Here is a 110792-nt window from a genome sequence, read left to right as displayed (position 1 = left end):
TGATTTTTAGAGAGAGAGAGGAGGGGGGGGAGAGAGAGAATTGTTCCACTTATTTATGTATTCATTGATTGATTCTTATATATGTAACTTTGGCATATTGGAATGGAGCTCTGACTAGTTGAGCTACCTGGCCAAAGCTAAGTTACTTACTTTTTTATACTCAATTTTCTTCTCTATAGAGTTAAATGACATCTGAGAGAAAATTAAATGAGACTGCATATGTAATGTGTTTCATTGTGCCAGACGTGGAAGGTGTTAAGTAAATTGTCCCTACTGCATTCACATGACGCAATTAACTATTTTATTTTCATAGCGCCTTCATATGCAGTGTCTCATTTGATCCTAAGATGGATCCTTCGAAGCTGAAAGGTCATGTGTGAAACAAGTTTCACAGATGATTACATCAGCACAGAGGTTTAATGACCAACTCAGGGTCACACTGTTGTATTAGGGTAGAGCAAAAATCCTAGGTTTCACCCTTGACTACTGTGTTTGCTTGGATCACCATATCCATATACTCCCTGAATGTTTTCATGTTTACTTTCTTGTTATCATCTCTCTCCACTCCATCCATGTTTTTCTACCCCCATTTCCAGCACTCACGTTTAGGCTGTGATCATTTCTTTCTTGGATAACTACCATAGCGCCCTAATTAACTGTTGCTCTGCCTTTATTCCCCGTAATGCTACTGGAGCGATCTATCAAAAGTGAATCTAAAAGCCACAGCTCTGCTTATAGTCCCTCAATTGTCTCCAAGACCTTAGACTGAAATCTAAATGTCTTTTTTTAAACTTTCATTTTATTATGTTAGTGAAGTTTATTATTAACTAGCACCCCTCTCTAATACCAAAGATTCTTCTAAACTAGTAAACTAAAAGACACAGAACCTAATTTCATAGAGATTACATATCAGTTATTTCTTGCTGTGTAACAATATTTACCATAAACCTAGTGATGATACACCTTAATATGTCTTTAAAAAAATTTTTTTCACTTATGGTTTACAGTCAGTATTATTTTGTATTAGTATCAGGTGTACAGCAGAGTGGTTAGACAATCATACTTTTTTAAAAAATATTTTATTTCCAGAGAGAGGGGAAGGGAAGGAGAAAGAGAGGGAGAGAAACATCAATGTGTGGTCGCCTCCCACATGCTCCCCACTGGGGACCTGGCCCACAACCCAGGCATGTGCCCCGATTGGGAATCGAACCAGCGACCCCTTGGTTCATAGGCCAGCGCTCAGTCCACTGAGTCCCACCAGGAAGGGCACAATCATGTACTTTTACAAAGTGTTCCCCCTGATATTTCCAATACCCAAGTGGCACCATACATAGTTATTACATTATTATTGACTGTATTTCCTATGGCGTACTTTACATCCCCATGACTATTTTGTAACTGCCTATCTGTACTTCTCAATCACTTCACCTTTTCCACCCAATCCCCCAACCACCCTTGCATCTGCCAATCATCAGTCTGTTCCCCACATCTATGAGTCTGTTTTATTTGTTCATTTATATTTTTCTTTAGATTCCACATATAAGTGAAATCACATGGTATTTGTCTTCCTCTGACTGACTTATTTCACTTAGCATAATACCATCTAGGTCCATCCATCTTGCAAATGGTAAGATTTTATTCTTTTTTGTGACTGTTTATTATTCATATTTTTTATCTTTTTTTCTTCATCTTAAAAAAAAAACCCTTAGACATGTCTTATAATACTGATTTAGTGGTGAGGAACTCCTTTAGCTTTTTCTGATCTAGGAAGCTCTTTATCTGTCCTTCAAATCTAAATGATAGCTTTGCTGTGAAGAGTAATCTTGTTGCATGTAGATCCTTTCTTTTCATCACTGAATTTTTCCTGCCAGTACCTTCTGGCCTGAAAAGTTTCTGTTGAGAAATCAACTAACAGTCTTACGGGTGCTCCCTTGTAGGCAACTAACTGCTTTTCACTTGCTGCTTTTAAGATTCTCCCTTTGTCTTTAATTTTTGGCTTTTTAATTATGATGTGTCTTGGTGTGGGCCTCTTTGGGTTCATCTTGTTTGGGCTCTATGTTCTTCCTGGACCTGCATGTTTATTTCTTTCACCAGGTTAAAGAAGTTTTCTGTCATTATATTTTCAAATAAGTTTTCAATTTCTTGCCCTTTTCTCCTTCCAGCACCTCCATGATGTGAATGTTGGATATTTGGATTTTGTGTAAGACAGACCTTACACCACTTAAAAAGTATTTTAAAAGTTCCCCTATGTTTTCTTTTGTATTTTAAAGGTTTTGTTTTTTATTCTAATCTTTGATTCATTTGGAATTTGTTCTGGTAAGGAATGAGATAAGTATCTGTGGTATAATGAAAATATATGTTTGGTCTTTGCCCCTGGTTTCTGGCACAGAACTCCTAAAACCATTGGTTTTCTGAGTGATAGGAGTGTCTTTTGTTATCCATAACAATTACCTTTGGAAGGCACCTGAGTCTGTGTTAAAGAAGTGAGTCAAGGTGGGAACTCTAGATATCCTCAGGATGAGGACTGGTCACTAGAAAGACCAAACGCTGACTAGTGGGTGGAAACTTTCAGCCCCATACCACCTATCTCTGAGGGTGGGTGAACAACCAGGGTGGGTGCTTGAACCACCAGGGTGGGTGAACACACTGATGTCCTGGCAGAGTGGCATATCCAGAGGACATAGAAGGTCTCCATTACTCCCCCAATACCTTGTCCTGTGCATCTCTTGTATTTGGCTTTTCCCGAATTGTATATTTTATAATAAATCACTAAGCCTAAATAAAGTGGTTTCCCAAGTCAGTCTCCAAATTTTTCAAACCTGAGGTGGCAGTGGTGGGAACCACCAAATTTGTAGGCAAGTTGGACAGAAGTGTGGGTAGCCTAGGGACCTGGGACTTAAACTGGTGTGTGGGGGCCTGAGCCCTTAACTGTACAGTTTGTACTAACTCCAGATAGTGTCATTGAGTTGTTGGACACACAGCTGATGGTAGAGAGAGTTGGTGTCTGAGAATGAGAAAATCGATTATTGGTGTTGGAAAAAATTTGCACAGACTCCAATTTTATTTTTTTCCAGAATAATTTATGTTTTCTACCATTAATGTATAATGTAATTATTAGCATATGCAACGTTCCCAGATGTATCTGGATCTCCTTTGGACTATATTCTGTCCCATAGGTCTGTCTATTCAAGTTATACAGTAAATAAAAACAATACCATATTGTTTTATTTATTGTAGTTTTACAATGAGTTTCAAAATTTGGTAGGGTTACACCTTTTTCATCAATCTTTTATCAGAAAATTTTCTGGCTATTTTGTATGTTTGCTTTTCTATCCAAATGAATGATAGAATTATCTAGTTTTTAAAAATGCAGTTTTTTAAATGTTATGTTGCTTTTTAAAATACTTTAGGCATGAATAACTTTTTTTAGTAAAACACATGTTTTAATAGGTGGAATACTTAAATTAAAGCAGTGGAAGTGGAGGTAGCAAAAGGCCAGGAGCTAGCAGTATTTCAGACATAAAATTGACAGAATTTTGAAATGTGCTACATGGTTACCATTTCTAGTCTAGGGATCTGAAGATGTCAAAGAAATTCCAGAAATGGGGAAGTTTGGAATTGAGAGGTGGTAGTATTGATTTTGGGTAATATTTTTTCTGTTGTTGGCCCTTTGAGTGTCTACTTTGTGGTAGAGTACTGTGCTTGGGGTAAACATGCAAACAAAAAGAGAAGGTCCATAAAAGGGACAAATATATAATAACATATAAAATGTACTAAAGAGCTATCATGGTATATTCTCAGTGCCATGCTACTAGGGAAGATTTCTAAAGCAAATTTTATTAAAAATGTACACATGATTTTTGTATTATAAAAATAATGCATAATCATTAAAAAAGCAAAGACCAAATTTTAAGTAAGTTCATAATTTCACAACTCAGAGATAGCCATCAGTGATTGTTAATTTTATGTGTCAACTTGGCTGGGCCATGGTACCCAGATGTTTGGACAAATGTTATTCTTGACATGCCTGTGAAAGGTTATTTTTTTGTTTGTGAGATTAACATTTATTTATTTTTTAAGTATATTTTATTGATTATGCTATTACAGTTGTCCCATTTTTTTCTCCCCTTTATCCCTCTCCACCCTGCACCCCTCTCCCTCCAGCATTCCCACCCCTTAGTTCATGTCCATGGGTCATACATATAAGTTCTTTGGCTTCTCCATTTCCTATACTATTCTTAACCTCCCCCTCTCTATTTTGTGCCTACCAATTATGCTTCTTATTCCCTGTGTCTTTTTCTCCCATTCTCTCCCTGTCCACTCCCCGCTGATAATCCTCCATGTGATCTCCATTTCTGTGATTCTGTTCCTGTTCCAGTTGTTTGCTTTGTTTTTGTTTTTTAGGTTCAGGTGTTGATAGTTGTGAGTTTGTTGCCATTTTACTGTTCATAGTTTTTGATCTTCTTCTTTTTCTTAGATAAGTCCCTTTAACATTTCCTATAATAAGTAAGGGCTTGGTGATGATGAACTCTTTGAACTTTCCCTTATCTGGGAAGCACTTTATCTGCCCTTCCATTCTAAATGATAGCTTTGCTGGATAGAGTAATCTTGGATGTAGGTCCTTGCCTTTCATGACTTTGAATATATCTTGCCAGCCCCTTCTTGCCTGAAAGGTTTCTTTTGAGAATTCAACTGATAGTTGTATGGGTACTCCTTTGTAAGTAACTGTCTCCTTTTCTCTTGCTACCTTTAAGATTCTCTCCTTATCTTTAATCTTGGATAATTTAATGATGATGTGTCTGGGTGTGTTACTTCTTGGATCCAACTTGTTTGGGACTCTCTGAGTATCCCAGACTTGCATGTCTCGTTCCTTCACCAGATTGGGGACGTTTTCATTCATTATTTGCTCAAATAAGCTTCAATTTCTTACTCTTCTTCTTCTCCTTCTGGTATCCCTGTGATTCAGATATTGGAACATTTAAAGTTGTCCCAGAGGTTCCTCAGCCTCTCATTTTTTTCGCATTATTGTTTCTTCATTCTGTTCCAGTTCAATTGGATGTTTATTTCTTCCTTTTGTTCCTAATCATTGATTTGCATCCCATTTTCCTTCCCTTCACTATTGGTTCCCTGTGTATTTTCCTTAATTTCACTTTGTATAGCCTTGATTTCTTCCTTTATTTTGCAACCATACTTAATCACTTCTGTGAGCATCCTGATTACCAGTGTTCTGAACTGTGCGTCTGATAGGTTGGCTATCTCCTCATGGCTTAGTTCTATTTATGGAGCTTTGATCTGTTCTTTCATTTGGGCCATGTTTCTTTGTCTCAGCATGCCTGTTACGTTGAAAGGGGTGGAGCCTTAGGTATTCGCCAGGGCAGGGCAACCCAGGTTGCTGTGTTGTGACACTGTGTGTGGGGAGAGGTCCAAGAGGAGACAACACTGCTTGCTCGCCTCTCAGCTGGCTTTCAGTCACTTCTGCTGCTACCCACAAGTAAATTGGGCCCTTCTGGTGCTGATTCCCAGGTGGGTAGGTCTGTGTATATTCTAGGACCCTGTGGGTCTCTCCAGGGAATCTCTTGTGAGGCTGGGGTTTTGTTCCCACTGCCACATCCCCCACAGGTTTTTACATCCAGAGGTTCTGAGGCTTTTCTTTCCCTGCACTGAAACCCTGGATTGCACAGCCTGTCTCGCTCCCCAGCTGTTCTTCCCAGTTTATTCGCATGCAAATGTGGGACCACCGGGTCCACCAGCCACCACCTCGCCTGCCTGGTCCTCCAGCCTCACCTTGCCATGTGTCCTCTCTGCCCGGGCGGCCCTTCTCTGCCCCCCCTACTGGTCTGGATGAATGTTTCTTCTTTACCTCCTTGGTTGTCGGAGTTCCATACAGTTCGATTTTCTGGCAGTTCTGGTTATTTTTTGTTTTTAAATTTGTTGTCCTTCTTTTGGTTGTGCGTGGAGGCAAGTTGTATCTACCTACACCTCCAACTTGTTATATAGAATATTTTCTAACACATGTAAGTTTATATCAATATATTCAATATCAATACAATAAAATATCAAATATTTTAAAAGAACATTTAAAGAGAAAATGCACTTTAATAAAACAATGACATTCAAAATGAGCTACACCATGTAAATATGTCTATGACATGTCAATAAAGCAGGCTGCAGAATGATATATAGAGTTTGAGTTCCATTTTTGAACAAAGAAAATTCTGTGTATGTCTATATACATATACAGTATATGGTTATACATCTATGTCTAGATATGTTTATAAAAGGATACACACCAGACTCAATAGCAGTTAATTCTGGGGAGTAAACAAAGTGAAGAATTTTTTTTATGATAGAAATATCTGTTCTTTATTCTTCTTTAGGTTTTATTTATTTATTTTCAGAGAGATGGGAAGGGAGGGAGAAAAAGAGGGAGAGCCGCATCAATGTGCAAAAGAATTATCAGCTGGTTGCCTCTTGTACACCGCCAATCAGGGACCTGGCCCATAACCCAGACATGTGCCCTGACTGGGAATCAAACCAGCAACCTTTTGGTTCACAGGTCAGTATTCAATCCACTGAGCCACGCCAGCCAGGGCAAGAATTTGCCTTTCTACTGTATTTGGTTTCATATTGATTGAAATTAGTTTAAAAACATATATTACTTTTGTCATGATTTACAGATCAATTAAGATAAATGCCTCAGGGGTGGAGGCATGGGCAAAACAGATAAAGGTAGCTGAATGTACAGATTGCCAGTTATAAAATAAGTTATGGGGATGTGATTACCATTGGAAAAACTCAGTTTTTTTTCCTTCCTATGTAGGGAAAAACCCAGTTCTTCTGTGTCTTCTTTACTGCTCACACAAAACCCTTCTGGTCACCAAAATTGTGGAAATTTTTCCCCACATCAAACAATTCTCTGCTTCACCAGCTGGGTATCGTATAATTTAACTCAATTCTGACACTATATACCGGCAGGATCAGATCCCTCAGGTTAAGGACTCAGTCCAACAAGACTGTGCATACACAGGCGAGGTCTGGGAGGGTTCCAAGCACAGGAATTTCTGTCTCTGTGGATTTGGCATCTAACACTGTCCTGGTGTGGATGTGTTCACCAACATGGGAGCTCTCCTAAGCCTGTACTTTGGGAATTTTATGGAGCCTTCATCACATGGGCATGATTGATCATTAACTCCATTGTCATCCCTTCTCCTGTCTCATGAGAATGAGAATCAGGGCTGAAAATTCCAAGCTTCTAATTATGGCTTGATCTTTGACACTTCTATCAGCCAGAAAATTACAAGAGTTTCAGGAGCTCTTTGTCATAAAAGGAAGTTAAAGACTAGTATTAGAACAAGAGATGTTTCTAGTGTTCTTTTTTTAAACTTTTATTTATTGATCTTTTAGAGAGAGAGGAAGGAAGAGAGACACAGAGTGAAACATCGGTTTGTTTTTCCACTTATTTATGCATTCATTGGGAGATTCTTGTACATGCCCTGACTGGGATTGAACCCACAGTCCTGGCATATTGGATGACAGACACTCTAACCAACTGAGATACCCAGCCAAGGCTCTAATGTTCTTATGACTTAGGAAATCACAATGGTTTTGGGAGCTCTGTGCCCAGAACCAGTGGTAGAGAACAATATATATTTTCTATTATCTTACAGTAATGTGCACTGTAGTGACTATAGTTAATACTGTGTTGCATATTTGAAAGTTCCTAAAAAAGTAGATCTTCAAAGTTATTACAAGAAAAAAAATTGTAACTATATAGTGACATATGTTAAGTAGACTTACTGTGGTTATCATTTTGCAATACATACAAATATTAAATCATTATGTTATATACCTGAAACTAATATAATACTCATATGTCAATTATAGCTCAATAAAAATAAATAATAAAATAAAATATAAAAAAGTAAAAAAAAATTAAATTGATACCTCAGACAGCTAAGTCAAATGATTAGGCATCCATAAAAGTTGCCTAAAGTTGCTAATTGGTCTCAGCCAATTGTGAAATCCTGTTCTCCACCTTCCCAGCTACCTTTCTACTTAGGATGACTGTGCATTTCTGATTTCACTTCGAAATTTGGACAGACACATGTTGAGGAGGTTGCAGGGAAAGCTTTTACTTTCTCAATAAGAGGAGAATAACATTGCTGGCCTAAGTCCCTTCTTATTAATTGCTGTTTAAATATTAATGAGATAACTGAAGAAGGCACAGCAGTCACGTTGGAATCATGAAGAAAAATCAAGAGTGCTAGCAACCCAGCTATGAAATGATTGCATCATTGATCCCAACACCAGCAGCCACCCATCTCTAGATTTCTAATTTTTAAAAAGATTTTGTTTATTTTTAGAGAGAGGGAAATGGAGGGAGAAGGAGAGGGAGAGAAACATCATGTGTGGTTGCCTCTCACGCCCCCTCACTGGAGACCTGGCCCGCAACCCAGGCATGTGCCCTGACTGGGAATCAAACCAGTGACCCTTTGGTTCTCAGGCTGGCATTCATTCAACATACTGAGCCACATCAGCCAGGGCTTGATTTCTAATTTTTTTAAAGGTTTTATTTATTTACTTTTAAAGAGAGGGAAAAGGAGGGATAAAGAGAGGGAAAGAAACATCAGTGTGCGAGAGATACATCAATTGTTTGCCTCTTGCACACCGCCAACTGGGGACCTGGCCCACACCCAGGCATGTGTTCTGACTGGGAATTGAACCAGTGACTTTTTGGATCATAGGCCAGTGCTCGATCAACTGAGCCACACCGGCCAGGGCAGATTTCTAATTATTTTTAAGAAAAATAAACCCTAGTTGGTTTAAGTCAGTGCAATTAAGCCTTCGATTTGCACATAGAAGAACAAAATTAAAAATAAAGAAAAACCCCAAAGCTGAATAGAGATTTCAGCTGCTGCCCAGCATAGACTAAACAGTTTGTCATTTGTATCCTGCCAAAGTAGAGTGGTTTGGTACACAGCTTAAGCTTTTCACTAAAACTCAGAAGGACCACAGCTTAGGAGTAAACATTATGGAACAAATAATTCCTGGAACAAAGAATTTCTTCTAAAACTAAGGACAGAGGATGGAACTAAAGGGCCAAGGCATCAAGGGGCTAGTTGGAGGGATCAGAAGGGAGAGAGGGGGCAGACATTGTTGTTGGGCTCAGTGTGTGTAGCTAAACCCAGAGAGGCTGAACTTCCAGTGCATCTCCCAGGTGACCCCATGAAAACCTCTCAGGGCCCATTGGTGACCTAGCAAAGTGTAATATCAAGACACCACAAGTACAAGGCAATCAGCCAGTATTTTGACTTCCTGATAGAACAAATGTGAACATTCTTCAGTGGAAGATACCAGGTTCTAAAGCCCTAGATATGTATCATTGAAAATGTCCAATATACAATAAAAAATTAAAACCTTCCTAAGAAACAGGAAGATATAACCCATAGTCAACAGGGGGAAAGGTGATCAACAGAAACAGACCTCAAGATAACAAAGATGTCACAATTCACATACAAGACATTAAATTATTGATACTAGGACTTCCAGCCAAAATGGAGGTGTAGGTAGATACAACTTGCCTCCACGCACAACCAAAAGAAGGACAACAAATTTAAAAACAAAAAATAACCAGAACTGCCAGAAAATCGAACTGTATGGAACTCTGACAACCAAGGAGGTAAAGAAGAAACATTCATCCAGACCAGTAGGGGGGGCAGAGAAGGGCCGCCCGGGCAGAGAGGACACATGGCAAGGTGAGGCTGGAGGACCAGGCAGGCGAGGTGGTGGCTGGTGGACCCGGTGGTCCCACATTTGCATGCGAATAAACTGGGAAGAACAGCTGGGGAGCGAGACAGGCTGTGCAATCCAGGGTTTCAGTGCAGGGAAAGAAAAGCCTCAGAACCTCTGGATGTAAAAACCTGTGGGGGATGTGGCAGTGGGAACAAAACCCCAGCCTCACAAGAGATTCCCTGGAGAGACCCACAGGGTCCTAGAATATACACAGACCTACCCACCTGGGAATCAGCACCAGAAGGGCCCAATTTGCTTGTGGGTAGCAGCAGAAGTGACTGAAAGCCAGCTGAGAGGCGAGCAAGCAGTGTTGTCTCCTCTTGGACCTCTCCCCACACACAGTGTCACAACACAGCAACCTGGGTTGCCCTGCCCTGGCGAATACCTAAGGCTCCACCCCTTTCAACGTAACAGGCATGCTGAGACAAAGAAACATGGCCCAAATGAAAGAACAGATCAAAGCTCCATAAATAGAACTAAGCCATGAGGAGATAGCCAACCTATCAGACGCACAGTTCAGAACACTGGTAATCAGGATGCTCACAGAAATGGTGGGGTATGGTCGCAAAATGGAGGAAAAAGTGAAGGCTAGGCAAAGTGAAATAAAGAAAAATCTACAGGGAGCTAGCAGTGGAGGGGATGAAGCCCAGAATCAAATCAACGACCTGGAACGTAAAGAAGAAAAAAGTGTTCAATCAGAGCGGCAAGAAGAAAAATAATTCAAAAAAAGGAAGGATAAGATAAGGAGCCTCTGCGACACCTCCAAATGAACCAACATCTGAATCATAGCGGTGCCAGAAAAAGAAGAGAAAGTGCAAGAAATTGGAACTCTATTTGAAAAAATAATGAAGGGAAATTTCCCTAATTTGGCGAATGAAATAGACATACAAGTCCAGGAAGCACAGAGTCCCAAACAAGTAGGACCCAAAGAGGACCACACCAAGACACATCATAATTAAAATGCCAAAAGTTAAAGATAGAGAAGCTTAAAAGCAGCAAGAGAAAAGCAGAGAGTTACCTACAAAGGCATGCCGATAAGACTATCAGGTGATTTCTTAGAAGAAAGCTTGAAGGCAAGAAGGGGCTGGCAAGAAGTATTCAAAGTCATGAAAGGCAAGGACCTACATCCAAGATTACTCTATCCAGAAAAGCTATCATTTAGAATGGAAGGGCAGATAAAGTGCTTCCCAGACAAGGGATAGTTCAAGGAGTTCATCATCGCCAAGCCCTTATTAAACGAAATGTTAAAGGGACTTACATAAGAAAAAGAAGATCAAAAACTATGAACAGTAAAATGGCAACAAACTCACAACTATCAACAACTGGACCTAAAAACAAAACAAAAACAAAAACAAACTAAGCAAACAACTAGAACAGGAACAGAATCACAGAAATGGATATGGGGAGCAGGGGGAAGAGGGCAGAAGGAGGGGAAAGTACAAGAAATAAGAAGCATAAATAGTAGGTACAAAAATAGATGGGGGGATGTTGAGAATAGTATAGGAAATGGAGAAGTCAAAGAACTTACATATGTGCGACCCGTAGACATGAACTAGGGGGAGAGGGGAATGCTGGTGAGAGATTGGGTGCAGGGCAGAAGGGAATAAAGGGGAGAAAAAAATGGGACAACTCTAATAGCATAATCAATAAAATATATATTAAAAATAATCTGTATAATACAGATACAAAAAAATCTAAATACCTACTGCTGTATGTTGTGAGTTATCTTTTATATTAAATTATATTCTCTTTTTAAAAAAGATTTTATTTATTTATTTTTAGAGAAAGGGTAAGGGAGGGAGGAAGAGAGGGAGAGAAACACGAATGCCAGAGAGAAACATCGATCGGTTGCCTGTCCTACACACACTGATGGGGATGGAAACTGCAACCCAGGCATGTGCCCTGACCCGGAATCAAACTGGCAACCTTTTGGTTTGTGGGACAACACTCAACCAGACTGAGCCATATCAGTCAGGGTGATATTCTCTTTTTTAAGTTTTTGGTCAATGATTATTTATATATGTGAACATTCATATATATGTGACTCCTGGTACTCAGGTACAAGTTTCTTTTTGCATTTCTGAGGTGGAATTGCTGCATTATAGAAAACATGCATGTTCCGTGGTACTGGATAATACCATTTTACTTCTAAAGTAACTGTTGTAAACATGTGTTTTTAAAAAAAAAAATTATTTATTTTTGAGGGACAGAAACATTGATGTGTGAGAGAAACATTAATTGATTGTTCTCATATGTCCCCAACCAGGGATCTGGCCCACAACCCAGGCATGAGCCCTGATCAGAAATCAAACCGGAGACCTTTTGGTTCACAGGCTGGCACTCAATCCACTGAGCCACACCAGCCAGGATGATTAACTACTATATTTTAGAAAGCTATTTTATTAGCACTGGATTACTTTTTAAAGAAAAAGAGTACTTTATTCTAACATAGTTAATCATTAGAAAACATGTTAGCTTATAAAAATGTGATATATAGAAAACTTTTCAGGAACAGTAGTATTACCTGTATTGTTTTTGAATTATTTTAGAATTATTTTGAATTGTTTTTGACCAATTATGATTAAACCTTTGCAAAAGATTTTGCTGATGTTTTTTATTATGACTTCATTATACTGTATTGTATTTGGTTCATATTTGCTACTTAACATTACTCCAGAAGAACAACAATGAAGCACATTATAATCTGTTTATATTTATGCCTTGTCTGGCAAGATTACTCCCTCATTGTTACATGTACCTGTGACTGCCCATTAGATTCCTCTGGACTTTTTTTTTTTTTACTTTAGAAATGTGTCTTTTTAAATTTTATTTTATTTTAAAAATATTTTATTGTTATTCTATTAAAGTTGTCCCAATTTTTCCCCCTTTGCCCTCCTCTGCCCAGCCCACCCCTTCTCCCACAGTCATTCCCCACCCTGTTGTCCATGTCCATGGGTCATTGATGTGGTATATGCTCTAGCTAAACAGTGCTTACAACACTGCCATCTCACGTCCACGAATGTTAATACAGGTGTGAATGTGAAGTGGAAGTAGGGCCTATGAATAGTTGACTGATTTTATTCATTATAAATATCTATTTGACATCTGTTTAATATTAAACGTTTATGAAATATAAGTAATTGCGTAAGTGAACTCTTCTACTCTTTTGCATTTATTGTACTTGGGTTTCTTTTCCCCTTTAAATAAATTCTCAGTACCATTTATACTTATATACAAATATTTGGTGTTTAACATCTTGTTTGCTTTTTTCGACTTGTTTCTAAATTACCACAAAACATAAACAGGTTCTTGACTAGATTATTGTTTTAAACCCCCTTATTTTGCCTGCCTCTCCATTAATTGTATAATCATTTACCTCATACTTCAAAACACCAAAATTCCTCCTCTGCATCTTCCCTCAGAACCATCTCTGACAGATCTGGGAGAACTCAAACCGGGTGTGCCCCAAACCTGCAACCATTTTCTTACTAGTGACACCTGAGAATATGGAACTTAAAAGACACATATGAATAGAACTCTGGTTTTTGAGGGGTTCTGTAGCAAAGGACAGGTAATAAATATGTGACCAAGTGTCTTGGTCTAGCAATTGCATCCCCTCTGCCTGAGTGACCATCTTGGGGGGAGCCTACAGAGCTGACTGCCAGAATCTGAGGTTTCAGGATATGTTTAGGGTGGGACCTCACTGCCCAGTTCCAGCCAGCTGTACTCAAAAGCAAATGTTTGGGGGTAGTTTTACTTATTGTAGTATCAACATAAAAGTAGCTGGGCAAGTGACAGCTAGAAAAAAATAAGATTGAAAAAAGTGCAAAGGCCCGCTTTGTCACTCAAGGTTTTCTGCATTTTAGTTGCGAATATACGTAGTTTTAAACGTTCCCTTGTGACCTACATTCTTAGGACAGCATAATGTCAAAAAAGGCCCCTGAGGGGCTTTTGTTAATCGCAAAGTCAGTGTAGAAGTCTCTCGTTTCTCTCGCCTACCCTTACCCCCAAGTGGTGATGACGCTGGAGAGCGCTTCTGAAGGTCGGGTGCTCTTTCGCGCCTTCTCTGCAAAGTGGAGGTCTTGCGGCTCCTCAGCAAAGCGTCCGCCGCCTTGGCGTTCAGGTCTTGGTCGGAGGGGCTGAGCCCCGGGAGGGAGGAGGGGCGGGCTCAGGGAGCCCCTCCCCGGGGGCGGGGCCACGGGCTTCTTCCCAGCCAGGCTCTGCAATCCTCAGTTTAGGTAAAGCACTTGCAAAGCAGACCAGAAACCACCACACTTAGCAGCAGATCTCAAATGATTGTTTGATCAAGAAAGGCTCTGCCAGTCTGCACAGGTCACGTCTCGAAACTGCGCGAGTGAACGCGAGTGAACGCGACCGAACGTCAGAGCCAGCCCTCAGCCCCTACAGTCGGAAGGTTCCAGCCGCGGGAGTCCTGGAGGCGGCGGCGGCCCAGGAAGCAGCAGCAGCACCAGCACCAGGGTGAGTCCGGGCATGTGTTGATCACTTCGTGCGCCCAGCTTTCTGATTTAGCTGTCTGCCTCTTTCACATCCAGGGCCTCTGTGATTCTACATTTATTTTTCTTAATCGGGATTGGTAAAATATTTAATGGGATTTCAAGGCTTTCTTTTCATCAATTTACTTTTAGGTACTTTTGACTTGTTTTATCCCATCTCTGCCTGTTACCAAACTGCATGAATGAATGATGCAATCCTGCTTGGGAGGAATCATCAATACAAGACTAGGAAAATCTCCAAAATTTAGAGTTGCAGTGTCTGACTTTGTCATCTTCTTTCCCATTAAAATTAGAAGTTTAAATGAGTACTTACCAGATACATTGTTGTATTCGTGGCAATACAGCTTTAGATTGGGATTTAATAATTCATAAACTAATTTACTCTACTTGTTTTATGTGACTTGCACATTATGGTTACTCTTTAAATATTTGACCAGTATTGAAATGAGGATCAGGAAAGAAAATAACAAAATCGAAGATTTCTATATTTATTACTACTGCCTAGTAGGTTTTCATTATAGTAACCATCATGGTCCTGTCACTTTCACTGGTGAAACAAAGTAGTCAGGATGTTTTAAGTTTTTAAATAATTTGATACATGTCTAATAACTTTTTAAAAAGTATATATATTTATTTTTTTTAGAGAGTGGGGAAGGGAGGGAGAAAGAGGGAGAGAAACATCCATGGGTTGCCTTTCCTCCACACCCTGCCGGGGATGAACCCGCAATCCAGGCATGTGCCCTGATTAGGAATCGAACCCAGCGACCTTTCACTTTGCTGGACCATGCCCAGCCAACTGAACCACACCTGCCAGGGCCTAATAACTTTTTAAAGGTAACCTTGATGTTACCTTTATTATTCTGATGTATAATTTATTAATGTATAATTTCAGGCAATAGTATGTACCCATTTTAAGCGCACATTCTGATGAATTTTGACAATTTTATATACACTTAGTCACCACCACAATAGAATACTTCCATTACCCTTGAAATTTTCCTAGGGCCTCTTTGCGCTCTGTTCCCCCCATCCCTATCCCTACTGACCTGATTTTTGTCCTTTGTTTATATAATACATTTCTTTGCATTTTCTAAGTTTTCATGTAAATTGAATCATATTTTTATTTATATTTAAAAATATTTTATTTTTGATTTAGAGAGAGGGGAAGGGAGGGAGAAAGAGAGAGCAAGAAACATCCAACTGGCTGCTTTCTGCTCCTGCCCCAGAGGACCGAGCCTGAAACCCAGGCATGTACCCTGACCTGTTATCAAGCTGGTGGCCTTTTGGTTCACGGGAGGAAGCCCAACCAACTGAGACATCCAGGCCAGGGCTGGAATCATATTTTTTTGTGCTCTTTTGTTTCTTTTGGTCAGTATAATTTTTAAAAAATGTTTATCTATTTTATAGCATGTATCAGTAATTCATTCCTTTTTATTGCTGAGTAGTATTCCATTGTGGGGATATACCACAATTTGTGTATACATTTATCTGCTGATGGACATTCTAGCCTATCACATATAAAGCTGCTATGAATATGTTTTCATTTCTCTTGGGCAAATCTTCTGGAGTGAGGTTGCTGAGTCTTATGGTAATTATACGTTTAAATTTGTAAGAAACTGCCAAGCTGTTTTTCAGAGTGTTTTTGCTATTTTACATCCCAACCAGAAATGTATAAGGGTTCCAATTGTTCCATGTTCTCACCAATACTTGTTATTGCTAGTCTTTTTTATTTTAGTCATTCTTCTTTTGTGTTTACTTGCATGTCTACCTTATTTTTAGAAATGTCTATTCAAATCTTTTGCTTAGTTTTTAATGGGTTGCCGTCTTTTTTGAGTTGTGTGACTTCTTTTTCTGGATACAAGCCCACTGTTAAATATATGTGTTGTGAATATTTCTTTCCCCGTTCTGTGGCTTGCCTTTTCTTTCTTTTCCATGATGGTGTCTTTTGAAGGGCAGAGGCTTTTCATTTTGATGAAATCCTATCACTTTTTCATTTTATTATTCATGCTTTTTGGGTTTTGTTAAGCAAATTTTGCCTACCTCAAGGTTCTTATATTAGCTATTGTTTTTTCTTTTTATTTTTAAGTTTTAGGTTCAGTTTTTTTCCTACCAGAAAATGAAACAAATGCATTACATATGTTTTCACAAATTTCTTGGCATTTCATATGTAGATGCTTCTCTTCTGTCCAGAGACAAACTAGTCCTTGGGTCATGATGCTGCTCTGTAAGGATTTGCTAGCCTTTTCTTAAAAAAAAAAAAAGTTTTAAAAATTCAATTACACTTGACATACAGTATTATATTAGTTTTGGTGTACAAAGTACTGACTTACAAAATAATCACCCCAATAAGTCTAGTATCCATCTGATACCATACAGTTATTACAATATTATTGACTGTATTCCCAATGCTGTACTTTACATTTCTGTGACTGTTTTTGTACCTGGCAATTTGTGCATATTAATTCCTTTTCCTCCTTTATCCATCCTGCCAACCCTCCTCCCAATAGCAACCATCAATTTGTTCTCCATCTTTGGGTTTGTTTCTGTTTTGTTTATTGTTTTATTTTGTTTTTTAGATTCTATGTATAAATGAAAATCATATGGTATTTGTATTTCTCTGTTTGACTTATTTCACTTAGCATAATACCCTCTAGGTCCATCCATGTGGTTACAAATGGCAAGATTTCTTTATTTTTTATGGTTGAGTAATATTCTGTTGTATATATGTACCACTTCTTCTTTAACCAGTCGTCTCTAGATGGACACTGAGGTTGCTTCCATATCTTGGCTATTGTAAATAATGGTGCACTAACACAGGGGTGCATATGTCTTTTTAAATTAGTGTTTTGGATTTCTTTGGATAAATACCCAGAAGTGGAATTGCTGGGTCATGTCGTGGTTCTATTTTTAATTTTTTGAAGAACCGCCATACTCTTTTCCATAGTGGCTGCACCAATTTACAATATCACTAACAGTGCATGAGGATTCCCTTTACATCCTTGCCATCACTTGTTTGTTGATATATTGATGATAGCCATTCTTATAGGTGTGAGGTGATATCTCATTGTGGTTTTTATTTGCATATTCCTGATGATTAGTGACATTGAGCATCTTTTTACATGTCTGTTGGCCATTTTTATTTCTTCTTCAGAGGAATATTCAGTTTCTCTTTTTTTTCTTTTGGAGTTAAGTTGTACGATTTCCTTATGTGTTGGATATTAACCCCTTATTTGATATATCAGGGACAAATATCTTTTCCCATGCAATAGATTGTTTTTTTGTTTTGTTAATGGTTTTTCTTGGTTTTTGTTTCTTTTTTTAAACATCCTATTTATTTATTGTTACAAAGAGGGGAAAGAAGGGAGGAAAAGAGGGAGGAAACATTGACCAGCTGCCTCTTGCATGCACCCCAACTGGGGACCAACCCTGCAACCCAGGCATGTGTCCTGACTGGGAATTGAACCTGGGGCCTTTTGCTTTGCAGTACAATGCCCAACCAATTGAGCCACACCAGCCAGAGCTAATTTTTTCTCTGTTATTTTGTTTTTGGTGTATGGAAATACAGCCAATTTCTGAATATTAACTTTGTATCCTGCTACTTTATTAAACTCATTTAGCAGTTCTAATAGTTATTTGGTGGAATCTTTAGGGTTCTTTAAATATAATACTATATCATCTACAAATAGAGACAATTTTACTTTTTTCTTCCCAATATTGATGCCTTTTATTTCCTTTTCTTGTCTGATTGCTGTGGCTAGGACTCGTAATACTATGCTGAATAAAAATGGTGAAAGTGGAATCTTTGTCTTGTTCCTGATCTTAAAGAAAAAGCTTTTAGCCCTGGCTGGTGTGGCTCAGTGGATTGAGAGCCAGGCTGTGAACTGAAAGGTTGACGGCTTGATTCCCAGTCAGGGCACACGCTTGGGTTGCAGGCAAGGTCCCCAGTTGGGGGCAGACAAGAGGCAACAGATTGATGTATCTCTCACACATTAGTGTTTCTCTCCCTCTCTTTCTTCCTTCCTTCCCCCCTCTCTAAAAGTAAATAAATAAAATCTTAAAAAAAAAGAAAGAAAAAGCTTTTAGCTTTTTACCCTTGAGTATGATGTTAGCTGTAGGTTTGTCATGTGGTCTTTATTGTGTTGAGGTATGTTCCTTCTATTCCCATTTTGTTGAGATTTTGTATAATAAAAGGATGTTAGATTTTTTAAGTGTTTATTCTGAACCTATTGATATCATCATATTATTTTTCATTATCCATTTTGTTTACGTGGTATATCATGTTAATTGATTTGCAGCTATTTAACCAGCTTTGCATCTTGGGAATAAATCCCTCTTGATCATGGTATATGATTTTCTTAATGTATTGCTGAATTTAGTCTGGTAATATTTTGTTGAGGATCTTTGCTTCTATGTTCATCAGGGATCTAGGCCTCTACTTTTTTTTGTAGTGTCTTTTCCTGGTTTTGGTTGGTGGTAATACTGGCCTTGTAAAATGAGTTTGAGGGTGTTCCCTCCTCTTCAGTTTTTTTGGAATAGTTTGAGAAGGATAGATATTAATTCTTCTTTGAATTTCTGATGAAATTCATCTGTGAAGCTATTTGTTCCAGGGCTGGGTGAGGGGAGGGCTCATACAATAACGACTGCACCTGCCCTGGCTGGGTAACTCAATTGGTTAGAACATTGTCCTGTAATGTCAAGTTGCAGGTTTGATCCCTGGTCAAGGCATTTACAAGAGTCAAGCAATGAATGCATAAATAAGTGAAACAACGGATTGATATTTTTTTCCTCTCTCTAAGAGAAATTTTTAAAAAAGGAAGAATACTTTTGGCACTTGCCAGCACTTTTATCCCAAGAGAGAGCTGCCCTGACCCCTGCTTCTCAAGCTCTCTCCCTGAAATTAGTCAATTCAGCCTCTCCCCTTATGTCCCTAATGCTTTTAGAGCTGTTGGCCCAGAGTTGGAGCCCAGAGTGAGTGAGTTTATGAGTGAGTTTGTGTGTGGTCCCTTTAAGATCTGCAATGCCTAGGCCTCCAGCAGCCCTTTGTATTCCTCAGGCACAATGCCTGCTCGTTTTCACAGCCAGATGTTATGAGGATGGAGCCTTGTGTGGGGCTGGGACATCTGCTTCCTCCTTGCAGCCTTAATATCCCACCTGATTCTTAACCATGGGTGTGAGACCAGCTCATTTCCTATCTCTGCTTGCCCTACCAGTCTCAACGAGGCTTCTTCTTTATAGCCTTAGTTATAGGAATTCTGTTCAGCTAGTCTTCAATTGGTTCTCAATGATGATTTTTCTATAATTTAGTTGTAATTTTGATGTTGCAGGAGAAGGCAAGCATAGCATTTACCTACTCTGCCACCTTGGTCAGAAGCTATCAACAGACATTTGTTTTCCCACAGTTCCTGTGTGCCAAACATCTGGGAGCAGCTTAGCTGGGCCGTCTCTTAAGAGGTTGCAGTTGGTCAGGGTCAACTTATTTGAAAGCTTTGTTGGGGGAGGATCTGCTCTCTAGCCCATTCACATGGTTGTTGGCAGGATTCAGTTCCTTGAGGGTTGTTGGGCTGAGGGCCTCAGTCCTTCACTGGCTGTTTGCTGGAGGCCCCCTCAGTCCTGCCTCATGTGCCTCTCCTTAGGCAGCTACCTACATGGCGTCTGCCTTCCCTCAGAGCAAAGTGGGGAGGAGCAGCGGAGGCAAAATAGAAGCAACTATTTTTTGTTTTCCTTTTGAGCTTGGCTCACTTAGGGAAAAAAACAAACTCCTTTTATTTCAAAATACTTTGAAGTAATTATGGATTCACAGGAGTTGGCAAAGAAATATACGGGGAAGTCTCATGCAGTCCTCTTTCCCCCATGTCCCTTCCCCTGAGGCCAGTGTCCTAAGTAACTGACATTGGAACAATCCATAGAACATATCCAGATATCACAGTTACATATGCACTCGTTTATGTCATAGTCTGATCTAGCAAGCGATATGCCATCACCGCCACCTCATTCTAGTCACTGGACAAGAGCCACTAAATCCAGCTCATAATCAAGGTCAGGGAGGTTAAAGAAGCATCCGAATTCCAGGAGCCATTGTAAAGGTTGCCTACCACATTCATGAAATTTTTCTCCTCTGTTTTAGAAGTTTTATAAGTTGCAGCTTTTATTTTACTTTGAGTTAGGCCTCGTTTTATTTCAAGTTAATTTTTGGTATTAGAAGTTTATGAATTCTAAGATTTTTATATTTTATTACAATTACCAGGTAAGGATCTCAATATACTGGTAATAATGATTATAGCCCTGTTATTTTCATGTTCATGAAACAAAATAGAAGGGACTTTTACATTTTCAAATGATTTAATGAATACCCAAGTAAAACAAAAGTCAAGTAGCAAATATATGAATTCTGAATTAGAAGGGAAATATGGCAGGTCTTTATAATTAACTATTGTCTTTTCGATGTAAATGGTATCAAAGGAGAATGAGTAAACTATACTACAAAAGGAAATTTGCAATACTACTTTGGTTGCCCAGCCATTCCTGGCAGCCGGTCTTCTCTGAGGGTTAGCAGCTTTGGGGGAGGCTTCCCGGAAGTAGGGGAGTGGGATTCAGAACACGCACAGGGGCCAGTCATGCTCAGCAGAATGGGAGAAGACGTGCTAGATTTGCACCCCCAGGTACTGGGCTCCTCCTCCTTTACGAGGAAGAGTACTACCCCGTGTGACTTGGGTGAGAGGAGGGGTGCACTGAACCTGTTTTGCGTTCTGTATTTGAACCTTGTGAATTATTTATTTACATTCTAACTCTCTTCCTTTTCAATCTCACCTTTGCTTTTCCTTGCCTTGTGTTCTTAACCATTTCTTTTTATCCTTTGTTTTTCTTCATAGATTTGGCACCTTTATCCACATCTATTTACAGTTTTAATTATGAGGACTGTAATTCAAGTTGTTGCCTTTGTTTCCTTGTTTTTTGGCAGAACTCTTCTCTGACTGTTCTTGGAATGCTGTCGACTTTGTCGCATTTTGAAGACGGCAGGGGCTGTTTTGTAGAGTCTGTAATGTACTCTTGTCAGCTTCTCCTTGTTTGCTTTTGTTCTCCCGGTGGACCCTCTTTCCCTTTTCCTCTCCTTTGCACCCTGCTAATCAGGTATAGGTAATTTCCTGTTAGACCTGAAGCTTCTGCAGAGTCAAAGCCATAGAAAAGAACGTTTAACTCCTTAGTACTAGAAGGAGGCAGAAGTCAAGTGCGTCCCAAAGGAAGCAGTCTTGGGAAACACTGCATCTGACTCTTTGTACCAGTTCTAGGAGGAGGGGGACAGAAGCCAGTCTCCCTCTTTCTAATCACATGTCTGGACCTTGATGTTCATTTCCTTGTACTTTGTTTCTATGCTCTTCTTGCTCTTGCAGAATTCACAGGATCTCTCTAAAAGAAATTTGTTGTCAGAACTTTGTGCTGCATGTTTATTGAGGAAAGGAGCAGGAAGAGAAGAGTGTCTCCTAGGAATCCAGCACTGGAGAAACATGAGTCAGATTTGTCTTTTTTTTGTGTTTGTTATATGTCTGTCTGTCAGTTAGCAGTCTACTCGCCTAAATTTTAAAAATCGCCTGCTGTAACCTATGTGGTATGCATAAAATCTCAGGTTCCCCAAAGAATAGCTGTCCTTTTTTTTATCCTAAAATGTAGTATAAGTTGGAACCCTAATCCTAGTTACAGGGAATAACTTGGACTCTCTGATCCAGAAGCTTCTCAGGCTCCATTTGTTCATTGTTTCAACTGCCTAGAGGGCCTGAAAAAGCGTAGCGCCTACTGCCAAAGCTGCCCAGGTGGAGTCCACCTAAGTCTAGAAAGCTTTATTCTCCCAGCTGTGCTTCCCCTCCACAATAGAAAGCTTTGTTCTCCCAGCTGTGCTTCCCCTCCTCAATCTCTTGTACCAGCTTGTATTTGTTCTTATACAGGTCAAGGTGAGAGGTCAATTCCAACAGGAGGGGAAGTTAGTGCAACTTTTCTTAGATGCTGCTGGTAAAATGCATAGATAGAGAAGTTGGAAGAGAGTTCTCTTGGGTGAAGAGTTTTTTCCCATTCTTTAAAATCAGACCTCCTAAGGCTGACCCTGAAGAGAATCTTGCTTTTGTACTTTTGGAGCTGGGGGTGAGAAGGAGTTGTCAGCGGTGGCTCTTTTATCAGTTGGTCCCCTGCTTTCCCACGATGACCAGCTGGGGGCAGGGTGGGCTGAGGTCCTATCCTAATCCGCAGAAGGCAGCGGTCCAGTGGTCAGGACGGGGCCTGGAAGCTGCCTTGATTGAGCACAGACCCTCCCATCAGGATTTCTTTCACCCCTGTTCCTGTCCCCTCTCTCCTGAAGGGCCACATATGAGGGATTCACAGTTTTTTCCAGAAATGATTTTTCTTGGTGTGAAATTCTAATATACACAATTTTCTCTGAAGCAACTGAATTTAACTTAGCAGATTTTTTTTCCCCCCTGAAGCTATGAGAATTTTCAATATGTATGAATTGTGAGGTAGTCCTGGTGGAGATAATGAAAAAAGAGGGACCCAGAAGTGAACAAGGAGGCAGAGCACTTTACAGTGCAGGCTGGAAAGCAGACCAGAGCCCGAAGGGCAGTGTATGGACTGTAGAGAGAGTGGAATATGGAGCTCCTTGGATTTCCTGGCTTGGTGAGAATTTAACAACTTATGGAACCTGTTTGCTGGTCTCCTAAAGAATGTGGAAACTTTCTTCTTTCACTGCTAGGGAATCATCACCCATTGTGTTGTACAGTTAGCAGAACTTCGGTGTGTGTTTTTCATGAAAATCTCTGACATTTCCTGGGTTCACCTAAGGTTCTTATCAATGTTTAACTTTATTTAGTTCTGCTTAATTTATCCACCTCTTTTATGTTGTTTCTGTGCATTTGAGATCCAAGTTTTAGTGTTTTAGCCATCACTTAGGAGCTGTGTGATTTTGGGTAAAGCATTTAACTTCCTTGTACCTCTACTAGTTAATCTCTGAAATGTACACATTAATATCGTTCCTGCAGAAAGACATGGGACCAGACCCAGATGATCGCGTTAAGGTTTCTTCCAACTTCAGCCAATATGATGTTGATTCTGTGTAATCATCATTGTTGCCTAAGGATTTTATTTATTTATTAAAAAAGACTTTATTTATTTATTTATTTTTAGAGAGATGGGGAGGGAGGGAGAAAGAAAGGGAGAGAAACATCAACATGCAAGAGATACATCACCTCCCCAACTGGGGACCTGGCCTGCATCCCAGCCATGTGCCCTGACTGGGAGTCAAACCACCAACCTTTCAGTTCGCAGGCCGGTGCTCAATCCACTGGCTACACCAGTCAGGGCATGAGGATTTTAATTATAGGATATAATAGCACCCTAAATTGGAACTGTTTTATTGAGAATAACACTCAAGTCTGTGTTGAGTTCACAATAACTGCTTAGATTCAAGTCTAATTCCTGAAATACATAACACCTGGGTGCTAGAAACAAAAATAGATAATTCATTCAAGGTCCCTATCCGGAAGGAAGGAAGAGAGAAATGGGAGTGATTAATTAATTAATTTTTAGCAGGAGATGGGGAGGAAGGAGATAGTGTAGTATAGGGGAGGTTATTCAATCTGCACCTTGAAGAATAAGTAGGAATTTGCCCATTAGACCTGAGAGATTAGGTGATTCTAGGCAAAGGGAACAGCATTTGCAAAGGCGTAGAGGAATAAAAAACCATGACATATTTAAGGGATGGGAAGCCCTTTGTATTTCTTGAACATGAGTTGTGTGTGTTTATGTGTGTATTTGTTGGGGGAGAAGAGCAATGAGAAATTGATGAAATGGGTAGATACCAAATTGCAAAGGGCATACATGAATTGAATGACAGAGACATTATATTAATTTATATTCTAATGATGGGGAATGGATTAGCAAGGGCATCACAAGGTCTTATATTGATGTCTTAACCTGATTTGATTCTAGAATCCTCAGCAGCCAAACCTGAATACAGGCAGATGTAGTAGTATTATAATGCAAATGACCATATTTTTTAAAAAAAACAACAGTCTTTACCTTTTAGAAATTTAGACTGAAATATTTTTGTATGAGATGACATGATTTACTTTGAGATAATGAGGGAAGGTGGATGTGTGGCGATGTGATAATGTGATTTAGATTTGTAGTAAGACAGGAATGTTTGGTCTTTGTCAGATTCTCCTGTGAGGATAGTGAGAAAAGTGCCTCTTGTTATGATAATGAGGTGACTTTTGGACTGTACCTTAGGACAGGGACTGTTTGCCAAGAGAGCAAACTATGTGATTAGAGGGTTGAAACTTTCATCCCTACGCCCACCCTCACCCCACTTCCCTTCTTAGGAAGGGAGAGGGCCTGCAGCTTGTGGACTGGGGAACGCATGGAGCTGCTGGGGGAACGATGGGCCTGGGGAGGGCATGGAAGCTCCGCGCCCCTTCCCCACACTGTGCCCAAGGCATCCCTCCACCTGGCCATTCCCGAGTTCTCCTTTTATAATCAATCAATGATCTACTGAGTACCAGATTTTGCCATGTATAAGGCGCACCCACATTTTGTGTGCATTATGCATGGGATTATTACACTCATGGTATGTAATCTTTATACCTATGGGTAATGTGCATCCTTATTTTTTTTCCCTAAAAATTTGGGCAACAAATGTGCATTATACATGGCAAAATATGGTAAAATGTTTCTCTGAGTTCTGTGAGCTGCTCTAGCAAATTAATCTAACCTGGGGGGGGGGTGCGGGAACCTGCAATCTATAGCTGGCCTTGCTATTGGCATCTGAAGTGTGTATGTGGGTCAGTCTTGTGGGATTGAACCTTAAACGTGTGAAATCTGATGCTATCCCTGGGTAGATAGCATCAGAATTGAGTTGAACTGTAGGACACTCTGCTCGTGTTTGAGAATTGCTTGGACGTGTGGAGAACCCCCTCCCATGTTGAAATTGGGTGCAGGACCGTTTTTAGTGGGGTTGTTGATGAAGCAAGGTTTTTTATGATTGTGGAAGCATATTTATATATGCATTTGAAATTTTCCACAATAAAAATTTAACAAATGGTTTTTTGTGGGAATGTAATTCATTTATCCCTCAGAAAATAATTGAGAATTTATTAGAAAAAGGCTCAAAATTGGTGTTTTGGAAAATTCTGGATCTAAGTACAAAGAGCTTGTAAACCAGGGGTGGAGGTGACATGCACATAAATAAGTTTAAGATAAGTTGGAATATTATGAATTCTGTATATTAAAAACAAGTATAGATAAGGTACTGTGGAAGTTCTGGGGAGATATAGTGAAGATGGCATTTGACCTTTATTCATTCACTTAATGCCACAAACACTTTAGGCTTTGCAGACCATGTAGTCGCTGTTGGAACTGCTCAGCTCATCTGTTGTGAACAGCTGTATTCACATAAACAAACGAAAATGTCTGTATTCCAGTAGAACTTTATTTATGGACACTAAATTTTGAATTTCATGTAACTTTCACATGTCTGCGAAAAAATAATATAATTGGAGTCATTTAAAATGACTCTAAGTAATTCATTACTTTTTTAAAAAGATTTTATTTATTTAGAAAGATGGGAAGGGAGGGAGAGAAACATCAATGTGAGAAAGAAACATTCATTGGCCCAACCAGGGACTGAACCCACAACCCAGGAACTGAATGGGCGACCTTTTGCTTTGTGGAATGACACCATATCAACTGAGCCATGTGGGTCAGGACCAACTGGAACCACTTTCATATGGGGTTGCAACTGTTATCCCAGAGGGACTGCCTTGCACATCTTATGTCTCAAGCTTTTGTAATGTTAAAAATGGGCAAAATAACATTTGGACTGGGCCTAAAGCAGCATTGTACCCCAAACAACGGTTTGCCAAGAAAACAAGGCAGATGTTGTGACCACAGAGAATGATCAGACTGAAAATTAAAAACATTCTTTAGAATTAGTGCCATATGTTAGCTTATCTGCACCTATAGAAATTCCTTCCTTCTATTGGTGTAATTGTTCCCTTTCCCTTTCTCATAAATATTTCTTGACTTCTAAGTAGAACACTATTTGGGTTTCCTTTTGAATCATTGCTTCCCACATACCTATTCTTTTGGATCTCAAATGCTTGTTGCCTTTACTTTGGCCTTTTATCTTTAGGTGACACAGCACAAAATACTATTCTTGTTTATTTTTTGAACTATTAAAAATGTAAAAAGCATTCTTCATAGGCCATACGAAAACAGATGGCAGGCTGGATTTGGCCTACTGCTGTAGTTTGCCAACCCCTGCCCTGGCTTAAAAGACACTGTTTTCCCCATCTCAACTTTGAACTGGATCATTCTGCCAAATGTATTGGTTAGAAATCAGTTACAAAGTGCTTTGGCCAGCTTCTGTGAGTCTGTTTTCAGCCCATTCTAAATATAGATTATTTACATTATTTGTGTGGCCTGTTCATGATATATTAGTCTCTGTGATGGGAAACTGGTCTAGATAACCTCTAGGATCCTGTTCCCCCTGATGATTCTAGTCCAATGATTTTCTTAAAAAAATAAAAAACCTCACCTTGACTGGTGTGGCTCAGTTGGCCAGGCTTCCTCCTTTCAAAGTAAAAGGTCACCAGTTCGATTCCCAGTCAGGGCACATGCCTGGGTTTTGGGTTCAGTCCCAGGTTGGGGCGCATGCAAGAGGCAACTTGTCAGTGTTTCTCCTATCAGTGTTTCTCTTCTTCTGTTTCTCTCCCCCCTTCCCCTCTCTCTAAAAATAAATTAATAAAATCTTTAAAAAAATTTAAAAACCTCAAAATTCTTTTTGAAACTGCCCCCCAAAGCTTCTGCAGCACTCTGGTCTCTCAGCGTTTTTTTCGTGTGACATTTCCTTTTCATTTTATTTCCCAGGCTCCTGACTCGGATGTTCCATCCCTGGGGGCTCTGTCCCTACCCTCTTTTTCTCTGTCTCTTCTCCACTGTGGTGACTTTCATCAGGCCATGGCTTCAGTTACCACCTCTACGCTGCTGACTCCCTGCTGAGGCAAACAGCCTTTCAAGGTTTCCATCACCTAGAACTTAAAATTCAAACTCCTTATCTGGGCCCAAGGCCTCTCCTAGTCTGAATTCCTTGTGCATTGCCCAGCAGCTGGACTGAGCCAATTGGCAGCTTCCAGCATGTTATCCATTATTCTTCCTCTGTGCCTTTGGCTGAGCCTTTCCCGCCTCTGCCATCACTACCCTCTCTCCTTGCCTCCATCGCCCTCCTTCCTACTCCGAGCACACACCAAACTGATACCCTGCCCTTTGAGAGGGAGCCCTGTTTCATAGACCAGATTAAACATTTTCTTTGTGAGCCCATAGTCTCTTATGTACATTTCTATTTTAGTACTTGCTTTAAGGTTTATCATTAGGTCAGAAACAGTTGCATACTGGTTAAACATCAAATATATTTACACGTTGTTGCCTTCACTAGGCCGAGTTGCTGGGGACAGACTTTTGGATCTGCTCATCTTTGTAACCCCAGAGTCCGACATTTAGAAGCTGCTTAATTTGTGTTAAAAAATGAATGACATGCTTTTGTGGGCTCTACTGAGTTTGATACAAATCAAGCACTTTGGCATTAGTAGGCAAAATTGAACCATTTTATGCTTATATTTTATGTTTTTAAGTATACTTATCGTTTTTTGTTGTAGGAGGAACATTTTTCTAAGGATGGTCTCCCACTCAGAGCTGAGGAAGGTCTTCTGTTCGGCCGACGCAGTCTGCTTTGATGTTGACAGCACAGTCATCAGGGAAGAAGGCATTGATGAGCTGGCCAAGATCTGTGGTGTTGAGGATGCTGTTTCAGAAATGTAGGAACAGTGTTTATTCACTGTGGGAAACGATACAGAATTGTAAAAGAGGTCAATTATGGATGACATGCAAGATCAGAGCCACAATGTTCTGATTTTAGTCCCTAGTTATGAAACATGGGCACTAGGCTCTTTCTTCCCTCACTGAGAGCTGAATTTGGTAATGTTCATCATCTAATCACCCATTTATACAAATATGGATAAAACTCTCTTTGCTTGGTCAGGGGAACGATGACCATCACCAACCAAAGAATATGACTTGGGTGGGTTCTCAAAGTGTCCTGTGCTTCGTGTCATGGTTGGAAGTGTGGCCGTGGTGGTTTGCTGGAAAGCTAGTTTTGTTTCAGTCTGTCAGTGGATGCCTGGATGAGAGCCCCTCCTATCCTCCTGCCCCCCTTAGTGCTATCTGCAGTCGCCAGGTCCTGGACCATTTCATGTTCAGCTGCGTTTGAGACGAGACGCCCTAAAATATTCATGTGATTCTCAAGCAAACCTTCAACAGTTTATTCTCATAGCATCGTAGCTTGTCTGTTATGCAGGGGGGCTCCAGGCAGCACCTTCCTCATGGGTGGGCGTTGGGAGGAGCTGGGGAGGTTAGGCCTGTAAACTTTGAGAACAGAGGACTGGGCCGTCCTGATTGTTGGGTCTTCCTCCTAGGACAAAGCGAGCCATGGGTGGGGCGGTGCCTTTCAAGGCTGCCCTCACAGAGCGCCTAGCGCTGATCCAGCCCTCCAGGGAACAGGTTCAGAGGTTCATCGCAGAGCACCCTCCACACCTGACCCCTGGCATAAGGTAAGAGGAGCCCTGGTCTGAGTATATTGTCTCCCCATCAGCACCTGCATTTTGGGGCACGGCCTCCTGACGGCATCTCACTAGTACTTTAGAGTTCCCTTCTGTGTGGTTCTTCCGGCCGTTACGTAAGTGCACCTGCCCATGCCTGCCTGCCCTCTCTCCCCAGGGAGCACACAGCCTCCTCTTCATCTTGCATCTCTAGGTCAAAGAGCAGAATACAGCTGTGGAATGGTTTCCTAAAATGGTCAAGCTCCACCCTTTAATTTATAAGTGCATTTAGAAAAGCATATATAAAACATTAATTCAGCAGGCAATATACTTTGTCCAATATACTTTGAGCAAATGCATTCAGGAGAAAAAAAATATAGTTATACTTTAGTTTCCTTTTTACGTTCCTTTTTTGTATTAAACAGTGTTTGGTATTTTATATTTATTTTTTGCAGGGAGCTAGTAAGTCATCTACAAGAACGAAATGTTCAGGTGTTCCTAATATCTGGTGGCTTCAGGAGCATTGTAGAACATGTCGCTTCAAAACTTAATATCCCATCAACCAATGTATTTGCCAATAGGCTGAAATTCTACTTTAATGGTAAGACTTTAATGGTAACATTTTCTCTTTCTTATCAGTTTTAGTTTTTCATATCCTAGGTTATGTCTCTTGGAATGCCACGTAAGCAAGGAGGCACCAGGGTTAAATCCTGAGATAAGAATTCTCTTGACTGATATCTTTTGCTCCTTGGTATTCTTTGCTCAGCACAATAGTCTTAGGTCACCACCAGCATGTAAATACCTGCACTGAGTAAAATGTTCATTTCAATGTAACTCACACGACTTATTTTGTTACGCATTATAGTTCAGTTTTAGGAGAACTCTCATGTATTTGAACTGAGTTAGACCCAGGAAGGAGAGTTAACTTGTGAGCAAGTCCCTGCAGCGCAGCTGCCTCTGGAGGTGCCTTGGGCCCCTTTCAGGACGGTCACAGAGCCCCCGCGGTAGTTCCAGATGTCTCCAGTTACGTCAAGGGTGGCTGACATTCTTAAAACCCAGTAATATAATGGGGACATCTGAATAGTGTTAACAATAAAAATAAAGAAAAGCAAAAAAACCCCAAATAATATTAATTTAATAATTTAAAATGTGTTAATAGACCACTTTCGAATGGTCTATTGAGGTCATTAAAAAAAGAAGTAGAGAATGAGTGTAGTAATTACTGTAAGAATGGAAATAATTGGTCAAATATAAGTTGGAACCTCCTCCGACATGAAATTAGGTATTGACTTATTTTAAATTTAGTATATTACTATTTCATGGTGTTCTGCTACCTTCTCAAGGTTTGAGAATTACTACATGGGAAGCTTAGAGGATAAAATTCATTTACCCCAAGGTGTTTATGACATAAAGGAGCATTTGTAATTTAAAAACAAAGCCTGTTTATTCTGAGGAGTAGGTGTGGGAGTCCAGGCCTTGTCACATCACTGAGGACTGTTCTTAGCTTTCTCAGTGCCATGCAAGTTAGGCTCTGCAACAGGCTGACCCTACTGATATAATTCTGTGTATCTTTAATCCTGTTTTTACTGCTCTTTTAAGGTGAATATGCAGGTTTTGATGAGATGCAGCCAACAGCAGAATCTGGTGGGAAAGGCAAAGTTATTAAACTTTTAAAGGAAAAATTTCATTTTAAGAAAATAATCATGATTGGCGATGGAGCCACAGACATGGAAGCCTGTCCTCCTGCTGTATGTATTAAGCATGTGCATCTTTTTCTGGTTGTATTTTTGTTTTAGACAGCTGATTTAGAATTCAGTAAGATTTATGAGAGTTAAAAGAATCTAAATATCACAGTAAGATATAAATAAAACAAATTTAATTTTAATGTCAATTTACTTTTTGCAAATCCAAGAAAGGTTGCAAATAAGGAATTAAAAACCTTTTAATCTTTCTTTTTTTAAAAAAAAGATTTTATGTATTTATTTTTAGAGAGAGGGGAAGGGAGGGAGAGGGAGGGAGAGTACAGGGAACAAAACATCAATGTGTGGTTGCCTCTCGCATGCCCCCCACTGGGGACCTGGCCCACAACGTGGGCATGTGCCTTGACTGGGAGTCAAACCAGCGACCCTTTGGTTCGGAGGTCGGCACTCAATCCACTGAGCCACATGCGCCAGGGCAAACCTTTTAATCTTTCAACAACCTCTTGTCCCTGCTGTATGGCCACCCCTTAGCCCTAGTGTGTGTTCATAAAGGTTTGGCTTCATTTCCTCAAATACTACTACAAATAATACAACTCTTAAAATTATAACCAAATTTTTTATGTCTTTATGTATTTGATAAACTGTCTCCTCATACATTATCTCATTTAAACCTCATAACAACCCTGTGAGGTGAAGTATTATCTCCTTTTTACTGGTTGGAGAACTGAGGCTCATGGAGGTTTGATAATGAGTCAATGTTAAAGATTCTGCCCTTCTCAGTTAATGTTGTTTTCTGAGGCTGGCAGGAGACAAATGCTATATCGCAAGTGTCCTAAATATCAAATGTGTCCATTTCACATAGGACTTTGCTTTTATCATCTGATTCTAACTGAAGGAAAACTGAACCAAAAAATATAGTGGTGAACTTTTTTACTATCTAGTTTCCCAAGGTCTAAAAAACAGCAATTGCTTCGGTAAATGATTAATCAAAAGTGATTAAAAATCTTTTTGGAACCTGTTACCATTACTTGAGTCAGTTCAAGATAACACATTCTTAGATGATTTACAACCAACATTGGGGTGGACTAAGTAATGAGCACTGGGCTAGTGTAATGAGGCATACATAGACATAAATGCAGTGTTCTCTCAGGAAGCTCCCAATCCGTGTCGAGATAGGACAATTTATAAATTCCAGGATGTAATTTATAATTATATTCCAAAATTATAAATGGCCTGACTGAACCAAGAGAAGGTGCCAGCGTGCATGCAGGTGTGTGGCCCTTGGGAGGTGGTCAGAGGAAACTGATCTAAAGGAAGGTTAGCAGGCACCCTGGCAGGGCTCGGGGAGGAAGTTTTCGGAGGGATAGGAGGGCGCAGAGCAGAGCGGGATGTATTAGACGTAGTTCTGGGCTGGTCAGTGGGCAAGGACCAGCAGGAGTGGGTTTCTCTTCAGCAACTGATGGAGACCCCACACTTTACCAGGCACTTGGGGTGTTACCTTTAGGTCATGGGAAGCCCTTGAAAGCTTCTGAAGAGAGAAGGAATGAGTCACTGTGTCGGCTCAGCTGAGGTGGTGCCAGCATGTAGAAAAGGCTGCCAAGGAGGCAGGACACTCTCTTAGGGGCTAAATTTAACTGGAAGGTGCAAATCTATAATAGTTATTTTTTTCCCCCTACTGTGGTATGAAAATTAAAATGAAGAGAAAGGGCAAGAGAATTTTGTACTTCCTATTTAGTGTATATCATGTCTATATCGTAGCAGAAAAAGAGAAAATAGCATTTTAAAAGACTTGGAAAAGGGCCCTCATTTGACCATGTTGGCACCCTGATCTCAGGCTCCCAACCCCACAGTCTGTGAGAAACAAATTTCTGTGGTTTATAAGGGAAAAAAAAAGACCATCAAGTAAAAGAAGGTATGACTTAATAGAAATTAATGAAACAATGTAACTGTAAACAATTTTAAGTGATGACAAGTAGAGTGGTGCCAGCAGATACGGGGCTGTCATCTCCTTCAGGCCAGGGCAACACACCTGCCGTGAAGGAAGGGAGGTGGGAGAGAGCGGGAGAGTGGGAGCGTGCAGGGAAGGAGGAGGGAGGAGGGAGCGCCTCAGGTTCCCGCTGGGCACTGTGGGGACAGGCCTGCTCTGGTCCTGATCTGAGGCCCTGGGTGAGTTCCACTGCACCACAGGCTTCTCTTTGATCTCCCCTTTTTGAAATTTCCTGGACTGGGTGCGATTGCTGAACTCAGACATTTACCACTTGCTGTGATTTTATCTCGGTAAGCAGTTGTCTTGGTTGTAAGAGGGCTTCTGTTCTCTGGAAGCCCGCAGTGCCCGCAGTGTCCAGGTGAGTGGATATGCAGCGAGGCCCTTACTCAGCTGGCAGGAGGCTCACAGGGAGCTCTGGAGGCACCTGCTGAAGTTGGCCTCACCTCTCATGGTTTATTCCTCCAAACAACACTTCCTTCCCTTAGCTGCTACTGTATCTTTTTTTAAAAAAAATTATCCCCCCCGCCCCTTTTTCTTTCCTTCTTAGGATGTTTTCATTGGATTTGGAGGAAATGTGATCAGACAACAAGTAAAGGACAACGCAGAATGGTACATCACTGATTTTGTAGAGCTTTTGGGAGAACTGGAAGAATAATCAATTTTTATATAGTTAACAACTTCATATTAATTTTTAAAAGTTATACAGTTTGATACTGTTTGCTTACAATTGCCTATTACAACTTAATGGATAAATTTGGTACCAATTATCTGTACTTCCAAATAAAGTGCAGTTAGGGCTTTTAGGAAGTTGCTTTTTAAAAAAAACTATAGTTCCAGTATTATTATGACCATCAATTCCCTGGAGAGTTTTATAATCTCAATTCATTATGTATTTCCCTATCTTTATTTTATTTGAAGCTTTTTAAAGGTGGAGAGTAAATTACTAAAAACACCTTCCTTATTGAAAATATTATTAGGCAGTGAATATTAGTTTTCCTTTTGATATACAAATAAAAGTTTATCCATGTATCAGAAAGAATTAGGGGAATTTTTATTTCTGCCTGCCATGTATTTCAATATCCAGTATTTCAAGTACTTTAAGTGTGTGAGTAGAAACAACCTCAAGGCAAAGAACCCAGGAATGAAGTGGAGGACCCTCTGAGCACAGGGCGCCACATCCCCGCCCCTCGGCCTTTACCCAGTCCCACACCGAGTGAAGCTCTGGGCCAGACTGGCCCAGAATTTGTCATATACAGAATTGTTACAAAGGCTTCTAAAAAAAATAGCAGTGCAGTCTTTAAAGTTCTGACCCTCAAAAATGGATATTCGATCATGACATGAAGTAAAAGAACGAAAAACAAGTTTTATCCCAAGTGAAGGTCAGCACTTTCCCTAATGAATTAAAAAATAACTCCTAATGGCGTATATGAACCATTTCTGTCTTACAGATGACCTGGAAAGACTTGGAAGCCAGGTTCATGGTTTATTCTGAGCAGTGCCAAGAAAGGGAAATTTCAGAACCTGGCTTTAAAAGTATGAGATTATATACCCGCCCTTGTAGAAAAGTCGGGGAGGATAAAGACACAGGTTTCGGAAGAGGCATGCAGTGGGTACTGTTGGATAATTAAGTAGGAAAGGCTGGAAGGATTTAATATCAGAAATTATTTGAAAAATTCATATTTTAACCTAATCAAAATTGGCCAAATAATGAGGTAATTATTTAGCCAAATAATCAAATCATATGACTCAAATTTCCTTTAAAATCAGAAGTTCTGTGGGAGAGACATGAAATAGACATTAAGTGAGATCACCAAGGAGGCAGCTGTGCCCTGATTGTGAATGCTCCCTGGCAGCTCTCCTCGACGCTGTTTTGTGCATTTGTACTTCAGGCAGTGCTGTGCTCTGGGCAGGACCAGGCAGGCCAGGTCTTCAAAGGGTGCTACAAGCTGCCTGGGCCTTTGCCATCACCCAGTGTGCATGAGCCGAAGCCAGCCTTCCTCCGGCAGGCGGAGGCCTGAGAAGCTGTTGGCCGGTCAGAGCCTGCCATCCACCGGACGGTGGTCTGAACAGGAGGTGCACATTGGATTGGGCTCCAGAGAGTCTGAGCTGCTGAGGAATTGTGATACCAACATAAAACCTTTTATACCAACTACACAATCCCTTCTCTGGCCCACAGGCTCCCCCACTCTCAACAAGTTGCACAAAAGCACTCTCACAATTCCTTCTTTGTTGTGTTGGCGGGGTGAGTTTGAAACAGGGCAACAGCTGCGCTCACCTCTTTTATGCTTTTCTAATTCTGGACTCCTGGGAAAGAGCTGCAGAATGGCTCTCCCAAGAGTCATGTATGTGGTTCCACTACGACGGGACTCAAAAAGAGGTGGCCATGCTACCCGGCTCCCTATCCTTGACGCCATCTTTCCTGCTGATATCAACACTGCTTATGTCTCTCACTAAAAGAGTGGGAGACATAAAGAATGAAACTTGTCATGGTTTAAACTTGAAACAAGTCCCTCAAAACTTTCAGATGCTCAAAAAAGGCAATCCTATGGCCTTCATCCCCTACTCGCACCCCCATCTCTTCAGGTTTAACTCCTGCCATGATTCTGCTGTCTCTCTATTCTACTTGGAGACAAATGTTTCTCCATGACACCCAGGGAGGCCCACCTGGCTGCCACTCCCAAGAGTAGGGGGTGGGATTCTAGATCTGGGATAGGGTTGTAGCCAGAGATACAGGTGGTCGGCCTCAGTAAGTGATGGCACAAGCATGATGGCTTTTGCCTCTATGACCCTGAGAATCTTTGTGGTCATGTTTAGAAAACTTGGGGAGTGAACTGACCACAAGTCACACTGCTTATTTTCACATTTTCCAAGGTGTTTTTATATGTTTCCTTGTGATTCTTACAACCCTGAGGTCAGCAGGATAGATATCGCTGTCCTCTTTTTAACAGATGGGAAACAAGCTCACAAAAGTTAATGACGGCTTCGGAGTCACATTCAGAACTGGAACACAGGCCAATGATTCCACAACCTTTATCTGTTACTAGAGAGTGAACAATTTACTGGAGCCAGGTGGTTCCACCCTAAGCTAGTCCTTATTAACATTGTGATCACAGTATTAATATATATTAATACAGTAGATGACATTTTACTTTCTAGGATGGGACGTCAGTATTGCAAAAAATTCAAGTGTCATTTTTAATGACCACTGAACTCTAGAAAAAAATGAGTTTTAGTACTATTTAGAGTATTGTTCAGTACTTTGCTGACCAGTTTCCAATTCAGGATGTAGTTCTGTTTATTGCCTTCCTTTTGATGAAAAGTATTTTTTTGTGCTTAAATTTTATTTATTTTAATCCTCACCTGAGGATTAAATAAGTAAAACATCAATGTGAGAAACATTGACTGGTTGCCTCCCATACACTCCCGGACTGAGGATCGAACTCACAACCTAGGTATGTGCCCTGACGAGAAATTGAACCTGCCACCTGGTCAAGGTTATTTTCTAATTAAGGCTGACAGTCTCCACACTTTCTATTCCTTCCTTCCCTTTCTCCCTCCTTTCACATCCACCTTCATTCTTTCTATTGATTCATCAAACATATTACTGAACATCTATGTCCCAGCCAGAAACCAAAAGAATAAATTGAGGAAAAAAATGTAGAACTGAGAAAGGATCTTTCATAGGCAGTTGTGAAAATAAGAGAAAAGCAGCAGGTTCCATCAAGTGCTAATTTGGAGCAAAGTGTGGTTCCGTGAGGGTTTTTAAAAAGTAGTAGGGGAGCCCTGGCTGGTGTGACTCAGTGGACTGCGTTCCAGCCTGCGAACCAAAAGATCGCCTGTTTGATTCCCAGTCAGGGCACATGCCTGGGTTGCGGGCCAGGCCCTCAGTTGGGGGCATGTGAAAGGCAACCAATCAGTGTTTTCCTCTTTTTCTCCTTCCCTTCCCTCTCTGAAAATAAATAAAATCTTTTAAAAAAGTAGTAGGGGTGATATCACATGAATGATAATTAAAAATGAGTTGGCTTATATAAGTAATATTTACCAGACTTATACTCCATGAGTGGAAAATGAGATTGGAAGTTAAAAATATTGCCAATGAAAATTAATAGTGGGGCAAAATAATAGTTTATTTTACTACAGGAGTTTAGTAAAAGGATTTCCCAAAGTGGGCAGGAAATGCTAAAATAAAGTGATAATTTGATAAATTAGCTTAATAGAATGTTTTTGTCAAAAGTCAGAATACTGCTAAATGAATGATCAGTTTTCAGACTTTGTCCAACCCAACCTCGCAGCAGTATTTGACACTGGTGATCTCATCCTTGACGGACTTCCTAAACTTGGCTTTCATGACATCCTACTTTCTCGAGTCTCCTATCTCCCTGGTGGTTTCTTCTTGGTTCCTCCTCTCCTACTGTGTGCCATGGCACCAAGAGCCAGTTACAGAAATTCTGAGCCAAAGGAATCTTAAATATGGTGTTCAGCGTCTCCACTTTATAGATTAAGGAACTCAAAGAGGGTAAACCCTTCGTCAAGGAGCAGAGACTGGACTTGAAAAAGCCTGTTTTTCTGCTGGCAGCCCCCAGCACTGTGCTGCTACCTCTGGTACACAAATGCTCATTCCCCACAGCGCCCTCCCAAATGGCTAAAGGGAGATGCTGACAAGCTTATTTAGTATTTTACCCTATAGGTTCATATATGCCCACTGGGACAAGGTCTCTCTCAAGAGAGACAGGGTCATTCTCAGCACAAGTTCATAAAAAATATCGCGAACATGTAATATGTGAAAAGTCAGAGAATTTTATTGACTCTTTCATGTTCTTGGAGAAAACGATTCACATCTAAAAGTTTGAAATTTGATATGAGATTTATTCACACTTTATTTTACACATAAATTATTTAATTTGGGGGTCAGACATAATTTTTAATTTCAAGAGGACTTTTACATGATTACATTCACAAAATTGGCACACTATATTAAAAAACTAAATCAGAGCTAGACAAGTATGCAGCTTTATGCCAATTTAAATCTTAACACACACCATCCCTCATGCATGATTGTGGAAGTATCTGCTGTGAGCTTACCAGAATATTAATAGAGAATGCCTGAGATCATGAATGATTGTTTACAAAATAAAACCTCTTTTTCTAGTGCTTGTTATTTTGTTTTAGAAAAATACTACAAATAAAAATTAGTGCTATTCAAGGTGTTCATTTTAAAATCACATATGACACACAGGTTCAAGCCATCTTTCCTTTCTCGTACAGAGACATCACAACACCCTATGTGAGGCCCGAGTTCCTGATTAAAGGTACCTTGGCAGCCACTACCAGCTTAGCAATGACATGTTTACTATGCTAAATGATTGAAAAGTGAGAGTGCATTAAAACATACTCAGGTATTGGGTTCACTCATAATTTGCTCCTAGTCTGAGACTCAAAAATACTGCCAGAGAAACATGACAAAATTTTATTTCTTCCTGATACAAGAAATTTGTCTAAAAATCTGTAGTTATAAGACAGATTTGCTTTTTTAAAAGAAACAACGGTTTTTTCTTTTTCATGATTAGATTCTTATTTAGAGATGACTCAGATTTTAATTTGGGCTCTCTTCCTGGAGGCTGGGGCGGGGTGCTTCAGTACTGTAAGGTGTATTCAACAAACACAGGGATGTTTCAAAGAGGACTATAGAGCACTGTTACAATCAGTCAAACTGTAATAGTTTCCTTTCATATAATTATGTAAATTTTAAAGAGGTCTCTCTCTCATAAGCTATATACAGCAGTTTACATTTCAGCATTTTTCACTTGATATACAATTAAAATAAATTTATGACAAAGAGTTGTCACAGAAATTTATGTAGGCACGTCTAAATTCTGTAGCTTTACTGGAGGGGTGAGGTCTTCAGTGGGATCATGATTCTGGATTCCATTTCCTGAATAAGTGGAACTGAAAACAGGAGCAAGATTACTGTGCTTGTTCTTTTCTAAACAGATGATGTCCAATATACATAAACAAAACAGGTTGCGGAGCATGTTCGGAAGTTGTGCTGCTTGAAACCACAGAATATTGGAAAATACAGGACTGACCTCAGGGTCAGAAACATACAAGATGATGACAGATCAGCTAGCATCCTATAAGATGTTGTTTTAAAATGATAACAGATTGTCTGGAGATGTGTTTCATTTTTAGGAAATTAGGAAACTCCATATTATGAGAATAGTGCTTTCTTAGAAGGTTCTTTGAACTAAAATTTATATAAAACCAACTAATATTGCATTTGACCATATTCCCACACTGTACTCTAAAACTCACTGCAGAGTAAAACACACCTCTGAAAGCTGGTGAAAGTGTAAGAATAATCAGCAAAATCATGTACAATTATGTGACTTTTTTGAATTGAAATACTTTGTAGAACAAATCACTCTTTGACTTTCCTGGTAGTACATGGGCTTTAATGTACTGGCCATGCACCATGCTGGTACTTATTACCTGTACAGGTGTCTCTGGGTTGCATTCAGCCCTATTGCTTTTCTTACAATAATGAAGCATCCATGATTTCATAGTATATATGTATGTGGGTATACATGCATGTACATGTATACACACACATATAAAGTCTAAATATCAAACTAACTTTCAAAATTACTTAATTGTTGTTTTATATTTTTTGTGAACAATTTTGATGAAAAAAGGAAAGCTTAGAAAAATTTATTACAAATTTTCAGAGAATATAGAAATGTACAGAAAAAATGGTGATGTAAAATTCACAACACGCAAAGGGTCTCTACACTGTACCAGACAACATACACACATAAAAGAATGAATATGCTTCTTTATTGAAAAAAGTCACGTAACTATTAAAAAGAATCTAATTCTCTCTCTTCCCCTCAACCTTATCAATCACTGTGTAAAGCAACATACTATTTTTAAAAAATACATATTAGCTTCAAGATGAAAGATCATGAACACCTAAGATGAGAATAAAACATCTTATGCCTGTTAAAATATTACCTGTATAATATACCAATTCTTCCCAGCCATGTTTATGCCATGCAGCATTCCGTATATCTTCCCTTGTCTGAAGATCCTTGTAAGCTAAAAATAACCACACAGAAGAAATAAGACTCAAACCTAACATAATGCCCTATATTGCACTAGTACACCCATTAACACATTGCGTATCACATAGAAATCTCTAAGACATACGCCAGGGTCGAATGACCAAAATACAATGTAACTGCAATGCTTTATGGGTTCGTGCAATTATATAGTTTTTCGTAGATTGACCTGCACGGTTTCCACCAATGAGATCGCTTCATTCGATGTGGACAAGACAGTGTGTTGACATCTAAAGTCCATAACAGATGGTGAAAAATGAGAAAACTCGTGAGTGTTATGAAATGTGTTAAAAATTGATTCAGCTGCTCATCTTTCTCAGAGACTACTTTGGCAATTGAGTATGAAGCTGGGATAACTATGAGCTGGTTATTCTGAGCAAAATTATGTTAGGCCTTGTGGGAGAAGCAAAACAATCCATTCTTAAAAATAATCTGCTCTTAAGTTTTATAGTCTAGTGGGTCCGAGACATACCTTAAAAACCTAGTGAACTTCTTCAATAACATGTTAAATTCATAACCAGAAACTGTCAGACTATGGATAAACAATATTAGATTTGATTTTGCTCAATATTTATAAAGCACTACAAAGATCCGGATGAGACTGTGTTCAATGCAGTGGAAAACAAAGACAAATGAAAGGAAGGTCAATCCCCACTGAGCACTGTGGTATCCCTAACAACAGAGCACAAGGAGAAAAGAGGAGACTGGGAAAGGTGCCTGGAAGGTGTGATTGGACCAGTGGGCCTTAAAGACTGAAAAGGAAGTCATCAATATACAGGAATGGGAGAGAAAGGTGCTCCAGGTGGAGCATGGTCCAAGGCATCCGGGTCCTTGGTGTCATGTGGTAGAACTCACAGATACCTCATCTGGGTGCCTTGGTTTCTGAATCCCAAACCTCCAGCTACGTCTCCTAGGCATCTCAACAGTGTGAGTGTGGGTATCAGTCAGACTGGAAGGCCACTCAGGGCTCCTTCCCTCAGTTCCCGTTTCTGTTTTGGGACACATGTTTTCCCCTTAGGACCTCCTTCTCCCTGTGAGAAAGATCTACTTTTTGTAGGTCTGCCAGTTTAACCACCTAAAGACAAAATTTCCCTTTACTAGTAACTGAGTCTAAATTTATTACATAAAGTTTTGAAGATGCCAATAAATAAAAGGAAAAAGAAATCTTTTACACCTTACTACCTGGAGGAAAACACGTTAACATTCCCGTGACCGGCATCAGCATTCTCACCGTGTGGTGAGCGATTCCTTGTAGGGAACCCAGGGTGGGGAGGCCTTTTTAGTTTTCTTAATTAAAAAAAAAATTATTGTGGGAAAGTACATAAAATTGACTATTTTAACCATTTAAAATGTGTAATTTGGTGGCATTAAGTATACTCACATCGTGCCACCACCATTACCACCCATCTCTAATGATCACCCCAATGTAAACTGTATCCACTGAACAGTAACTCCCCATTCCGCCGTCCTCTGTCACCTCGGCTCTACATTCTGTCTCTATGCATTTGCCTGTTCCAGGTACCTCATATGAGTGCAATCACACAATGTCTATACTTCTGTGTCTGGCTTATTTCACTTAGTATGTTTTCAAAGTTTATCCATGATGTAACATACTGGAATTTCATTCCTTTTTTATGGTCACATAGTGTTCTATTGTATGTACATACCACATTTACCTGCTCATCCGCTGTTAGACATTTGGGTTTGAGGAGACTTTTACAAATGGCAGGCACCTGAGTATGTTCACATACTGAGGGAAGGAGGCCACAGGGTGGTTGTGGAGCAAATGGGTGAAGCCAGGCCTTGAGGAGGGTCAGGGAGGGTGGCATTGAGTGTTTTGAAGCCAGACCCACTGAGGTCTGAGCCTTGCTCAGCTAAGGAATAGCTATGGGTTCTGCTTGATTTATTATCATACCACCCATGAGTTACAAGTATCTCATTTGTGGTGGGTGGTTCTAAGGATTAAAGGAAATAGTGCTTAAGATAACCAACACACTAGACACACTTGATAAATACTGTTTTTTTTTCCCTCTAAACAATTTGGAAAAGGGAAGGTATGATTTAGAGACAGGCAATTGAGAATTCATCTCTGCCTATCTCAATACTTTTTTATATAAAGTAGGAAGTGGGGAGTGAACACTTGGGACACGGACTGGGGACTGAAAAGGAAGGTGGAGAAGGGCCCTGCCTAATAAAACATACAGGTGCTGCAGTCTGGCCACCCTCAGATGCTAAAATACCACGCTGTTTCTGGCTTCTGCATCTCTGTGTGGAGGAGGATCTTGGTGCACTTCTCATCTTGCTGTTGCTCTGTGAAGCCTGGTCTTCCCACGGGGCAGAGTTAAGGGCTCTGCCCTTTGTTTGCCACAGCCTGTCAGAGCTTTGCCTCTCACGCCCTAGTGCCTGCCTGTTTGTGATCCCAGACTCTTCACCTGGGAGTCCCTACCCAGACATGCTGTAGGTGCTGATGTGAACAGAAAGTATACATGGCATGACCTCCGCCCAGGAGCCAAAGCACATGGTGGTCCTGACCCATCAAGTCCCTGCGCTCACTCTTATAAGGACTATGTCTAGGGGGTATGCAGGAGTCACCCTCAGATGCCTCTCCAGGCTCAGAGGAAGGGGAGGGGAAGAGGCCTGACTTTTCAGTTTATAGCCTCTGGAAAGACTGTACACTATTAAAAAAATAAAAACTACTCCACCTCTACCTGAGTCCATAAAGGTTAAACTAGATTTAGCATAATCTTAAAAAGCAGGGACAAAGAACATACTTATTAATCTGTTTCCAAACCTACTACATTGAAAAACTCTGATACGTAGGTCAAATCTCAGCTAGGACAAGGCTGCCCCTGCTCTTGTGTGGAGCTGAGGGTTATTTGCAGCATCTAGCATTTGGTACAGGGTTTCTAATCTCTCTCTCTCTCTCTCTCACACACACACACACACACACAAATCGATTATGCTATTACAGCTGTCCCATTCTTTTCCTCTCCCCTTTATTCCCCTCTACCCTGCACCCTCCCTCCCACCAGCATTCCTCCCTCCCATAGTACATGTACGACCCATGGACACGTCCATGGCTTCTCCATTTCCTATACTATTTTTAATATCACCCTGTTTATTTTGTACCTACTATTTATGCTCCTTATTCCCTGTACCTTTCCCCCCATTTCTCCCCTTCCCCCTCCCCGCTGATCTCCATTTCTGTGATTCTGTTCTTGTTCTAGTTGTTGCTTAGTTTTTGGGTTGTTTTTTTTTAAGTTCAGTTGTTGATAGTTGTGAGTTCATTGTCATTTTACTGTTCATAGTTTTTGATCTTCTTCTTTTTCTTAGATAAGTCCCTTTAACATTTCCTATAATAAGGGCTTGGTGATGATGAACTCCTTGAACTTTCCCTTATCTGGGAAGCACTTTATCTGCCCTTCCGTTCTAAATGATAGCTGTGCTGGATAGAGTAATCTTGGATGTGGGTCCTTGCCTTTCATGATTTTGAATACTTCTTTCCAGTCCCTTCTTGCCTGTAAGGATTCTTTTGAGAAGTCAGCTGACAGTCTTTTGGGCACTCCTTTGTAGTTAACTGTTTCCTTTTCTCTAGCTGGTTTTAAGATTTTATCCTGATCTTTAATCTTGGGTAACTTCATTATGATGTGCCTTGGTGTGTGTTTCCTTGGGTCTAACTTCTTTGGGATGGTCTGTGCTTCCTGGATCTCCTGGAAGTCTATTTCCTTGGCCAGATTGGGGAAGTTTTCATTATTTTTTTAAATATGTTTTCAATTTCTTGCTCTTCCTCTTCTCCTCCTGGCACCCCTAATGATTCAGATGTTGGAATGTTTAAAGTTGTCCCAGAGGTTCCTAAGCCTCTTCTCATGTTTTTGAATTGTTTCTTCATTCTGTTCTGGTTGACTATTTATCTCTTCCTTCTGCTCCAAATCATTGAGTTTGAGTTTCCTTCCCTTCACTGTTGGTTCCCTGTATATTTTCCTTTATTTCACTTTCCATAGTCTTCACTTTTTCGTGTATTTTCCAGAGGCTATAAATTGAAATACTCTACCATTTCTGTGAGCATCCTAATTACCAGTGTTTTGAACTGTGCATCTGATAGGTTGGCTGTCTCCTCGTGACTTAGTTCTATTTTTGGAGTTTTGATCTGTTCTTTCATTTGGGCCATATTTCTTTGTCTCAGTGCACCTATTATGTTGGAAGGCACGGAGCCTTAGGTATTCGCCAGGGCGGGACAACCCATGTCACTGCATTGTAACGCTGTATGTGGGGAAGGGGTCCAAGAGGGAACAATGTCACTTGTTTGGCTCTCCGTCAGCTTTCATTCACTTCCCCCACTACCCACAAGTAAATTGGGCCCTTCCAGTGCTGATTCCTGGGCGGGTGGGTTTGTGTACAGTCTAGAACCCTGTGGGTCTCTCCAACAAACTCTCCTGTGAGGCTGGGAGTTTCTCCCATAGCTGCATCCCCCACAGGTTTTTACAGCCAGAGGTTTTTGAGGCTTTCTTTTCCTGCACTGGAACCTTGGATTGTGCAGTCTCACTGCCCAGCTGTTTCTCCTGGTTCATCCACATGCGAATGTGGGATCACCCGGTCCTCCAGCTGCCACCTTGCTGCACGTCCTCTCTGCCCCAGCTGTGTGTTTTGGCCCTTCCTACTGGTCTGGATGACTGTTTCTTTTTTAACTCCTTGGTTGTTGGACTTTCATACAGTTTTGATTTTCTGGTAGTTCTGGTGATTTTTTGTTTTTAATTTGTTGTTCTTTCTTTTGGTTGTGCAAGGAAGCAAAGTGTGTTTACCTCTGCCTCCATCTTGGCCGGAAGTCCCAGGGTTTCCAATTTCTTAAACACCAGGCTGAAGTGAGTGTCTGGTTGAAGCAGTGATTGGTAGGGTTGAGGGTTGGGGTTTCTCTCTAGATCTTGAAGGTTTGCAGTGGGGCAAAGCGGGGTAGGGTAGCATAAGGTGGTGTGGGACACAGTGATAACAGTAAAATGACAGTGGGAACAGCAAAATGACAACAAACACAACTATCTAGGAACGCAATGTAAAAACTACTTTTCTTGCCTTAACTTTCCCATTCAGTCTTAAGTCCCTGGCAGATACTCTACCATTCAGCCAGTCTGAATTATTTGTTTTTTGAGCATTTTTTTAATATCCCATTTCTCCATCATTGTTCTAGCCTCTCCTTCCCCTCTTTACCTGTCAATCCCATCTAGATCCTGAAGTCTAGCTAATATCCCACTTATTTTTAATTTTTGCCACATACAATAACTTCATATCTCTTTAACTGTTAGGAGTACCCTGAACATAACTAACCCTGTGTTACTGGTCGCACACTCTCATGGCATGTCACTCATGTTTGCTTTATTCCATGTTAGATAGGTCACCATATCTTTGTAAGCCTGACATGCTAACATAGCAGGCAGACAAGATGTGGCACTTGGTGAGACTGAACAGGTCAAGCTAACACCTCAACTGATATTGTCTGGAAATAAGTTATAATTTTTTCTTTCATTTATTTCTCACCTGAGGACATGCTTATTGATTTTAGAGAGAGGGGAAGGGAGAGAGAGAGAGAGAAACATCGATCAGTTACCTCCTGTTCACATCCTGACCAAGGATGGAACCTGAAACCTAGGCATGTTCCCTGACCAGGAATCAAACCCATGACCTTTGGTTTATGGGATGACACTCCAACCAACTGAGCCACACCAGCCAGGGCTGCTTTTCATTTTTTAAACTTTAATAACCATTTACAAATATGCTCAGAATGTCTGGCTGTATTTATACCAAGGTATAACTGAGACTGGTACCTATTCTAGCAGGGAGATGGACACAAATAGCCACAGCTGTGACTACTAGGGTTCACGAGGAGAGTGACATTCACTTGGGAGGGGAGGGAATATCTGAGTCAGGCCTGAAAGATACCAAAGATGGAAAAGGCAGGAGGAAAAGGCCTCTGGGAGCATGGAACAAGACCCCATGGCAGGCAGAGGTTTCACATGCAGGGAGCTCTCTCTTAGAGTAAAATGCAGGACTATCTCTCAGGGAGCAACGGAATGTGTCTAGAAAGGATGGTGTAGGGGCCACTCTGTGAAGGCTCTCAGTGCTTTATCATCTTGCCTCTGCCATGGTTGCTGACTTTGCCTTTCTCATTCCTTTCACCATTATCCCCTCTTGGATTATCAGTTTACCAAAAATCTATGGACACTTTTGCTGTTGACCTCTCGTTCTAGGCAGCCTGGTACTTACCTTCCATCTGTGATGTTTGAATTTGCTACAGTGTTTAAGGTTACTGACTTAAGATATACTTTACTGCTTATTACAATTTATTTAGTAATGAACTGTCAAATCCCAGTAACACAAAAATGAAGGAAAAGTAAATAAATACCCCAAAGATGATGCACCATATACAACTGCCCAATCTGAGAAAAGAATCCTCCAACAGCTTCACTGCTGTCCTGTCTAAAGCGAATTGCACGAGCCCTGCAAGAAAGAAAACAATGATCAGATACTGAATTAGTGTGTTAAAAAAAATCAATTTCCTCCATAGTCTGAGCAAGGTTTTCAGAATAAACACTAATTGTTCATTATATGATGCAATCAAGTTATTTTAACGTATGCAAAATGTAAATGTATCTTTCTATAGCTATACTAGTCATTTTTGTGAGTAGACAATTAACGGCTATTAAAATAAAAACATGAGGATATCTGGTTGCACTGCTGATTCTTCACATAACGTCAAGAAAATTGGTAGAGGACAGGACCAGTAAACAAAAGAATTGCTTCTCCAAGAACTCACTGAGAGACACTTGGATGTGAAAGCACCTAAGATGTCACAGGAAGACAGAGACCATCTCTTAAGAATGGGGTTTAAGAAGAGCTGAAGGAAGCATACCTTCAAAGCAGCTGGAGACAGTGAACTCTGGGAAATATGTGAGCTCTCTGAACTATAAAGGTGATTTGCAGCCTCTTGGGAAGCATATGGTGTCATGAAAGTAAAGCTTCTTAGCAATATACCATCACAATAAAAACTGAAGATACCTCTCAGTTTTTCTTCTTACCAGGGCAAACCATTGTAGAATGAGTACCGAATGGCATTCACTATGTACTATGTGTGGAGGGAAGAGTGCACAGATGTTGTGTTGTGTCTATGTGCGTAACATGAAATTGTGATTAAATTGGTTAAAAATTGGCACTTGTCTTAAACTTTCCTCAAGATTTTGTTGCAAAAGGTATCAGTTCTTCAAATGCCTTTTTTCACATTTGTTCCAGGTACTTTACTTTCATATTTAGTGATGCATCTGAAACCCTAAAAATGTTTTTAAAGTGTAGATATTTTCCCAAAAGAAGTTTTTAGAATCAAAGCTGAAAAAATTTGTACCAACACTGCCCAGGCTTTGACCTGAAGTCTCAGTGACATCGTGGTCCTGTGTTGACCGGATTGGGGAAGAAGGGCTCATTCTAATTCACTCTGAAGAACTGGAGGCACGTGAACAAGCATTCCCATCTACTGATGTGTATAGTGAGAGACACAGTCTTGGGGACAAGATTTTGAGTTGACTTGCTTAGTGCATTCTCTTCCTGGAGGCAAACTCCATAGCAACGGAGTTAGAATATCTCAGAGGGGGCCAGAGGAGTATGGGATCAGGGCAAAACAGCCTGTTGTGGGAGTGATGAAGCCAAGCTCTCCGTAAGGTCACTTTATGGCCCTTGGCTCTCACCCACCGTGCTCAACTTCATGAGGGTGATCCAAGCTTTCAGGTGATGGAGGGATCTCTTGCTACTGCCCCCATAGGTTACCCACAAACGATATTAAATTCTTCAACTTTTGCATTTAGAATTGATCAGTATCTTCACAAAAGTTACAAATCTGATTGGTAAATTACTGAGATTAAGCAAATCACATTAACGTGCATTCTAACTCCAAAGAAAAAAAATACTTTCATTGATAGTGATATTCAGGATTATTCATTTCATTCTGAATTTTTCCAATTTAGTTACAGTAGGCAACGAAAACATACTTGCCTTAGCCTGGTAATAATCAGAAGCATGTACTGAAGAGGAGGTCACCATCTTAAAATAGTCACCTATGTGCCAAAATATAAATTGAATGCTGAGCTGACTTTATATATAATTTTTAAAGTAACTGAAGAATAACCTCAGTACTTCCTTGAGGATTCATGGTGGGCAAGTTTTAATTAGTAACTTGTAAGAAATAGAACCATTGAGTAATCCTACTCTATGGACAACTAAATTATTACATATGCAAGCCCCCTTTCCCCCTTAAAAAAATAAAGCCTATACTAGTAGTATCTGAGGGAAAGCAGAGTTTGCCACCCCAAAATATGCCTTTGGGACATTATTTTAAGTTTTTTTTTGTTTGTTTGTTTGTTTTAAGATTTCACTTACTTACTTTTAGAGACAGGAGAACGGAGAGAGAGAGAAACATCAATGTATGGGAGATACATGGATCGGTTGCTTCCTGGTCGCCTCTTGCATGCTCCCTACTGGGGACCTGGCCCACAGCCCAGGCATGTTCCCTGCCTGGGAACCCACCCAGCAACCTTTCGGTTCTCAGGCTGGCACTCAATCCACTGAGCCACACCAGCAAGGGCAACACTGATTATTTTTAAGAAATCAAAGACTCAGGGAAAACTTTTGACTTTCCCCCCAACTGGCCAAAAGAATTTAGAAGACCTGCCCCAGGATGGGAGCTATTATCATAGATAACTACAGAGTTAACATGAAGTTAAGTTCAATAGACAGGGAGGGATCTCCTAGCAAGGCCTGTCTGACCAAAGTCCTTTGCATCCCAATGTTAAAGACAGAGGGTTGGTGGTATAGTGGTGAGCATAGCTGCCTTCCAATGTTAAAGGTCTAGCAAACATTTATTTACCAAATATTTGCTTTTTCACCTCTGCGTGAATTGCCTTCCTGCCCTTGGAAGTCCCAAACCACAAGTCCTCACTTCTCTTTGGCTCCAGATGGCACAGAAGCCTTAACTGCCAGACCTGTCGTGGGGTCTCACATTCTTATGGAACCTCCATATGGACACACACAATAAATTTGGTCATGTTCTCCTGTTAATCTGCCTCATGTTAATTTGATTATTAGTCTAGCCACAACTTAAGAGTAGCAGGAAAATGATTTTTTCTTCTCCTATATTTACATCAAATATCTATTCTTAGTTTTTAAATTAAAAGAAATTTCAACTTGCTTTCCCTAACCTTTGATGACCTAAGAAAAAGATTCTTTAGAAAGAAAGGTCACAGAACCATTTTTTATTTTTTATTTTTGGAGCTGGAAGAGATCTTAAAAATTACCTAGTCCAATGCAAGAAATTTCTTTAATGGAAAAAAAGAGCATATATAAATTGATAATAAGTAAAAGTCACAGATTCTCTTTTACAGATAAAGATTAACCAAGGGTCAATGGCTGACCAATGGCCAATAAACTATTCTTATATCCCTCATAGTTATTAAGGATTTGTATTATTATATCTTTGACTTGTCTTTTCTCTTAGTATTACAACAGTCAGGATTACCAAAAACAACATAAAATTATAATGGTGAAAGTTGGAGGTATTTTGTTTTAATGCTAATGAGTATGCTCCTTGTGCTTCACCATTAAGTTTAATGTAGCTGTTAAAATGGAGAGATGGACAGTTTTATCATTTCAACCAGGACCAGAAAACTGCAGACCTTGGGCTAAATCCCTCCCACTGCAGCTTGTTTTTATGGCCCAGGGGCTGGGAATGGATTTTACATTTTTAAGTGCTTGAAAAATTTCATATAAAAAAAATTTCATTACTATGAAAATTATGAAATTCAAATTTCAGCATCTGTAAGTAAAGTTTTATTTGAACACAGTCACTTATTCCTTTACTAATTGCCCATGTTTGCTTTCCCATTACAACAGCAGAGTTAAGTGACTTGTGACACAGCATGGTCCACAAAGCCTATAGTATTTACTATCTGGTCCTTTACAGAAAAGTTTGTGCCAACCCCTGATTTAAATATTCTCTATTCCTTATTGTAAGGTTTTTTAAAAATTAGGAATTGGTGTCCCTGATAAAATGTGTTGAATCTTATCAAATGCCGTCTGAACATGAATTAAAATGTATTTCAATTGTTTTTCTTTTAATTACGAAATATTTCAACCAGTCTAGTCACCCAGATTTTTAAAACATGAACACTTTACATTTTATATTTGCTTGAGCTCTTTTCAAAAAGACATGAACACTGCAGCTTCCCCCCCCCCCCCTTTTTAAAAGGTTTATTTTTAGACAAGGGAAAGGAGGGAGAAATGGAGGGAGAGAAACATGAATGTGTGGTTGCCTCTCATGTGGCCCCTTCTCCCCCCAGGGACCTGGCCTGCAACCCAGGCATGTGCCCTGACTGGGAATTGAACCGGCAACCTTTTGGTGCACAGGCCAGCCCTTCACCCACAAAGCCACACCAGCCAGGGCATGCAGCTCCCTTTTATTCCTCCTTGCCCCCATTCCCTTCTTCCTTCCTTCCTCATTAGTTACTCTTTGTAAGTAGTTCTCTCTCTTCTGAATACGACACTTCTTGCCCATGGTTTTATATTTCTAATTCATAGGTATGTATCTATGAACAACAGTTACATCTTTTTACATAGCTCTTGTTAAGTATCTTGTTTATATAATTTTTTTTGCTATATCTTTTTAAAATTTACTTAAAAGACATCATGTTGTACACATTTTCCTTTAACTCTCCTCAACATGGTGTTTCCAAGTTGATCATTAACGGGCACTGATCAGGTTTACTTTGACCACTGGATAAAATTCCACTGCATGAATATACTATAACCTTTCCACTATGGCATATAGCTTGTTTACAATTTTTGGCAACTGCAATTTACTTTTTTCTTACATGACCACCAGTTTCTGCCATCCGCCCAACATTCACTGATGACCAGAATGTGTCAGGCCTTTGCAGACAGTTGCAGAACTGGAAACTGAAGACGCTGCAGGTGTGTGGTACATGCTCTCACACAGGCATGGAAGTGATATTGGGGGTGTGGAGGCCGGAGCATGAGTGCTGGGTACCTATTCCAGCCTCAACTGGATTTGTTACATTAATTAAGTTCCTCACTTTGAGTCATCCTTGGATTCATGTATAAATTCTCTTTAGTGAGGTATGTCATATGTCATTAGGTTTATCAAGGTATATCTTACATATAAAATTCACATAAGTGAGCAATTCCATGCTTAAATAAATTTACAGGCTTGTGCAACCATCACAATCCAATTGTGCTAAAAGATCCCTTGTGCCCACCCACCTGTAGTGTCTTTCTGTTCCCACCCCTGGCACCAGGCAACCACTAATCTTTCTGGGTCTAGATCTGCCTTTTCTGGACATTTCATGCAGATGGAATCACAGACTATGGACTCATCTGTACTGGACTCTTTCATATTGCATATTTTTGAGGTTCATGTACATTTGTACCATGTATCAATAGTTCATTCTGTTTTATTGTTGAATAGTATTCAATTAGATAGATATACCGTATTTCTTGATTCATTTACTGATGAGGATTTAGTTGGTTTCCACATTTTTGTTATTACAAAAAAGGCTATCTATGATCACTGTGTTTAAGTTTGTATGGATGTATGCTTGATTTTCTTAGGTGTATACCTAGAAGTACATAGTCATGCCCTGGGTCCTACAGTAACTCCATGTTCAATATTTTGAGGAACTGCTAGGCTATTTTCCAAAATGGCTGTATCATTTTATTTTTCTCACCACTAATTTATGAGGGTACCAATTTATCCACAACCTTACCAACACATTATTATCTGTCTTTTTAGTTATAGCCCTCCTAGTGGGTGTGAAGTTGTATCTCACTGAGGTTTTACTTTGCATTTCCATAACTAATGATGCTTAGTACCTTTTCATGTGCTTATTATGCATTCATATATCTCCTTTGATGAAGTGTTTATTGAAATCCTTTGCCCATTTATTTTTTAAAATTTCTGGATTTATTTTTATGATGATAAAAACACATACATTTTATTTACCTCAATTTTTTCATCTGTACAGTTTAGTAGTGCCAAATATATTTACCCTGTTGTGCAACAGAGCTCTAAAATCTTTTCATTTTGTAAAACTGAAACTTTATACCCACTAAACACCAACATCCCTCCTCCCAGCCCCTGGCACCACATTTTCATTTTCTGTGATTTTGAGCACTTTAGACATTTTGTATTAGTGGAATCATATAGTATTTGTCCTTTGTAACTTGCTTATTTCACTTAGCATAACATCATCAGGATTCATCCATATTCTAGCATGTGGCAGGACTGCCTTTTTAAAGGCTGCATAATACTCAATTGTATGTATATACCACGTTTTCTTCATCCTTTCATCTGTTGATGGATATTTGGGTTGTTTCCCCCTCTTGGCTACTGTGATAATGCTGCAGTGAACATGGGTGTGCAAATATCTTTTTGAGATGCTGCTTTGAATTCTTTTGTATACTCAGTACTGGGATCATTGGATCATATGATAATTCAACTTTTAATATCTGAGGAACTTATATACTGTTTTCCGTCATGGCTGCACCATTTTAATTCCTACCAACAGTGCACAAGGTTTCCAATTCTCTGGATCTTTACCAATACTTACTATTTTCTGTTCTTTTAATAATAGTCATCCTAAGAGCATAATATGATATCTCACTGTGGTTTTGATTTGCATTTCTCTTATGATTAGTGATGTTGAGCATCTTTTCATATGCTTTTTGGCCATAGGTATACCTTTGGAGAATTATCTGTTCAAGTGCTTTGCCCACTTTTTAAATGGGGTTGTCTTATTATTGAGTTGGAGGATATTTGTATATATTCTGCATACAAGTCTTTTATGAGATATATGATTTGCAAAATTTTCTCCCATCTGTGATTTGTTTTTTAATTTTTAAAATGTTATCCTTTTAACTACAAAGGTTTTAAATTTTGATGAACTATATTTTATCAATTTTTTCTTTTGTGGATGGTGATTTTAGTGTTATATCTAAGAACTCATTGCCGAATCCTAGATCACAAAGATTTTCTCCTATGGTTTTTTCTAGAAGTTTTATATTTAGCTCTTACACTTAAGGTCTAGAATTCACTTTTGATTAATTTTGTATATAAAGTGAGATAGGAGTCTAAATTCGGCATTTTACGAAGATATCCAGTTGCCTTAGCATCCTTTGTTGAGACAACTATTTGTCCCCATTGAGCTGCCTTGGGTATGGTACATTTATCAAAAACTAATTATTCACATCTGTGAGTGTTTATTTTTAGACATTCAATTATATTCCAGTAACCTGCATACTGGCCCTTATGTGAATACCATACTGTCTTGGTTACTCTAGGTCTGTATAAGTTTTGAAACTGAGAAGTGTGAGTCCTCCAACTGTGTGCTTCTTTTTCAAGGTTGTTTCACCTATTTGGGGTCCTCTGTGTTTCCAGAGCCTACTGGGAGACTCACTGAGATTGTGTTGAATGTATAGATCAGTTTGAGGAAAAAACTAGTATTTTGCTAGGTAAACAAAGAAGAAAAAAATAACAATCCTGTCATCTTGGTGTTTTTTTAATGTGACAAAATCAACATTTCAGAAAAGACAATATCCAAGCAGAATATAGATAAACTCATGCAACCCTGGGGTTTTGTTTGGGGGTGGGGGGAAAGGGAGTCCTTATGTCTTAGAGAGATACACTAAAATATTTATGGACAACATGGTATGTTGTCTGGGATTTACTTCCCAATAATCTGGGTTGGGGGAGTTAGACCTAAGCAAGATTGGCCATGTGTTGATAATTATTGAAGCTAAGTAATGGGTACGGAAGCGGAGGAATCCATGGTATTATTCTTTCCAGCTTTATGTCTGTTGAATAATTTCGTAATAAAAATGTCAAACACATATCAAATCACAGCATTATCCCTGGAATTTATTCCTAAAATTAACATGATGGCCTCATGTAATCTATTAATGAGACTTACAAACTCACCGTCTAGTAATCTACTCACCAGTAATTGCCCCATTCAATCATAGTTCCTGGCTGAAAAGAGATTTGGATTTTGGTTTGTTAGTTCTTTTGTGAAGAGGTAAGGAAGTGTAAAAAATAACAAATGATAAAACTAAAAAATTAACTTTTCATAATGTGAGGTGTAACAAGTAAAAAATGTAACAAAATATTATCATTCACTGTTTTCATACCTATCCCTTAGTAGAAATAATATTCTTTGGCTTCACATAATGAGACAGCATACAGGGTGGGGTAAAAGTTTTACAGTTGTTAGTACATGAAACAAAGAGTTTATTTGTGTATTATTATTTATTGATTATTGTATTCCTTTCCATATGAACAACTGTAAACCTACTTTTGCCCCATCTTAAGACATCCAGTTATTAATGGTTATCACAACCACAGTTAGGCCCATCCTGAAGATGTACTTAATTATTAGACTGTTGGTACCCATTCAGACTTTATTATGAAATTTAAGTAAACTTAATAGGGATATCATTTTATTTTTTCCAGAAGAATGGTGAATGTTAGACCATTGAGATCCACTGATATGTATTCCCTTGAACTATGTTGCTCTCTGGGGCCTTCTTGCAAGTAGTCACTTAGTGGGCAAATATCTAGAAAGTCTTACAAAATATTATTTATTCCTTTTGATCTTATAGTGGTGTACAATTATTCAACAAACATTTATTAGTTGCTCTAGTTCAATGACAATAAATACTATATATTGTACCTCATCCTGCATGTTAGGTCTTTCCTCTTAAAAATAGAAATGCTACATAATGTTATATAATAACTATCATGTATAAAATTATAAAGACAAAAGAGCTTAGCAAAAGAGGAGTGAGAAATTAAGAAGATTTTTTTTTAAAAAGGTAATAAGAGAAGGACTAGACAGGTGAGAAAACCAACCAATCAAAATATGCTGCCAAACATATCACAGAATGTACATTCAACTTTTTTTTGGTCAGCATTAAAGGGTACTCATGCTTCTTTGCACAAGAATGAGGGACAGTTAACTCATATTTCAGTACTTACTCGAAGTTGGTAAGATCTGAGTTCATATATATTAGGTCCTGACCGTGGAACAGGCTCATTCCAGAAACTGAATTCCAATAGCAGCTGATTCTTCCTAGAGAGAAGCATGTTGCTTCTTGCCTTCCGGAATTCCAAAAATTCCTTTGAGTGAAAAAAATGTGCTCATGAACTCTTCCAGTGTTTATACATAAACCCACGATAGTGACATTTGTGTTCCTCCTATGACAGAATACTGTTACAAATAGGGTCTCAGTTGTCCCTTTTAGCATTCCCTTTCACTCTCAAGTGTCCAGGTTTAGGAGACAAGTTACACGGTCATCCTAATTATTTAAATGACAATATTAACAAATGCAATGTCTCACTTTTTAGGTTCTCCTAACAGTGTTGGACAGCATCATAATAGAGGTAACATGGGGACTACAAAACATCAAATAAGCCAGGAGCATCTGTGATCTTGCTTCCCGGCATGCCGTCAGTTCCACTCAGATGCTAATAAAAGTTCAAAAACAAAGACACAAAAAACATCAAAGGATCCAAAAGCCATTTATATTTGGACTGGGAAGCTATACCAAAGGTTTTCTTTCCTAATACTGTGTGGCTGTTAAAATTCTCTCCACTAACATGAGCATATTAGCGAAGGGAGGGGCAGGAGAGCAAAGTCAGCCCAAGGTAAAGTGTATGTGGTTGGAAGTTCCCGAAGCAGATGTGTGTTAGCTAACCCAGGGCTGATTTTTGTCTACCATGTTGACTTACTGGTTTCAAAGTACCAGCTTATCAGTTTCTAAGTACAACTGACTTTTACAATAAGAACTGTATTTTACTGGTATTACAATTGGTTACTTTATATTTGAATACATCTTCAGAGTGTCCAAATAATATTTTTATCACAAAATGTAGTTTACCAATGGTAAAGAAGCTGATGACTGAGTTATTCAATTCTGTACTAGCATCTACTATATCATTCATGTAAACAAGTAAAAAGTTTTCAAAATCATTACCTGATTTTCTCTGAGTTTATTCATGACCTCCGTGAGGGCAGGATAGCCTCCTTCATACCTCCAGAGGTGGACTGGAATATATTTTAAAAGATAACACACATTTAGAGTTTCATGATACTCTTGCCTTGAAAACACTCTAGATATGCATAGCATTAACACAGTACAAAATTGTAGTTGCCATGGGTTGGCCTATGAGTTATACTATAAAGTTACAATAATAGATTTAAACAATGAAACAATAAGAAAATGTTTACAATCAATTACCTGAGAAATGATTTTAATGATAAAACTAGACTGAGACTTGGAAAGCTTTGATTATGAAAACAAGCATTAAATTAAATATCATTTAAAGGCTTAAGGAACAGTGTTTATTCCAAAGACTTCTGCTTCCTACCAGCTTGATCCTGCTCGCCATACCACGTGTTCCAAGTCCCCACCAAAGTACAAGGGTAATGTTTATCTTCATGGATCTTTGGCAATACCTCTTGACTTAAAGAGAAGAAATAACAATACTAAGTAAACAACCAACAAAAACTTACCAGGTGGACAACACATGATCAGTAATGGAAAAAAGGCCACCTACGCCATGTTCTGACCTCAGAATACATTTTTGATAAAACAACATGCAAAATTAACCTTTTACCTGAATTCTGTTCTACTGGTACCTTACTTATCAGAAGCTCAGGTTTCTGATACCTCCAGGTGTATCTAGAACATTTGTAAGCAAGTCAAGTATAGGGATAAAAATGATAAAGAAGAGCCAGAGGTTCCAAGATTCCAGGAACCATAGGTCTACTATTTGCCATTCCAGAATGAAGTATTTGAGGAATAGTGACGTTTATAAAAGCTAAGTTTTGCTAGTTTTAAAGACAGAAAGAATGAGAAAAATGGGAATAGAAAAAGAACACTGGAAAAAAATTAGAGAGGGAAAAAAGTAATGTTTAAGATAGGGAGAAAACAGAAGGGGCACAATCAGGCAGAGGTAACAGGGCAGAGAAAAGCTGGCCTTAAGAAAGGAGGAAGACGACAGAGCTAGAACACAACACAACCCCAACAGTTCCAAAGGGCATGAACGTGACAGAGGAATCCAATGAAAGATACGACATAAAGCAATAATTAGGTTCCATTCACTTCAAGTGAGGGGATTTGAGAACTCTCACATAATACCGCATCGGACACACCACCCGTTCCATAGCCACTGACTGCATGGCAGTAAAGTTAAGGCCATGACAGGTCATGGCACAGTGTTAATTTAACAGACATATTAGAGCTTGGTTATATGGAAACCTTCCCATAGCATAGATTCTAATTTACAGGGAAAGGCAAAGGAAAGAGATATAATTATGCCATGCTGAGAAAAAGCTAAAGCCTGTATATGTTTTGAATAGAAAAATTATGACGAAAAAGTACAGTCCAGATTCAACAATAGATGCAAAAAGACATCAACGTTCAGAAATGGAACCTGTTCAAATTGTTCGCTGACACTGAGTGATATTAAACCAGCAATGACCACCAGAGGCGGGGGCACTTGGACTGGGTGTATATTAACAGTTAACAGGACAGCTCAGAATGGTCTCATGTCTAACTAAAAACCCATAAAAGCAAATTCCACTCTTCAAAAAAACATATGGTGTGGTCCTGTATTGGCTCATACAGACTTATGCTCAGAACTAAGAGGAGATTAATGGAAATCGGGGGTGGGTAAAGACAGGCAGGGAAAAGGAAGTGGGCCTTTGTGCTGTATGCACAAGCAGGAAGTAAACCACCCTGTACTGGAGCCAATGTGGAAGAAGGAAGTCTGTACTAGTGACCCAGGTGGGGTCCGGGAAGGGGCCGAGGACTGACAATGGGCATAGGTTTTCAATACAAAATCATATATGGATTTGCAGCCAATCCTCTTTGTTGAAAGCCCCAAACCTGCTCTTGGAAGCCCTGGCTTTACCTGAATGGAAGTTCTAAGGTAGGTAGTACCTGTACCCAGAACTGGGTGGGTTGGGAAGAACCTCATTATTGGGGCCCTGACAAACCAGGCAGGGGTTAAGTATTGATGTTGCTGAAAACAAGGAGTTGCTGAAGCTTCAGAGGAAAGGAAAAAAAAAACCAGAACAAAAACATGATGAAGGAGAAAAAAGAACTCAAGCAGATCAATTTGACAAACTTTTGAGTAAGGGACCACAGGATGGGGTGGTAGTATAGGTATAGCTACAAGTCCAGGAAGGAGTCAGAAAGAAACCTACTTGGAAACAGGGCGCAACAGGTTGGAAAAGGGAGATGGAGAAGGAAACAAGTAAAAAGAACTAAAATACATGTCAAATGAAGAATGCATAGCCCTTAGTAAATAACTAATCATGAAGAAGGAAACAGTTAAATAAAACCACGGTGAGTGATGCACATAGGGATGTTGAAAGCAACATAATTCTCCGTGTTGAGTTTGAAGAAAGAGCAAGACATCCAAATAGGAATGTGAAAAGAGATCTGAGACAAGAGATGAAGTAATACAAACAGGACAGAAAAGACAAGCCAAGGAAACATCAGCAGAGAGAAATAATTTCATTTTATGAGAAAAGATTTAGAAATAAGTATCTGCTTTGTTTTAGGGCATTTTTTTTTAATATATAAAGAAAACTGTGCTATGGTAAGAAATTCTATGCTAATATTTTATTTCACAAGTCATGTCCAAAAATAAAACAACAGGTTTTTGCTTCTGAAAATTATGCTGATTCTGATGACAGAATCATATGCTTTCTCATGAAAGTAGGAGGTATTAAGGTAAAAAAATGCTTTTTAATTACAATTGCTCAAAATTGATCATTAAAATACTATTTTTATTAATTTAATTAAGAACTGATATACAACTTCCAGTCAAGATGGCAGCACAGGCAGACATAGATCACCTCTTTGCACAACCACATCAAAATTAAAACTAAAATATAGAACCACCATCACTCAGAACTGGCAGAAATCGAGGTGAATGGAAGTCTGACAACTATGTAATTAAAGAAACTACTTCCATCCAGTCTGGTAGGAGGGGTGCAGACATGGAATGGGCAGGTCCCACCTCCATGTGTGGTAGATAAAATTCAGGAGAGATATCTTAGGAGTGAGGATTCCCACCTCCACACCAGGCTCCCCCAGCCCACAGTTCCAGTGCCAGGAAGGTAAGTCCCCACAACTTCTGTCTCAAAACCAGCGGGGATTGAGTCTGTGGAAGAAACTTCTGGAGCCCTAAACAGTTCCTCTTAAGAACCCACACATGGACTCACCTACTCAGACTCATGCCCTCTGAACTCTGGCACTGGGGTGGCAGCTTAGACGGCACTAGTGGCATAAAGGGAGGAACGGAAGTGTCTGGCATTAAGGTAAGCAGAGGCTATTGTCCTTTTTCTGGGCTCTCCCCTCAAAGAGCCACAGAGCTGGCAAGCTGGTGCCATATCTGAGATTCTATCAACCTGGATAACACTGTTTGACTGGCCTTGGAGATCCCCAGCTACTCTGCCCCATCCAACTTATAAGCCCACCCAAGCTGCTTTTCCATATGAATGGTTGGTCTTGGCTCCTGCTTCATAACTTCCTAATCCTATCAAACAACTAACAGGTGGCTTCAGTGAGCCCCAGGGCCAGCACTAGCAACAGCCAGCTTAGATTCACAGCTGGGCTTCACTTGGGAACCCCCCAGCACAGCACAAGTAGCAGCCATCTCAGATTGCTTTACATCTCAGGCAAGAAGCCCCAGGCAAAACACAGGGGGGCTGAACTTGGCCTGCACCACCTGGGAAAGCCCAGGGCCAGCGCACCCAGTGGACAGTTCCAGACATTGTCGGAGCACCACACCCTGGATCCTTCACGGAGGGCAGAGGTTGGTGGTCAGGGGTCACAGCCAGTCCTTGTAGCTGACTGGCCTGGGTAAATCCTTCCCATTGATTTGCCAACAGCAACCAAGACTCAACTACAAGAGGAGGCTGTATGCAACCCACACAAAGGGCACACCTCGAGTACCCAGCTTGGGTGATAGGGGAGGCTGTGCCATTAGACCCTACAGAGCACCTACTACATTAGGCCACATTACCAAGAGACGGAGTCAAAGCAGCTCTATGTGATACGCAGAAACAAACACAAGCAGGCTGCCAAAACGAGGAGGCAAAGAAACATAGCCCAAATGAAAAGAATAGACCAAAACTCCAGAAAAAGAGCTAAACATAATGGAGATAAACAATCTATCAAATACAGAATTTAAAACATTTGTTAAAAGGATGCTCAAGGACCTTAGTGAGGACCTCAACAGCATAAAAAAGATCCAGTAAGAAACAAAAGATACACTACTTGAAATAAACAACAATTTACAGGGAAACAACAGTAGAGTGGATGAAGCTGAGAATCAAATTCACAATTTGGAACATAAGGAAGAAAAAACGATCAATCAGAATAACAAGAAGAAAAAAATAATCCAAAAAAATGAGGACAGTATAAGCAACCTCTGGGACAACTTCAAGAGGTATAACATTTGCATCACAGGGGTGCCAGAAGGAGAAGAGAAAGACCAGGTTACTGGAAATCTATTTGAAAAAATAGTGAAAGAAAAGGTCCCTAATTTGGTGAAGGAAACAGACATGCAAGTCTAGGAAACAAAGAGTCCCAAACAAGATGGATGCAAAGAGGCCCACTCCGAGACACATCAGAATTAAAAAGCCAAAGGTTAAAGATAAAAAGAGAATCTTAAAAGCAGCAAGAGAAAAGCAGTCAGTTACCTTCAGGGCAATTCCCATACGACTGTCAGCTGATTTGTCAAAAGAAACTTTGCAGGCTAGAAGGGATTGGCAAGAAATATTCAAAGTCATGAAAAGCAGGGACCTACAGCCACAATTTGTCTACCCAGCAAAGCTATCACTTAGAATCAAAAGGCAGATAAAGAGCTTCCCAGATAAAAAACTAAAGGAGTTCATTATCACCAAACCATTATTATATGAAATGTTAAAGGGACTTATTTAAGAAAAAGAAGAAGGCCAAAACTAGGAACAATACAATGGCAAAAATACATTATCAACAACTGAATCTAAAAAATAAACTAGAAAACAAGAACAGAGACAGAATCATGGCTAGGGAAAGTGTTTTGATGGTTGCCAGATGGGAAGGGAGTGTGGCGTATGGGTGAAGAGGTGAGGGGATTAAGAAGTATAAATAGGTAGTTACAGAATAGCCATGGGGATATAAAGTACAGTGTAGGAAATAGACTAACCAAAGAACTTAGATGCACGACCCATGGACATGAACAATGGTGTGGGGACTGCCTGAGGGAGTGGGTGGTACTGGGTGGAGGGGGGCACAGGGGAGAAAAATCAGGACAACTGTAATAGCATAGTCAATAAAATATAATTAAAAAAAGAACTGATGTAATTTTCTCTTTAGTTTAAATGTTTATAAATTCTGTAAGAGCATATAGAGCTCAAATCATGAGAATCTCCTGAAGGAACTTGAACTTTGGCAAATGGAAGATTTGAGAAGAAATGGCAGATACATTCAAATACACACAAGACTTTGATGTGGCAGTTTTACTTAGAAGTAAAATTGGAAACAACGGTTATAAAGACCCGAGTTCTAATTCCTAACACTCAAAACTGTGCAGAGAGGGAATGTACGAATGTATTTAAGCACAGGTTGTTAGGAAGGTTTGCAGAAGAATTAAAGCACTGGATGAGTTGATGGACTATACAGTTTTACAAGGGTTCTTTTAACCTTAAGGGTCTGTTAACATTCTAAGGTTTGATAGCTTATGTGATAATTTACTGTATGTGTGACTGAAATCAAAATCCCCTTGGTAATCCCACACAGAGCTCAACTTAAGGGCCTCTGAACATTTAGCTTTAAGAAAATGGAGCGAAGATCTTACTCTTCTATCAAGTGTTAGCTGAACCAACAAGTATTAAAATCATTATTTTTCCCCAAGTAAAGGATAGTTTGGTATACACACCAAATTTTGTTGTATGCTTCTAGGCATTCCGGTTTAACATTGTGAACTGAAACAAAAGAAAATTCAACGATGAACTTATGAACAAAGGTTGAAAAAGTCAAGTAGGAAGATAGCAGACCTATCACTCACACTGTAATTTGTATAGACTGCTTGTTTCCTTTTTGGCTAGGAGATTAGAGTGAGCATCTTTCCTTGGATCAACTTTCCGGACAAATAAGGATTTCAACCAGCTGTCTTCTCGAGGTCTGTTACTGGAAGATGTCAACTTCCTACAGAATAACACATAAAAAATTTGAGAATCACCAGAAGTATAGACATCAGTGTCTTTAGGTAGTGTCACATAATACACTGCTTTCATAAATTCATCATCCATTCAGCAAATGTGCCTTGGGCAGCTATTCTAAGCACTACTCTAGAACCTGGGATACCTCAAAAGGTCTGCTTTCCATTTTGTGTGCTCTGAACAGCAGGAATAAAGTGTGAAGAAGCAACTGGTGGCTCTCCTAACAGAGTTCTCATGTTTATCTCTGCAATTTCCACTATGTATTTTTCCCTCCTGCAAAGCAATTTTGATAAAATAAAAATTAAAATTAAAATAAAATAAAATAAAAAAAGAATTCACTGCCCTGTGTATTTCTTTTCACATTTTTTTATACTTGGAAAATATAGATAAAAAAATCTCCTAGGACATCCTCACCCGAGGACATTTTTTTTAAAAGATTTTATTTATTTATTTTTAGAGAGGGGAAGAAAAAGAGGGAAGCATCTCTGTGGTTGCCTCTGCAGCGCCCTCTACTGGGGACTTGGCCCGCAACTTAGGCATGTGTTCTGACTGGGAATCAAAACTGCGAGCCTTTGGTTTGCAGGCCGGCATTCAGTCAACACCAGCAAGGGCTTGAGGACATTTTCCTCGTTGCTTTTTAGAGACAGAGGGACAGATAGAAACACTGATGTGAAAGAGAAGCATTGACTGTTTGTGTCCTGTACGTGCCTGGACCAGGGATCACCTGTGCCCTGAACCAGAGATCGAAGCCACAACCTAGGTATGTGCCCTGACAGGGAACCAAACCCGCACACTTTTGGCTATGGGATGGCCCTCCAACTGAGCCACAGTGGCCAGGGTGAATTCTTTATTTTAAAAATGTCATTTTACCCCTCAATTAGCCTTAGAACCAAGAAAACCTAAAAATACAAACTTCTTTAATATGTATTTCATCTTATAACAATTTCTACTATACATGCTGTCAGAGAATGTGGATAAATTTGATTGAAATAAACTATACTTTAACCATAAACTTTTTCTTTTAAATTAAACTTATTGGGGTAACACTGGTCAATAACTATGTAATTTTTTAGGTATATAAGATTATAATTCTACATTTCTATTCTCTATTGTATGCTCACTGCCTGAAGACTAGTTTCTTTCTGTTACCACCTATTTGACCCCCTTAACTCTCTCCATCCTCCCTCTCATCTCTCTTCCTCTCTGGGAACTACCATTCATTTTGTTGTTTGTGTCTGTGAGTTTGTTTATTTATTTTTTAGAGAGGGAGAGAGAGAGAAACATCGACTGGTTGCCTCCCTTATGTGCCCCGACGGGGAATGGAACCCACAACCTAGGTGTGTGTCCTGAACCAGGTACTGAACTAGCGACCTTTTTTGTGTCCTGGAGAATGCTCCAACTAACTGAGCCACCCGGCCAGGGCTGTGAGTTTATTTTTGAGTGCATATTTCCATAGCTTACAAGTGGAATTAACAATTTGTGCAACCTGCATAAGAGGGAAATGTAACATTATCTATATCAAAATTAAAACTGTGTAGGCCTTTGGTCCAAATAATTGCATTTGCAGCCATGTTTAGACAAGTGCACAGAGTCGAATGCACAAAAAACATTCGTTACTGCCTTGTTTCCAGTTTGTTCCTGGGACAGGCAATTTGGATACTCATTAATGGGGACTGGTCAAATGAATTAGGGAATATCCAAAATCAGAACAGAATGCAATCACTAAAAAGAATGATAGATCTACATGCATATATCTGAGAGAAATTATGTGGAAAAAGCAGGCACAGAACAGTACCATAGATACACACACAAAGTGAACTGCTAATAGTGATGATAGGGGCCTTTTCCTCTTTTTTCGCTTTAAGAGGGTCTTTTAATTTAAAACTAACTCATAGGGTATTATCACAAACAGCTAGAAACCAGATAAAAATACCTTTGAATGACGTGAGCTTACAAATACAGACACATAAAACATATAAATATAAAATTAACAACACTTTCTGTAAATTATGATCAAGAAATCCTTTTTCAAATCTTTTAAAGCTTAAATAGCTGCAAGCTTATAGTAAACAAGCAAAATAAGTCAATACCAGTCATGTAATTTTTCTTACAAGTGCAAAGAAGAAAAATACATCATCTTACAGTTCTATTTTGCTTTTACCATGTTAAAATTCCACAGAATTAAGTGTTAATGGTGGTATCCTTGAGAGAGGGACAGTTAAAAAATTAAATTTTTAAAACTATTTTTTTCAATAAAACAAACTTTTAAAATAAAAAAAAAAAGCCCTGACTGGTATGGCTCAGTTGGTTGGGTGCTGGCCCTCACAGCAAAAGGTCATCAGTTCGATTCCCCAGGTGGGGCACACTTGGTTGTGGGTTCAGTCCCAGGTCAGGCGCAAGCAAGAGGCAATCGATCAATGTTTGTCACATCAATGTTCTCTCCCTCACTTCCTCCCTCCCTTCCTCTCTAAAAATAAATTTTAAAATCTTAAATAAATAATATATAAAAACTATTAGCTCTTTAGCCAAAACCAAAACATATGGTATTTGTTTCTGTTTTCAATTCACTGGTTGATTATATAAATAAACTCATCCTGAAGAAGGCAATTCTTCAAACATATTATGTTAAAATTTATTTCAGTAAAAACAAAAACATTTTGTCAATTTGTTTTCAATGTTTTAAACAACACTTTTTGGGATATCTGCATTCTATCATGAGGCAATATGGCAAGTATATAAAATTAATCACTTACAAAGTATAAAGTTTTAAGATTTGTTAATGGGACTTTATATAATTGTTTTTTTTCTTTATTTTAGATTTTAAGTTCACTAAATAGAAATTGTGTTCAATTTTTTTTTTTCTTGGTTAAATACATTGTAAGAACCTAGAAATAATTATGGACAATTAAGAAAGGGATTCCATGGATGTTTCTAAAAATATCGGCACTAGAAAATTTCATGTAAAACATAGAATACTCATCACAGCAACTACTACTAATAGTTTTTAGTGTATCTTTCTAGAAATGTGTACATAAGCATATGTACACATGTTGACATTGAATACTTTTTTTAATCCTCACCCAAGGACATATGCTTATTGATTTTAGAGAAAGAGAGAGGGAAAGAAACATTGATTGGTTGCCTCTCCCATGTGCCCTGACTTGGGATCCAACCTGCAATGCAGGCATGTGCCCTGACTGGGAATTGAACCCACAACCTTTCAGTTCATGGGACAAGCCATACCAACTAAGCCACACTGTCTAGGGCAGCATTTAATTCTTTATAAAATAAAAGAGCATAATAAACAATTATTGGCAGACCAAACCTGGAAGGGAAAAAAAATCCCAAAGTAATTTATCTCTTCCTCCTCCTTAGAGATTAAGATTACAAGTTAATAAGCACATATTTTCTGTTATATACTAGACTAGGTAGTTTGTCTATGTCACTCATTTAGTTCTTAGTCCTCAGAACAATCTTGCAAAGCAGGTATTAACAAATTTTAAAGACTGGCTCAGATAGGTTAAATGATCCGGGCTAAAAGTGGCAAAACAAAAGTATGAAACTAGATCTATGAAGTTATCAAAATATTTTTAATATTAAGGGATACCTCCCAAACACAAATCTCCCCCAACTGAGCATTTGTTCCAGATTTCAATAATACCAAAGGGATATATTTCAGAATCAGTAAAATTAGGTCAGAAATATGGAAACGTTTTGTAAACTAAAGGTAAGTCTAAGAAATAGTCTCTATCACAGGGAACACACAAGAACCTGAATGTTGTTTGCTTGTGAATCTGGGTAGCAACTGTCTTGACAAATGAAAAACAGGCTGGCCCAGCATTATCCTCATCTGACTGTGAAACTCTTGAAATCTTTCAAGTGCCAGGTGACCAAAGCTGCCTAATGGGCCTGAGTTACCCAGTTGTCCAAAGTGAATCATGGAAAGGGGTAGAAGCGGTTATGCCAACAGCTGCCAGGGTGATAAGATACGGGTTCGGCTGGGGTTAATGACAGTGACAAACATCACAAACAGTTGTATTTATAATATCACATATGTTGTGCAGAACTTTACCGAGAGTAGAGTAGGGAGCAGCACATTCTACAGCGGTCTACAGCCATAGCACCCTGAACCCACCCAATCTTGTCTGATCTCAGAAGCTAAGCAAGGCTGGGCCTGGATAGTACTTGGATGGGAGCACTAGACTTTAAATAGAATAAGCATTACGTGCCAGGTTCTGTGAATAAAGATGAAACAGATGCCTAGCCTGTTCAGACTCATGGGAAAAACTGATCAGTAAACAGCCACAGTGATCACGGATACTGTAGACTTCAGACACACACACACAGAGCTCAAGGGAATGAAACATTAGCTTGGCCTGTGAGAAGCGAGAGGGACTCCAAGTGGAGACATTCTGGCTCTGTCTTGGAGGACAAGACAGGTGATAATTCCAAAAAGAACAACATGTACAGGGGCATGGAGTCATGGAACTATATGGCGTATGTCTGGAACAGCAAAGAGTTCAGTAACGCAGAACAGGGTATCAGTGTATGGCAACTGAGAGGGCAAGGGGGCGAGGTGGTTAGGCTCTCGTGCACCATGCATGTCCATCAGCTGAATGCTACCCTGTACGTGGTGCAATGCTAGCAAGGTTTCAAAACGAATTCTAGGTATAAGAAGCAGTCTGGGTGGTATGGCAGATGGACTGCAGCAATAAGGCAGGGGGCATGTTGGTGAGAGCTGAGCTAGGAGAGTGGCAGTACAGAAGGCAGCATGAAGATGCGCTGGAGGTAATGGGAGGGAGCAGGAGGAGGTGGGCTTGGAGAATGGTTTCTGGCCTGAGCCACTAAATGGAAGATGTTCCTTTATTGGGGAAGAGAAAATGCTGGAGAAGCCAAGCTGGCTCTGTAGGAGGAAGATGAGTTCAATTCTGCATATATAAGCATCTCAAGCACCTGTGGGGCACTAATGCAATATGCTCTAAGTAGCTGGAACTCTGGGCCTGGCACTGAGCAGAGCTAAGTAAGAAGTGCTGAGAAGTAAGTGTCCCAGGAAGACTTCCTCCTTTCCCTTTGCAATCACTCCTGCAAGGTCACCCGTAATACCCCTGGTTGGCAAATGCAGTTTCTTTCTGTCATCTTAACCTTTTAGCAGCTTCTGGCATAGGTGACCATTCCTCCTTGAAATACCTCCCCCTGGGCAATGTCACATATCAATGACCTCACTGGCTGCCCCGCTCTGTCTCCCTTGCCAGCCTCTTCTTCCTATATCCAGCCTGTAAATGTTGACACATTCCAGGATCTGTTTCTCCGCCCCTTCTTTTATCCACAATCTCTCAAGCAATCTCATTGATTCCTATGGTTTAAAAAAGTTTCATTATGAAAACTTTCAAATACAAAACAGTATACTGAAGCCCACATATCTATCCACATTTAGCATTACTCTATGCTGACAACTCCCAAAGGCTTCCTGTAGCCCAGACATCTCTTTTGTAGAGTTATTTGGGTTAAGTAGGCCAGGTGTCTCCCTGGCCTTTCCATCTGAGTAGCTCACAGCCATCTTGAACCTTGCCAGGTCCAAAACGCCTCCTCAGCCCACACCTGTTGTTCCTTCTCTACATTACTATCAATATGGCGAGGATTTTGTGTGCCTTCTTCTCTATTTCCAGGATCACCCAGCATATGGTGGGCACTCGTATACCTACAGAAAAAATTACTCTCAGTAAATGGCATGAGCATCCACCCAGTTGGCCATCACCCTTGATTCTGTCCCCTTTCTAAAGTCAGACTGATCTTTTAAAACTGAGGATCAGATCATGACACACTAGAATTTATACCTTCAAATGTTTTTTCCACAGCTCCCAGAATGAAGTCCAAACTCTCTTAAGACAACTTCCAAGGCCTGGAATTATCTGGCCCTGCTGCTTGTCACCTGTCCTCTAGCCAATCTTCCCTTCACACCTGTGCTGCCAGCCTCCTAGACTTTTCTGGGGTTTTCCAGCATGTGTGACTCCATCTCACTCAGGACTCTCACGTGCACTGACCCTTCCAGTCTCAGCTTAATGTCATCTTCTTGGAGAGGCCTTCCATGATCCCACGTGGTAGGTTCCCTGATCTCTCACAGCACCTGCCTCAATCTCTATGTCTATATGGGTTTTTACTTTGGCAATGACTTCCTGAGGATAGTGAGTAAGGCTATTTACACTCAGCTCCACAGAGCTTCAGAGGTATCGTATATTCAAAATTTGATAGATTCAGATAATCAACTGGGTTTAGACTGAGTCCTAAAGAACACCTACAGTTAAGGCAGACTAGACCCCAGGAAGGAGTAGTCAAAAGGTACAGAGGATCTGCGTGAGCAATCAAAGAGCCAACAGGCTGGAGAGAGATAAGGTCTACGTCCAGGGTCAAGGGCATGTGGCCCCAGCAGGAAGTGAAGGTACTGGGCATCTCCAGGCCCAGTTCTCTAGTTTCCTAGCTTTGTGACCTTGGGCACTGCAGGTTAACATGTTGAGTGAACACCTTCAGTCTCAGCTGAAAAAAGAAAATATGAATTTCATGGGCTCATATCACCTGTGTGAGAAAAGTATGATGACACACAGGAGATGCTCAATAACAGATAAAAATAAAAGGATGTTGATTTGTTAATCAACGTGGAAACATAAACATTGAATTCGGAGATACAAGTTGAACCTCTGTCCTAGGAGGGGTGGTGGGCCTGAAGCCTGACAAACTTGGGCTCAGGCTAGAAAATACCTTGTCTAGCTATGCATCCCATACTTTTGAAGTTCCGTCTCATCTCTAAAATGCAGATCCTATTACTTAAGATTGCGACCAGGATTTAAATAAGTCTTATATAAAGCTTCCCAGCCCATAGTAGGAGTTTAACAAACAAGTAGTTTCTTTGCTTTTTCATTTTTTAGGTGCCAACTGTATTTTCTAGAGGCTCATTATTTAACTAAAAACAAGCAAAAAGACTTAAATTACCCAACGTAAAGAAAATGAGAAAGCAAACCCACGTGCAAGTTACAATAGTATGGGCTTTGGGGTTTTGGTTTTTTTGAATGTGGAAAATGGACAGGAATATGTCGAAGTGATGGATTCAAAAAACCGAACATAATCCGAAGTTAGAAGAAAACTTAAAACATGAACCCAATCCTACCTATTGCTGATAACTGTAAATACTTTCTGATTCCACTACTTACTTTGAAATTCAAGTTAAAGATTGCTCCTAGTACTGAGACCTCCTTACTCACTCTCCTTCAATGAAGGCTCACCTGGGACGATGCGTTATTTTCTCCCTCACAACCACCTAAGACTTAAGTAGTAGTACCTCTACTGATAATTGCAGGCGCAGACACTGAGGCTTTCTGCGCGGGCAAGGAGCATTCTCGGGACGCCCGACAGGCCGACTGCGGGGCCTGAGGCCTCAGTCGCGCGCACACCGCTCGGCCACGGCTCCAGGTCGCGCCGGGTGAAGGTCCCGCAGGCCCGGCAGGCCAGCAGGCATACCTGGCCTCGGCGCCGAACGCCGTCCCCGCCGTGACCTTGAGCCTGACGGGAAAGAGCTCGGACCCTGCCCAGGCGTCCGCCCACCCCGGCCCCGCTGACCGCGGCCTCGGCCCTCGGCGCCCCGCAGCCCCGGCCGCCCTGCCCCGTGGGAGCGCGGCCAGACCGGGGCGGAGATCCGCGCCAGGGACCCCGCGCCCTCTGCCCCGTGGCGGCCCCTCCCTGAAAGGGCGGCGCTGCTCACCGGAGCCCGGGCAGGAGGCTGCAGGGGGCCGCACGCCGTAGGAGGCCACCGGCAGAGGCCGCTCCGCGGGCGTGCAGCACTTGCACCGCCATGTTGCTTCGGCGCCTGGGCTCCCACAGTCAGGGCCACCGCTGACGCCGCCGCCTACGAGACCCCTCCCTCGGCTAGGCTCCCCAAGGCCGGGGCGGGGCCGGGCAGGGCGCGGGGCCGCTGCAGCGAGGGGGCACTGCCGCCAGAGGGAGCCAGAAAAGAATTAGTACCGGGCTGCGAAAGGAGCTGGTGCCCAGAACATGGTGTGCCAGAAGGAACACAGGCAAGGCTTGAAAGAAAAAAGTAACAATGTTGCTAGGGGTCTCCAGGGCCTGGGGGACAAAGCTGGGGGGAGGGCTTCTCCCCAAATACCTTTTAAATTTTGTACCCGTATGTCTGTATTGTCTTTTCAACATAAATAAACAAACAAAAAAACACATACATACAGCTTTAATAAAATGCATTGTTCCAGGGCATGTTTTTACACTCATAAAAATTTTTAAGAAAGAATTCTGGATGGAAACATATTCAAGTTCTCTTAGGTTCAAAACTATGCTGTTCCTGTTTATTTCAGCAGCGGTGGGCAGCCTCTAGCTACATCCTTGCCCTCAAGCCAACCCAGTCTAGTGGGGCAGGATGTGAAATGACTGGATCAAGTGTGAAAAGTGTGGAAAGGAGAGGTTCACAAGGTGGGAAGGGGGCACGGACGGGAGAGCTTTTAACCAGCAGTGGCTGTGAAGCATAGATGCACCCAGGAGCTGACACAACAATGCAGTTCAGCAGAAGAGAAGTTGACGGGGAGGTCATTTCCAATCAGCAAAAGAAACAACTTAAACAAACGCGTGGGACAGGATGGCACTGTTTGGGGAAAGTGCACCTGCAGTAAGATAAAAGAGCCACAAATGTAACCATGAAAACTGCAACAAAGATGGGCAGAAAGGGAGCTAGACAGTGAGAGAAGGGGAGAAACAGGAAGCAGAGGCCCCACCCATTAAAGGGAGCATTTCAAGGCCAGTGGGAATCTGTGGAGGCCAAGGGGGAAATGCCCCAGGACCAGGTAGCTGGGAGGTCTTTGTATTCATGGTAGGCAGAATAGAAAGCAAACCAATATGGGGAGGGGAAGGGAGACATGTCTCACTCATTAATTCAGCAGCCCTGAGCCCAGCCAGATTGATTGCCAGGTGTTCTGAATATCACAAGAGAAACCATGATAGTGCAGGAGGGAGTTGAAATTCTGTATTATTCCTGCTATTTAGGAAAGAAATCCTTTGAAACTGTAAATTCATCTCAAAGTCCAGAGAAGGGAGGAGGAGGGGGAATTTAGAAGCTGGCTGGTTGCCTGCTTGCAGCTTTGTGGTCACATGTACTTCATAAATTACTCTCTCATTTCCACTATATGTGTTGTCTCTTGCCTGAATTCATCTCTCACGAGTTAGACAAGAACCAATGAGGGGGAGCCCCCTAATTTGGGTCTCCCCAGTAACATCGAGGTAGATCTCTGTAGGAGGGGTAGGGAGGGGTTTTCTGAAGCTGGTCATCTTGGAGGTACTGGGGCTCAAGGGGTGAAGTTTTCTGACTGGGGCAATGTTTGAACACCATAATATGGTAAGGAGCCACCACGGAGGACAGAAATAGGTCCTGTGGGTGGAGGAGTGGCAACAAGGATTTGCCCCAGACAATGTATTTAGGTAGAAGCATCTGTCTCTTGAAGGCCAGGAAAGAAAGCCACGGACACATGGACAGGAGGCTAGAGGCTGTAAGGCTGAGAGTTCCTGACCTCAGCTGGGTTAAGCTCAGTGAGGCTGTACAGGCTGAAGAGTCACATGGAAGGCTGAAGTGAGCTATCCCCAGGACAGAACTGACAAAGTCCCAGTCCTGCACAGCAGGAGGCAGGGCCTCTTCAAGGCAGTATCAATATGCCCTGTGACTTCTCACACATTCCCCCCGTATCTCAGCTCTCTTTCAGGAGATACTTTCAAATCTATTTTCCTGAAATGTAAAGTTGGTAGACATTTCTTTGCTGATCTTGCTTTTGTGTTTAGTATTAGGCCACTCACTCTGCATTTTTTCCCTCCACTATCCTTTTGCTTTGAATTTCCATTAACTCAACGCTTTTTACTGAGGGTTATTTCACAGATGTGTGACTTGGGTTACTCAACACCATAGAATAATTTTGAGGCATCTTCCTGAAGCATAATTTTTGCACCACAATTTAAAAAAAAATCTTAAAGGATAAAAATGATAAGAGTATAGGTGAACATTTAAAATATTCGAGCATTTAAAGATGGCTTGCACAGGTGACCTGTCCCTTCCAGGATAACTGGTACCACATAGCCCCACCTGCAGAGACCTAATGCTTAGTCTTAAGTCTTAATGCTTCCCTTTTATTCATAGGCCTCCCCCGCCACCCAAGACCTGAGAGTTCTACTTTGGAACATAATCTATACAATCTCTTTTATCTTCATTGTCCAACTCAGTTTATGTCTTAGGACCAGTCTTTGAAGAGGTCAGCCTCCCTACCTCTAATCTTTCCCCTCCCAGTCTATTCTCTACACTGATGCTATTACTTTTATTGAAATGTGAACCTAATTACATCACTCTTTTAAAAAATGTTAAATAACCCACCTTCACTTAGAGCGTATTTACTATCTCTACCTGATTTCTACCCTTGTTCAAAATGTTCCAGCAATTCTCACCTGCTTCCAGAAGCCCTTGGTTATGCTCCTTTCTCTCATACTTTAAGGACTTTATATTGTTCCCCCTGCCTGGAATGTCCTTTCCACATCGCTCACCTACTAGCCTGGAAACTCTTAAGATTCAGTTCAAGCCTCATCTCATCTCGTCTGGGGAGTTACTCTGATTTCTCCCCACCCATGTACTTCTTTTGTTTGCCATGAAGGCACCTGTGTACGAGCCCTGAGAGGGTGGGCAGTGCCCATGGTCATTGTTAAAACCGTGGGAATGTATAATATACATATTAGTTGAGGTTGAACTATGCTCCAAATCTCTTTCTAAGAGCTAGAAAACTATACTATATTGCTCAATGTTTCTTCAGGTCAAAATTTAAATAATCAAAACTAATGTACAGCAACAAAACTCTGAAACTCTCCAATTCTAACATGCATGTGAGAAGTTCTACAACTTCATCAATGTATCAGATTTCAAGAACTTATTCCTATTTAATGTAGCATAGGATACAGAATTTAAAAAAGTAACAGATTTTTAAAGTTTTATTTTCTACATGTCAACATTCTTACTAATGAAAACTTTACCCAGATAGATTCTGACCCCCAAGCATGTTGGTTATTTCTGTCTGGAACCGATTAAATAAGAGAAAAAAATTAAATTAATTTTGAATATACGCCATCAAAAACATTCACTCAATGTGATCTTATCTGTTTATAATATCAAGAGGGCTTCTGCTCCCAAAATAAATTCAAGATTCCTTTGAATGAAAAGAAAAACACGTAAAACAGTAAGCTGAAAAAATAATGCAGCAGATTACTAGGCACATTTAGTATAACAAGAAAGTATGTTCACTGAACAAGAAATTTAAAACATGGCCATTAACCTTTTTGGAAAATTGTAACAAATACTTTATTCATTTACTCTTAGCTATTTCATAAACATCAGAAGAGAAACTGATCAGTTTGTGATGAAACTTAAATTTCTTTTTCCAGAGAGCACACTTATAAATCTTTCCCTTTGGCTCATTTTTCTAATACTCCTTCACTGTTTTGAAGAGATACTGAGTTCTTCCAGATTTTTGGTTAGATGGGTGGTTTCCAAACTAACTGGATTCTCCAGGTAGGTAGTTCCTGCACAGGGTTTTCCGGTAACTGGATCTATGACTTGTCCAACCTTGAAAATGATCTCAGCCAGCTCATGTTTCACATGTTTCGTTCGTGGAACAGGTAAAGCTTTGAGTAGCACAATATCCCCAACTGTGCACTGTTGAAGAGCATCGTGAGCAAAGTAGGTTTTTCGTTTATTAAAATACTGTTGAGAGAAGGAGGAACAAATCAGCAGTTCCTGTTTTCTAGCAATGCAGTACAGAATATGAAAAAATAATTCACAGAAAGCAAGCTGGGACTTGGGAGAAAAACAGGTAACACACTTAAGAAAGCTTCCAATACAAAAATTACCTGTTACTTTCGGAAAACAGCAATGACTTCTCCAGAGATGATCCTGTCCCCAAGCTCTCCAGAAGTATTACCTTCAGAAGCCTTGTTCTCTTTTACTTTTTTAATTTAATCTTTATTGTATTTTTTCCCCCTTAAGTAGCCTTGTTCTATCAGTCACCATCCTTCTCTACACTATTTACATTCTTCCTTCCAGTGGCACCTTCTCTCCAGCCCATAAACATACTATTGTCACCAACTAGCTCTGTGTGATTTAGGACAAATCACTTAACTCCAAGATCAGTTCCCCGCCCCCCACCATAAAATGAGGCTCTAATACTTACATCTCTAAAGGTGCCAAGAGAATTAAAGGTTACAATGTACACAAAGCACTTACTCCATACCTGGCTCAAAGTAGGAAACAAGCCACAAATAACTAGAATCATCTGTTCAAGACAACCCCACCACAGCAGGCATTCCCACTTACATTTGAAATTAACAGCCTCAAGGAGGTTAAGCATTGTGCACAGCTCGTAAACAACAGAGTCAGTATTGAAACTAAAGTCTGATTTTAAGGTCAATTATCATGCCATCACTTCTCAGCTTACTCCTGTATTTTTGATCCTAGATAACTGGCGCTTCTACCAACCTGTATGCCCAACCTTGAAAGCAAAAGCATCCTTGGCACTTCTCCCTCCCACCTTACACATCTATCAAGGACTGTTCTTTTTGAAATCTACTTTTCCCATTACATCCCCATTGCTCCAAGGATTGTTTAGGTCCTCATCATTTCCACCCTAGGCTTTCGCAATAGCCTTCTTACCCATTTCCTCACCTCCAGTCCTCATCCCGGCCCATCTCTAAGTCTGTCTTTCCTTTGCTTATAGGATGAAATCCAAAGTACAACATAAAAGGCCCTTCATGGTCTCATTCTGATTATTCTTGCCATCATTCAGCAGTGACCACTTAGTGCCAAACTCTGGGCTCACCCTTGCCAAAATACCTGCTGTTCAACGTCATACCCCTTCACAGCTAAAGAACTTCCAAAAACTGCTCATCATGGCCAGAATGACTTCCCCAACCTGGTCATCTGGATAAAATCCTTTTTGAGATACAGCTCAAACGTCTCCTAATGAGGATATGCTCCTTCGACAACTTGGGAAGGAGGAATGAGGTGTTCTGCTCTCTGCTGCCATAATCCATTGCACATAGAAGGACTACAGCACTGACCAGACTGAACTGAAATGAGCCCTAGAATGTGAGTACAAACCCTGAATAATTCATTCTGTTACACCGAAGAACCAGCCCAATACCTAGTTCGCAGTAGATGCTCAAGGCATTTTTACTGATAGAGAAGTGCTTTTCGGCTCAGAACCCAGAACGTGTTGGTGATTTATCAATGCCAACCGAAAACAGGGATATTTCCCACCTTTAGTAAATAGGGATCCAGAACAAGCCTGGTTACTCTCACTTTAGCAGTTTTTTGCATTGCTGTCCCAATCACTTTCCCCACGATCCATTTCGCATGGACAGATGAACGCGGTACTGACATTTCAGGTGGCTTTGGTCACCTGAAAAACAAATTTCATAGTTTAATATTCTGGTGGTTATGACTCGCTAAATGAATTTTGTCACTAGAACTGCCCAAGTTTAGAAACAGCTTTTGTTGGCTTTCTGGAATCACCACTTTAGAGATGCTTACACGATTCCCTATTTCCTTAACTACCCGAACTCCCATTTTTACAGTTTACAAAGCTGTAAATTTAACCCCTCTAAGCCTGCTTCCCCCTCTGCAAAATGGGAACTTCAACAGGGCCTATTCACAGAAGTGTTCTGAGGCGCTTAATAACGCAAATAAACGCTGGTTTTTATTGGTGTTCCTTATTCTTTTCCATCCTGCTGGCTACTCGCGGCGCGCACGGCCTTGGACCAGCAGCGGTGTCCTCACAACAAAGGAGACCTTGACTTAGGGTTCCTTTCGAGGTCAGTTAGTTAATACTGAGTAAACCCCATTGGTCTGGGGAAGGTCGGGGGTGATTGAGCCCTCCGCTCCGGTTGACAACCCGGAGGTTAAGCGACTCGAGTCGTCCCGAGGACTTTCACTGGGAAGCAGCCCGGACCCTCGAATCCTCCCGCTCCAAAAGAAGCGTGCAACCCACACTCACCTCCAGACTGCGAAATCCTAGCGAACAAGAGCCGGTCGCAGTCTGGTTGCGTCACGCCGCTCGCAGTCGCTCCGCCCCGGAGGGCCCCTCTCATTGGCCATAGTCCCATCAGTTCCGGGCGGAGTTAAAGGCGTGACTCCGCTCACTCCTCCCTAAAGGGAGCCGCGGACTGAGAAACACGTGCAGTGCACGGGAGGTTTTCTGGCCGTTGGCTTTTCTGTGCTATTTGCGTTACTCTACTTTCGTTGAGCCCCCCGGCACTGAACAAGGCCTTCCAAATCAAAGGAACTTCCTTAATTCATCAAATACTGAAACATCGGACGCAGCTAAATGCTGAGACAAATGCTTGGACTTAAATATTTTTACCCAGAGCGGCGTTTAAGACACACTTCCGTAGTTTATAGTGATGTTAGGTGTTATTTCTCAGTATCTGGGAGATGGGAAGAAGTCTGGTGTGGGTACATATATACGTCAATTATGAAGGAGTTAGATGGGCCATGAGCAGGATGCTTGATGCTACCTTCTCCATAGATAGAGGGAAATCTCGGACTGTATTAGGCTTTTGTTCAGGAACTGCAAATAGGAACTGAAAACAATAGGCTACTAGGACAGCCATATTAAGGACCAAAATATGGGTGTGATCAGTTGTCTTTGATCACTGAAACATTTTAGCAGGTGTTGAGGGAAGGCTGGGAAAATTATTTATCCATACGTTAGTCTGTCCGACACCCATTTCTTTCTTAGCAAACCTTTATGGAAAACTTACACTAAGACTCTGTGCTAGACACTGGGGACAAAAAATGAATCAGAGGAGGCTCCCCACTCTTAAAACGCCCACAGTCTAGTAGGGAGAGGTGAATAAAATGACAATTATAAAACAAGCAGGAGTAATGAGAGCCTTGAGAAAGGATCGTCAGATTTTGCAGAGAGAGTAGACTTGATTAATAACACAGCTCCTGGCCAGGGGACCAGAGCTTGAGAGGAGAGGGACATGTGATTTAGGGAGGGCACTGACGGTTTAAAGGAGTCTTAGATACAGGGCAAGGGTAGCGTGGCAGGAATTGAAGCTGGGCAAAGAGCCCTCTAATCAGGTGAGCTACCCGGTCAGTGCCCATCCCTTTTGGCAAGCATCAGCTTGTTCTCCGTATTCGTGGGTCTGTTCTGTTTGTTTTTCAGATTCCAATTTTAAGCAAAATTATATGGTATTTGTCTTCCTCTGTCTGACATTTTACATAGCACAACACACTCACTATAGCTTCATCCATGCTGTTGCAAATGATGAAATTTTATTTTTTATGTTGCAGAGTAAATTTCATCATATAAGTATATCACATATTCTTTTTTAAAGTGAATATTGAAAAATTACATTTTATTTTTTTATTTGTCATAGTTGACATTTAATTTTATTTTATATTAGTTATAGGTGTACAGCTTAATGGTTAGACATTTACATAACTTGTGAAATGATATCCCACCTGGTACCCACCTGGTACCATGCTTAGTTATGACAATATTATTGACTGTATCCCCTATGCTGTACTTTACATCCTTATGACTATTTTGTAACTATCAGTTTGTACTCCTTAATACCTTCGTCTTTTCTCACAGTCCCCAAGCCCACTCCCATCTGCCAACCATCACTTTGTTCTTTGTCTATGAGTCTGTTTGTTTTGTTTATTTGTCTTTAGATTTGACATAAAAGTGAAATTATATGGTATTTGTCTTTCTGTATCTGACATTTTATTCAGTATGGTACTCTCTAGGTCCATCCATGTTGTTGCAAATAGTAAGATTTCACTATATTTTATAGCCAAATAATATTCCATTATATATATATACCACATCTTCTTATCCAGTTGTCTGTTGATGGGCACTTAGGTTGCTTCCATATCCTGGTTATTATAAGTAATGCTTCAGTGAAAATGGGGGTGCATAAATCTTATCAAATTAGTGTTTCTTATTTCTTTGGATAACTACCCAGAAGTGGAATTGCCAGATGACAAGGTAGTTCTATTTTTAGTTTTTTGAGGAACCTCCATAATGTTTTCCATAGTGGCTGCACCTATTTGTAACCCCTGCCCCCTCCCTGAAATACACAAGGTTCCTTTTTCTCCATATCCTTGCCAACACTTGTTGTTTGTTGATTTGCTTATGATAACCCTCCTGACAGGTGTCTGGTGATATGCCATTGTGGTTTTAATTTGTACTTCCCTGATAATTTTCCTATGTCCATTGGCCATCTGTACACCCTCTTTGGTGAAATGCCTATTCGGGTCATCTGTCCAGTTTTAATGAGATTGTTTAGATTTTTGGTAGTGTTGTATGAATTCCTGATATATTTTGGATAGTAAACCCGTATTGGGTATATCACTGGTGAATGTCTTCTCCCATTAGTAGGCTGTCTTTTTGTTTTGTTGATGGTTTCCTTTGCTATGCAAAAACTTTTTAGTTTGGTGTACTCCCATTTGTTTAATTTTTCTTTTGATTCCTTTGTAAAAGAAGACATCAAAATCACTAAGAGTGATATCAAAGAGTTTACTGCTTATGTTTTCTTCCAGGAGTTTTATCGTATCAGGTCTCGTATTTAACTGTTTAATTCATTTTGTTTATTTTTGCCTAATTTTATTTTTTGAACATACCTGTCCAATTTCCCCAACACATTTATTGAAGAAACTGTCTTTACCCTATTTTATATTCTTGCCTCCTTGTCATAGACTAACTGCCCATATAGGCATGGGTTTATTTCTGAGCTCTCTATTCTTTTCCATTGATCTACCTGTCTGTTTTTTGTTTTTTGTTTTTTTGGGGTTTTTTGCCAGTACCATGGTGTTTCGATTACTATAGCCTTGCAGTATAGGTTGATATCAGGTATTACACGTCCAACTTTGTTCTTCTTTCTCAAGATTGCTTTGGCTATTCAGGGTGTTTTGTGGTTCCATATAAATTTTAGGATTATTTGTTCTAGTTTTGTGAAAAATGTCAATGGTATTTGGATAAGGATTGCATTGGATGCACATGTGTAGATTGATACTACTTTGCGTAGTAGGGACATTTAATGACGTAAGTTTTTCCTACCCATGAGCACAGTATATGCTTTTGTTTACTTTTATCTTCTTCATTATCTTTCTTCCATGTATTACACTTGTCTGAGTACAAGTCTTTTACCTCCTTGATTAAATTTATTCTTAGGTATTTTATGCTTTGATACAACTAAATGGGGTTATTTTCTTAATTTCTCTCTCTGATATTTGATTTTTGGTATATAAGAATGAAATTTATTTCTGAACATTAATTTTGTACCCTGCTAATTTACTGAATTTATTTATTAGTCCTAATAGTTTTTTTTTTTTGTGGAATCTTTAGGGTTTTCTTTATATAGTATCGTGTCATCTGCAAATAATGACTGTTTTACTTGTTTCTTTTCCTTCTGGAATGCCTTTTCTTTCTTTCCTTGTCTGATTGCTCTGGCTAGAACTTCCAATATTATGTTAAATAGAACCAGTGAAAGTAATTTCCTTGTCCTGTTCCCAACTTAAAGAAAAAGCTTTCATCTTTCTACCATTGAGTTGATGTTAGCTGTCAGTTCATCTTATATGGCCTTTAATATGTTGAGGTATGTCCCCTCTACTTCTATTTTGCTGATAGTTTTTATCATAAATGGGTGTTGGGTTTTCTCAAATGCTTTTTCTGCGTCTATTGACATTATCATATGATTTTCATTATTCATTTTTTTTGTGTGACGTATCACATTAATTGATTTGTGGGCATAGAACCAACCTTGCATCACAGCAATAAATTCTATTTGATCATGAGGTATGATCCATACAATGTATTGCTGAATTCGGTTTGCTAATATTTTGTAATAGATTTTTCTGGTGTTTGGTATCAGGGTAATGCTGGCATCTTTAACTGAGTTTGGGAGCTTTCTTTTCTCTTCATTTTCTTGGAGTAGTTTGAGAAGGATCAGTATTAATTCTTCTTGAAATTTTGGTAAAATTCACGTTGTGGTCATCTTGTCCAGAATTTTTGTTTTGTTGGGAAACCAAAAGAAATTGTGACATATTTTATTGGGATATTTATGTTATTACAGTTGTCTGAAACCAACCATATAATACTTTGAGGTGTGCCTGTATAAAGTGAATCTCCTGAAGATAGTATTTTACTAGATTATTATTACTGCTTTAATCCATTTACCAATCTGTATTTTTTTCAATATTGTATTTTTTCATTACCATTTATCCCCCTTCCTTTCTGTACCCTCCTCTACCTCCACCTGCCCCTCCCACCTGCATACACCACAATGTTGTCTGAATCCATGAGTTTTCTTTTTTGCTCCATCTTCCTATCCCAACCCCTCCATCCCAGAGCCGTCAGCCTGTTCTCCATGAGTCTGTCTCTATTTTGCTTGTTAGTTTGTTCATTAGATTCCACAAACGAGTGAAATCATATGGCATTTGTCTTTCTCTGTCTGGCTTATTTCATTTAGCATAATGTTCTCCAGGTCCATCCATTATGTCACAAAGGGAAGATTTTTCTTCTTTTTTTAAGGCCAGGTAGTATTTCATTGAGTAAATGTACCATAGCTGTTTTATCTACTCATCTGCTGAAGAAACTTGGCCTGCTTCTAAATCTTGGCTGTTGTAGATAATGCTGCAATAAACATAGGGGTGCTTATATTCTTTCAGATTAGTGTTTCGGGTTTCTTCAGATAAATTCCCAGAAGTGGAATTGCTGGGTTGTAAGGCACTTCCATTTTTAATTTTTTAAGATAACTCCATACGTATTTCCATATTGGCTGCAATAATCTGCATTCCCACCAACAGTACAAAAGTGTTCCCCTTTATTCACATCCTCACCAGCGCTTGTTGTTTTTTGATTTATTGATGATAGCCATTCTGACAGGTGTGAGATGATATGTCATTGTGGTTTTAATTTGTACTTCTCTGATGATTAACAATGTTGAGCATCTTTTCATATGTCGGTTGGCGATGGGTATGTCCTCCTTGGAGAAGTGTCTGTTGAAGTCCTTTGCCCATTTTTTAAATGGATTGTTTATTTTTTTGGTGTTGAGTTTTATAAGCTCTCTATAAATTTTGGATATTAACCCCTTATCAGAGTTATCGGTGAATATATTCTCCCATTCTGTGGGATGTCTTTTCAATTTGTTGATGGTTTCCTTTGCTGTGCAAAAAGTTTTTAGTTTGGTGTAGTCCCATTTGTTTATTTTTTTCTTTTATTTCACTTGCCTGAGGAATATCAGAAAAAAATATTGTTATGAGCAATGTCTGAGATTTTACTGCCTATGGTTTCTTCAAGGACTTTTATAGTTTTAAGTCTAACATTTAAGTCTTTAATCCATTTTGAATTTATTCTTGTGTGTGGCACAAGAAGGTGGTCTAGTTTCATTTTTCTGCACGTATCTGTCCAATTTACCCAACTCTACTTATTGAATAAATTATCCTTAGTCCATTGTACGTGTTTTACTGCTCTGTTAAATATTAATTGACTATAGAGGCATGGGTTTATTTTTGGGCTCTCTGTTCTGTTCCATTGACCTATGTATTTGTTTTTATACCACTAACATGCTGTTAGAATTATATGGCCTTATTGTATAGTTTGGTACTAGGTAGTGTGATTCCTCCAACTTTGTTCTTCTTTCTCAAGATCGCTATTGATATTTGGGGTCTTTTGTGATTCTGTATACATTTTTGGAATATTTGTTCTCGTTCTGTGAAATACATCTTTAGTATCTTGATAGGAATTGCGTTGAATCTATAGGTTGCTTTGGGTAGTATGGACATTTTAATGATGTTAATTATCCTATCCATGATCATGGTATATGCTTCCATTTATTTGTATGTTCTTTCATTTCTTTCTTCATGTCTTATAATTTTTTGAGTACAGGTTTTTGACATCCTTGGTTAAATTTATTTCTAGGTATTTTATCTTTTTGTAGCCATTGAGAATGGGATTGTTTTCTTAATTTCCCTTTCTGATGGTTATTGGCACATAAAATGCAACTGATTTGTGGATATTAATTTTGTACCCTGCAAATTTATTCCTTACTGAATTCATTGATCAGTTCTTGTAGTTTTTGGTGGCATCTTTAGGGTTCTCTACATAGAGTATCTGTCATCTGCAAATAAAGACAGTTTTACTTCTTCCTTTCCAATTTGGATGCCTTTTATTTCTTCTCGTCTGATTGCTGTGGCGAGGACTTTGAGTACTATGTTGAGTAAGAGAAGTGAAAACGGACATCCCTGTCTTGTTCCTAATCTCAAGGGGAATGCTTGTAGTTTTTGTCCAATGAGTATGATGTTGGCAGTGGGTTTGTCATATATAGCCTTTATTACACTGAAGTATGTTCCTTCTATTCCCACTTCACTAAGAGTGTTTATCATAAGTGGGTGCTAGATTTTACTAAATGCTGCTTTTGCATCTATTGATATGATCATGTGATTTTTATCCTTCATTTTATTTATGTGGTGTATCATGTTTATTGATTCGTGAATATTGTACCAACTTTGCACCCCCTGAATATATCCCTCTTGTTCATGGTGTATGCCCTTTTTGGTGTATTGCTGTATTTGGTTTGCTAATATTTTGCTGAGGACTTTAGCATCTATGTTAATCAGGGATATAGGCCTATAATTTTCTTTCTTTGTAGTGTCTTTCTCTGGTTTTGGAATCAGGATAATGTTGGCCTCATAAAATGAGCTTAGGAGTCTTTCTTCCTCTTGATATTTTTTTAATAGTTTGAGAAGGAAAGAGCTTAGGAGTCTTTCTTCCTCTTGATATTTTTTTAATAGTTTGAGAAGGAAAGGTGTTAGTTCTTCACAGAATGTTTGGTAAAATTCACCTGTAAAGCCATCTGGTCCAAGGCTGTTTTTCTGTAGGGCGGGGGGAGTTTTTTATTACTGCTTCAATTTCACTAGGTGTAATCTATCTATTCAGATTTTCTGATTATTCATGAGATAGCTTTGGAATATTGTATGTTTTCAGGAATTTTTCCATTTTGTTCAGGTTGTCCAATTTGTTGGCATATGGTTGTAATATTTTCTTACAATCCTTTTTGGTGTCAGTTGTTACTTCTCCTATTTCATTTCTGATGTTATTTATTTGAGTCCTCTCTCTTTTTTTCTAGATGAGTCTTGTTAAAGGTTTTTCAATCTTGTTTATCTTTTCAAAGAATCAGCTCTTAGATTCACTGATCTTTTGTATTATTTTTTAGGACTCTATTTCATTTATTTCTGCTCTGATCTTTATTATCTCCTCCCTTCTATTCACTTTGGTCTTTGTTGTTCTTTTTCAAGTTCCTTTAAGTGGAAATTTAGACTGTTTATTTAAATTTTTCTTATTTCTTAAGATATTCCTGTAATGCTATGACTTTCCTTTTTAGGATTGCTTTCTCTATATCCCACAGATTTTGGGTTGTGTATTCTCATATTTATTTGTTTCAAGGTATCTTTTGATTTCTTCCTTGATCTCATTGTTAACTCATTCATTGTTTAATAACATGCTATTTAGCTTCCATTTCTTTGTGTATTTTTCAGTTTCTCCTTGTGTTTGTTTTCTAGTTGTATAGCATTATGGTCAGAGAAGATACTTGATATGACTTCACTCTTCTTAAATTTATTGAAACTTGTTTTGTGTTCTACCTAATCTATGTATTTTGATGGGGTACCTAAGCCACTTACATTTAGAGTAATTACTGATAAAGGAGTATATTTTGCCATTTTGCTTTTTATCTTCTGTATATCTTATATTTTTTGTTTCTCATTTAGTTGACTTTTTTAAAGACATGTTTTGATTTTCTTCTCATTTCTTTTGTGTATATTATACAGAAATTTTATTTGTGGTTACATTGGTAAGTAAATAAGATATCTTTAAAAACTAAGAATGTAACTTGAATTGATACTTAACTTTAATCACAAAATTATTCCATACTGATCTCTTCCCACTTTAGTTTACTTATGTCACAAATTGCTTATTTATATCTTGTGTACCAAAAAAGAATTGCTTTTATACATTTGTCTTTCAAATCCTGTAGAAAATAACTATCAGGTTTAAAAATAAAAATAAAGAAATTTTGTTTATTGGAAGTTTTTTAGAAAAATACTCACCCCAGGATATGTTTATTGACATTAGAGAAAGAGCAAGGGGGAGAGAGAGGGGAGAGAGAGAGAGAGAGAGGGAGAGAGAAGAGAGAAACATGGATCACTTGCCTTCTGTATTTGCCCCGACTAGGAATTGAACCTATGATCTAGGTTTGTGCCCTGACTGGGGATCAAACCTGTAACATTTTGGTGTATGAGATGATGCTTGAACTAGCTTAGCCACCTGGCCATGGCTTGAAGTTTTTTTGATTATTGATTCAATTTCATTAGTAGTCATCAGTCTGTTTAGATATTCTATTTCTTCCTGATTCAGCCCTGGAAGATTATATGTTTCTATGAATTCATCCATTTCTTCCAGGTTGTCCAGTTTATTGGCATATAATTGTTCATAGGATTTCCTTATAATCCTTTGTATTTCTCTGGTATCAGTTGTCACTTCTCTTTCTTTTCTGATTTTCTTTGTTTTGGCCTGCTTTCTCTTTTACTTGATTAGTCTGGCCAAAGGTTTATCAATCGTGTTTATCTTTTCAAAGAACCAGCTTCTAATTTCATTGATGTTTTCTATTTTTTAGACTCTATTTCATTTATTTATGTTCTTTATAATTTCTGTCCTTATACTCACTTTGGGCTTTTTAAAGTTACATTAGATTTAAGGTTTGATTGTTTATCTGAATTATTGTTTCTTGAAGTAGGTCTGTATTGCTATACATTTTCCTGTTACAGTTGCTTTGGTTGTGTCCCATAGGGTCATTGTGGTTTTTTAAAATTTGTTTCAAGGTATCTTCTGTTTTCTTCCTTGATCTTTTTGTTAACCCATTCATTGTTTAGTAACATGTTATTTAGCTTCCACACGTTAGTGCATTTTTTAGTTTTCTTCTTGTAATTGATTTTTAGTTTTGTACAACTGTGAATTTGATAGCAGAAGATGCTTGATATGATTACAATCTTAAACTTATTGAGCCTTTTTTTGTGACCTAACATGTGGTCTATCCTGAAAAATGTTCTATGTGACTTTGAAAAGAATTCATATTCTGCTTCTTTTGGGTGAATGTTCTAAAAATATCAATTAAGTATATTTGGTCTAATGTGTCATTTAAGGCCACTGTTTCCTTTTCGAATTTCTGTCTGGATGGTCTATTCATTGATATCAATATGGTGTTAATGTCCCCTATTATTATCATCTTACTCTTGATCCCTTTATGTCTGTCAATATTTGCTTTATATATTTAGGTGCTCCTATGTCAGGTGTTTAGATGTTTACAAGAGTTATATCTTCTTGTTGGATTTATCTTAAAAATTTTTTTTAATTATTGATTTTTGAGAGAGAAAGGAAGTGAGAAAGAGAGATAAAGATAGAATTAGAGATAGAGAAACATTGATTTGTTGTTCCACTTATTTATGCATTCATTGGTTGCTTTTTGTATGTGCCTTGACTGGAGATCAAACACGCAACCTTGGTATATCTGGACAACTTTCTAACCAACTGAGGTACCAGGTCAGGGCTGGATATATCTTCTTATCATTATGAAATTCTTTCTCTCTTGTTATAGCTCTTGTTTTAAAGTCTATTTCTGTCTGATATAATAAGTATTACTACCCCAAGTTTTTAAAAATTTTCATTGAATGAAATATCTTTTTTCATCCATTTACTTTCAGTCTGTCTGTGTCTTTGATTTGATGTGGGTCTCTTGTAGGCAGCATATACAGGGTGGGGCAGAGGTAGGTTTACAGTTTTTCACGTGGAAAATAGTACAATAATTAATAAATTAATACAAAAGTAAACTTTGTGTTTCACTTACAACTATAAACGCACTTTGCCCAACCATGTATACAGGTCTTTAAAAAAAAAAAACATTAGGCTACCCTACGTCTTTTGATTGGAGCATTTAGTTAATTAAAATTTAAAATAATTTTTGTTATGTATTTATCATGTTATTGTTTTTTGACTGTTTTTGTAATTCTTCTCTGTTCCTTTCTTATTCTCTTGCTCTCTTGTATGTTGATGACTTTCTATAGTATTGTGTTTGGATTCCTTTCCCTTTATTTCTTTGATATCTGTTGTAAATTTTTTGTTTGTGTTTCATATATACAAATCTATGTTTATAGTAGTCCATTTTAAGTTGATGGTCATTTAACTTCAAACACATTTAAAAATAACTACACTTTTTACTCATACCTTCCACATTTGTTCTGTCATTTTTTACTTCTTGCGTATGTGTATGTGTGTTTGTGTGTATCTCTTAGATCAGCAGTCCCCAACTTCTTGGCACCAGGGACTGGTTTCGTGGAAAACATTTTTTCCATGGACCATGGTGGGAGGGCGATGGTTTCTGGATGATTCAAGCACATTACATGTATTGTGCATTTTATATCTATTATTATTACATTGTAATATATAATTAAATAATTATACAACTCACCTTAATGCAGAATCAGTGGGAGCTCTGAGCTTGTTTTCCTGCAAGTAGATGGTCCCATCTGGGGGTGATGGGAGACAGGGACACCTGAAATGTGTTGCTTATGTCCAGTCTACTCTGTAATCTCATTTTGGTTGCTGTTACTGCAGAAAACCCTGCTTTACAAAGATAGGATGCTGGAAATGGAAGCAGGCTTTTCAGTGCTTTTGTGACAATCTCAGGATATTGCACCTTGTCTTTAATCCAGACCATATGGAGATTTGAAGTCATCTCAAACATACTTTTAAGGCCACTGTCATTTGCAGTTTCAAGAAGTTGATCCTCTTCTAGCACAGACAAAGTCAGTTCACCTGGCTTATTCACAAATGGGTCGCGGATCCATTCCTTCCCAGTTCGGGGGTCTCTGCTAATGTTTGAAACATGTCAAAAATCCCAATGTTCACTTGTTGTCCCCATAACTACAGTTTGGCTTTGAATGCAGCCACTTAATCTGCCAACTTGAATACAGTTGTTCTCCCATGAAGTGACAGATTGAGTTCATTGAGCAGGTTGAATATGTCACACAAAACAAATTTTGTGACCCATTCTGTGTCACTGAAATGTGTTGCCAGTGGTGACTGTTTTTCTAAAAGAAATACCTGGAGTGGCTCTCATAACTCAAAAACTCTGGCCAGTGATCTACCTTTAGAAGGCATCTCACTTCTGTGTTTAAGAGAAGACTTGTGTGCTCTGTGTCCATTTCTTCACAGACCTGTGTGAACAGATGTGAGTTAAAGGCATGTACTTTAATGTGGTTGATAATTTTAATCACATCCTGCAAAACACTGTTAAATTCACGTGATATTTTTCTGCTAGATGGCATTTCTCTATGGATGACACAGTGTGTAGACATTCAGAAGTGACCTCTTTGACCCACGTAGTGAAACCAGAAAGCCATCCAGTCATGGCAGCCATTCCACCCATACATATACTGGCACAAAATGACCAATTCATTTTTCCTGATATATAATCATTCATAGGCTTGAATAATTCTGTAGCTGTGGTGTTCATTGGCAATAAAAGCACATATAACGTATCCTCATGCACATCCTCCTGAAAAATATGTCACCCAAAACCAAACATTGTTGCATTGTTGCCTACATTTGTAGACTCGTTAACCTGGATTGTGTACCATGGTGACTCAGTCATTAATCCTCTCTAAGAATTGTACCTCAATATCCTCTGCTATTTCATCAGTTCATCTAGCTATAGCACTAGCTGAAAGAGGAACATGTGCCACCATTTGAACTGCAGTCTTTCCTAAAAGTTCACAACAGAATGTCCTTAGCAGTAGGCAAGATCAACTCTTCACCAATAGTAAGGGGCTTCTTAGCTTTAGCAATGCGGTGAGCCACTAAGAATGATGCTCTCAGTGTAGACACATTTGATGAAGTGGTGGCCTTCAGTAATTGCTTCTGTTCTTCATGTTCATGTTTTTTTCTTTTGAAAAACTCCAAAGCCTTGTCTTTTAAAGCAGGTTGCTTGGTTTCCATGTGGTGAAGCAGTTTTGAAGCTTTCATGGCTTCCTTGGATAACCAGTTGCCACATATTATACAAAGTGATCTTGGACAATGTGAATCACCTATGACAATGAACCCATAATTTAAGTAAGACTCTTGGTATTTTCCTTTAAATGCAGCTTTATTTTTGTTGGCAGTCTTAGAGTCTTCTGCTGTCTCATCATTAGGTCTTTTCCCCCTTTTCAAAGAAGCTCTGCAGTGATGTTTGATTTTTACTCATTTTGGCTAGGGTTAGCTTGTGGGTGTACCAAAACTGTGACTGAGGCAAGGGTGCAGTGTGGGAAAGAGGCATGGATGGAAGTGGTAAATAAAATAATGAGCAGGACGTGCGCAGACTAAAATAAGTGTCAGATTCTGACTTAAGGCCTGCCACCAGATGCAGCCATACAGTTGAAGTACATCAACTCAATTGCCACTATAAGACCTGCCATCTAAAGCAGCTTAATTGTCACTTTCCACTCACTAATAGGGTTTTGATATGAGCCTGCAAGCAATTAATTTATTATGGTCTCTGTGCAGTCAAACCACTCTGCTAATTGATGATCTGTATTTGCAGCCACTCCCAGTGCTAGCATCAGTGCCTCAGCTCCCCTTTACATCATCAGACATGAGATTCTCATAAGGAGCATGCAACCTTATGAGGGAGCGTAGATCCCTCACATGCTCAGTTCACAGTAGGGTTAGCACTCCTGTGAGAATTTAATGCCACCGCTGATATTACAGGAGGCGGAGCTCAGATGGTAATGGGAGTGATGGGGAGCAGCTGTACATACAGAGGAAGATTTGCTCGCTCATCTGCCACTCACCTCCTGCAGTGAGTCCCAGTTCCTAACAGGCTCCTACAGCCTGGGGGTTGAGGACCCCTGTCTTAGATTATTTTTGTAATCACACATAGACTTACTACTTTTGCCTTTTTAACATTTGTATTAGCTTTATAGTTGGTTGAGCCACTGCTTTTACTGTTTGCTTTTCTCAATGAAATCTTTTCCTTTCCTATATCTTCTTTTTTTACTTTACTTTTATTGTTGACAATATTACAGATGTCCCCATTTCCTCCTGCCCCCTTTGCCCACCTTCACCAAGCCCCTGCTCTCCCCTTCCTTCTGGCCATCACTACGCTGTTGTCTGTGTCTATGGGTTACGCATTTATATTCTTTGGCTAATCTCTTCGCTGCCTTTCCTTCTTAAAGGAGTCCCTTTAACATTTCTTGTAATACTGGGTTGGTGATAACGAACTCCTTTAGTCTTTTCTTGTCTGGGAAGCTGTCTGTCCTTTGATTCTAAATGATAGCCTTGCTGGGTAGAGTAATCTTGGTTGTAGATCTTTTTTATTTTTATATCACTTTGAATGTTTTGGGCCAATACCTTCTGGCCTGTAATGTTTCTGTTGAGAAATCAGCTGATATTCTTAGGGGAGCTCCCATGTGCTTAACTTCTTTTCTCTTGCTACTTTTAAGAATTTGTCTTTAATTTTTGGCAGTTATATACAATGTGTCTTGGTGTGGGCCTCTTTGAGTTCATTTTGTTTGTGATTTCCTGGACTTGTATCTTTATTTCCTTCACTGGGTTAGGGAAGTTTTCCATTGTTATTTCTTCAAACTGGTTTTCAATTTCTTGCTCTCTCTTTTGTCCTTCTGGTACCTCTGTGATTTCAATGTTGGTACACTTGATATTGTCCTAGAGGCTCCTAAAACTATTCTCATTTATTAATTCATTTTCATTTTTGCTGTTGCAATGTGAAGTTTTTTGCTACATTGTCTTCCAGATTGTCATTCGATCCTATGTTTAATCTAGTGTTCTTGCCATCTAATGTATTCATTTTGGTTATTGTATTCTTCATTTCTAATTGGTTCCTTTTTTTTATGATTTCTATCTCTGTTGAAGTTCTCACTGAGTTCATGTATTCTTTCCCTATGTTCTTTGAGCACCATTATAACCATTATAACTAGTATTTTGAACTATGTATCTGGTAGAGTATCTCTATTTCATTGTTAATTTCCTTAAGTTTTGTCCTATTCTTTAATTTAGGACATGTTTATTTGTCTCTTCATTTCAGTTGATTCCTGTGTTTGTATGCATTAGTTAGATTTGCTATGTCTTGTAGTCTTGATAGTGTGGCCTTACATACTAGGTGTCCTGTGGGGCTTGTAGTATAGTCTTCCTGGTCACCTGAGCCAAGTGCTTTAGGGTTGTCCCTTGTGTGGATTGTGTGTGCTCTCCTGTTGTAGTTAAGCCTTGATTACTTTTGGCATGTCAGTGGGTGGGCTTGCCTATCAGGCTGGTAGGTGGCCATGACTGCTGCAGACAGGCTGTTGGGTAGGTGCTGACCCCATGGATCGGGATTCAATTTAGTGGGGCCTTGGTGATGGCTGAATCTGCCCTTTGGGTGTGTCATTTGTGGAGCTGGTTGGTGGTGCTCTGGTGTTGTCTGAAGCCTGTCACCAGGTATGTTGTTTCTGGAGCCTCTTGAGAAGTGGTGCAGGCCAATGTCAGCTGCCACTTGTGTCTAGATTGGGGCCATAGTCGAGCTACAAAGTGACTTATGTTGGTTGCTGCTTGTGTTGGACTTGTGAGAAGCTATGGTGTTTACTGAGGCCAGCTGCCACTAGTCACAGAATTGGGACATTTTGGGGGCACCACATGTAAGATGAGGCTAGTCAGCACTTATGCTGGGCTCTGGCTACTTAGTTGAAGCTATGTTCCAATTCAACACTGGCCATACCTTATGACAGTTTTGGGCTACCTGATGGTCACTATGATGCAAGTGGTGACGAATTACCACCTGTACCAGCCTTCTGGCTATTTAGCAAGAGGTACCGTATATGCCAAGGCCAGCTACTGCTTGTTTTGAGTTGTGGACTTTTGGAAGATTTTAGAACAGTCTGCAGCATTAGGTGAAGCAGGCCCCTTGTGTGTAAAAGCTGCCGTGAAGAGGTTTGGTGTGATGTGTGAGTTACATGAATTGGGGTCAGAGAATCAAAAGGGTAGGGTGAATGGTGTTAAGTGAGGTTAATGTTCTAAATGAGGTTAATGAAGAGCACAGATTTTGCATCCATCTGCACCTGCTGGTTGGGTGGGGAGTGCTAAATAAAGGAACAATGATGCCTGCCAGCACTTCTGACCGAAAGAGAACTGCTCTGACCTATGCCCCTTCAGCCCTCACCCTGAAGGTAGTTAATTTAATCCTTCCCTATATGTCCCTAGTGCTTTTTGAGCTGCTGTCCCTGAACTGGAGCCCAGAACAAGTGTTTGTGAGCAAGAGAGTCCACATGCAGGCCACTCGAGAAGGTGGCCTGGGACTCAAGGAGCCCCATTTCATTCAAATGTAATCCCTGCTCATGTCCATAACCAGATGTTACGGGGATGCCTCTTTCTTACACTGGTGTCCTGGGCTGGGATCCCTCACTTCTCTGTGGGGACCTCCACAAATGGGACAGCCCTCCAGAATTTTTTACCAGTACACTGTGGGTATGGGATCTGCTCAGTCTGCATACCCACCCCTCCTATCTGTCATTGTGGCTTCTTTATGTCCTTAGTCATGGGAATTCTGTTCAGCTAGTTTTCAGGTTGTTCTGTAATTTAGTTGTAATTTTCATGTCGTTGTGGGAGAAGGCAAGCACAGAGTTTACCGACCCTGCCATCTTGCCTGGAAGCCCCTGTGTGATTCATTATTGATCTCAAAAAGTAATATATATAGTCTTTCTTGCTAATTAAGTGCATACGTACATATATATGTGAATATGCACTTTCCTGTTAAATCAGTTTAGAAAAAACATAGGTATAGGTATAGTATGCTAAGCAAGCCAAATAATCCTGCAAAATATTGAGTCATATCAAGAAATAGAAAGAATTGGATAGTCTCTTAGACAAAGTAGAAAATTGGTTCAACAGGTAATCAGCTCTAACACTCACATACGATAACCAAGTAGAAAAAGGATTCAAAAGTGTATTGCAAAATGAAGTAGCTAAATATTCTATAGAGGAAAATAACAAAAATTGCATTCTTCAGGAAAGAGCTAGATTCCGTTATTAATTATACTAATGAGGCATACAAAAGCTTTAAATAATGCTAGTTAAGAAGATCACCAAAATGAGAGGGCAACTGGCCTGATGGTTTTAGGAAAGTTCAGGTGTCAAAAATTTTAAATCTATACAAAAGGAAGGTCTAAAAATGTCCCATGTGATATTTTGTTATAATTGGAGACCAAAGAAGGTTATTTGGTCCATGCAACTAGGTTTTATAAATAACCTAAGGATCAGCCAGTTGATAATCCATACATAGCAACTTAATTTGTCTAAGGCATTATTTTTATTTTGGGTCCAATAAGATTACTAAAACCCGAGATAGGTATACAAATGATGCATGGTAGAACCACCTAAATCAAGGAACGTGTGAAAAAATGGAACCCTGGGAAAAGGAATGTTGGCTACTTAAAGAATGTCAGTTGGTTCCTTAAATTAGTAAGTTGAACATTAATTAAATACAAATAATAGTGTTTTTCTCCAAGCACACAAGGCCTTTGGACATAAGAGAATCTATCAACATGATGCTATTTTAATACTCTGAGTTTCTGAGAAATAGTCATGCAGATGATTTTGGTGTTGACCAGCAATCTTTCATTTTATTAACTTTAATATATTTATCAAATGTTTTCATACTTGTTTCACTCTTGTTTACAACGAGAGTGTTGTTTCTATCGACTGGATTAGGAGTAAGGTAACCCATGTTTGAGTGACGTATCAGTCTGAGAAACCCTTAATAATAAATCATTTATTATTATGCTTAGGCTTAAGGATCTCTTTTCATAAAAGAATGGCAATAACCTGGTTAGATGGACCAAATGAACTCATATATGTGAAACGGTAATGTTTTGCCCTCCTAGAGAGAAATGTTGTAACAAAAAGTTTTTGAATGAGTGCTACTCCTCTGGCTCCCCTATTCCAAGCACCAGTATTTTGATGTAATTAATATATATTTGGGGTTCACTCCTTAACTTGGACATTTTGAAGAGAACAAAGGAAGATGAACATTTTGAATTCATCCTCAACATGAGGATGAATTCACACTAGAATAACATGGTTCAATGTACAATTAACATAAGCATAATCACTTATGACCCTAAGGAATATATAATAGGCTTCTAATTTACAGTTCCTATTTACAAAGAATTGGTAAAAACCCTTGGTCAACTGTGGTCTGATTTAGTCCAGACACTTCTTTTCTGGGATTGTCCAAATTCTGCTGACCCTCTTCTAAAAATCCCATATTGTTGTGTTTTTCACCTACCCCGAGATAAACTGTCTCACATTGGAGCCCATAGTGCTCTTTTTGGAATATTCAGGTTTTTTATTCTGGTTGTGAAACTAAACTTTGATCAAAGTCTTTACCAATTGCAATTAATCATCACTTTTTTAATACATACCTTTGCTATCAGACTTCACCTTGGCTCACTCCCTCTCTTCCTGAAGTATAGCGCCCTATACGCTGCTTTCTTATGGCAAATGGACGTTAAATGTAGTTACTTTTGGTGAAAAGATACTTTCAGAATTGATCCACCCTGAAAATGGATCTCCACTACAGTGATACTTGAACACAAAAATACTATTAAACATCCTTCATGACTATTCTAACTTGGGGTTTTATTAAATATTTCCCATCCACCAGTGTGTGGGACATATGAGTACAAGTACTTTGAGAAGTTTAAATTCTGTGATGGAATGAGTTCACTTTATTAATTTCTTGGATTTTAGTATTTTAATTTTTGAAAGTCTTTAAATCATTTCAGCTTTGGCTTAGGAACTATAAAATCTAGCCATTCACAGGGAAGAGCATCAGGGAAACCTTGAATTGCGAGATATAGTAGAAGAAAGGTGGGAAAACAAGGAAACTTCGTTCCTACCTTAGCCTCATAGTCTCTTTAGCCATGCTTGAGAAGTATGAGGGAAAAATGCAAAGCCAAGAAACTCAAGCAGCCTCACAGTTACAGCTGTTTATGGCTTATGACAGTTTATAATGCTTTGTAACATCAAAATGTGATTTTTGTCAAACAAGGCAGTAATCATAAAAATCAAATTAAGTCACCTAAATTCTTTTTGGGAAAAGGTGTTACATAAATATATCTCAAAAAATAAAATGAATTATTAAGCCAATTAGTAGTATTTCCTCAGTTGCTTATATAAGACACTAAGACACTGTTCTGGTCCTTAGCCTCAACTTTGTACCAGAGCTCACTCTGGTACAGTCTGCTACTTCTTTTCTTCCACAGTGGTGCTGGGAGGCATAGGGAATCTTAGCCCCTGGACATTATTAAAAAGAAAAAAACATTTCTCTCTATTCAAATCTTTAAGTATAGCAAAAATAACAATTTTAATTTAATAGTTTATGTTTGTTATAGGTAAATTTAAAACCAGAACATGATAGAAAGGCAGACTTCTCTGAATCACTTTTCAAATTTCATCAACATAATCTTCAGTCTCCTCCAAGATTTTTAAAAGTGGTCCTAGGATTTGTTTGATGAGAATAATGAAAGTATTGCTAAAAAATAAAATAACAGATTATTATCATATTGTTTCTCAGTGGAACAGATTTAGGTGATACAACAATGAATTTTTTAAAATTCAAAGTTATATATTTACTTTGATGGAAATTAGACAAAATATAATTAGCATGTAACACTCAGTTTTCATAAATAAAATTTCCTAGAAAAGGGCTAAAAATTGAGTCCCTTTATTAAATAAACACTAAATATGGTAAAAACTACAAAGGACGCATACAAATGATGGAAGTTTGGAAACCATTGCTCTTTTCGGTTTATTTCAAGTTACGAGACTAGTTACACTACATTATTATCTTGATTAAACAATGTTTATATAATTAAAAAACTTTATACCATAAAACTTACAGGTGAATAATCACAGGTTATTTCCTACAAAATTTCTGGTCATTAAAAACGTTTTTTCCTGGCTGAGTAGCTCAATTGGTTAGAGCATTGACTTGATATACCAAGGTTGCAGGTTCAATCCCAAGTCAGGGCACATACAAGAATCAACCAATGAATGCATAATGGGTGGAACAACAAACTTGATGTTTCCCTCTCTTTCTCCCTTCCTCTCTCTAAAATAATCAATACATAAAAAAGTTTTATATCAGATTTGGAACATGACTCCTAATGTAATCTTGTTTATAAAATAAATTATTTTCACTATATCCTCCCCTCGGAATATAATATGTTACTAGTTTAAGGTCTAAATTTATTTGATTTCTATACATTGAATGTTTATAAACTTCCACTATGAATAATTTGATATTGAATTGGATGTAAAGATCTGACAAAAAATTTCCTACATTTATATATTCATATGATTTCCCCCTCCATGAGATATGTGCTGCTGACTAAGTGAAGTAGTTTGGCTTAAAACTTTCTCACATTTATTATAGTCAAATAATTTCTCCCGAGTATGGATTTTCCTATGTTGATTAAGGTGTGCGCTCTGGCTAAAGGCTTTTTCACATTCATTACATTTATAGGGCTTCTCTCCTGTATGAGTCCTCTCATGCTGATTAAGATGTGTCCTCTGGCTAAAGGCTTTTTCACAAAAACTACATTCATAAGGTTTCTCTCCAGTATGAAGTCTATGATGTTCAGTAAGGGACGTGATACGGCTAAAGGCTTTGCCACATTGATTACATTTGTAGGGCTTCTCTCCGGTATGAATCCTCAGATGTTGACTAAAGGATGAATGTTGACGAAAGGCTTTCCCACATTCATTGCATATGAAAGGTTTCTCTCCTGTATGAATTCGCTGATGTTGAATAAGATGTATCCTCTGGCTGAATCTTTTCCCACATTCATCACATTTATAGGGCTTTTCTCCTGTAAGGACTATCTGAGGTTGGGTAAATGATGAGTTGTGGCTGAAGGCCTTCCTACATTCACTGGGTCTCTCTTCAGTATGAATATGATTAGTATGAAGAATATGTTGATTGAAGATTTTCCCACACTCATTATATTCATAAGTATTCTCTTTTACATAGTTTCCCTGATAGTAAATCAATTCTGAATTATGTTTGATGTTATTTCCTTGTGTGTCTGAAATAAGGGGTATTTTAATTGAAGAAATTTTCTGATGCATAATAAGATTTGAGTGCATTTTATAGTTTTCCCCAAATCTATTACATTCAAAACTTCTCTCCTTTGTGATCTTTTTTTGGGTGAAAGATACTTGTCCTAAATGTCTCTGCTGGTTTTCTTGGTTAAACTCTAACTGGTAATCAAAATCCCAGAGTCCTCCTAAAATGGAGTACCAGAAATTGTCTCCTGTTAGTCTCTCCATTATCATGTCATGGGTTTGATTTTCATCAGAAATATTCTGGTTTGGAGTTAATATTTTGACTTCAGGTATACTTTCCCCATCTAAAAGAAATTCAGAACAAATTAAGAAGTACATATTGGTCGTTACAAAATAGTCATGGGGATGTAAAGTACAGCATAGAGAATATAGTCAATAATATTGTAGTAACTATGTATGGTGCCAGGTACTAGACTTATTAAAAAAAAACAGTAAATGGGGGTTTACAGCATAATGTTTACTTCTAATGACAAAAAACAAAAGGAATTCAGAACATACAAATACTTTGCAGCATCTTCTATGTTTTGGAAAAAAAATGTTGCATAATGAATTACCAAATGAAACTTATAAGAATGCAAACAAGGCATTTGTGGCGTTGAAAAGTTTTAAAATGTGGCCACATGACAAGTGGAAAGGCTATAAAAAGATAACAAGAAGCAGTGAGCTGGGCGGGGGGGGGAATTTTAAAGTATGTGTGATAACCATGAAAAGAAGAGATCATCCAGGAGTATCAATAGTTGAAAGGAAATGGAAAGGAGAATAAGAAATATCAGAGAAAGGTCTGTGTTCAGAGGTGGGGGATATTAGAGGAATGATTGTATTTAGAGAAGACAAGTTTCATCTGTGGATTATTCTTTTGAAAGGACACCTATTTATTTATTTAAAAATATTTCTTCCTATTTTTAATCTTTTGTTTAAAATGATAAAACTAACACTTGCATATAGTAATATATTCAAATAATGTGGAAATACATAAAGAATTCTATACTTTAGAGATAATTATTGTTAGTAGTTTGGACCTATCTTGCCAGACTTTTCCTATGTTCACACAAATATAAATGTAAACCATATTTTGAACAAGCATGACTCATGGATGTGGTAAAAACAAAATTTCATTTCAATCTCCTACCACTTTAAAATTTATTTAGTGGAGGAATTATTCCTCTGCTTCTAGATGAAGATTTGGGCAGGTCCCAGGACTCTTCCCCTAATTCTCATGTAATAAATTGATACTCCTGTTACATTGTCACAAACACATTCTCTTCTAACTAATTAAAATGTTCAGGTACGTGTAATAATCAAAGCTCCAAAATTAATCTCTTTCCCCGCCTCTGGGTCTGTTAGAGTCACATTTCTTCTTCTCTTTCCCTACCTGCCTTTTCTCCTACTCTATTCTCTTCCTGGTGACCCCGCCCCCAACTCTTTTCTTTCCGTACTTGTCTTTTCTCTGACTCTATTCTCTTCCTTTCTCACTTCACTATTCCCCTGCTTACCTCTTCTTTCACTCACTATTGTTGTTTAGTTCCATTCTAACAAGAGTTGGAGGTTAGGAGCTGTGTGGAAGGAGGAGGGATTAGGAGATAGGCCAATTTTTGTATAACTGGGTAGATTCATATTCTCAGCCTAGCTGATGGTTGAACAGACTCACTTTTGGGAACTTTGTGACTCTTGGGAGACTCTCTCTCCTGTCATTTCTATGATCTAGATAGATACATCTCTACATTGGGCTGCCCCTTGGAAGAAACCCTAGGGCATAAATCCTATTGGACAAGATCCAGGATCATGCTGGCTGACTCATGAAGAACACCCATGAGAACCTGTCCCAACAAACTTGTGTAGTAGTGCACACTGATCCTAACTCAACAGCTTCTACTGGCTCACCTACCAAAGCTGTTTCATTACTGCTTTAGCTTTCTCAAAGTTGAGTAATGCACTGTTCTTGGTCTTCTGACCTCAGGAAATGTACAGGGTTGCCTCATTTTATTGCACTCCACTTTATTGCACTTCGCAAATGTTGAGGTTTTTACAAATTGAAGGTCTGTGGCAACTTTATATTGAGCATGTCTATCAGTACCATTTTTCCAACAGCATTTGCTCACTTTGTTTTTCTGTGTCACATTTTGGTAATTCTCACCGTATTTCAACCTTCTCCACTATTATTATATTTGATATGGTCATCTGTGATCTGTTTTCTTTGAGGTTACCATTGTAATTGTTTGGGGTGCCATGAACTGTACCTGTGTAAGATAGTGAACTTAATCTACAAATGCTGTCTGTGTTCTGAATGCTATATTGACTGGCCTTTCCCCTCTCTCCCTTTCCTTGGGCCTCCCTATTCCCTGAGACACAAGAATCTTGAAATTAGTCCAATTAATAGAAATGGCATCTAAGTGTTTAAGTGAAAGGAAGAGTTGCACATCTCTTCCTTTAAATCAAAAGCTAGAAAAGATAAAGCTTAGAGAAGAAGGCACGTTGAAAGATGAGTTAGGGCAAAAGCTAGGCTCCTTGTGCCAGTTGGCTAAGTTGTGAATGGAAAGAAAAAGTTCTTAAATGAAATGAAAAGTGTTACTCTAGTGAACGTATGAACGAGAAACAGCCTTATTGCTGATACAGAGAAAGTTTTAGTGGTTTGGATAGAATATCAAATCAGTCACAGGATCCCTTAAACCAAAGCCTTATCCAGAGCAGACTTAACTCAACTCTCTTCAATTTTACTGAAGGCTAAGAGAGGTGAGGAAACTGCAGGAAAAAGGTATGAAGCTGTCAGAGATTGGTTCATGAGGTTTAAGAAGCCATTTCCATAACATAAAAGTGCAAGGTGAAGCAGCAAGTGCTGATGTAGAAGCTGCAGCAAATTATCCAGGATATCTAGCTAAGATAATTAATAAAGGTGGCTACACTAAACAGATTTTCAGTGCAGATGGAACAACCCTTTATTGGAGGAAGATGTCACCTAGGACTTCCATACTAGAGGAGAAGTTAATGCCTAACTTCAAATCTTCAAAAGGCAGCCTCTTTTGTTAAAGGCCAATGTATAATGTAGCTCTTGACTTTAACTTGAAGCCAGTGCTCACTCACCATTCCAAAAATTCTAGGGGCCTTAAGAATTACACTAAATCTACTCTGCCTGTGCTCTGTAAATAGAACAACAAAGCTTGGGTGGCGGCACAGTTATTTACAATATGGTTTACTGAATAATTTAAGGCCACTGTTGAGACCTACTTCTCAGATAAAATGACTCTTTTCAAAATATTACTGCGTATTGACAGTGTACCTGGTCACTCAAGAGCTCTGATGAAACTATACAATGACAGTAATATTATTTTCATGCTTGCTAACACAGCATCCATTTTGCAGCCCATGGATCAAGGAGTAATTTTAACTTTCAGGTATTATTATTGAAGTATATCTCATAAAGGCTATAGCTATCATAGATGGTGATTCCTCTGAAGGATCTGGGCAAAGGAGGTTGAAAACCTTCTGAAAAGGACTCTCCATTCTAGATGCTATTATGAACATGCATGATTCATGGGAAGAATTCAAAATATCAACAGTAACAGGAGGTTGGACAAAGTTGATTCCAACCCTTATGGATGACTACAGATATGGTGGAAAACAGCAAGGAAACTAGAGTTAGAAGCGGAGCCTGAAGATGTGACTGAATTGCTGCAATCTCATGATAAAATTTTAGTGGACGAGGACTTACATCTTATAGACAAACAAAGAAAGTGGTTTTTTGAGATGAATGTGCTCCTGGTGAAGATGCTGTGAAGACTGTTGAGATGACAACAAAGGATTTAAAATGTGACATAAACTTTGATAAAGCAGCAGCAGGGTTTCAGAGGATTGACTCCAATTTTGGAAGAAGCTCTACTGTGGGTAAAATGCTATCAAAGAGCACTGCATGCTACAGAGAAATTGTTTGTGAAAGGAACAGTCAATTGATGCCTCAAACTTCACTGTTGTCTTAAGAAACTGCCAGAGCCACCTCAACCTTCATCAACCACCACCCTATTCAGTCAGCAGCCATCAAAATCGAGGAAAAACCCTCCACCAGCAAAAACATTATGCCTCGCTGAAATCCCCAATGGTAGTTAGCATTTTTTAGCAATGAAGTATTTTTAAATTTAGTTTGTACTTTTTTTTTAGACAATGCTTTGCACACTTAATATACTGCAATATAGTGTAAACATAACTTTCGCATGCACTGGGAAATCATAAATTTAGTGTCACTTGCTTTATTGTGGTGCTCTGGAACTGAGCCTGTAATAACTCTCATGTATGCCTGTATATCAAAGTTCTAGGTATGGTGCACTTGATTACTGTCCTAAATAGGACACTTGACAGTAAAAGAGGGCACCATCAATACTTATACCAGGAACTCTGGAAAAATAATGTAGAAATTACACCATAATACTGTTTTGTATTTTGCTATTTTACATCACTACACATCATAAACATATTTCCATGTCATCAAATATATTTCCATATAATTTTTGAGGCACTGTAAAATATCTAATTTTATGGATGTACTATACCAATGCATTTTTAATCAACTCACATTTAGGTTATATTGAACTTACTGTTACTAAAAACATTACAGTAGAATAGTTTGTTGACCGAACATGAAATATAAATATTAAAAAGAAAATAAGTCCAAGTCAAAAAATTGTGAAAAACAGATCAATATGCTCAAAAATGTACAAAAAGATAAACAGACCTGACTCTGGTCTAAAAATTACTAAAAATAATGATTTAGAAAATTCATTTTAGGAGAAATGAAGATGGCAGAGGAGTAAATGGAAGTGACACTGACCTTCTCCCAGTACAAGTCTGGAACTAAATTGTGGAGAGATGACCTAGAACAAACAACTGAACAATAGCGAAGAGGAGCCTTATAACCTCGGACAGACAGAAGACTCAGATTTAGCACAACCTAACTGGTAAGAAGTGCGGTAGAGGCTTGAGAAGGCAGGCTGGGCACCCACAGGTGGCAGCATCAGAAAGATATTGAAATGACCAGTTGGATCCCCCCCAGAGAGCGGGGTCTAAAACATGAGTGGGGCTCTCCAGCCTACAGCACCAGAGTCCAAAGTACACAGATAACAGCCAGCTGCAAAAAGCAGCAGAGTTGCTTTCTGCTAGAGACAGGTGTCGGGAGATGCAAAGAGCTGTTTAAAGGGCCAATGCATAAGTTTTTATTTTCAGCCACTCACCCTGGTCTCTGGCAAAGGTGGGGATAGAGTGGGCTAGAGATTCCTGAGGATAGACTGGGGAAGGAGGCTATGGGGAGAGAACTGAGAGAGTAGATGGCAGGATCCCAGTGCTGACTCATCCCCCATGCAGCAGCAGCCATCTTGCTCAGGCAGACCACTCCCCTGAATGGCAGCACTGTGAGAGGACACAATAACCCCAACCCCAGGAAGGACTCCGCCCTGCCCCGCGGTGTCTAAGCCGGCCTGCTGAGTGAAGACTGACTAGATTAACAACTGAAGAAGGCGGCCACAGACAGTAGATTCCTGGAATTCTCAAACAGACTGCCTAAGGTCAGACATTGTCAACATCTGACATCATCAGAGGCGGATCAAGACAGGAAAAGCAGTGGTCTCCTACCATAGAATTTTACACCACAAACTCAGGAAATCAAGACAGATCAATTGAAGAAGCAGAAGCAAAAAGAAGAGTCTCACAAATAATGGGAAGAGAAAGAAACAACCCCCAGTTGAAGGTAAAGGAGGAATCCCCAGAAAGAGATCAACATGAAATAGAGGCAAGTGAACTCTCAGATACTGAGTACAAAACAACGGTTCTAAGGAAGCTCAGTGAGCTCAGTGAGCTCAGAGAGAATGACAAAAAGCTACAGGGAAACTACGAGGAACTTACTGCAAACTATACCAGCATGAAAAAGGACATAGAAACTATCAATAAGGAAAAAGAGATAAGAAATAAGAAATGAAGAATACAATTTCTGAATTGAAGAACACAGTGGAAGGAATCAAAAGCAGGCTAGCAGAAGGAGAGGAATGAATCAGTGAGCTGAAGGATAAGGTAGGAAGAAGCTCCCAGGAGGAGCAAGAAAATGAAAAACGACTAAAAAAGAATGATGAGGCATTCTGGGAAATGCAGGACAACCTGAAACATAATAATATCCGTATAATAGGGATACCAGAAGGAGAAGAAGAGGAGCAAGGGATAGAGAACCTGTTTGAAAAAGTAATGTTGGAAAACTTCCCTAACTTGAGGAGAGAAAAAGTCACACAAGTCCAGGAAGCACACAGGGTCCCATTCAAGAGGAACCCAATGAGGCCCACTCCAAGACACATCATCATTAAAATGGCAACTATCAAAGACAAAGAGAGAATCCTAAAGGCAGCAAGGGGTAAAGAGGTAGTAACATATAAGGGAGCCCCGGTACAGCTAGTAGCTGACTCCTCAACAGAAACACCACAAGCCAGAAGGGAATGGCAAGAAGTACTCCAAGTCATGAAAAGCAAAGGCCTGCAACGAAGACTGCTGTACCCAGCAAGACTTTCAATTAAAACGGAAGGCGAAATATGGAGTTTCCCCGACAAAAGTAAGCTAAAAGAATACAACTTCACCAAACCAGCATTGCAAAATATGCTAAAGGGCCTGCTTTAAGAAGATGAAGAAAAAGAGTTTATGAATACCCAGTTCCTTTCACAGTCACCAATACTTGATATTACCAATATTTTTAATACTTATTAATCTGATTGTGACAATGATGTGTTATTTTAATTGTTACTTTATTATTTGTTGAAACTAAACCTGTTTTTGTACATTTCTTGCCTATTTCTATTATTTATAAAAAGCTTTAAATGACTTTCCGGTTTTCTTTTTCCATTTTTTGACTAAATGTTTGTAGAATTTCCCCCCTTGCCCCCTCAGAAAAACAACAAAAACTATTAACCCTTTTTTAGCTGTGTTGCAAATACTTTCCTGTTCTATTACTTGTCCTTTAACTTTCTCTATGTATATTACTGTATAGTCTTAAATGTTTACTCTGGTCATATTATCAATATTTTACTTTATAGCTTCTGGGTTTGAATATTTTACTTCAGGGTAAGAAAAATATTATTTTGTATCTTCTCCCAAAACTCCTCAGATTTTACATATTGATTTTTAACTCACCTTAGTATTTTTTGTATCATGTGTGAAATAGGGTTCTCTACTTGTTTTATTTCAAGTAATAGTGGTCCATGCACTTTATTTGTTGAATAAGCCTTATTTTCCCCATTGATTTGAAATATGAATTTAATCATATATTACACTGTTAGATATATGCATCTGTTTGTAGAGTGCTCGTCTTATGTCATTGATCTACTTGATTATTTCTGTGCTGGTGTCATGTTGTTTTAATTGCTGAGACTTTATAAAGGATTTAAAATTTGTAATATTTTATAATGGATTTTGACATTTAAAAAATAAATAACATCAATCTGCATTTTTTAGAAAGAAAGAAAGAAAGAACGAACTCCTACCTTTTGTGACAACATGGATGGACCTGGAGAATATTATGCTAAGTGAATAAAGCCATTTGGTGAAAGGCAAATACCATATGATCTCACCTGTAAGTGGAATCTATTCAACAAAATAAACTAACAAACAAGATAAACCACAGGCATGTAAATATGGGGCAGACTGAAAGTGACCAGAGGAGATGGGGAAGGAGGACAGTAGTGGAAAGAAGTACAAAGGACTAGACAAAAACATGTATGAATGATCCATGGACATGGACTACAGAGTGGGAATTGACTGTGGGAGCAGGGTAGGGGGTGGGATGGTGGAGTAGGGAAAAGGGGGAAAAATTGAGACAACTGTAATAGAATAAACATGATTTTTAAATTAAAAAAAAGAAAATTCATTTTAAACCAATTTATCATTTCAACCAAATTGTCAACTGGACCACTTTCTTTTTGGCCCCAAAGCTTTTATTTGCCCAGGAGCTTTGGTTTAAAATGTTTGGAATGATTGGCTGGCTCTGAAGACTGTCTATCATATTCTCTTAGCACCAGGATCCGTAGGCTGCAGAGCTAGATCCTGGAACTGCCGGTAGGAATGGAGCTCTAGACTCCTACTGCCTAGGAGCAGAGGTCAGGGCACTCATTCCCTAATGTCTAACCTCCAGAACTTTTGTTTATCCCTGGAAACATGGAAGCCTGACCAACATGCTCATGGCCCCTTTTGTTGATTTCATTCTTTCAGTGGCTTGCCTCTTTCAGGGAAAAAGAAAAACTCCCTTTTTAAAATTATGATACTCTGCTAGTCTTTCTATGTATGTATTAACACATTCATATATTTTACAAAAACAAATTTATTTACCAACCAGATTTTTCCATTAACATCACACCTGAAATATTGTCCATGTCCTTAGATACTCTTTCCAACTTAACATTTCAGGTCTACAGCATATGGTTAGGCATTTACGTAATTTATGAAGTGAAAACTTCTATTGCTGGTTGACAGACTTGCCACCTACTGACCCAGGAGGAGTGATTGTGCATGGACTGCAAAAGATTGCTCCCCTACTATGGATACCCTGAAAACACATCAGGTCTTCAGTCATAGGGTTGCCTATCTACATTCCAGCTGGATGCCAGGGGACAGGGTCTAGACTCCAGATTGAGACAATGATTATCTTGGGCTTCAAAGCAGTTTTGAAGAACAAACTCTAGTCCTTTTGCCTGAACTTCTCACCTAACCTAAGCCCTCAGGTAGTAGACATGGCCACAACTGCCATAGAGGAGGGTAGACAAGACTCTGATCAAGGGATGTATATGGGAGCATGTGGAGATGCTGTTTAAATATTTCCCCCATTTCTATTTATCTTTTTTGCTTTGGTTATTACTCTGTACCATGCAGAATTTGGGATTTGTGTGTATTGAATATATAGATCTTTTTAATGGCTTCTAAATTTTGAATCACAGTCAGAAAAGACTTCCCCATTTTAAGGTTACAGAAGATTTCTCTTGTGTTTTCTTCCAGGTCTCCTATGGTTTCATGTTTTACATTTAAGATCTTGACACCTTTGTAATTTATTTTGGTTTAAGGGGTAAGCTATGGACACAATTTTCTCTCTTTCCAGATGACTGCCCACTATTTATTTTGAGGTCTACATTTTTAATGTCAGTTATCTTAATACCATTTATTAAGATCTCTACTTTTCACTCCTAATTTGAAATAATTACATATATCATGTTATGTCATATATCATGTCATGTTGTATCACATCACATCACATCACATCACATCACATCACATCACATCACATCACATCATATGGCAAAAATTAAACTCCTTCATGTATATGGCCCTATTTCTGGATTTTTCTATTCTATTCAGTTGGTCTGCTTTAATTCAAGAAATTTTACTGCATATAATCCATAGAGATAATCCCCCTTATTGTTCTTTCTTTCAGAGTTTTTCTGATTATTTTTGAGTTTTGGTTTTTTCACTTGAACTTTAGAATGAACTTATCTAGATCCTCCCAAAACCTTGTAGATTCTTTTTTATGGGGTTACATTACATGTATAGCAGAGCCATTGAAATCTTTGTATGTCCATTTAGTCAAGTTCATTTATGCATCTGTCAGAAGTGTCTTAAGGTTTTCCTCATGTGTATTGTGCATTTCTTGTTGAATGTTTATTTCTAAATGCTTTATCTTTTTAATTGTTACTGAGTGAAGCTCTTCTTTTCCATCTTATTTTTCTAACTGGTAGTTGTTTGTGCATTTACCTTCACACTTCTTCAACAATCTACTTACCTGGCTCCACAATTATACTCTAAACTTTCGTCCATTTGAGAAATCTCAAACTCAGTGTCGTGCCTTCCTGCCCAGTGAGTGGCTCTTCATGCTCTGTTCGCATTCTATTTGCTTTCTGACCTCATCTAGACCTCCATTTCTCTGACTCTTTTGCTGTCTTTCAGTTTTCAGTCCTCTTCAGACCTTACTTTACTTCTTGTCACTTCTTGGCCTCTATGTCAAACCACCTAAACTAACTCTCTTTCACAATTTTCCCCCTTTAGTTCCACTAGTCAAACATGCCCTCAGCTTGGGCTCTATAAACCTGTTCCAGTGCTGAATATAACAGGAGAAATGGCATACACATGGAAATTAGAAACTATATATATAGATATAGATATATACATATATGATTTATTTATATAATTTTATATAAAATTATATATATTTATATATATAAAAATATATATAAATTTTATGTGGGTCCCTAAAACTGCCCAGTAATCCCTTTACTATTCTTTGATCAGCTTCCATTGACCTCAGGAAGCTATAGCAAGTACTTCTCAGGATCTCCCCTTGGCCTCCCAGTTCCTTTACATTCAAGAGAGGACCTTACCGCCTACTTTGCTAAGAAAATAGAAGTCACTATGTGTGAGCTCCCCCAAATTTGCCATGAATAAACTTATTTCTGTACAAAATCATCCTTATCTCTTTATCTCCAATCCCACTCCCATGTCTTCTAGAACCGTGATCCATCTTTTGTATCTATTTCTACACATCCTTTCTAATGACTCCTTCCCTTCAGCATTATCAATAAGCTAAAATCATTCCTGCTTAGAACAATCTTCTTTTGACACTACTTTCTTATTCTAGCAAATATTCTCTTTATTGTCCACCTTTCTCATTCTAGCTTCTTGTGAGAGTACTGTACCTTACTAGCTCTACATTTCTTTTTTACCTCTGTTCACTTGACAATGTACAAATTGGTTGTTCTTCTAATCAGTCCCCAATCATTTCTCTTGTTAATACCCTTACGTTGATAAATACCCTGGACACTTTCCAGGTCTCGTCTTAGCTAGGAAGAAATTTCTAGATAAATATCAGCAGACTTCACCAACAATAAGGCAGGTAATACCCCAAAGAATACATCAGAATTAGGTCACAAAAGTCAAGTCATTCGATGTGTCTTTTGATCAATAGAAATGTTTTCCACATTCTCATCAGAGGAACCATTGATTATATCTCACAAGATAATGGAAGAACAAAAGTGGCCTTCTTGGAGAAGATGGCCAGCCTGTCTGTCCCTGACAAGAAGGATGTGAAAAAATCACTTGTTCAAGCTGATCTATGAACCAAGAGCCTGGAAAATCCACATATAGATGCATAATGATATCTGAAAATTTTCTTAAGTTAGCAATTATTTCTAGTTGAGGGCCAGCTGTGGGTAGGGCCACAATGGGAGATGGTGTGGCAGCGTATGTACCCGTTGGACAGAACAGCTCTGCCTTCAGCTGCAGGTGCTTACCCTAGCATTTCACCTGAAAAGGAAGTTTTTAATTTCTTTAGTTTCCTACTTCCTGGGATTCAGGGTATGGAGGTTCATAGAATTAATATCACCCACTGTTGTCAAGGAAAGTGCTAGGGGTTCTTGACAGAACGTTTTAATTATTAGCCTCTACCCATGGAATGCCAGCACTGGTCAGGCCAAAACTCAGGTTTAAAGAGACTGGAATAGGAACAAAGTTTCCTGCCTAAGAGAATCTAGAGCACTAAAAGCAAGAAGGTCAGCTAAGTCCAAGTCAAATCGAAAAAGCAGAAGTTTGAATGAAACAAGACCAAGTCCAAATGATGAAACAAGGTGCAAGAACAAAGAATCAGAGTGGGAAACTAGATAGAGATGGGGCAGGTTAGCTGGCTTAATGAGCCAGAGTGGAACATAGCATACATGTAGCAGTCAACTATTTGCTAATATAACCCAGGTAGAGCATTGTAGGTATTATCTAAAAATAGGGAACTATGGAGGTTTTTCTTTTGGTCAAGAAGTCTCATATTTAGTGAAATGTTTTAAAGAAGAGAGTATACAGTCAACAGATCCAGGTTCTGAAATATGGTAATTAATTAAATAATAGCATGACATTCATAAGTAAAAATATAATCTAAAATCTGGAAAGAGAATGTGGGTAAAATACTTAGACTAGAAATGTAGAAATGGGGGAAACTGACTACTATATATAAGGCTACTTAAAAACATTGTACTACAGAATGGACCAGCAAGTCCATAGAAATACACACCTTTAGAAGACTAAAGAGGGAGAGAAGGTAGTACAGGAGCAGGTAAAAGATACAGGAGAAAGGCTGAAAAAGGCAAGTACAGTATGTATCACAAGCCAGGGTAGAAGAAAATTTCAAAAAGGTAAACACAGTCATATACAAGATCAGAGGAGATAGTAACTGTGGTTTCTTAGCCATTGGATTTGACTGGAAGGGAGTCAGTGGTAATCTCCAAGAAAACAATTTTAGTTATAAGAAGGATATATCATAAAAGTGACATGAGAGCAAGAACCAGGGCCATGGCTTTTAGATAAGTTTAAAGGCTTTGATAATGAAAGGAAAAAGAAAAAATTAAAAGTAGGTAAAAATGACAGAGGATTTTTGATATGGAAAAGAAAGATTTAAAGAACATCAAGAGAGAATGTGTGAATAAAAAATAGAAAGTGCTATGTGGAGATTTGCAACATCAAGATATATATGGACATCAAACTAATACCTTCAAAATAACTTCGGTGTTGTGTAAATTTATAAATAATAAGTATATACTACCTATTTAATCAGAAAAAATAAAAAAGCCATTTCCACTTTGGGAAAAAGTCAAATATGAACCAGATTTTTTAAAAGTCTTCAGTATTCTTTAAATCCCAGAGAGAGATATTAGGAGCACACTCAGTCAAGTAGTTCAAAAGTGACTTTTTCCCTTCACTTAGTAGCAAATACTAAAATGCCTGCTTCTCACCTGGATGAGTGTCCAGCGGGCTGTTTCTTTCCATCATCCACTGCTCTTCTTGCTCCAACTGAGTGATCACCTCTGGCTTATGAAGTTGATGCCCTATTTATGGGAAAAAAATGTGTCTCAGACGTTTATACTGGAAACAAAAAATATTTCTCTCAGAACTCATTTCCAAACTTCGTTAGTCTTTGTTTTTTTCATGACCAACTTAAGTTATTTATTTAAGCCGTCTCCTGCCATAAGCAAAGAGATGGAAGATTAGTATACTCTAAGGTCAGCTTAAGTCCCATACACTTTTCTGTCCTACATGCAGAGTAATGGTGCAAATCTGGCTCCATCTCGCTCTTCCTGTCCATCACAGGAATCATCTCTCTGTTCAGTATATCAACGCTGTAGATACTCCAGTCTAGTTAGTCACACAATAGCCCAGTTATCAGATTGACTGTGTTGATATCCAGGTGCTTGTGTTTAGATAATACTTATTTTACATGAAAATGGCCCCAAAGCACAAGAGTAGCGATGCTGGCAATTTGGATATGCCAGATAGAAGCCATAAAATACTTTCTTTAAGTAAAAAGGTGAACATTTTCAACTTAATAAGGAAATAAAAAAATTATATGCTGAGGTTGTTTAGATTTATGGTAAGAATGCATCTTCAGCGGTCAAGGTGGCTTTGGTGGTAGCCGTGGTGGTGGTGGTTATGGTGGCAGTGGGGATGGCTATAATGGATTTGGTAATGATGGGAGCAATTTTGGAGGTGGCGGAAGCTACAATGATTTTGGCAATTACAACAATCACTCTTCAAATTTTGGACCCATGAAAGGAGGAAACTTTGGAGGCAGAAGCTCTGGCCCCTATGGTGGTGGAGGCCAATACTTTTTCAAACCATGAAACCAAAGTGGCTATGGCGGTTCCAGCAGTAGCAGTAGCTATGGCAGTGGCAGAAGGTTTTAACTGCTGCCAGAAAACAAAGCTTAGCAGGAGAGGAGAGCCAGAGAAGTGACAGGGAAACTACAGGTTACAAGAGATTTGTGAACTCAGCCAGGCACAGTGGTGGCAGGGCCTGGCTGCTACAAAGAAGACGTGTTTTAGACAATACTCATATGAATGGGCAAAAAACTCAAGGACTGTATTTGTGACTAATTGTATAACAGGTTATTTTAGTTTCTGTTCTGTGGAAAGTGTAAAGTATTCCAACAGATGATTTTTAATGTAGTTTTTCTTTATTCTTTTTTTTGCACCCATGCTGTTGATTGCTAAATGTAATAGTCTGATCATGATGCTGAATAAATATGTCTTTAAAAAAAAAAGAATGCATCTTCTATTCATGAAATTGTGAAGAAAAAGAAATTCATGCTAGTTTTGTTTGTTGTACCTGAAACCACAAAAGTTATGGCTGGAGTGCATGGTAAGTGCTTAGATAAGATGGGAAAAGCATTAAACTTTATCATAGGTATGTATGAACAGGAAAAAGCATAGTATATGTAAGGTTCAATACTATTCATGGTTTCAGGCACCTCCTGCAGATAAGGGAGGACTTCTATAAACCCATTAGAATGATTTCCAGTTTTACAGGGACACAACAACTCTCACCAAGTGCGACCAGATTCCTATAGTTTTCCAGCATCACATCTCGGTAGAGGTTCTTCTGAGCAGGGTACAGCTGGTCCCATTCC

General features: G+C 39.2%; 4 protein-coding genes across 6 annotated transcripts in view; 1 reads left to right on the top strand and 3 right to left on the bottom strand.

Moving 5' to 3' along the window:
- The first annotated feature begins 13970 nt into the window (after window positions 1-13970).
- Window positions 13971-33771, top strand: PSPH (phosphoserine phosphatase). 2 transcript variants are annotated; one of them, XM_054589656.1, is made up of 6 exons: window positions 13971-14271; window positions 27998-28156; window positions 28814-28948; window positions 29392-29537; window positions 30536-30684; window positions 33171-33771. In XM_054589656.1, the coding sequence occupies exons 2-6, from the start codon at window positions 28017-28019 to the stop codon at window positions 33276-33278; spliced, it is 678 nt and encodes a 225-aa protein (XP_054445631.1). In that variant the 5' UTR covers window positions 13971-14271; window positions 27998-28016; the 3' UTR covers window positions 33279-33771. The 2 variants fall into 2 exon arrangements, with proteins under 2 accessions (XP_054445631.1, XP_054445630.1); XM_054589655.1 differs by lacking the exon at window positions 13971-14271 and having other exon boundaries at window positions 27961-28156.
- Window positions 33772-37468: 3697 nt separating this feature from the next.
- On the bottom strand, window positions 37469-70007 carry NIPSNAP2 (nipsnap homolog 2). Of its 2 annotated transcripts, XM_054589653.1 has the most exons (10): window positions 69814-70007; window positions 61910-62049; window positions 61781-61826; window positions 56210-56304; window positions 55816-55886; window positions 54818-54958; window positions 53781-53812; window positions 46133-46227; window positions 39635-39718; window positions 37469-38569 (listed from the first exon to the last, which is right to left on the bottom strand). In XM_054589653.1, the coding sequence occupies exons 1-10, from the start codon at window positions 69903-69905 to the stop codon at window positions 38505-38507; spliced, it is 861 nt and encodes a 286-aa protein (XP_054445628.1). In that variant the 5' UTR covers window positions 69906-70007; the 3' UTR covers window positions 37469-38504. The 2 variants fall into 2 exon arrangements, with proteins under 2 accessions (XP_054445628.1, XP_054445629.1); XM_054589654.1 differs by lacking the exons at window positions 55816-55886; window positions 61781-61826.
- Window positions 70008-73415: 3408 nt separating this feature from the next.
- Window positions 73416-76184, bottom strand: MRPS17 (mitochondrial ribosomal protein S17). Its single transcript, XM_054589659.1, has 3 exons — window positions 76130-76184; window positions 75394-75535; window positions 73416-73842 (listed from the first exon to the last, which is right to left on the bottom strand). The coding sequence occupies exons 2-3, from the start codon at window positions 75514-75516 to the stop codon at window positions 73573-73575; spliced, it is 393 nt and encodes a 130-aa protein (XP_054445634.1). The 5' UTR covers window positions 75517-75535; window positions 76130-76184; the 3' UTR covers window positions 73416-73572.
- Window positions 76185-95569: 19385 nt separating this feature from the next.
- The window catches only part of ZNF713 (zinc finger protein 713), a 15276-nt gene continuing 53 nt past the window's right edge, over window positions 95570-110792 (bottom strand). Inside the window, exons 1-3 of the mRNA XM_054589152.1 lie at window positions 110710-110792; window positions 109123-109215; window positions 95570-96636 (exon numbers count right to left, since the gene is read on the bottom strand). The exon at window positions 110710-110792 is cut by the window's right edge and continues 53 nt beyond it. Of these exons, the coding sequence (XP_054445127.1) occupies window positions 95570-96636; window positions 109123-109215; window positions 110710-110792 (1243 nt within the window). The remainder of the gene's footprint in view (window positions 96637-109122; window positions 109216-110709) is intronic.

The sequence above is a fragment of the Pteronotus mesoamericanus genome, unplaced genomic scaffold (assembly GCF_021234165.1).
Source record: "Pteronotus mesoamericanus isolate MK-2021 breed Mesoamerican mustached bat unplaced genomic scaffold, CSHL_Meso_final scaffold_167, whole genome shotgun sequence".
Lineage (NCBI taxonomy): Eukaryota > Metazoa > Chordata > Mammalia > Chiroptera > Mormoopidae > Pteronotus > Pteronotus mesoamericanus.
This window is presented reverse-complemented; position numbering and strand designations above follow the sequence as displayed.

Excerpts from the sequence above, each read along its gene's own strand:
- MRPS17 (XM_054589659.1), bottom strand. The coding sequence starts at position 75,516 with ATGTCAGTACCGCGTTCATCTGTCCATGCGAAATGGATCGTGGGGAAA. Across the intron at positions 73,843-75,393 it reads TGGATCCCTATTTACTAAAG|TATTTTAATAAACGAAAAAC; the intron begins GTGGGAAATATC and ends TTCTCTCAACAG.
- NIPSNAP2 (XM_054589653.1), bottom strand. The coding sequence starts at position 69,905 with ATGGCGGTGCAAGTGCTGCACGCCCGCGGAGCGGCCTCTGCCGGTGGC. Across the intron at positions 62,050-69,813 it reads AGCCTCCTGCCCGGGCTCCG|GAAGTTGACATCTTCCAGTA; the intron begins GTGAGCAGCGCC and ends GTTATTCTGTAG. Across the intron at positions 39,719-46,132 it reads TATGGTGCATCATCTTTGGG|CTTACAAGGATCTTCAGACA; the intron begins GTATTTATTTAC and ends GGTTATTTTTAG.
- PSPH (XM_054589655.1), top strand. The coding sequence starts at position 27,963 with ATGTTTTTAAGTATACTTATCGTTTTTTGTTGTAGGAGGAACATTTTT. Across the intron at positions 28,949-29,391 it reads CACCTGACCCCTGGCATAAG|GGAGCTAGTAAGTCATCTAC; the intron begins GTAAGAGGAGCC and ends TATTTTTTGCAG. Across the intron at positions 30,685-33,170 it reads TGGAAGCCTGTCCTCCTGCT|GATGTTTTCATTGGATTTGG; the intron begins GTATGTATTAAG and ends TTTCCTTCTTAG.